Source organism: Vitis riparia, chromosome 16 (genome assembly GCF_004353265.1).
Source record: "Vitis riparia cultivar Riparia Gloire de Montpellier isolate 1030 chromosome 16, EGFV_Vit.rip_1.0, whole genome shotgun sequence".
NCBI classification, from domain to species: domain Eukaryota; kingdom Viridiplantae; phylum Streptophyta; class Magnoliopsida; order Vitales; family Vitaceae; genus Vitis; species Vitis riparia.
In genome coordinates this window covers 5,028,312-5,172,490 of record NC_048446.1, presented here as the reverse complement: position 1 = coordinate 5,172,490, position 144,179 = coordinate 5,028,312, and the positions used below count along the sequence as shown (strand labels likewise).

General features: G+C 33.9%; 6 protein-coding genes and 1 long non-coding RNA gene across 12 annotated transcripts; 3 read left to right on the top strand and 4 right to left on the bottom strand.

Annotated features, from left to right (window-relative positions):
• Window positions 1-13,375: 13,375 nt before the first annotated feature.
• LOC117933173 (putative glycine-rich cell wall structural protein 1) lies at window positions 13,376-14,147 on the bottom strand. Its single transcript, XM_034854567.1, has one exon. It carries the CDS (start codon window positions 14,033-14,035, stop codon window positions 13,376-13,378), a length of 660 nt encoding a protein of 219 aa, XP_034710458.1. The 5' UTR covers window positions 14,036-14,147.
• Window positions 14,148-17,909: 3,762 nt separating this feature from the next.
• On the bottom strand, window positions 17,910-22,037 carry LOC117933494 (histone-lysine N-methyltransferase, H3 lysine-9 specific SUVH5-like). Its single transcript, XM_034854875.1, has 3 exons — window positions 21,988-22,037; window positions 21,085-21,137; window positions 17,910-20,710 (listed from the first exon to the last, which is right to left on the bottom strand). Exon 3 carries the CDS (start codon window positions 20,697-20,699, stop codon window positions 18,111-18,113), a length of 2,589 nt encoding a protein of 862 aa, XP_034710766.1. The 5' UTR covers window positions 20,700-20,710; window positions 21,085-21,137; window positions 21,988-22,037; the 3' UTR covers window positions 17,910-18,110.
• Window positions 22,038-28,225: 6,188 nt separating this feature from the next.
• LOC117934266 lies at window positions 28,226-29,572 on the top strand. The gene is made up of 2 exons (XR_004654457.1): window positions 28,226-28,316; window positions 29,284-29,572. It is a non-coding gene; the product is annotated as an uncharacterized LOC117934266 (long non-coding RNA).
• Window positions 29,573-46,617: 17,045 nt separating this feature from the next.
• On the top strand, window positions 46,618-113,630 carry LOC117934056 (ATP-dependent DNA helicase SRS2-like protein At4g25120). 4 transcript variants are annotated; one of them, XR_004654415.1, is made up of 29 exons: window positions 46,618-46,819; window positions 48,440-49,121; window positions 49,208-49,249; window positions 49,436-49,599; window positions 66,076-66,274; window positions 72,995-73,051; window positions 73,130-73,235; window positions 73,394-73,527; window positions 73,671-73,745; window positions 73,875-74,000; window positions 74,072-74,203; window positions 74,303-74,386; window positions 76,289-76,402; window positions 76,585-76,685; window positions 77,870-77,936; window positions 78,335-78,385; window positions 87,737-87,814; window positions 92,085-92,294; window positions 97,115-97,153; window positions 98,102-98,173; window positions 98,285-98,371; window positions 98,500-98,556; window positions 103,838-104,043; window positions 104,160-104,253; window positions 106,744-106,794; window positions 108,611-108,673; window positions 108,881-108,940; window positions 111,394-111,578; window positions 111,768-111,827. XR_004654415.1 is itself a non-coding variant. In XM_034855650.1 (29 exons), the coding sequence occupies exons 1-29, from the start codon at window positions 46,671-46,673 to the stop codon at window positions 113,374-113,376; spliced, it is 3,447 nt and encodes a 1,148-aa protein (XP_034711541.1). In that variant the 5' UTR covers window positions 46,618-46,670; the 3' UTR covers window positions 113,377-113,630. The 4 variants fall into 4 exon arrangements, 3 of the variants coding, with proteins under 3 accessions (XP_034711541.1, XP_034711540.1, XP_034711542.1); XM_034855650.1 differs by lacking the exon at window positions 111,394-111,578 and adding an exon at window positions 113,287-113,630 and having other exon boundaries at window positions 98,500-98,550; window positions 111,768-111,830; XM_034855649.1 differs by lacking the exon at window positions 111,394-111,578 and adding an exon at window positions 113,287-113,618 and having other exon boundaries at window positions 111,768-111,830.
• A 925-nt stretch (window positions 113,631-114,555) lies between these two features.
• LOC117934147 (protein ORANGE, chloroplastic-like) lies at window positions 114,556-124,297 on the bottom strand. Its single transcript, XM_034855785.1, has 8 exons — window positions 123,943-124,297; window positions 121,875-121,989; window positions 119,911-120,027; window positions 119,398-119,484; window positions 119,145-119,221; window positions 115,967-116,094; window positions 115,193-115,329; window positions 114,556-114,979 (listed from the first exon to the last, which is right to left on the bottom strand). The coding sequence occupies exons 1-8, from the start codon at window positions 124,140-124,142 to the stop codon at window positions 114,902-114,904; spliced, it is 939 nt and encodes a 312-aa protein (XP_034711676.1). The 5' UTR covers window positions 124,143-124,297; the 3' UTR covers window positions 114,556-114,901.
• A 1,052-nt stretch (window positions 124,298-125,349) lies between these two features.
• Window positions 125,350-129,105, top strand: LOC117934139 (cell division cycle 20.2, cofactor of APC complex-like). 2 transcript variants are annotated; one of them, XM_034855777.1, is made up of 8 exons: window positions 125,350-125,462; window positions 125,549-125,647; window positions 126,477-126,674; window positions 127,326-127,595; window positions 127,678-127,780; window positions 127,863-128,179; window positions 128,332-128,493; window positions 128,574-129,105. In XM_034855777.1, the coding sequence occupies exons 1-8, from the start codon at window positions 125,391-125,393 to the stop codon at window positions 128,715-128,717; spliced, it is 1,365 nt and encodes a 454-aa protein (XP_034711668.1). In that variant the 5' UTR covers window positions 125,350-125,390; the 3' UTR covers window positions 128,718-129,105. The 2 variants fall into 2 exon arrangements, with proteins under 2 accessions (XP_034711668.1, XP_034711666.1); XM_034855775.1 differs by having other exon boundaries at window positions 126,474-126,674.
• Window positions 129,106-137,425: 8,320 nt separating this feature from the next.
• On the bottom strand, window positions 137,426-143,121 carry LOC117934307 (superoxide dismutase [Fe], chloroplastic-like). 2 transcript variants are annotated; one of them, XM_034855992.1, is made up of 10 exons: window positions 143,036-143,121; window positions 142,909-142,949; window positions 140,985-141,059; window positions 139,500-139,688; window positions 138,651-138,822; window positions 138,407-138,525; window positions 138,217-138,243; window positions 138,080-138,103; window positions 137,689-137,956; window positions 137,426-137,628 (listed from the first exon to the last, which is right to left on the bottom strand). In XM_034855992.1, exons 1-9 carry the CDS (start codon window positions 143,088-143,090, stop codon window positions 137,738-137,740), a joined length of 921 nt encoding a protein of 306 aa, XP_034711883.1. In that variant the 5' UTR covers window positions 143,091-143,121; the 3' UTR covers window positions 137,426-137,628; window positions 137,689-137,737. The 2 variants fall into 2 exon arrangements, with proteins under 2 accessions (XP_034711883.1, XP_034711882.1); XM_034855991.1 differs by having other exon boundaries at window positions 137,426-137,956.
• Window positions 143,122-144,179: the final 1,058 nt, after the last annotated feature.

Here is a 144,179-nt window from a genome sequence, read left to right as displayed (position 1 = left end):
ATTTTTTTAAAGAAAATAAAATTAATATTTTATATTTAATCAATTTTTTAACATTCTTTTTGGAAATTATTGTTATTTTTTCTTTGGTATAATATAATGGGTGGAAATTTTGAAAATATATATTTAATTTAATTTAATTTATTATCATGATAAATCAAATAAATAAAAATTCATTATTTTTTCTTTTCCTGCATAAAAGGGAAAATATTCAAAAGCTCTTTGGTCTCACTCATTTAAATTAATATTTCAAATTGTGACCCCACTCCTCGTGGATGAAAGCAAATCAAGGGTCTCCAAAAAGCCCGCGGCCCGTGGCCCGCTTTAGGCCCGGCCCAAGCCCGTTTTTGGGCGGGCCGAGCCGCGGGCCTAAGTTTAGGCCCGGTCCGCCCGTAGGCCCGCCCCTTTAAAAAAAAATTACAAAAATAAAAATTATTAAAAAAAATATTCATTTCAAAATTTTATTCATTGAAAATATAATTACATTTGAAAATGTGGGAAAAGTTTACATCAATACAAAATAAATACATCCCAACTAGGTTGGCACCTATTTATTTGTCAATCATCTGTATTTTTCAACCACAAAAAATAAAAATAAAAATATAATATACATTTAGTCATTATTTTCTGGCGGTGATGGCGAACTATCATGCATCCATGAAGATCTTGATAATTTTAAAGATTCCATATCGGCAAGCATCTCTGTTTCTCGAATGGAATCATACATTCTTTTATCTGCTATTTCTCAATCTTTCACACATATCCCTGCTTCAATAACATCTGGCGCTAAGTTGCATCGTTTTTTACTAACTACTCTTCCACCTGCACTAAAAGCAGCTTCTGATGCAACTGTACTCACATGAATTGTTAGTACATCACGAGCAATTATAGAAAGCACAGGATATTTGTGTTGATGTGATTTCCACCATATTAAAATATCAAAATCTTCTTGATCTTCAAATAAAATTGTATCAGTATTAAGATATTTATCTAAATCAGATGTATTATTTGGAGAACTATTTGTTGTCTTTTTTCGACTTTTCAACATTTCTAGAGCTCCTTTATAAAAAGATGAGGAGTTTGTAGATGTAGGTGGTAATTTAATAGTATTAATAACATTACCATATTTTTCTTTATAATAGTTATATAAATTATATAATAATGAATTTATTTCATTTTTAATTTCTTCAATTTTTATTTGGTCATTAAAATAAATAACTTTTAACCATTCATCCAAAGCTTCAAATTTCAATCTAGGGTCCACAATTAAAGCAATATAAAAAATTAAAGGTATTTCTCCCCAATATTTTCTAAATTTTTCTATCATTGCAAATATTGTATCATTAAATATTTCAAAACTTAAATATTTTTTAAATACAAGAAAAATATTAGTTATTTGCGTAATAACTCGATTTGAAGTTGGATAATATACACCACAAAAAATGTTTGTTGAAATATCAAAAACTTCAAAAAGATCTCTTAAAAGATCCGCAATATGCCAATCATAATCATTTAATGCATAAATATCTGCTTCACAATCATTATTAATTAATTGTATTTCATATAATTCGACTACTTTTCTATATTTTGTAATATTTTGTAAAAGTTTATATGTGGAATTCCATCTAATGGCCATATCCAAATTTATATTTTTTTCTTTTCATATTTAACATTTTGCAACAATGAAAAAATAATTCATGTTTTGCTTGAGAACTATTAATACTATATGCAATGCCTCTAATTTTTTCCAATGTACTATCAACATTTTTTAATCCATCCTTTACAATTAAATTTAAAATATGTGCACAACAACGCACATGAAATATTTTAGCATGATCTTCTTTTACTTGCCAATATAGTTTTAGTCTATGTATTGCTGCATCATTATTAGCAGCATTATCTAATGTTATTGTCAATATTTTATCATGAATGCCTAAATCTATAATTTCATCATTTATTAAAGATGCTATATTTTTACCACTATGTGGAGCATTTATTAATTTAAATGAAATTATTCTTTTATTTAATTTCCATTCATTATCAATGTAGTGAGCAGTATACATAAAAAACCAGTGTGAGTTAAAGATGTCCAAATATCAGATGTTAAACAAATATTTCCTTCAAATTTTGCAAAAAAAAAAATTTTTAATTTCTTTTTGTGTATAAATTTTTTTCATAATATCTCTTTTAACTGTATTTCCAGACCAACCTTTAAATTGAGGATTAATACCTCGTTGAATTGTTCCTACAAAATCATGAGTTTCCATCATGTTGAAAGGTTGTTCTGCTCTTATTATATAATCAATCATTTCTTCACGACAGTTAGATTCATCATAAGAAAATGTTTTTAAATTTCCACTTTCATTTTTACCTAATTGCATATAATTTCTAATATCTACATTATTTTTAGTTTTACAATTTTCATAATGTCTTTTTAAATGACTTGTGCCTGCATTTGAGCCACCAGTAAGAAATTTATTACAAATTTTACATTTTGCTTTTATTTCTTTTTATTATTTTCTAAAATTATTTCTATTCTATAAAAAAAATTCCATATATTTGAAGTAAATTTTTTGTTTGATGATATTTCATCACATGGACTAGATGAAGAAGCACTTGTCATATTATAATTATTGATAAAATATTATGCCAAAAATAATAAAGTAATAAATAAAAAAAAAATGTAATAAAAAAATAAAGTAGTAGGGGTGAAGTATGTTACTCAATTAGAGAACCGATGCAGAAATTCCTAGCAAATTTGAACTCTTGGAGCCACCAATGCTTGTTTTGCACCACCAACAATATTGTATAATTTGATGGAAAAATAAAAGAATTTGAAATATTGTAGAATGTGAGAGAAATAGAGATAATTTGATGAAAAAATGAAAAGGAAGAAGATGTATTTATAGGAAGATTTAAAAAAAAAAAAAAAAATTGACATGTGACCGTTGGAGCCTCCAACGGTCATATGGGAATAATGGGATGGAGCTAAAGGCTCCAACGGTCATGTGACCGTTGGAGCCTTTAATTTTTTTTTAAAAAATAATATACTGTATTTTTATATACATATAACTAAGTCCATTAATAAACATAAAAAGTTTGTAGCTTAGTTGGTTAAAGCCTCAAATTTTAACCATGAGGGGAGGGGTTCGAATCCCCCCTCTCCCTTCCCTTGTTTCATTTTGGCTTTAATAAAAAAGCCCGCCGGCCCGGCCCGGCCCGCCCACCAGCCAACCCGCGGGCTCATAGGCCGGGCCGCGGGCCTACCATTCTTGCATGGCCCGGCCCGAGCTGGGCCGCGGGCCTCTTATTTCAGGCCCGGCCCGGCCCGGCCCGCCCGTTGGAGACCCTTAAAGCAAATCCAATCCTACCTGGCAAACAACAACCTTATTGTCGAAATCCATGATGTTAGGAATTTGAGGCTAATCCAACCTATGGTAATCACCCTAGAGGGGGGGTAAATAGGGTGATGGTCTCTTTTTGCAAATTTAAACTAGGTGAATGTAAGAGATAATTATATGCAAGTATATATGAAAACAATATAAAAACAATTGCATATAAATTAAAGGAGTAGGGAAGAGAGAATGCAAACACAAGATTTATAGTGGTTCGGCGCAACCCGACCTACATCCACTCTCCTCTAGCTTCAATCCCAAGCTTGAGGTTCCACTAATTCAAGGCTTCCAAACCAAGCCTTCAAGCAATACAATTGGATTATGGTTCCAATCCACCCTCTTGAATTTTTGGCTCCAAGCACCCTTTACACTTCTCAAGAGATACCACACTCTTGGAAAACTTCCTCACAAAGATATACAAATAAAGATCTCTCAAAATCCTAGTAATAGAACTTTAGGCTCAAAGATACAAGAAAAACTAGGATTGAATGGTGCACTAAAGATATGCAAGTTTTGGAATAATGGTGCACTAAAAAATACTCTTCTAAGGCTCAAATATACTCAAGAATGATTTAAGAAGGTTAAGCTCTTGAAACAATGAAGATTGGAGCCTTTTTATAGAAGAAAAAAGTCAAACTAGCTGTTTGGGGTTCGACCGGTCGAGCTGGGGGTCGACCGGTTGACTAGCCGTTAGCATTTAATGCTTGGCAGGTGACCGTTGGGTCTCGACCGGGCCTCGACCGGACCTCGACCGGACCTCGACCAAACCTCGACCGGATGAGGTTCAACCTTGACCGGTTAAACAACCATTCTGGAAGAAAGAGAAAATTTTTGCATTTTTCGAACGGTCGACCGGTACTGTTCATACCCTCAACCGGTTGAGCTGGGGGTCAACCGGTTACTGTTCATCAGGTTCAACCGGTTGAGCCATTTTTGGCTCAAAACCCAACTTTTTCAACTTAAAACCTTTAAAACAAGTTTGGAAAATATTTGACACAAGGTTTTAATTGAAAACATGAAATCATCCAATTTTAAAAGGATTTAAAATGAATTAATTCTTGGATGATTTTGGTGCATAAGTAAAGAATGTAATGCATGAAAAAACTTAGTGCACCAACAACCTTACAAGGAGATCTTATGAAGCTTGGGTCTTGAAAAGCACTTCTCTTTGAGGTGGTCTTCTTCTTCATGATTTCTCCTTGGCTTGATTTGTCTTTGGATTGCCACTTTGGAAGTTGTCTTGCCTAATCACACTTGAAATATGATCATTAATTCTAAACCTTGTTTTGTTATCATCAAAATCAAGATTAACCAAACCTTGGTTTCACACATGAGATAAATAATTAAATATACAAACCTATTACACTTCCTTGTGCAGTTTTTCCCAAAACACTTTTTTTTTGTGGTTGTCTATGTGGCTTTTTATTCTTCTCATTCATTTATTTATTAAAAGCTTATCTATTTTGGAGTGCCTTTTTAGAGTGTACGGGAAAATAGCCCATTTATATATAAAATATATATATAAGATTTAATCCATCTACAAAATTTATATTTAAATTAATCCCTTTATTGCTATATAGGAGTCATGTCTGAAGCATTATTTTTAAACTAAAGTCACAATTACCAATTGAAGAGAGTAGAAACTAAACAGGAGGGGGGAAGTAAGGTAAACTAAAAGAAAAAAAAAGTTTATTAGACTAATGTTAAAAAAAACTTCAGATTACCTTTAAAAAAAAATCCAAGATCCAATAAAATTATTTCATTGTTCAAATCTTCAGCCCAAGTCTTGAATGGAACCATAGTCAAATCGAGAACCACCTAATTTCATAGCACAAAAACCTTTCATCTACTCTTCAGATAACTTTTTTTTTTTTTGAAGTTCTCTCTACCTTTTTTTTTTTAGAAAAAAAAATGCAAAAGCTAGAGAACCAAAGATTGAGTCAGATAGAGATTGAGTTATATATATATATATATAGATTCTTCCTAAACCATCCTGGATGGCTTTGAGCTATTCAAAGTTCTTTTAATATCCCCAGAGAACTTTCAGCTTATATATATATATATATATATATATATATATATATATATATATATATATATATATATATATATATATCTTTAGTAGGGAGGTTTCTGGGCAGTTTTTGATAGTTCCAACTCCCAGAAACCGCTTCCCCTAGATCTCTAACATATTGGATTGGGACGGGTCAGCCCAACTTGGGTACCCACCCAATTCCAACATCTCCCACTTGCACAAGATGGGTTGATACAACCGATCAATAATCATCCAAGTCCATTCTCTCAGCTCTTTGAAGGTGATTCATACAGGCAAATGGGTCATGTGACCATGCGAGCACATCTATGATTTGGGAGCTTATAAAGTTATGTACCTGTTAGGGATACATAATAGCTTAACCCCAAAATTATTAGTGAATAATTATAATCATGTCTCGTTGTACCCTAGAATATTTAGTCACATTTTAATGTATACACTTAATATCTCAAAGTTGTATACTACACAATAATATAAATGTATTAGCTACAAAGGCAATATAATTGGTCAACCGTGAATTCATCTTTATCAATTTAATTAAAAAAAAAAAAAAATCTTTGTTTTAGGTTCATGTCTTTTAGATTCAAATTAATCACTTGCCCAATATGTCCCATAAGGATAAATTATTTTATTTCCGTCGAAAACATATCAAAGTAGCGGCATTAATTTGTCACCTCAAAACTTAGCCAAAAATACAAAGAGTACAATAGTGAGTTATTATAATTGTAATAAGCCTTAAGGGTCTCACACAGTGAGGATGCAGGGATTAATCCCTCACTTTCCTTATCAGTCACATTCAAAAAACATGTAGTATGAAATACATGTTATAGTGGTTTCTCTTCACTTAGAGAGTTTATGTCAAACTACCACCATACGGACCTCAACTAAGAGCTTCACACCAACAGTTTGTTTGAGTTTTGCATCTATGGTTCTTCTTAAACCTTATATGCTAAAACTCAAGTCCAGTTCAAATAGGCAAATGTAATTGTGGGTGATTACATTCGATCAAGATGTCATCTATTATAGACCTCATCTTGATCCTTAATCAAGGTGAAACTCATCATCTTTAGTATACTTTTCACTAATTTATCATCATTAGTATACTATGTCTCATCCCAACTCATAAACATATTGATTGGGGCGGTTGCTCGTGTGAGAGAGCCAACCTCTACCTATTGACATACATAAGGACATATATGTATAAGTATTATTTACAAATTCAATTATATGAATAACAAATACCCATCTCATTTGATCATTTACAACTTATATCCAATTAATAATGATCCATGTCATATAATCAACATAAATTATAACCTACGCAGTCCTAATGACTTTACATGTATAGAAAACATGTCTCTCGAAATGGATCAGCAACCATCTCACGCGTAGGTAAATATTTTAGGATCACTTTATTTCGTGCAATAATATCTCTTTTAAAATTATTATTGGTATCTATGTGCTTAGTTCTTCAATGATATTTTGGGTCATTTACATAAGCAATCGCAGTTTGACTATCACTATAGATTTTTGTTGGCCCAAAAACATCCTTAACTATTCCCAGGCTTTGCAAAAATCTTCTCAACTATATAGTTTCCCATATTGCAGCTGAACAAGCAATAAATTCGGCTTCCATGGTTGACAAAGAAATATAAGTATGTTTCTTGTTTCTCCACGAGATAGCACCACTGTTAAGCTAGAATGTATATCCAAATGTTGATTTGCGCTCATCTAGATCACTTGCCCAATCAACATCTGAATAACCCATCAAACGCAATTCTTTGCCTTGATAACAAAGGGAATAATCCTTAGTGCCTTTTAGATACCTAAGAATTCTCTTTACTGCTTTCCAATGCATCATTCCAGGATTTGCTTGGTAACGACTAACCATCCCAACAACATAGTAGATGTCTGGTTTTGTGCACATCGTAGCATACATTAGACTCCCAACAGCATTGGAGTAGGGAACATTACTTTTTTTTTCTTATTCTAGAGTCTTTGGACCCATTTTTTGCTTAAGTTTTCACCTCTTGCAAATGGAGAATAAATGGGATTGCAATCTTGCATATTAAATCGTTCAAGGATTTTCTTAATATAGTGTTCTTATGAAAAAGTCACTAATCTTTTAGAATAGTCTCTATGGATCTTTACTCCAAGAATATAAGGTGTTTCTCCCATATCTTTCATCTTAAAAGTAGATGATAACCATTTCTTAATGGTTTGAACAAACTCCAAATTATTTCCAGCTATAAGTATATCATCCACGTATAAAGATAATAACGCATATTTATCTTTATATTATTTAATGTAAACACAATGGTCCTTATTAATCATTGTGAAATTGTATGAAGTTATCACACAATGAAATCTTAAGTACCACTGTCTAGATGATTGCTTAAGGTCATAAATCAATTGATTTTATTTGCACACTTTGCATTATTGGCCTTGGATAATGAAACCTACTAGTTGTTCCATATAAATTTCTTCATTAAACTCCTCATTAAGGAAAGTTGTCTTAACATCCATTTGGTGTAGCTCTAAATCCATATGAGCTACTATAACTAGAATGAGGCAAATTGAGGCAAACCTAACTACTGGAGAAAAAGTTTCCTCATAGTTTATACCCTCTTGTTGGGTATAGCCTTTAGCAACTATTCAAGCTTTATAATTTTCAATAGATCCATCTGTCTTTCGTTTTATTTTAAAAACCCATTTGTTCCCAATAGCTTTTCGATCTGAAAGCAGATCAACCAAGTCCCAGACTTGATTCTTTTGCATTGACTCCAATTCCTCTTCCGTGGCTTTTCTTCATTCATCCTTAGTTAGACAAGTTAGAGCATCTTGAACCGACTTAGGCTCAGCATCATCATATTGAGTAACAATATGAACTTCCCCTTCAATCTCAAATCATCGTCAAGGAATAATTTATCGAGAAATTTTTCTCAATATTGACTCTTTTACTATACTTTTTACTATACTTGCTATAGGTACCAATTCACTCCCACTAGGTTCAGGCATCAATTGTTGTTTGGGTGTAGATCTTATGTCGGGATCCATCATTTCATAAAAATGTAAATCCTTATCAATTTCACCCGTACGTGGGAAATCGTCCTCTAAGAATGTGGCATCTCGTGATTTTAATTCAGTTACTGTTCCATCTTCATGCTCACCTATGAACACATATCCTTTGGAGTGTTCACCATATCTTATAAAGATACATTTCCTTCCTCTAGGACTTAATTTTCCATATTCATGAGGAAGAATGTGAATATAAGCTGCTAACCCCCATGGTCGCAAATTGCTTAGATCAGAATTTCGATTATTCCATAACTCATATGGAGTAGATGCAACAGTCTTTGAGGGTACTTAATTAAGTACATAAGTAGCAGTCAACAATGCATCTCCCCAATATGAAATGGGAAGATTTGTTTGAGCCATTATTGACCTAACCATGTCTAACAACATTCTATTCTTTCTCTCAGCAACACCGTTTTGTTGTGGAGTCCCTAGAGTAGTCAGTTGTCTACTAATACCATTTTCATCACATAAATCTTTAAACTGTTCTGATAAATATTCTCTACCTCGGTATGTTCTTTTTTAATCTTTTTATCCAAGTGATTCTAAACTAAATTAATGTAGTGTCTGAAGCAATCTAATATTTTTTACTTATGAGAAATCAGGTAAACATGACCGTAACGAGTAAAGTCATCTATAAATGTGATGAAATACAAGATGGCATGCCTTGCTCTAACACTCATAGGACCATAGATGTCAGAATGGATCAATTGCAATGGTGTTTCAACTTTAGTTCCTTTTCCGAATGGTTTTCTTGTTGTCTTACCTGCTAGGCAATATTCACAAGTTGGCATATCAATTTTAGTGAATTGACCTAGTAGATTTTCTTTAGCTAGTCTATTCATTCTTTCTTATCTAATATGCCCAAGTCTAGCATGCCATATGATCACATTATCACATGTATTTCTAGAAGTAGTCATCAACGAATAATAACTATCATTAGTATTAGACAATACACAATTATCAATGTCAAGAACCATAAAATCATTCAGAATAAATAAAAAAACCATAGTATGTTGTTCCCAAATACAACTCCATTATCGAATCATGAAAATTCAAATTGAAACCTAAACCAAGAAGGACTAACACAGAGACCAAATTTCGTCGAATATCCGAAGCATAAAGAACATCATATAAGAATAGGGTACATCCTCTATGTAACTCCAATTTACACGTTCCAATGCCCTTGACTTCAATTTTGGAGTTGTTTCCTACATAGATCCATCTTGTGCCAGAACTAATTCATTGAAACTCTACATATGCTCCTCGGTCTCTAGCTATATAGTCTGTGACGGCTAAGTCTACAGTCCACAAAGGAATAGATTCAATTAACATTACACAACTAGAAACATAAGCACATGAGTTATTTGAACAAGACCATACTTGTTTCGGCTCACTGCACTCACGAGCAAAATGACTCTTGTTGCCACAATTGTAGCATTTCAATTTGCTCTTGTCCTTCTTAACATGCTTGAACTTCTTGCATGCCCCAGTTTTTCCTTTCTTTGAAGCATCATATGATTTCTTATTCTTCTTAAAGTCGGAAGTTTTGCGTGAACTGGATTCAGCTACATAAGCTTGTTCATTAGGCTTAACAACCACAAGTCGCTCGACTTCCAATTCAAGATGGCGAACTATATCATCAAAGGTCTTGACACTCTCATTATGTGTCATATTCACCACCATATGTTCCTAGCTCTTTGGTAGAGATCTGATGACTGTCTCAACTTGTTGCTCATCAGTGAGGACATGTCCGGATGTCTTAAGCTCTTTTATCATTCTTTTCATCTCCCTAAGATGTTGTTTCATTGTATGGTTCAGTCGCATTTTGTAATTTCCAAATTTCATTACAAGTTCTCTCAGCTTCGTAGCTGAAAGTCCACTATACTTTTCTTTTAAAGCTTCCCACATCTCATGACCAGTTTGGTATACCTCATACTCAATCAAGAAATCATCTTGCATAAAACTTAATAACGTAATGCGAGCTAAAGAATTCTTTTTTCTTCCAGGCCACATAAGCCTCCTGATATCTTCTATGTTGAGTAGAGCTCCCTTGTTCAAGTTCTTGCATAATATGATTCAATGTTTCAAGAGCCTTTTGCTCTTTAAGAATATACCAAACCTTACAATGCCAAATCTCGTAATTATCACCATTCAGTTTTTCACCCTTATTTAGTTTTGCTATGATGTTTTTAGTTGCAGTCAACATATTCAACTACATAGAGATATTGCACAAATCTTATTAGTTGGTACTTTTACAGATATCGATACTCATACTTGCTCTAATTATCTTCTAATATGTAATAACCTTAATTGCAATGAAAATGACAGTTCACTATGTTCCCAATCAGCTCCTATACACAATTTTAATTATTACGAATTATAAATAATCTATGCAAGTATTACAATATATGTATTTTATATTTTAGGCAAGAAATTACATAAATTTCCTTTAACCTAAAACTTCCCACTCCATAAAATAATATTGTACAACTAGCATGTGTTGATAATATATATATATATATATAGATATAAAGAATTGAAGACACGCAAATAAAAAGATATACTAATTATACTAATTCATCAACAAGATAAATATACATGTCGTGTCTTACATATCAAAATATTTACATTTTATGTACAAAGCATAAAAGAAAATGTGATATATAGAAGAAAAACTAATCTTCTCCCTTGATACCAAAAATGAATAATGTTAGGATTATACACAGTGTCTTCTATAACTCTAGAAGTTGTTTTCAATAACCATAACCCTATAAGATTTTTATGCCTAATAGAATTTGAAAAACTTGCATTTCACAAGTTAGGAGAAATAAAAAGCATTGTTGTTCATCTAATGACATTTCACAAAACATATTTGCCAATGTTCCTTGAAAATAGCTACTAAGTCATCAAAAGACCTATTTGTCAAACCATGAGGCCCTTTTTGAACGAATTCTCATATATTTTCTAAAACGTTATCCTCAAGTTCCATTAATGACATTTGTAAAATTCGCTTTTTATGGCCTGATTGAAAAATATATTCCACTTTCAAACACTTGATCATATTAACCACATGATTCACATGTTCATTTATAGAATGGCTAGGGTCCCTCTTGTAATTCATAAGCATATCCAAAAACGGTCAAGGTTCTATACCCCTTAGTACACTCCTAGTTCTCTTCATTCATACCATTTTGCACCTGACCAAAAGAATTTAATTTAATTTTAATGAGTAACATATACTCATACTTTAATTAAATATTTGAACAAATCGAAATTTAATTAGAAAGGTACAATTATTAAAAAAAAAATGTCTTTTATTGTCTCTTAAATTTTTATCATTATTTTATACACAAGTCAACATTCATCATTTCAAATAAACAATATAATACCAATAAATGGTATTCTATGACATATCAATTGTTGGTACTTTAGTGGTAATAAATGGTACAGGATTGCAGTGTCATATATATCCCGTAATTTATTTATTTATTTTATTCTAATATCCAATTTCCATTGGATATTATCTACTACATTTTATTTCCTTTATATATATATATATATATATATATATATATATATATATATATCTGGATTATCTCTAACAAGATGAGTCTACAGGATTATAGTGACATCCGACTCATTCCATCATTCAATTTTTTTTAATCATCCGACTCATCCCATCATGCAATTTTTTTTTAATTATAATATCCAAATTCCATTTTATTGGATATTTTTTGCATTATCAAATATTACCATAATGATATTATCCTCTTTCCATTTCCCCATAGATATCCAATTCTTACGTGCATCCACTGCATCCATCATTTTCACATTCGATGCACATCCATCATTTACTCACTGCATCCACTATTATTTTTTATATTTTATTTACGAGAACTCTTCTTTCCGAAAACAAATAAGAAAAAGAAACTATGTTCTTTCTCAAAAGAAAATAGAACATGAAACAAACCAACATGCTCTGATATCATTATTAAAAAAAAAAACTTCGGATTACCTTTTTAAAAAAATCCAAAATCCAAAATCCAATAAAATTGTTTTATTGTTCAAATCTTCAGCCTAGGTCTTGAATGGAACCAAAGTCAAATCGACAACCACCTAGTTTCATAGCACAAAAACCTTTCACCTACTCTTTAGAGAACTTTTCTTTCTGAAGTTCTTTAAAAAAAAATGCAAGTCAGAGAACCAGAGAGAGACAGAGATTAAATAATCTCTATCTGAATAATGGGGAGGTTTTCGGGAAGTTTTTGACAATTCCAACTCCCCCATATCTCTGACATATTGGATTGGTTGGGTCAGCTCAACTTGGACACCCATCCAATTCCAACAACTAACATGGTTCCAAAATGATTAGTTTACATATAAATTTCAAGGAAGGATAGTTTGGCCCAAAAAGTTCGTATATTTACTTTTTGTTGAAATCTTAGATGGATATCTTAACTAAATCATATTTATGTCTCATGGGTAGGCTGACTTATCTTTTTATTTTATTGCTTGTTACTTGTACTTTATTTGTTATTTTGCCTAGGTTTAATAATACTGTTTGTTGAACTAAATTTTATGTTAATTATTTGAAAAATCAATCACCAACCAATTTGTCAAGGTCAAGATCACATCCAAACAGAACTCAACTCTGGATTCTAAAGAGTTAGTGAAAGAAAGAGATTAGAGAGAGGGAAAATGTAACATAACCACCCTTTTCCTTATTGGATATGAAAAACAAAAACAAGAGAGATGTTTTGTAAGTTTAGCATAACATCCTCTCCATATATCACACATATATTTAAACTAACTACTTGTATAGATCAACCGCTACACTTTTCCTTTCCTTTGCTCACCCGTGCTTCTTTTTCTCTTTAACGAAGCGGTTATAATATCCTCCCCAACCACCCCCACCTCCACCGCCATCACCATTACCGTATCCACCTCCAACTCCTCCTCCTCCTCCTCCTCCTCCACCACCACCACCACCACCGTATCCACCGTATACATCTCCACCATCATCATCATTACCATATCCACCACCACCATTTCCATTACCGTGTCCACCACCACCATTTCCATTACCATTACCGTATCCACCACCACCATTACCATTGCCATTACCGTATCCAGCGCCACCGCCGCCGCCACTTCCACTTCCACTTCCACTGCCACTAGCCCCACCACTTCCATATCCAGACCCAGACCCAGACCCGGACCCCGTCCCTGACCCATATCCAGACCCGGATCCCCGACCGAACCCATTGGGAGACCGGCCAGACCCCGACCCATACCCCCACCCCGAACCAGGGCCGGAACCCCAACCCCAATTGTAATCCCAGTTAGGCCCATGCGCCGACCCACTGCCGCCGGTGGGTGGATGATTCGCCTCAGGTGGTGACTCGTCCGGCCGCCCACCTCCGCCTCCGCCATCTCCACCACCGAAGTTGTAGGAAATAGCAACACCGGACAAAGCCCAGATAACAAGGAGAAAGAGAGAGAATGTGGACATGTTTGATTCTAATGTCTCTGTGTTTGTTATTTCGATACTATGGAAGGTGGGGTGGTAGTGGGGGGTATTTATGAGTGTGGTGGCGTGGATTTCGTGATCATACCGGCATAAAGCTATTGGGTGGTTTGATTATGAAATGACCCTTACAACCTAAATCTATGTGTTTTGTATTATTAAAATAAAATATGTTCATAAAGTCCTCTCCACTTTGAAAAATCACTTTACTAGGATATATTATTTTTTCTTGAAGTCGGTAAATTGCTCCTTCCTAAATTCAACTAGAAAACAAAAACACATTTTGCAGTTAAAAAATACAAAACAAAATATTTTTAAAAAATATATTTTAATTATTTTTTAAAATATAATTATACGAACATATAAAATAAAGTATTAAATATAAAAATTATTTTTAAAAATCTTAAAATCATTTTAACTTTCAAAAAAAAAATTGCTCTACAATAATGATAGAATCTCAATTTTTTTTATAAATTGTTTCAAAAAAAAAAAATCAAAAATCACAAATTTTAAAACATTTAATATAAATGATATATTTTAAAATTATTTAAATTTTATAAATAAATCAATTTAGAGAAGGATATAAAAATAATTTAGTATTTATTTATTTTCTTTCTCTCATATTTTTTTTATTGAATTTTTTAGCAATAATTAATACGAAATAGGAGAATTAAAATGTATTTTGGTGATATAAATAAATTGGGATATACTTAAAAGGATGGTGGTGGGAGGTTAAGAAGTGGAACACGTGCCATCACCACTCAGTAGCCACAATCTTTCCTTTTTCCCTTTTTGTGAAATCTAACCCCATTATGCATTCTTGTGGTTGTAATTTTGTTTATACTAACGTCAATAAAATTTGCGGTGGTGGGTTTGTATATTTTTGACTTTTTCACAATTCTGGAGTTGGACGGCTCTAATTCCCCCATCGAAAGTGACCTGATTCTGACACGTGTACTGATATCTCATAGCTTTCCATTGTGATCCAAGCACGTGTTGTTGTGTGAGTTGTGGCGGAGGTTTTACGTTTCCATCATAATATCTAACACTTATTTTATGCTTGTCCATTTACTAGCTTTTTTTGGATGTAAAATCCTCGTGATTTTAATAAACTTTTAATTTTTTTTTAAATGCCATATCCCTGAAATTTTTTTTTTTTTTTCAAATAAGGGGTTGTTTGTAACTCTTAAGTTTTCTATTTTTCAAAACAAAAAATGCAAAAAACACGTTATTAATCAAATACTGTTTTATATTTTTTTATTAAGAATAGAAAATAAAATATTTTTAAAAAATATTTTTTTATTATTTTTTGTTGTTTTTACTTATTTTATAAGAGATTGTTTAAAAAATAATTATATAAATATGTAGAATGATTAAAAATAAAACATTAAATATAAAAATTATATTTAAAACATATTTTAAAATATTAAAAATATTTTAGATTTTCAAAAAAACTTTTATTTTACACAAATCAAGTAACACTTTTTCAAAAACCATTACCAATAAGGCCCTAGGTATTTATTTTGATTATTAAATGAAACATAAATATTCGCTATGTTTGGTTCATAAAATTTGAACGAAAATATAAGGGAAAAAAAATATAAAGAAAAAGTAAAGAAAAATAAAAAAAAAATAAAAATTGATAAAAAAAAATTTTGTTACTTCAAACTCATTTTATTTATTTTAACTCATCAATATAAAGATTAAATAATTTAAAAATACATAAGTTTTTAATTGGTTTTAATTATATTTGATTTTCTTTGATATTTGTAATAAGACAACCAAATATTAAAAAATCATTTTTCTTTACATTTTTTTTTTCTTTCTTTAGTATTTTCCGGGAACAAACATAACCTTAGAGTTTGGTTTCATTGTTTTTTATCTTGATGATTGATTCTATTATTTTATACCTCGGTCTCATGTATTTGTATCCAGTGTCACTTGTTCATCTTCTTATCTAATGACCTAGACTTCGTCATATACTATTGATAATTTAGATTGCATCTTCCATAATTAGTAATTGGATACGCTAGAATTTTGCTTATGAAAAATCCACCAAGCTAATGTTATGGTCCAAAAATATCCACTCTCAAGGAAAAGCAAGTGGAAGAACCAGGAAGCTGACTTCCTGTAGTCCTACAAAACAGAAAAAACTGTCCATTACCTAACTTTGTACGACTGTTCAGTGTCCAATATCTAGGGTACAATCTTCAGAATGAACCCATTTTCCCTTGTTATAAGTCCATGTACACCCCCCCCCCCCCCTAATCTCAATTTTAGGCACTGTCTTTAAAATAAGACCAATTTGGGGAGCATCCCTCAAGGATCATTGAATTAGAAAATGGGACACAATGTAGTTGCAGTGCAAGGGCAAAGGCAACTTGGGGTGTGGTCTGAGGTTAGGAGGCCTATGAATCATCACAGTTCCTTTTCAAGTTCAACACGGAATTTGATTTCAGCTTTGGCCCACCTAAACCCATGTGCAGTGGAATCAATAATATCCTACTTTCATCATCAACAATTGACCCGCCTAGGAACAAGTGGAATATCCGAATATGAATATCTTCTGCTATTACATTCACGTTGATTATGATTAGGATGGAAATCAAGTGTCAAGTTCCAGAGGCAAGAAGAGAGGGTTGGGGAGAATGATAATAGATTCATACATAAAGAGTATCACCATCCTTATTCTAATGAATAGCCCATTCTTCCTTCTAGTAGATGTCGGCATAGTATTTTAATTAAAAGTTTCTTGGTTGCACTCGTAAAGTGAGCGGTAGCTTAAGAGAGCAGCGAAAGAAGCCCTCCATATAAGGCGGTGATATTTCCTTACTAGAGCAAGTGGAGGATCATTCCAGTCTCTGATGGCGTAGCCGATGTTTCATGCTAGGAATCCGAGCTTTATTCTTATTCAATGTTAGCTCTGACCTAGCCCTCCATATAATCAAGGCTATTCTATTTTTCTCATGTGCATGTTCTTTTTTTAAAAGATTTCTTGACCCTATTTAGAATCTGTCTCAAAGTGATTTAGGTAAAGACCTTTTAATATGTAGTGCTTTTACTAGTTGTACTTTTATTAGAAGCACTATTAAGTAGGAATAAGAATGTAAATAGGACAAGAATAAAGATGAATTACAATATCACGGTAGAAAAAAAATCAAAATCCTAATAAAATTGAGATTCAATTTCCTACTAATAATTTTTAATTCGTCTGTTCTAAAAAACACTTTAAACACATTAATGAATAGAATATAATTAATTATCTTTCTTATTTTTTATTTATGCATTTCAAATATGACCTTAGTTTTTTTATATAAATTATTTCCAAACGCACTCTTAATCTCTATATAGTTTATGCATGGAAATCTCCGGAAGCTAACACCTTATGTCAATGAGCCGGCAGCTTACCATTTGTGAAAGAAGAAAGTAACACAAACTCCCCACCTCCCTAGTGAAGCTTGTAAAAGAATAAAGAAGAAAGTAACACTTACTCCCCACCTTCCTAGTCAATTCAACCAAAATGGACTATCAATAAAATCTAAGATATTCCCTCCAAACCAAGAATCTCAAACCATCTCACATACTAGTGTTAGGAGTGAAGGACGTGGAAATATCTTCAAAAGGATAATCTCAATCGAGAGAGTGGGAGATAGCCATCCTACCAACACACGAAATCTAGAAGTCATAGATCATTTAACCAATGTTAGAGAATTCCAAAAAATGTAAAAACCCTAGAAGTTAATAATCCTACTAAAGGGATCAAAACTAATTGAGATTCTTAATGACTCTTAACACAAAGTAATCCACACAAAAGTCTACACTAACAGGTCAAAATTTCAACAAAGGTTGACATAAACCCTTTAAGAACTGCCATATTGATTAGACTCTTAGTTAAGTTTTAAATTGTTGAAGTAACTTTGGTATCTTTACAACTGAGCTAGGGAACCTGAAACATGTTGCACACTAATCTAAAACAATTCCACAAACAGAGTAAACTGTAAGAAGAGCAAAGAGAACTGCCTTACCAACCATAGCTGCTCATTTCTAGAATGAAACTCCCTCAGTACATCCTGCCTTTGCACTCTTGAGAACCACAGTAACACCTTTTTGTCTTGATTTGGCCATTAATATCAAGAACCTGGCCCACCATATAATTGTAATGATATGTTAATTCTCGCATGGGTGGTATGTTCTTGGTAGCAAATAGCATTATATGAGGCAGTCTTTTGTCGTCATGATCATAAAGGACTTTTTGGGCAAAAAGGTTGGGTGAACAACTATGGTTGATAAATCTTCCCACATTCCCAAACTTGGCTGCATCAATGGCAAAGGCCCCATTATCTAAATCAAACAAATACTCATCGTTAGCAGTCCTTCGTTTGGCTTCCTTGTCTTGAATTAGCTCCCCTGCATACTCGCATATAAAACTTCCAGATGAAATATAATTTCGAGACCTAACACCCCATCCTGTTGATTTGGTCTTGAAAACCTCCAATGAGAATCTGATACCATTTTGGCTGACTCTATTGTTACAAGAAGGAGGGCACTTGCACAAAGGACCACACTCATAAACCCAGGGCTTTGTCTCAATAATAGCCCCATGGCAGTTAAATGGGATCTCTCCTCCATTCTTGAGGACACAAGCACATTTCACAGAATCTGAGCATCCCTCGGTGCAATCACAACCACTTGGAATGGACCACTTAGAACTCTCTAAATATGCCATGCGGGCAATGTAAGTGAAGGGTTGAGGTTTCTCATAATCAATTGTGTTCACCACATGGATAGGCCTCTCCTCTTTCCCCAAAGAAATATTGTTTAAGATATTTTTCCTGCATGCTTCTGATTTTTTTGACTTCTTCAATTTTCTGCCATGAGAAATATCATTGAAAATAGTTTTCCAGCGTACTTCTGAATCTTTTGACTGATTCAATTCTCTTTGATCAAACTTTGGTTCTCCTGTAATTCTTTTCAGTTGGAATTTAAAAACAAGTTTACCAAATTGACCTCTTTCCTGCCAATACTTGTCCACAAAATACAGACCATCATAAGTGTAGCCGTTGGAAGTCACTTTCATAGCTTGAAAACCTCGGGTAACCCTTACAGGAGTTTTAGCATCCATGCTATTCTTCAGTGCAAGGTTTCCTCGTTCAAGTTTCTGGTCTTCAGGCTGCTTATTATATCCAACCATTGGATTTCCACCTTGACCCAAATATATCAAGACATCAGAGGATTCTTTGTCATTGGCATAACGGCCAGAATCAACAACACTAATGGCCAATACTTTTCCATCCTTCTCCATGTAATCTATACCATTCTGAAAATGACTATGAAGGCCAATAATAGCCAATTCAACCCTATAACAAAATGTATCACCAACTTCAATACCAGAAACATGACCTAGTTGCTTAGTTGTGTTAACCCACTTTTGTTGCCTCTTGAGAGTCATTGCTGCTGTCACAGGAAGCTTTCTAAGAACATTTTTTTTCCCTGTTAGAATTGCTTCACGTCTGAGCTTTTCCAATAACTCTTGGAATAGATTTAGAGCCCCCTGTACTCTACTGTTGTTACCTATTGCCTGGTGGTCCTTGCTGCATATTTCAATTTCCTTCCCAGAATTTCTCAACACATTTTTGCCTCGATCATCTTTATTTCCAACTGTCTGGCACCAAGGATCCAATTCAGACAATTTCCTCTCTGATTGGGGGTGAATGCTGATTTCTTTTGTATCATCATCCCGTCTAACCATAAAACCAGATGTCTCACCATCTCTGGAACTATTCTGAACTTCATTGACAGTTGCTTCCCAAGGACTCCTTTCTAAGGTACGATTGCAAGCTTCCCCACCCTGTATTTCCTGTCCAAGTGAAGTACAAATCTCTTTTGCATCAACACCCCATTTGCCCTCAACTCCATATGTTTCAAAATCTCTGCTACAGTCATTCCGAACTTCATTTCCAGTTTCTTTGCAAGCACTCGTTTTTAAGGCACTTCCAAAAGAATCCCCATCCTGAATTTCCTGTCCAAGCAAAATGCAGACTTCTTTTGCATCACCAGCCCATTTTCCCACAAAACCAGACGTTTCACCAACTTCTCCTCCAAAGCTATTCCAAACTTCATTGCTTCCTTCATAAGACCTCCTTGCTAAGGCACCATTGTAAGCACTCTCATCCTGCATTTCCTGACCAGGAGATTGAGTACATGTTGCCATAACTTCTACAGGCCTGGGTTCTGCACTGAACTTCTCACTAGGGGAAATATTGTTAGCAGAGGAAAAGGCAGATTTTAAACCTTCTGGAAAATCCCTAACAATAGAATAGCTTTTCAAGACTTCTTTGGGAGGATAACTTCTAGGAACTTCATGCCTTCTGACCTCAGCATCAATTGTGGAACTGAAGCTACTCTGAATACTATGCTCAACAGGAGCTTGAAAGTTTCCAGCAGTCCCAACGGCAATGTTGTCCCCAATTACTTTTGAGTCAGTTAGAGAGATGAATTTTCCACACCCTCTTGGCCAATCCCGAACAGCATCAACCCTTGGACGGTTGAAGTTCGGAGGAAAACTTCGATACTGATGATGGGCATGGTTTTCAAATGGCCTTTTTTTGTGTGTCTTCATAGGGGAAGTTTCGGAAGTTGATAAAACCATTGTAGATGGTTCTAAGGAAACAAAAAACATACCCAAAGATAAAAGCATCACTATATTAAATTTCTACAGAGAATAAAATTAACAACAATTGAAAACTAGGAAAATGAGGAGAAAATTCAGAATATGGTTTAAGTTTGTTTCTGTTTCAATTAAAAACTAAGAACCCAAAAGCCAAGTCAAGAAGTTCTTTTTCACTCTATTCTATAGAGTTTGCTCTGAATGAAGAGTAATGCCCTTTTATTTCTGTATATTTTCTCCGCAACCAAACAGAGTTAATGGGAATTAAAAGATGAAAACACCTTGCTTTGGTTTCAATTGAAAATCAAAAATTGAAATATTGAGGCAACAACAGTTCAATTTTGCAAAGGTTCAAAACAATTAATACCTGAGCCAAGATTTGAACGTCTTCAACTTTCCTACATTTGCTTAGCAGCCAAACTGCACCAACATAAAAATAAGCACATTGATAAGAACCAAAAACTAAACAAAGAAATTCAATTGCATTCAACTGCATGGAGGTTCCAAAAAATCAATAATCCCAATCAAAATTTTCATTTTCTTTTCTAATATATTTCAAACAAGAAGTTGAATCCCACTCAATTGTATAAAGGCTTCAGACATTGAATTCCAATCAGGATTTCAATGTCTCCTTTTCTTCCTATATATTTCCCAGCATTAATGGAAATTAATAAAAATAAATAAATAAACTCAAAAAATTGCATCAAAATATTCAATTCCACTCAAATGTGTAAAGGCTCCAAACAGTGAATACTCTAAATCAAGCTCGCAGCTAAAGATACGAAGCAAAGGTCAGGAGACGTGAACCCAAATATAGTACGATGCAGCCTAGGGCTCATGTCGAGCGCATTCCACTGTTGCTTTATCGAGTAAGATCAAGATTTTCATATCTTTTTTTTTTTTTCTATATTTTCTCCTCATACCAAGCAACATTAATGAAAACTCCATTCCAAAATAAAGATTAGTACTAAAACAAGAAGTTCAACCCCTGTATTTTCTCAGCAACCAAACAGCATAAAAAAGAAGTTCACAAAAACAAAGAAGACACCAAACCAAAACATAAATGAGGAAGAAGCCAAATGAATCGAAAACTGAAAAAGTAAAAGAACTCATTGTTCTTGTTTCAAGTAGAACTCAGAAAACTCAAAACTCAGAACTCAGAAATCAAGACAAAAATTGAAGCTCCTAGTAATCAAAAAGAAAAATGACAGGGAACAGAATGAAAGAGAAATGAGTTCAAATACATGTAAGATTAAGAGGAAATACATACATAAATGTTCTTCAGAGGATTTTGAGAGATAGGGAGAGAGGGAGGGAGGGTTGGAGGTGAAGTACATTGGTGGAAATGAAAGGAGGGTTTTGAATTTGAGGGAGGTGTGGCGGGTACAGGAAGTGGGACCTTGTTTTTTCTGACGGCTATCATGGGTCCACTTACTGTTTTTGGTTAAGGGAAAACTATGTCAGAAGGGCTGCCTCCGAATCAATTTAATGCCTCGTTTGGCACAACTCCCTGTTTTTTTTTTATTTTCTTTGGAATTTGAAATGGGACAATTGTTTTTAAGCCAAATATTTGCCCCATAAAAATGGTATAATGAATGAAAATGATATAAAATATCAAAATGACAAATATACATTTCAAAACTATTTTCTTCTGTAATGTTTGATAAACTTTTTTATCTTAAAATTTTTTTTAATAATTATTTTGAAAATTTATTATTTTTAGAAAAATAATTTTTTTAAAAATATATTATTATATCATTTAAAAAAAATAAATATGATATATTTTCAATTATTTTTTATATACACAATTTTAAATATATATATTTTTCAAGATGTTTGATTTTTAAATAATAATAATTTATTTTTATTTTTTTTGGAAAATTGTGTATTTTTTTCCAAATCACTAAATTATATTAAATTTTATTGAGATTTACAAAAAGAATAAAATTTAAATTAATATTTTTCTACTCTCTCTTTTTTCATGGTCAATAAAAGACATTTTTGGAAAGATAAATAATTTATATCATTCTTCTCAATTTTTACACTTTCTTTAGGTCTTGGGTTTAAATAGTGAACTTATATAGACCAAAACTTAATTTTTGGTCCAACTAAGTCCAAAACACAATTATCCCATTTGAAATTGAGGTGAGAGTGACTATTTGTACAATATTAGTATTATAATAACATTATTTATAAAATAATAATAATAATTTATTAAACATAAAAGAATTTCTTCTATAAATTAGAATAGAATTTTGTGGACCCCGCATTTTGGCTCATGCGTTTCCCACTCGATGGCGAGCTCGATTTTAATTTGAAAAATGATTTTTATTGATTAAGAAAATGACTTGGAGTCGCCACTTATTTTTGTTTTATTTTTAAAAGGGTAAACAAAATAAGAAAGAAAACCCTAAGTGCGACTCCTTATTTTGGAAAAGGTGATCTACGAAAAACCGGATCGGGTTCGGAGGTCAGGTTACTTATCGAGAAGGTACGGTAAAAGGCCATAGCACCCCTCTAAGTCCCTAAAGTCGAGTCTCTACTAATAAAATGAAGCTGACGTGGCAATTGACGAGTAAATCAATGAATATCCTGAATGATCATGCACACATAAGAGTCGAGACATGCATAGACAACGATTTGAAGGAAAACGGGTACATACCTGGGCAATGAGCCGCCATGCGCTATCAATAGAGAGGATTAGTGCACAATTTAGGAATAATCGCATGTACATCAGAGAATAGGGTAAATCAATCACGTATGATAATCAAAGCAAGCGATCAATCAATCAATCACAAAGTCACCCATGTTGGGCCCCCACCAAAGCCCATTTATTTAACATGACTTAATGTCACAGATTCCATTATTCTGGAATTATGAAAAATTCGTTCATGCTTATTAAAATCAAGAGGAGCGGAAGATCGTTCGAAAACCAGAGCGGAATTAAAACTATTTGAGAGAAAATTAGACTATTGAAATTTAATTGAAAAATTGAAATCTCGAAGATCACTAGAAAATTGGAGTTTTAGAGTTTATTTGAAGATCAGACTCTTAGAGGTTGAATGTGACAACGTGAATTTTAGAAATCGAATTTGAAGAAGTTGGAATTTTGAAAATGATTTGAGGGTTCGGGATCTAAAAAAAGATTAAGTTACGAAAATTGGGATTATGGGAGTTAAATTTTGAAAGGGATCAGAATTGTAAGTTATTTAAGAAGTAGAAATTATGAATGTTGATTTATAAAAAAAAAAATTGGAAATCTTAGAAGTCATTCGAAGGCAGGATTTATAGAAATAATGAATAAAATAATAGTGATAATGATAATAATAAGTAGCGGGATAAATACGGGAATTGGAGCATAAGAAACTGAAAATTAAGTTTGGAGATAGGACAATTAGAATTTCAGATAGCTAAATTTAGAAATCGGAATTTTGAAGAATTAGATTTTAATGATTGAGATTTTTAAGAGAAAAAAATGGGTAAGTATGGAATAATGCTACTAATTGATCAAAACGATATTGGAACGGATGAAAGTGAATAGTGAGATTTATGAGATTAAAAATTAAGTTTGAAATATTGAGATTTTTTTTTAAAAGAAACAAATAAATAAATACAGAATAATGTTACTAATTAATCAAAAACGACATTTGGATGGAGAAAGTGAATAGTCAGATTTGTGAGATTAAAAATTAAGTTTTGAAAGATTGAGATTTTTTTAAGAGAAATATAGAATAAATACAGAATAACATTACTAATTAATCGAAAACGATATTTGGATGGATGAAAGTGAATAGTGAGATTTGTGAGATTAAAAATTAAGTTTTGAAAAATTGAGATTTTTAAAGAATTGGACTTTGAATAAATAAATAAATATAGGATGATAATTCTGTTTAATGAAAATAACATTTAAACGAATAAAAAAGAATAATGGAATTTTTAGGGTTGAAAATTAAGTTGGGACATCGGATTTTTGAAGGGTTAGACTTTAAATAACTATATAAAAACGGGATTGTAATTCTAATTGATGAAAATAAGACTTAAACGAATTATTGAAAAATTAAGTTAAGGCAGGGGATTTTCGAAGGATTAGACTTTAAATAAGTAAATGAATATGGGATACTAATTCTAATTAGAGAAAATAACATTTAGACAAATAGTAGAATTTTAGGATTGAAAATTAAATTATGACATTGGATCTTTTTAAAGGATGGGATTTTGGATAAATAAACTAATATAGGATTTTAATACTAATTAACGAAAATAATCATTTAAACCGAATAAAAAGAATAGTGGAATTTTTAGAGGTTGAAAATTAAGTTAGGATATCGGATTTTTGAAGGGTTGGACTTTAAATAACTAAATAAAAACGGGATTATAATTCTAATTGATGAAAATAAGATTTAAACGAATTATTGAAAAAAATTAAATTAAGGCATGAGATTTTCGAAGGATTAGACTTTAAATAACTAGATAAATACGAGAATTTAATTCAGAAATTGGATTTTTGAAGAATTGGACCTTATATAAATAATTAGATATGGAATAAGGATTCTAATTAGCAAAAATAAAATCTAGACGGATAATGGAATTTCTAGGATTGAAAAGTTAAATCAGGACATGGGATTTTTGAAATATTAGAATTTAACTTTAATAAATGAGATTTTTAAAAGATGATAAATAGATACATGCGAAATAATAATAATAATAATAATTGACAAACATGATATTTAAACGAACAAAATTGAATAGTGTAAATTTCGAGATTGAAAATTGAATTTGGGATGTTGGATTTTTGAAGAATTAAACTTAGGTTTTAACGAATGAGATTTAAAAGATGATAAACAGATACATACGAAATAATAATAATAATTAACAATCATAATGTTTAAGCTAATGAAATTGAATAGTATAAATTTCGGGATTGAAAATTAGATTTGGGCGTAGGATTTTCGAAGAATTAGAATTAGACTTGAATGCATGATATTTTATTTTTAAAAAGAAATAAATAAGTAAATATAGAATAGTATTAATAATTAAATAAAGATGATATTTACACGAATCGGAAGTGGGCAGTGGAATTTTTAAGCAACGATTGGAATTTTCAAAAGAAATAAATAACTAAATATGGAATAACGATAATAATAACAAAATTAATAATAATAAAGAGTAAATAAATAGATATGAAAGGTAGAATTTTGAAAAACTTATTGGAAAATGGAATTTTTGGACTTGAAAATTCTAAGGATAAAATATTATAGAGTCGGACTACTTGGAAATTAGATTTCTGAAAATCAATTTTTAAAGTATGTGGGCTTTGGGGATGGGTCAAGAAAGGAGGCCACGTGAAATAGAATCATGCTAGTGGGCTTGGGTACAACTAGCACCGCATTTAGAGGCACAACATGGCCCATGTTGAGGTAATGGACCCTGACCGATGCCTAATGGTGACTGTTGGGCAACCTGGGTGAGGCAATGATTACTGAAATGGGTTATATGGCAGCATACTGGTGGGCTGGGTGGCTTGCTTGGCAAGGGCTACAAAGCCGACTGCTGTTGACCTCGAACATGAGCCTAAGAAGGGCGCCTCTAAGGGGATTGCTAAGGGGGATTGAACTTGGGGGCGCATATGCATAGGTTGTTGCTGCATGCCCCCACCTAAAGGCATTTGCAGCTGGAGACGGGGAGGGTTGTACCTACAGACAACGGCGTCGGCGTAGATCTCAATGATGGAGAGACGATCAACAGGAGAGGCGCGGGCTTCCGTGATTCATCCAACGCTTCAACGTGACAACACGTGAGATTCTATGGTGAGGATTGAAGTGAAGGTGATGAAAATTCAGCCGGCGAAGTGGATTGAGGAAGAAACAGATGACTGGAGCTTGTAGGGACCCCTCCCCCTGATGACACGTGGTGCGCCTCGCTGTCCGGAGTAACTCCATCCGGACTCCCCAAAGAGGGACACGTGGCGCGCTCCCCCAATCCGGACTTCCTTAGGGAGAAGCACAAGGCACTCGCGAACATCACATCCGGACGATAGCATATCCTATCCGGATATGTTGTCCAAATCGTTGACTAAAGTGAGCAAGTCTTACTACGTTATTCCGACAGCCTGCCACAGCCCACGTTCCGCCACCTGCAGAGCGAAAGGACATGAATGATGGCAAGTCACCTCCCACGATCTCTGACAGCCGCCCGTAGGGTGATGATGGCCCTGCCACCACCCTAGAGGCATCATGACAAGCCAAAAAGTCTCCCCACCATTAAAGAGGGAGGCAGAGCTCCTGACACTATATATATGGACCTTCACACATGGAAGAAGGTAAGCTTGCTATACTTAGAAAAAGGCCAACTGATTAATCTCTCTATCCATGGCTAACAAAACCATCGGAGGGTGTGTCCGGACACTCCGTCCGGACATCTTTTGCAGGGACAACTGAACCAGAACTCAATCTTGGTTGAGAGCGTGCGTCCATTAGGCAGCTACGTGGATCACAGGGACGCGAGGCCTCAACAGAGCTAAAGTGATGTCGCACTACTCAGGTTCGGGCATAGGCGCATGAAACGGCGAGGTGGTGGCCTAGTGTCGGGCTGCTACCGATATGAGGAAAATTTTCTAGCGAGGGTGTGGATGCCGCACGGCTTGACTGAATGAACGGGACAGTGAGAGGATGACGGGCTTGTTAATGAACCCGATGCATGGAAGGCTTGAAATGTGTGGAATATAAGTGGTTTTGGATATGAATGTGGTCACGCATGGCCAAGACACTAGCTGCATGTAGTAAAAAAAAAAAATTAGAATGGAGATGTAATGACCGGGTATTTTATGACATGTTAGCATTTTTAGTTTGAAAAGTCTTATTTTGTGTGATGGTTGAAAAGTCAAAAAGAAAAGTGTTTGGAGAACACGTGTCAATTTCGGATTGGTGAATTTCATTTTATTGTGTCGGTCAATTAGACAAGTTGAAATTTTATGTCATGTTAGCCTTAGGGTAGAAAATTTCTTAAGATTTTAGAAATTGAAAATTTCTGGAAACGAAAAAAGAAAATGAAAAAAAAATGAATTAATTAAAAATTAATTAGAATTAATTAAGAAAAATTAAATTAAATTGATGAATAATAAAATTGAGAAAAATTAGTTTTAGATTGGTGTTAATAAATAAATTTGTGTGTTAAAAAAAAAAGAATTGAAAATCAAATAAAACAATTAGAATAAACAAAAGAAAAGTAAAAATAAAAGAAATAAATTTTTCTTTATGCAAATGGGCTTTTTGGGAGTGGCCCGTAAGTATGGATGGGAATAAAATCTTTGGGCCTTGGTTTTGGGCTTTAGTGGCTGGTAGTGGTAGGAATACAAAAGTGGGCTGTTAAAAAAAAAAAAAAAAGGAAAAGGAAGAGTTTTTGAAAAGGGCAGAACGCGGGGAGAAGGAAAGGAGCAACGGCTGTGGAATTTTGGGGTTCTCGCCGGAGCTTTAACCGGCCGTTTGGACAGCCAAACGACCTTCGTTTCGGCCCAAATTTGGAGGAAGTGCTCTATTCGACTAGAGGAACAAGTCTACGGTGGCTGATTTCGTTTTTAACGGCCAAATCCTCAGATTTGTGGTAGGGGAAAACTAACCCTAAAACTCAAATTTAATGTATTTTTCATTGGAAAAAAAATTATAAATCTGATAATTATGAATTAAGTAGATAATTGTGATGTTGTGTGAATTTTCTGGAATGATTTGAGATTTTTCTGGATTTTTTTGTAATTTCCGGAATTCTTTGTAATTGATGAATAATTATTTTAGGTTGTTAAAAATTGTTAGAAATGTAGGAAAATTCCGGAATTAGGGCAAAATTTCAAATCTAGTGATTTATGAATTTTTGAAAACTGATTGGAATAATTGCGGTAATTTTATTGTGGAAAATTAGTTATTCCCAAATATTAGGAATTATTAGAAGTATTGAAAATTTTGAAATTGTGATATAAATTCAAGTATGTTGATGTGTGAATTTCTGAAAATTTGTTGGTATATTTTCGGGAGTTTTAAATGTGAAAATTTTATTTTATTGGGTTATTGAGAATGTTGAAATTATTGGAATTGTAGAAATTATTGAGGAATTTTGGAATTTGTGGCATTCATTTGCATCATGGTTGTATGAAAAAAAAAAATTGTGAAAAGTGTATGAAATGGAATAAAATAAAATAGTGATGAAAAGTGAAAGCCCGTGTGAGGCGAATTAAGAAGGGAGGAAGATCCCTAGGGTGAAAGACCCAAAAGTTTACCTCGGGAAGACTCTAAATGGGGAGTATATTTGGGTGCAGACGCGTATCCTTCGGTGAAAGCCCGAGAACGATAGTGCATTGTATGATTGTGTGTCACACGTTTATATGCATTCATTTAATGAGTGGATGTTGTGGAATTAAGTATAGTGTTGTATGTTAAATTGTATGACTTGATTTATATTGGTGAATTGTTGTGTTTGGGTTCTTAAAATATAGTAATCCCCCATTAACCCTTTGGGTGTTAGGCACCCTACTGAGCAATGTGGAAATGCTCACCTCTTCCTTTTTATATATTTTTAGATGCAGATATCACTCCTGAGGATCCACAGATGGGACAAGGAGGACTTCAGGATGCCCCTGGAGCGGTTTAGTGGAAAGGTTTTATTTTTTTATTGTGTTGTGGTATTGAGACCTTGTAATAAGTGAATTATGGATAATGTAATAAGACCTTAGTTTGATTAAGGGGATTTTTATGAAATTTTATTTTGGGATGCAATGATGTTTATTAAATCTTGATGTGTTTAAGTAAGGTTTAAAATATTGTTAGTTGGTGAGAACCCTAGTGGGACTTATATGAAAAAAAAAAAAATCAAAGTGTTTTAGTTGACTGCCAACGTGGAATAAGAGAAACCCTTAGGGTCAAACCTTTGACCTGGGGTCATGGGCCAAATTTTGGGTCGCCCGGAATTTGGGTCGTGACAGGAGAAACCTGGGGTGAGATGAGTAGATGCATGGGAAGAGCAAGTGAAGGTGTGGGCATGGTGGATACGTGGTAGGCATAGGCATAATGGAAATACGGTACCAGTGTGCTTGAGCATGACATGAGTAAGAATGGTGGTGAGTTAGAAAGAGAAGGCATGGCAAATGAAAGACGGAATGGGTTAGTGAGTTGGATGGATGTGTATGGAGATGTTAGAGAGAGAAGTGAGTTAGTGGTGTGATTGAATAGGTTTGGATACGAGTGGAAGGACATGGGCATCAAGGGTCTTAGATGGCTTAGCTATGGTGGATATGGTTTCCTCTATTATTGGTGTGTGGACTGGTAGAAAGGTTTGGGTTCAATGCCATTGGGTTGGCATGAAGCGCCCAAAGCAACGGAGAAGCTCATTCCTTGAGAGGCCATGGATGAGCACACTGTAAGTCAACACTGTCGGTGCCAGTTTTCTCTTCTTCATCTCATCCCGTAATTCAAAAGCATGAGCCATGTTCTGCTCTCGACAGTACTCTTCAACCAATAGACTATGAGTTTGGGAATCAAGTTCCACACCCTTTTCCATCATCTCTCACATGATTTCTAATGCCTTCTCCATCTTACCAGCCTTACAAACCCCATTAAGAAGCGTGTTCCATATGATTAAATTCGCCTCAATACCACAAGCGACCATCTCATCTTCAATCCTAAAAGCCTGTTCTATATCACCCCGTCTCATGAACCAATGAACATCAAAACAATACAATCCAACCAACAGAGTAGGAATCACCAAGAATGAGATATAACGAGTATGAAGAGCGAAAATACACAGGAAAACCATAATAATCGTACTTGAAGATGATTCCCTCTAACTAAGTCAGCCGAGAAAAATCCACAAGCCCCCTTTTCTCTTCTCTCCTTTTTCCTCCGAGCTACCCCAAAAAAATCCTCTCCTACTCCTTACCCTCTTCTCTCCTTTTTGATCTCATCCCCTGTTCCTATCTTCCTTGGCAAGCCACTCCTCCGCTCTCCTGTTCACTAGTCAGCAGGCATGGCGTCTCTGACCACCAACATGGCCGCCACCTCCCTCTTGTTGCTACTTGTCCAATGCAGCTGCCTCCATGCAGAAAGGGCCCCTCTCCCCCTTCTTCCTACTAAAAAAAAATGACTAAACTCCCGGGTGATTTTTTTTTTTGAAAGGCTCTTTTGCTTCAATATATAAAAAATAAAAATAAAAAGGTAATGATGAAATAATACCAACAAACCATTATACTTAAAATAGGGGGTCTACAAATTCATTACAAAAAAATTAATTTTATTTAAATGAAATTAATCAAATAAAAATAAAAACTTTTATTTTTTAAGTTTTTACATCGATGTTATTTTTATTTAAAAAATATAATAAAACATGAAGTGTAACGCTGTGTTTTTTTTTTACTTAATTTTAAATAGAATTTAAAACTAAATAATGCTTAATAATACTGTTAAGTTATTTATTTTTATAATATTTTATTTTTATTAAGCATTAAGAAAAACTTAATTTTACTTTTTTTTAGAAGAAGTTAAATATTTTAATTTTTTTTATTTAATTAAAAAATTATAATAAATTATAAAAGAATAAAAAATAAATAAATAATTTAAAATCTAAAAACAAACTACTTTGGGTAAAAGCTTAAAAAACAAACCCCTTTCAAAATTATTTTATATGAAAATGGGAAGATGGGCAGTGAAGAACAGGAGAGTCCGAGGTAGTGTCTTTAATTTTATTTTAATTTTTAAAATTATTTTATTTATTTTGCATAAGGATATATCCATGTAAGGTTAACCCCGTTGGTTTGATTTTCTTCTCCCTTTTTGTAAAGCTTTTGTTAATTATTTTGCAGATCCCTCTGGTGGACCAAGTTTTTTTTTTTTTTTTTCTTTTCTTTCTCAAACCCAGGAAAGCTGGCAGCATCTAGGAGGAGTAGGGGGCCGGTTTTTGGAGGAGCCGAGCATGCATGGACGTGGTGGTTGAGACGTGACTTGCTGTGGTGGTAGCAGGGGAGCAGATAGATGATGGCTGGAATAGGATTTTTTTCAGAGAGAAAATAAAAAGAAAAGTTGGAGGGGGGAGTTGAGACGGGGGTCTTCACTTTTTTTGGAGAAAGAGAGTTGAGGGACAGGGCAGAGCACTGGGAAGAGAGTTGGAGAAAAAAAAAAAACTACAAAGAGGTTGTCTTGAAGCTTTTCCAGGTATGGTTGCCATGAATCTTATTTCTTTTCATTAATATTCAGTTTCGTCTATTTTTTTTTTGGTATTTTTTCGGTTTTCATTTGTTGTTTGGATGTGATTATAAGAGATTATATGTTATCTTACTGATCTTAGATTGGTTGTAAACTTCAAACTGATTTGTTCTCCTATTGCTTTCGGTTTAAATCTGATGTTGATTTCGAATATGGACTTACACTTGATGCTCAGTGCTTAGAAGTTTTTTTTTAGAAGGGCAAAAGACTTAGTGGGAGAAAGTTGAGTCTTTGATCATTTTGAAGGAGCGAAATTTTTATGGGTTTGTGAAAAGTCATAGTGAGAGAAATACGTGAGGTGAAGCTTTAGTGAGAGAAAATTATCTTTTATTTTTAGGAATCAGAAACCAGAAATCGATGAAAAGAAAAAAAAAATTGTTGATCAAAGATATAAACAACAAGAATGAACGAAGGCAACTTGCGCGAGGAAATGAAGACTGGTGCTACCCATTTTCTCAAAGATCAAAACGCGAGCTGGTGATATGCAGCATTTGTTGTATTGTAGTTCACTTATTTTGAGGACGAAAGCATAGGGTATAATAAAAATGAAAAAAGGGTTCTGTTAATGAGTTGACTATGCCAGTTGTTAACCTATTAAAGCAAGAAAATAATGGGTTTGATAGCTTCCATCCATTTCACCATCAAACCAATTTTTTATTTATTTATTCATTCTTTCTCTCGCCCACTATTTTCTCCACTCTTCCAATCCACTTTCATTCACGTTTAATTCTTCATTTTATTATTGTTATTATTATTATTATTATTATTATTATTATTATTTTTGTTGTATCAAAGTTTAATTTTCCAAAACAAACTTCCATCTCCAAATAACTTTCAAATTTTAATTTTTCAAAATTCCATTCTCAAAATATTTTTTTAAGATTCCAATTTCCAAATTAAAATTTTAAAATTCCCATTTTCCAAAATTCCAATCTTCACATTTATTCATTTAATCATTATTATTTTTATTATTATTATTTTATTTTATTTATGTATTTATTTTTATAATTCCATTTTTAAATACTTTTTCAAAAATTTCGATTTCCAAATTTAATTCCAAATTTTCGAAATTCTAATTTTCCAATTTCCTAATCCAATTTTCACATTTATTTTTTATTATCATTATCATCACCATCGTTATTATTATTATTATTATTATTATTATTATTATTATTATTATTATTATTATTATTATTATTATTATTATTATTATTTATTTAAAAAAATTCAATTTTCAAATAATTTTTGAGACTCCAATTTTCAAAAAACCAATTTTCTCTCGAACAGTTTTAATTTCACTTTGGTTTTCAAATGATATTCTGTTTCTCTTTATTTTATATAAGCAAGAATGAATTTTCATAATTCCAAAACAATGGAATTTGTGGGATTAATTCATGCAAGATAAACCGGGCTTTGGTGGGCGCCCAACATTAAATAAAATTTTCTTTAAAATAAGAATGAATTTTGAATGAAGTGTCATACGTGCTATTGGTGGTTCCTCATCTTGTTTGGTGATACGAGTGACATTTCATTTTCATTATTATGCGCTAACCCTATTTCTTGATAGCACATTGTGGCTTATCGCCCAGGTACGCATCCAGTCCCTATCTGGTCTTTCTATATGCATGTTTAGATTCTCACATGTGTATGATCACTCTGAGTATTCATTGATTCCCTCCTCAATTGTCATGATTGCTTTATTTTATTAGTAGAGACCCGACTTTAGGGATTTAAAGGGGTGCTACGGTCTTTACTGTACCTTCCCGATAAGTAACCTGACCCCCGAACCCGATCCGGTTTTTCACATACCACCTTTTCCAAAATAAGGAGTCACACTTAGAGTTTTCTTTCTTATTTTGTTTACCCTTTAAAAATAACAAAAATAAGTGACGATTCCAAGTCATTTTCTTAATTAATAAATCATTTTTCAAATAAAAATTGAGCTCGCCATCGAGTGGGAAACGCATGAGCCAAAATGCAGGGTCCACATATTTGTTTTTTTTTATTTTTTGTTTTTGTATATTTATGCAATGTGATTATTGATAAATTATAATTGATGCTATTTGGAGAAAATATTGGTCCTTATTGTTGGATTTTTTATAGTGTTGTTTGCAAAATTAATTATTTTTATTATATTTATATTTAAAATTATTGAAATATTTTTATTAAATATATTATCATGATATCATAAATAGTAATTATTGAAGTATAAAGTTAGTTTTGTTTGTATTCCTTTGTTGTAATTATTTGATTGATAGTATTAATTTGGTCAATGTTATTATAATATTTGAAATTTTGTTAGATATAACCAATTTATTCTTTTTTATGTGTTAATATTATTATTAATATTTTTAGAATCAATCGAATTATTGAACCGAAAAAGTTATCGATTGATGATTCATAGGTCAAATTGGTAGTTGAACCGTAGTCAAACCGATAATATCATAAATATATATTATTAAAATTAAAAATTATTGTTAAAAGAATAAATTTTTTTATATATTAGTAAATTACTTTTAGAAATTTAGATTAAAATTAAGATTTTAATTTAAAATTAGAAATTTAATTTTTTTTTTTAAATTATAAGCTTATTTTTAAATTGTAGATTTTATATTTATTTAAAATGGGGATATTATGTTTGATTGTTTCGAGAAATTTATTTTAGTTCCTCATGTTAATGATTTTATTAATTTAAATTCAAATAACAATAAATAAAAAAAAGTAAAACAAATTACAAATGTAAAACTAAAATAAATAAAATGAAAATAAAGTAAACAAAAATATAAAATATAAAGAAAATGGAGAAATGCAAAAAAAAAAAAAAAAAAAAAAATTAGATAGGAAAAGAAAAGAGAACAAGAAAAAGAAAAGACAGTGTGACTCGGTCATAAGCCCCTAGTATGTCAAACTCAACCCTATGAGACACCACACCAAGCCATACCCATTCCCAAACATTCCTCTCTCCACAAAAAAAAAAAAAAAAAAAAAAAAAAAAAAAAAAAAAACCTCCTTTTTTTATGCTTCACTGCCATCTCTCTCCTCATGTCTCTTTCCATCTTCCTTCTACGTCTTGTAACCATCCCTCTCTCTCCATGCCCTCCCTACACCCAAAGATAATCAATCCTACGATTCCTATCCCACCATATAATATATAACACCCACATTAAAATATAATCCTACAATTTTTTAATATCTCCTTACTTTCTCTTCACTGTTGGAGAACTGTCGGCGGCATAGTCATGAGGTCGTCGGTGTTGTCCCAATCTGCAGTGACCTAGAGTAGTAGCATATAGTTGAAGTATGGAAAGGTAGAATTGAGAAGTTAGAAGCAAGGGGTAGGGATAACAACTTTTGAATCGTTCGGTTCTAGAAGAACGGACCGTTTCATCCAGTTCACTAGTTAGATCGTTGGTTCTGATGTTTTGATGCCAGTTTAAAGGGTGGTTGGCTTAAAGGATCGAATCGAACCAAAACGGTGATCGACCAATGGTCAGATTGGCTAGTCCAGTCCAATTTTTAAAACCTTGGTTATTATTAAACAAACAAAATTTTATATATTAATAGTAAATGAAATTATGTAACATAGATTTAAGAATAATACAATTATATTGTATTTGCAATATCTATCTATCCATCTATCTATCTATCTATCTATATATACCATATATAAAAGTATAAAGATACCAAGACCTTATTTGGTAACTATTTTGGAAAACAGTTTTTTGTTCTCCAAAACAAAAGAAACAAGAAAGCATGTTAACCGAAAATCAAGAAATAACTTTTTGTTCTTAAAAATAAAAAATAAAGAGTATGTTTGGTAACCATTCTTAAAACCATTTTTTTTTTTTTTTTTTTAGAACAAAAGACACTTCTTTTGGATAGAAAATACATTTGGCTCCAAAATTTTTTGAAAACTAATTTTAGGAAATTCTTCCCAAACAAGGTGTTCTCACATAACACCAAAATGAACTTTTATTTTGTTTTTGGTATTGTAAAAAAAAAAACCCTTAAACAAAATTTTGGAACTAAAGCTACTTTGAATACTATGCTCAATAGGATCTCAAAAGTTTCCAACAATCACAACAACAATGTTGTAGCCAATTACTTTTGAATAACTTGGAAGGATGAATTTTCCACACCATTTTGGCTAATCACGAACAACATCAACCCTTGGGCGATTGAGGCTTGGAGGAAAACTTAGACATTATATTGATGATAGGCATGGTTTTAAAATGGTCATTTTTTATGTGTCTTCATAAGGGAAGTTGCAGGAATTGATAAAACCATTGTAATGGTTTTAAGGTAACAAAAAACACACCAAACGATAATGTAATGAAAACTCAATTTAGGGGGTAAAATAATAATTTAGAAATAATAGTAAAAATAATAGTTAATTTTAATTTAATAAGGGTAAAAAAGTATTTTTTTTTATATTTAAAATCATATATTTTTTGTATTCTTTATTCAAAAAATCCTTTTACACAGAGATTAAAGAGATCAGCGAGTATAGTACATAGGGTGTAAAACTAGATGTCTCACCATCTATGAAACTATTATGAACTTCATTAACAGTTGCTTCCCAAGGACTCCTTTCTATGATACGATTGCAAGCTCCTACACCCTGTATTTCCTATCCAAGTGAAGTATAGATCTTTTTTGCATCAACACCCCATTTAACCTCAACTCCACATGTTTCAACAACATCTCCTCCAAAGTCATTCCAAACTTCATTTGTCATTTCTTCGCAAACACTCCTTTTAAAGGCACTTTCAAAAGAACCCCTATCTTGAAGATCCTACCCAAGCAAAATGTCAGCTTGTTTTGCATCACCAACTCATTTGCCCACAAAACCAGATGTTTCACCAACTTCTCTTCCAAATCTATTCCAAACTTCATTACTTTCTTCATAAGACTTCCTTGCTAAGGCACCATTGTAATCATTGTCGTCCTGCATTTCCTATCCAAGAGATTGAGTACATGTTTCTATAACTTGTACGGGCCTGGGTTCTGCATTGAAGTCCTTACTAGCGAAAATATTGTTAGCAGAGGAAGTGTAATGCCCAAGTTTTTCTTTTTTAGGGGCAATTTAGGAAAATATTAATAATATTAAATTAATTATTTATTTATTTTAATAAAATGGAAGAATGGTGAAAAAGTAATTTTACAAATAATACCCTAGGTATAAATTAGAATTTTGTTATTCCTGTTCTTTTCTGAATTGCGTTCCTGTTCACAGAGAGTTCCTGAGAACGTAAGATTGGAATCGGATTTCAGGGTTTGAAAAACAAATCTCTACAGGTAAGATTCTAACCCTTAGATTAATATTTTAAATTCATTAGTTAATTTCAAACACATTAGATATTTTTTGGAAAATCCAAATCTAGGTTAGGGTTTGTTTATTTAACTTTTAGATCAAAATGTTTGAAAATTTGCAAGTATAGGTTGATTTATTGATGAAGATAGGAAAATTTCAAAATTTTCAATGGAATAGAAAAATAAATAAATAAATTTAAAAATGAAAAAAATAATCAGAGGAAGAAAAGAAATTGTAGATTTATATAATAAATAAATAAGTCGTTTGTGGAGGCTTTAGATTGAAAGGAAAATAAATAAATAATAGGAAGAATTACATGATTTCTGGATTTTGGAAGGCCGATATAGATAATTGTATTTATTGTATTGAGGCATTATAGTTGTGTGCACGTTGCTGGAAAAAAAAAAAAAAAAAACGTGTCAAGGTTAAGAAAGAAAAAAAAAAGGCAGTGTGCATTGGATGGAAGGAAGGCCTTGAAAAAAAAAACAAAAAATATATAAAAATAAATAAAGAATCATCATAATAATGATGATAGCAATGAGAAGTACTTGCTTTGCTTTATTGGTTTTGTGTGTACCGAGACAAGTGGGTAATGGTTTGGGTGGCTATTGAATTTGATAATTAATAAAATAATAGTATTTATTTTTAAATTAATAAATAAGATAATAGTAATAATGGTTTATTGTAATAAATAGAATGAGAGATTTAGTAAAAAAAAAAATTATATAGAATTTTTATAATGAAATAAAATTGCAATTTAATTAAATTAGTAATGTGTTATTAGAAACAAATTGGGAATTTATTAATTTTATTTAAATAAGGAATAAATTAGTTAAATTAAAAATAAATAGTAATAGTTATTTCTCTTATGTTATATTAGGTGAAGAGTAGATTTTCCAGAATTATTTTTCTCTCAAGTTTTCGAGGACTTCTTTTGAGGTAAGGGAAATTAATGCAATTAATTTTTTTTTTAGAAACAAATTTTTATATACATCTTTTGGCAATATTTTGAATTAATATTCGTTTTATGCATGGATCAAATATGTTTTGTATGAAGAGTATGTTAGAACTTTATATTTTGTTTACAACAGAGAAATGTGGAGATATTATGTTTTGCAAATTCGAATAATTGAAATAAGTGTTTGACTCTGGTTGGTTTGGCCCTTGTCAACGGGATATAATAGTTGACTTATGACTTTTTGGCCCTTGTCAACGAGATATAATAGTTGACCCTTACATTTCTTGGTGGGGAATGTAATTGATTTGGACCACAGCCTCTAGGGGTTTGGTTAGAGGTTACTAGTACTAGTAGTGTTTGGTTCCATCCACCTTAAAGGAACAATTTGAGGCTAGCCACCTATTTGAAAAGTCTCACCTAACTGGGTACTATTTGATGTTTGATGACCAGAGAAAATAAATGATTTGAATGTTTTGATTGAATTTGATATGAAAATATTTGAATCAGAATTGAAAGTGTACAGTTAAAAGTTTTGAATGTATTGGCAAAATTGACTCAAAGGTTTATGAAAATAATTAGTTATAATGTCTCCTATTTTGCAAGTGATTTTGAAATGTTTGATCCATGGACTGCATTAATGTTCCTTATTGGGCTTTGAGCTCATTCCTATTTGTTGATTACTTTTCAGGCACCCTTGGTTCGAGCGAGGAGTGATGGATAAGTCGGGGAATGGTCATCATTAGGATTTTGCTTAGGATGTTATTTGGACATTGTTAGCTTATGAGTTTATGTTCCTTTTGATTATTTGGTTTTGGAAGCTATTTAGATATTGGGCTTTTAAATATTTTTTTTTGATAAGTTTGAAGTTGAGATTTGGAGGTTATGAAAATTTGTTAGCACTTGATTTATTTGAGTTGGCAATCTATTTGGATAATGGATTTTGGTTGATGGATGCTTAGTTTTAAAGTTAAGTTCGAAGATTTTAGAATTTTGTTCCGCTACTCTGAACAGGTTTTTGGTAATTGGTTACTTCCAGTTACAATATGATTGTTTGGGTCATGTTACACTTTAAGCCTTCGGGTTTGAGGTGTGAAATGACCGTCGCGCCCTTGGATTGGGTCTTGGGGCGTGACAGGAAGAGACAAATTTGAAACTTAATGGAAAATCCCTAACTATAGGATAGTTTTTCTAGACTTATTGGGGAGAATTACTTCGAGGAACAACGTGCCCTTTAACCTTACCATCAATTGTGGAATTGAAGCTACTTTGAATACTATGCCCAACAAGAGCTTAAAAGTTTCCAACAATCCCAACAATAATGTTGTCTCCAATTACTATTGAGTTAGTTGGATGAATGAATTTTCCACACCAACTTGGTCAATCACGAACAAAATCAACCCTTGGATGGTTGAAGCTTGGAGGAAAATTTCAACATTATATTGATAATGGGCATGGTTTTCAAATGGTCGTTTTTTGTGAGTCTTTATAGGAGAAGTTTCAAGAATTGATAAAACCATTGTAGATGGTCCTGAGGTAATAAAAAACATACCAAAAGATAATGTAATGCCCCAAACCCAATTTTGGAGGTAAAATCATAATTTAGAAATAATAATAATAGTTAGTTAATGTAATAAGGGTAAAAAAGTCTTTATGTATTTTATTTTATTTTTCTTCTTTATTTAGAAAATCATTTTACACGAAGTATAAAGAGATTAGAGAGTGTAAAACCAAATGTCTCACCATCTTTGGAACTATTATGAACTTCATTAACAATTGCTTCCCAATGACTTCTTTCTAAGGTACGATTACAAGCTTTTGCACCTTTTATTTTGTATCCAAGTGAACTACAAATTTCTTTTGCATCAACACCCAATTTAACCTCAACTCCATATGTTTCCACAACATCTCCTCCAAATTCATTCCAAACTTCATTTCTCGTTTGTGTGCAAACACTTCTTTCAAAGGCACTTCCAAAAAAACCCCTATCTTGAATTTCTTGTTCAAGCAAAATACCAGCTTGTTTTGCACCACTAACCCATTTGCCCACAAAACTAGATGTTTAACCAACTTCTTCTCTAAAGTTATTTTGAACTTCATTGCTTTCTTCATAAGACCTCCTTGCTAAGACACCATTGTAAGCACTGTCATCTACATTTCTTGTCCAGGAGATTGAGTACATGTTGCTATAACTTCTACGGGCCCAAGTTCTGCACTGAAGTTCTCACTAGTGGAAATATTGTTAGCAGATGAAAAGACAGATTTGAAACTTGCTGGAAAATCCCTAACAATAGGCTAATTTTTCTAGACTTCTTAGGGAGAATTAGTTGGAGGAAATTCATGCCATTTAACTTTAGCATCAATTGTGGAACTAAAGCTACTTTGAATACTATGCTCAGTAGGAGTTTGAAAGTTTCCAACAATCCCAACAACAAAGTTGTTTCCAATTACTATTGAGTCAGTTGGAGGGATGAATTTTCCATACCATCTTGGCCAATCACGAACAACATCAACCCTTGGACAGTTGAAGCTTGGAAGAAAACTTGGACATTATATTAATGATGGGTTTGGTTTTAAAATGGTCGTTTTTCATGTGTCTTCATAAGGGAAGTTTCAAGAATTGATAAAACCATAATAGATGGTTCTGAGGTAACAAAAAACATGCCAATAATAATAATAATAATAATAATAATAATAATAATAATAATAATAAATGATGTACTAAATTGTCTTTAGGATGTCCCTTGGGTTCCAATGTGTGTTTTAGGGTGGGGAATAACCTCTAATTCCTTCTCAAGGTTCTCCAAAGGAATATATGAGCCATGAAAATGAAAATAGAGGTTTTGGTTCCTCTAAGAATGGATATACTTAGGATTCCAAAGTTTTTTTTTTGGGTGGGCAAAGACCTTCAATTACTTATCGGGGTCCCAAATGAATATATACACCATGATAAGTCTGATAGTGTTTCCGGTTCTCCTAAGCATTAATTTACCTTTTTTTTTTAAGGATGTACCTATTTTTATGAAATTAATATAAAAGGTTAAATACAATTTTTTTTTTATGGAAATATATATTTTCTTTTAATTAAAAATTAAAGATTTTAACCAAAAAAAAGTTAGATCCACAATTAATTTAAAATCATAAGAAAAATGATAAAAGCATCATCACTTATTGTGATTTTGATATGATAAATTTAAAATAAAAATTAAAAGAAAAATAATGTAAATAATAAAATAGTATTACAATGATATTTTTACTTTTACATGTGATAGAATTTACAAAATAAATAAATCTTTTGTTTAGTATTAATATAAAAATCTTATATCATAAACTTCTAAATAATAAAATGAAAATTTTAAATTTAAACCTTAATTTATAAAATGTATTATTATAATTAATATTTAAAATCATTTTGTCCATTATATATTTTGTTTTTATTTAATTTGTTATATTAATTATTTATTATATATTATCCTTTTAAGTTTAATATGTCAAAAAAATAATTAAAATCAATAAATATAGACAAATTAGAGAGTAAAAATAAATTAAAATTATAGAAGTTTTATGAGAAAATATAGGGGTCTCCAACGAGCGGGCCGGGCCTTAAATAAGAGGCCCGCGGCCCAACTCGGGTCAGGCCTATGGGCCCGTTGACTGGTCAACAGTCGGGCAGGGCCGGGCCATGCTAAAATGCTAGGCCCGCGGCCCGGCCTATGAGCCCGCGGGTGGGCGGGCCGGGCCGGCGGGCTTTTTTATTTAAGCCAAAATGAAACCAAGGGAAGGGAGAGGGGGGGATTCGAACCCCTCCCTCATGCTTAAACCTTAAGGCTCTAACCAACTAAACTACATTCTTTTTATGTTTATTAATTGAGTTAGTTATATGTATATAAAAATAAAGTATATTATTTAAAAAAAAAAATTAAAGGCTCCAACGGTCATGTGACCGTTGGAGCCTAGCTCCAGCCCATGTGACTGTTGGAGCTAAGCCTCCAACGGTCACATGGCCAATTATTTTGATTTTTTTTTTTTAACCTTCCTATAAATACATTTTCTTCCTTTTCATTTTTTCATCAAATTCTCTCTATTTCTCTCTCTATTTCTCTCACATTCTACAATATTTCAAATTCTTTTATTTTTCCCTCAAATTATACAATATTGTTGGTGGTGCAAAACAAGCATTGGTGGCTCCAAGAGTTCAAATTTGCTAGGAATTTCTGCATCGGTTCTCTAATTGAGTAACATACTTCACCCCTACTACTTTATTTTTTTGTTACATTTTTTTTATATTCATTACTTTATTATTTTTGGCATAATATTTTATCAATAATTAAAATATGACAAGTGTTTCTTCATCTAGTCCATGTGATGAAATATCATCAAACAAAAAATTTACTTCAAATATATGGAATTTTTTTGATAGAATAGAAATAATTTTAGAAAATAATAAAAAGAAATAAAAGCAAAATGTAAAATTTGTAATAAATTTCTTACTGGTGGCTCAAATGCAGGCACAAGTCATTTAAAAAGACATCATGAAAATTGTAAAACTAAAATAATGTAGATATTAGAAATTATATGCAATTAGGTAAAAATGAAAGTGGAAATTTAAAAACATTTTCTTATGATGAATCTAACTGTCATGAAGAAATGATTGATTATATAATAAGAGCAGAACAACCTTTCAACATGATGGAAACTCATGATTTTGCAAGAACAATTCAACGAGGTATTAATCCTCAATTTAAAGGTTGGTCTGGAAATACAGTTAAAAGAGATATTATGAAAAAATTTTATACACAAAAAGAAATTAAATTTTTTTTTTTTGCAAATTTTGAAGGAAATATTTGTTTAACATCTGATATTTGGACATCTTTAACTCACACTGGTTTTTTTTATGTATAACTGCTCACTACATTGATAATCAATGGAAATTAAATAAAAGAATAATTTCATTTAAATTAATAAATGCTCCACATAGTGGTAAAAATATAGCATCTTTAATAAATGATGAAATTATAGATTTAGGCATTCGTGATAAAATATTGACAATAACATTAGATAATGCTGCTAATAATGATGCAGCAATACATAGACTAAAACTATATTGGCAAGTAAAAGAAGATCATGCTAAAATATTTCATGTGCGTTGTTGTGCACATATTTTAAATTTAATTGTAAAGGATGGATTAAAAAATGTTGATAGTACATTGGAAAAAATTAGAGGCATTGCATATAGCCTTAATAGTTCTCAAGCAAAACATGAATTATTTTTTTATTGTTGCAAAATGTTAAATATGAAAAGAAAAAATATAAATTTGGATATGGCCGTTAGATGGAATTCCACATATAAAATTTTACAAAATATTACAAAATATAGAAAAGTAGTCGAATTATATGAAATACAATTAATTAACAATGATTGTGAAACAGATATTTATGCATTAAATGATTGTGATTGGCATATTGCGGATCTTTTAAGAGATCTTTTTGAAATTTTTGATACTTCAACAAACATTTTTTGTGGTATATATTATCCAACTTCAAATCGAGTTATTACGCAAATAACTAATATTTTTCTTGTACTTCAAAAATATTTAAGTTTTGAAATATTTAATGATACAATATTTGCAATGATAGAAAAATTTAGAAAATATTGGGGAGAAATACCTTTAATTTTTTATATTGCTTTAATTGTGGACCCTAGATTGAAATTTGATGCTTTGGATGAATGGTTAACAATTATTTATTTTAATGACCAAATAAAAATTGAAGAAATTAAAAATGAAATAAATTCATTATTATATAATTTATATAACTGTTATAAAGAAAAATATGGTAATGATATTAATACTATTAAATTACCACCTACATCTACAAACTCCTCATCTTTTTATAAAGGAGCTCTAAAAATGTTGAAAAGTCGAAAAAAGACAACAAATAGTTCTCCAAATAATACATCTGATTTAGATAAATATCTTAATACTGATATAATTTCATTTGAAGATAAAAAAGATTTTGATATTTTAATATGGTGGAAATCACATCAACACAAATATCCTGTGCTTTCTATAATTGCTCGTGATGTACTAACAGTTCCTGTGAGTACAGTTGCATCAGAAGCTGCTTTTAGTGCAGGTGGAAGAGTAGTTAGTAAAAAACGATGCAATTTAGCGCTAGATGTTATTGAAGCAGGGATATGTGTGAAAGATTGAGAAATAGCAGATAAAAGGATGTACGATTCCATTCGAGAAACAGAGATGCTTGTCGATATGGAACCTTTAAAATTATCAAGATCTTCACGGATGCATGATAGTTCGCCATCACCGCCAGAAAATAATGACTAAATGTATATTATATTTTTATTTTTATTTTTTGTGGTTGAAAAATACAGATGATTGACAAATAAATAGGTGCCAACCTAGTTGGGATGTATTTATTTTGTAGTGATGTAAACTTTTCCCACATTTTCAAATGTAATTATACATTCAATGAATAAAATTTTGAAATGAATATTTTTTTTAATATTTTTTATTTTTGTAGTTTTTTTTTTAAAGGGGCGGGCCTACGGGCGGGCCTATGGGCGGGGCCTAAAATTAGGCCCGCGGCCCCGCCCGCCCAAAAACGGGCTTGGGCCGGGCTCGGACCCAGCGGGCTTGGGCCGGGCTTTAGCCCGTCGGGCCAGGCCGGGCCTAAAGCGGGCCGCGGGCTTTTTGGAGACCCTTAAAATGTACGAGCATATTAAAAAGAATATAAAGGAAAAAAAAGAAAAATAATAATAAAAACTATAATAGGTGACAATGGATTATGGTGGTAGGAAAGGAAAAAAAAAAGTGGAAACGCGATAAGTGGTAGGGAGATATATTGATATTTGAGAAAAATAATAAAAATAAATAACACATGTACTTGTTAACAGGTAGTATTAAATTGATGTGTACTTTGTCATTTACTTTTAAGGGTAATTGTGGAACAAATTTGAAAGCATTATTGGAGCGCATGAATAGACAATATTTTTTTCCCATTTTACACTAAAATTAAAAAGAAAAAAGTAAAGTTCCAAAATCTCATATTTTTTTTAGTTGGTGCATGGTTAGATGATTTTCTTTTTTTTATTTTTATAGTATTGTTATTTATTTATTTATTTTTTGTAAAATTTTTTTAGTTTGGTTCCAATTATCATAAGATTCGTAATCTTGTTCGCCGAAATTCTAGTTTCTCAAGTCGGAATTCTAAGAAACTTCTAGCTGACGATCAAATGAGGAAGAAGAGGGTTGGGTTGGGGTTTTGGGTGTTTTGAAACTAAATAATCATTTGCCCTTGGTCACTATGTCTTTTAGTCCAAAAATGTAATATTGTTACTAAAAAAATGTACATTACATATGATTATAAAATATGAGTATATTGCTCGATTTTGAACTTGAGTGGGTAATACACAAAACACGATATCGATTGGGGATAAAGTGTAATAATTCCTTAAAAAACTTTTGCCATATGTTACCACCCGTTCAACAACTCGATGGCAATAAATAATCTCATGCAACACAAAAATTTATAATCTTTACAACACCAATGATTTTATTTGAGGAATTATTTTATAAAAGTTGGAAAATATTGAATATTTTGTAAAAATAAAAATTTTGTGAAAGAGAAATTGCAGTTTATTTTATTTTGTAATATGAAGTGATAAAGCTAAGAGCCGAAGAAAAGTAAAATTAAATTTGAAATAAACTATATATTGTCAGAAGTTAAAATAGTGATATAGCTTATAAATTGAGAATTATTTAATCAAATTTATTTTAATTTGAAATTATTTGTGAAAAAAATTGGATGAATATTGAAAGTGTGAAAAGAAATATAATTGGTTCTTGAAGTGGAAAAAATTTTGAATAATTTCAATAAATTGTAAGTGTAATTACACTTTAAAAAAAATATAAAAATAAATTTAAAAATTAAAATGGTTATGTAATAATTATTAATTGAAAATCATATTAATAAATTCTTATTTTAATTTAAAATATATTAATAAATTAATTTTATTTTAATTTGAAATTATTTGTGGAAAAAATTGGACGAATATTGAAAGTGTGAAAAGCAATATAATTTTTTTTTGAAGTGGAAAAAAATTGAATAATTTCAATGAATTGTAAGTGTAATTATACTTTTAAAAAAATGTAATAATAAATTTAAAAATATAATTTTTGCATTAGCATTATAACATTTTACATTGAAGATGCTCTCAGTTTGAAGCAAAACTAAAGATTTAGCCCACACAACTGAGACGGGCCTGATGAGAGGGTTTTGGGCTGGGCTTGTTGGGCCCAATTTACTCCTCATGGGACCATTTATATCATTTGAACTCGAAAACCCCCACAGAAGTGGGAGGGAAACCAAAAGCCTCTCTCTCGCTCTCGCTGTCTCGCTGTCTCGCTGTCTAGCTCTCGCTCAAGATGTCCAAGGAAAATGCAGCCATAAATGAAGAAATCACAGAGGAGCAAAGGGCTCGAATTTCTCAGAATTTTAGAGCGGCGAAGGCCCTTCTCGCTCGCAAGCGCCCTCGTGAAACCTCCGCCAATTTTCTCAACCGGCTTCATCAAAGGTGAGTACCTTTCTCCCAAATTTCATTGCCCCTGTTTGGTTTCCTAGAACATACAAGACCCGTGAAGAGAATGGAACAAACAAGGAAAATTTCGAACTCGTTTTTTTTTTTTTTTTTCCTTCTTTTGAATGCGAAAGTTTCCCGCGACTCCGCCAAGAATTGCCCGAATCAAACTTCGTCAAAACTGCGTATATTTGTCCTAATTGATGTTTTAGTTACTTGTTTTTGTCGTTTTGTTTGGTCAGTTTTCTTCTTTCAAGTGGAACAAGAAATGAAAAATGTAGAGCTGTTTGGTAGGAGAAAATGATAACTGTTTTCCGTTTTCAAAACCATCTTCTGAGATGGGTCATTTCTAGAAAACTTTGAATTGATGTTTTTCACGTTCTAATAAAATATTCAAGCATCCATTTTTCATTTCCTCTAGCAATTTATTTGGTTCCTGAGAAATGACTAAATCCAAGAAGTGAAAAAATGAAACAAGGAAAATTTTGTTTTGGTTAGTTTTTGTTGTTTTGTTTAGTGAATTTCAAATGGAAAGTTGCCTCAACTGAGTCAGGTAAGGGAAAACTGAATCTTCTGTTTGGTTTTCAAGAAAATAATAAAATCCAGGAAGCGCATAGAATTAAGAAGGCAAATTTGAATTGGGTATTGTTTGTTGTTCACTTTGATTTATAGTGGAGGGTTTTGTAAATCAGAAATGAGAAGAGCTTAATGGGTGTTCTGCCATTGGAGAGATATCAAGCCATACTAGTAATTGTTAATTAATTTTGGTTATTTTGAAGATTAGCAGGTTTGATATTTGTGTTGCTGCTTTCATATGTTAAAACAAAAAAAATTGACAGATGTTGATGGTTTGCTGAGAGGAGATGGAGAATGAATATTATTGTTGAAGAAAATTGGTGGAGAGGATTGCAGAGAACAAAAATGATATGTTGTTTAAATAAATTATTAAAGATAGAACTTTTCTTTTTGTGCTGTTGACTTGATGCTCCTTAAATAGATGAGGATAAGGTGACAATACATTCTTTTTCTTTTTGAAAATTGAAGTTCAGAATAAAAGTTTTTTATTAGTTAAAATCTGTTTTTAAACCAAGTAAGATAAGATAGTTGCTTAGATATAATGCCAATAGGAAAGAATTGTGCAAGGAAGGGGAAACTTAAATGTTGTGCTAGAAAATTTTTTATTTTTAATTTTGTTAACTTTTGAATTTTATTTTAATTAAAAAATTTTTGAAAACTGATCCTCACTGCAGGAAAAGAAAACGCATTAAAAATTCGACTTATGTATTTCATTATTTGAGACCTGAAAAAACATAAAGCTCCACTTGAGTTTTTTTAATAAATTTCAACTATTTGCTCACTTACTCAGATTAGTATCCTGCTTTCTTTTCTTTGGTCTAATTGCCAACTAAGGAGGTTAATATTTAAAGTTTTAGTTTCTTTTCATTTCTAACACTTCTTTAACCAATTGGAGCATTAGGTCTAAGACATCTGTGAAAATATGTGGTGACATTGAGTTCTGGAAAGAATTATTGTGATTCGTTGCTTGTCTCTTGTTTTTTAGTGGTAATACAAGGAAATTATGTCTGATATGTGGATTCATTGTTCATTCTATACTAGAAATGGGGATGCAAATAGAATTGAAACATTGGCTCAGGCAGAAAACATCAAAAGACTTCCTCTTGCTGAGGTATCAATAAACACACCGTCACCATTTTCTAAAAAGGGATTCAAGACAACAGATGGTGAATGTGAAAAAAGTTCATGTTCTGGGGGCATAACTATCAATAGGAGTAAGTCAGTTCATGATGGTTTGTGTGTGAGAGCTGTCGGCGTTCCGCTAGTGGATGGGTTTATATTAGACTCTTCTGAAACTCCAATGAAAGGGAAAGTATGCCCAAGTGTAGGTGACTCTTTAATGTCAACAAATATTCTAGATGACGATCTTTGTGAGTCCATTTTGGAAGAAATCGATGCATTGTGTGAGCAGAAGTCAGCAGCAAAAACAGAAGGACAGTGTCCAAATAGTGTCATTTCTATGGAAAGTCAATTTAGAGTAAAGAATGGTGGGAAAGATAGTTCCAACTGGGGTTCTGTTGATGCGGATAAGTTTTTACTGACTGCGAGCATGCTGCGTTTAGAGGGTGATTTAAATTCTGGAGCAGAGCAAGCTGCACAGCCTGCAAGCATGCCTGACGAATATTCAAAGTATTTGCAATCTCTGAATGACACGCAGCGGGAGGCAGCTTGTAGTGATATTTCAATCCCTCTGATGATTGTTGCTGGTCCGGGAAGTGGAAAGGTCCATCTCTCTCTCTCTTAAGTCACTTGAAATTTTTTCTTCATAAGTTTGCTTTATTATACTAATTGATCTGGTTATGGTGTTAGACTTCTACAATGGTTGGTCGCATTCTTATGCTGCTTAATGAGGTATTACAACTTTTTTTTCCTCTGTCCAAACATTGTGTTCTTATTTGCATCTTTTGATTTTCTTACCATTAAATGAGCATTAGTTATTCTAAATAGCTGGTCAGTTTCTTTTATTTTTAGATGTGGGTATTGTTATTTCTATCTGTTTGATTTTCCTTTCTCCCCAACTGTTTAAAACATGTTTAGGGCATCAGTCCGTCCAACATTCTAGCAATGACTTTCACTACTGCAGCTGCTTCTGAGATGAGTGGTCGAATTGCTGCAGTGGCTGGGAAAGAGACAGCAAAAGAAGTTACAGTTAGCACATTCCACTCCTTTGCTTTGCAACTCTGTCGTTCACATGCTGAGAAGTAAGCATATTTTGAGATCTGGTTGGAATATTTGTGAACATGAAAAAAATACTTGCTTTGGTGCCTCCCCTATAAAATTCCAAAACGTATCCCATGTATTTATAAATAAAGGCCAAAATTGGACAAAGTAGGGATGACAAATAACTTAGAAACTTTTTTTGTCTCATCCAATGGAAAGTTACTATTATTAAATTCTCTATAGAAAAGGCAACTATCATGTGTATATCTAAAGGAAAGGAAGGGACAATGTGTAATAAGAAGCAAATGCAATGCCCCTAGAGAACATGGACTGACCTAAATCCTGCCTCCTAGTGTTCTTGGTAATTTTGGTAAGATATCCATCGATATCATTAATATTTATTGTGACATTTTACGGTTAATATTACAATACACTAACAATTCCGTTTCTGCCTTTTACCATTCTTTTCCACCATGGAGTGAGGTAGCTCAGCAAACATTGCTCTTCAAAATGCAGAACATGTGAATGAATTGAGGAATTGAGTACCACTTGGGCTGTTATATCATGGGTTTTTTGCATGAGGATGTGAGGTACACCAAAAATGGTGGTTTTGGTTGGGGTAATGCAAGAAGACAAATAATCTATGATTTAGTAGAAAATATGGTCCTGTATAGATCAAAATGGAAAGACAAGGCTTGTGAACTGGTCCCTGCTAAATTGAATATGTTGTGCTGACTTGTATAAAAGTGAGGCGAAATCCTAGCATAATAATAAACTTCTCTTCTCTAACCCTTTAATTTTTTTTCTTTTTATTGTCCCAAAATTTTCTCCATCTACTTATAAGGTTGTCGAGATTATTCATTTGCTGAGTTGCTTCTCCCCTCATAATATCCTTTTGTATGATATCTTCAACATCGAACATTTTTTGCCCAGAAAGCTATATCCCATTTCAAAGTTTCAAGTAGCTTTTAAAAGCATTGTTTTCCTTTTTTCATTCCCAATATATTTTGGCTTAATTTATTGCTTGGCTATGCAAGGAGTATGCCATTGAGGCTTGAAACATACTATAAGAGAGGGGAAAAGACTGCTTGGGAGATTTGGCACGATTCTTTGTTAAAACCTGCTTAAAAAGTCTGAGTATTTGGAGTCTAATCACAAGTTACTCTTTTCCTTGAGTTCTTATTTGAGGAGTACTTTGTTGATTTCCAGTTTTGGCCTCCCGGAAAGTTAGTTGGGCTGCCTTTTTTTTTTTCCATGTCTAGATAGTTTGGGTCAGTTTTAAAATCATATATTACTTGGTCTCCAAGTTGATATGTTCCCTAAGTTAACTAGGTTCCAAAACATGAATGTCTTTGTAAGTTACATATTGACATATCTTCAAGGAATGGAGACGTCTTGAAGTCTCCCTGGTATGATGTGTGATTGCATCAAGTCTTAAAATTATCTAGCATTTTTTTCCTTCTTTTCTCACACCTTTTTTATTTATTTTATTTTATATTTTTTTAAATCTATAACTTTGTAGTTATGTTTAACCACCAAGTATGCCTAGACCTATAGTTTGCCCTTATCCCAACTTTTCATGAATCTGTCATACCATGTATCCTTTTTGTGAAGAGGGAAAAGGGAGAATCCCTAATTTTTGTTATTGAAAAACTGTTAATAATACACATTGGACTTGGGTATATATATACATGTTAGTGGGACCCACAATACAATAAGGAAAGAAAAAGAAAATTAAATAACTGAAATAACTGTACACTATCTAACACTCTCCCTCAAGCTGGAACATATATGTTATATGCACCAAGCTTGTTACAAATGTATTTAATTCTAGGACCTCTGAGAGATTTAGTAAAAATATCTACTAGTTGATCATTTGAATTGACAAAACTAGTCGCCACACATCCTGATGCAATCTTCTCTCTAATGAAGTGACAGTCAACTTCAATGTGTTTGGTCTTTTCATGAAAGACTGGATTGGATGCAATATGCAAAGCGGCTTGGTTGTCACATATGAGCTTCACCTGTTCATCCTTTCCAAATCTTAACTCCCGAAGAAGATGTTTCAGCCATATGAGTTCACATGTTGCCAGAGCCATAGCTCGATACTTGGCTTCAACACTAGATTTGACCACTACATCTTGTTTCTTACTCTTCCAGGATATTAGGTTACCTCCAATAAAAACACAATACCTGGAAGTGGAACGTCTATTTGTGGGTGAGCCAGCCCAATCTACATCTGTGTAACCAACAACCTGGGTATGACCTCTATTCTCGTACAACACACCTTGGCCTGGTGTGCTTTTGATATATCGAAGAATGCGGATTACAACATCCCAATGGCTATCACATGGTGACTGTAGGAATTGACCAACAACACTTACAGGAAAAGAAATGTCTGGACGAGTAATGGTGAGGTAGTTCAGTTTACCTACAAGTCGCCGATATCTCCCAGGATCTCCTAAAGGCTCCCCTTGTCCTGGTATAAGTTTGACATTTGGATCCATAGGAGTGTCTACCGGTTTACAGTCTAACATACCGGTTTCTTCCAAGATGTCTAAAGCATACTTCCTTTGGGAAAGAACCACACCGGAACTGGATTGAGCTATCTCAATCCCTAAGAAATACTTGAGTATCCCTAAGTTTTTAGTCTGAAAGTGGGTGAAAAGGTGTTGCTTTAGTTTCTGAATACCATTCTGATCACTGCTTGTAATGACGATGTTGTCCACATAAACTACCAGATAAATACACTGCCCCGAAGAGTTATGATGATAGAAAACGGAATGGTCTGCTGTACTGCGGAACATGCCAAACTCCTGAACAACAGAACTAAAACGGCTAAACCATGCTCGAGGAGATTGTTTCAAGCCATATAGAGAACGGCGTAACCTGCACACTAAACCAAACTCCCCCTGAGCAACAAAACCAGGTGGTTGCTCCATATAAACTTCCTCAGCAAGATCCGCATGAAGGAAAACATTTTTAATATCTAATTGATAAAGAGGCCAAGAACGCATAGCAGCCATGGAGAGCAATAGACGAATAGAGGCTATCTTGACAACAGGAGAGAAAGTGTCACCATAATCAGAACCATAAACCTGAGTATAGCCTTTAGCAACTAAGCGGACCTTAAGGCGATCAACCTGACCATCAGGGCCAACCTTAACTGTGTAGACCCAACGACAACCAACTGTAGATTTACCAGAGGGTAAAACAACGAGATCCCAAGTGCCATTGGAGTGTAAAGTAGCCATTTCATCTACCATTGCCTATCGCCAGCCTGGATGGGAAAGAGCCTTAGGGGTGCTCTTGGGAAGAGAAATAAAAGATATAGTAGAAACAAATGCAGAATTGGATGAAGATAATCGATGGTAACTCAAAAAATTGTAAATGGGATGAGGATTACGAGTAGATCGATTACCTTTCCGAAGAGCAATGGGTAAGTTAGTAGAATGAGGCAGAGCCGGGACAAGAGAAGCTGAAGGGATAGGAAGTGAGTCAATAGGTACCTCGGCCAAAGAAGGAGGAACAATGACATGATGACGACGATGATAAACCTGAAGTGGGCGAGTAGACACTGCATTAGGTGGGGAGATAATGGGAAGGGGTAAGACTTCAGGAACAGGAAGAGACTCAGAGTTGGAGAAGAATGGTGAGTCCTCAAAGAAAGTGACATCAGCGGAGAGAAAGTAACGATGAGTCTTAGAGGAATAACAATGATAACCCTTTTGAAGTCTGGAATATCCCAAGAAGATGCATTTTGTGGCTTTGGCAGAAAGTTTGTCCTGTCTAGGAGTGAGAATATGAACAAAGCAAGTACAACCAAAAACACGAGGAGGAAGGAAATAAAATGGTTGGTCAGGGAAAAGAAGGGAATGAGGAATCTGATTGTGTAATACAGATGAGGGCATACGATTAATTAAATAACATGCTGTAAGAACAACGTCCCCCCAAAAACGAAAAGGAACATTACTATGGAGAAGGAGAGTACGAGTTGTCTCAACAAGATGTCGATTCTTACGTTCAGCTACTCCATTTTGTTGAGGAGTATGAGCACAAGAAGATTGACGAAGGATCCTATGTTGGGACATAAATGAAGTAAACGGTGCAAAAAAATATTCCCTAGCATTGTCACTGCGTAGCACACGAATAGAAATATTGAACTGGGTTTGGATTTCAGTATAAAATTTCTGGAAAATAGAGAATACCTCAGCTCGATTTTTTATTAAAAATAACCAAGTACATCGAGAATAGTCATCAATGAAAGTGACAAAATACTGAAATCCTAAAGTAGACGCTGTCCGAAAAGGACCCCAAACATCAGTGTGGACAAGTTCAAAATGAGACTTTGTCCGATTATTCAAACGCTTTGGGAACGAGAGACGAGTATGTTTCCCAAGCTGACAGGACTCACATGCAAGCGACGACAAAGATGAAAAACGAGGGACCATTTTCTGGAACTTGGATTAACTAGGGTGGCCTAGGCGATTGTGGATGAGGAGGGGAGCATTAGTGAAAATGCAAACTGCAGGAGTTGAAGGCGAGGTGAGGTGATAGAGGCCTTGAGACTCACATCCTATGCCAATCGTCTTCCCCGTACTCCGGTCCTGCAAGGTCACAAATTTATCAGAGAAAGTGATAGAACAGTTAAGAGTGCGAGTTATTTTGCTGATGGAAATAAGATTAAAAGGACACTCAGAGGCATAAAAGACAAAATGGAGAGGTAGGAAAAGGAGAGGATGAGCTAAACCAAAACCTTTAGCCATAGTTTGGGAACCATTAGTTAAAGTAACAGTAGGTAAGGCAGAGGTGGTAGTAATAGAAGAGAAAAGATCCTTATTACCAGATATGTGATCAGAAGCGCCAGAATCTAGAATCCAAGGTCCAAGAGAAGATGTATGGGTAAGATAGGCAGAAACATTACCAGTCTGGGCAACAGAAGCAACAAAAGCTGACTTGGTAGCCTGATAGCGGAGATAGTCATCATATTCACTGTTGGTGAGGGAAATACCCTGAGATGTGGAGGAACTGGGAGGCTGAGGCGGTTGAGGATCAGATGACTAGGCCATGTGGGCAGTGCAGGGAGGCCGCCCATGTAACTGATAACACCGATCACGAGTGTGACCAAGCTTATTGCAATAGGTGCAATGAGGATGTTAGCCTCTACCTCGGTTACTACTGCGTCCTTCTCGAGAGTTAGTTTGAGAAACTAACATAGAAGAATTTGAAGTGTTATCAGATGGCAAAGTCTGAGTGGAGGAGATACGGAGGAGGTGAGCAAACACATCATCTAAGGATGGAACGGAGAAACTGCCAAGAATCTGATCGTGGATGGTCTCAAGATCTGGACGGAGGCCAATAAGCGTAAGAACCATGAAGAACTTGTCAATCTGTGTTGGTTGATCCCCAACATCAGTAGTAAGAGGCATCACGGTCAAGAATTCCTCCTTAAGAGAGGCAATCTGGCTAATATAAGCAAATAAACCATTTCTTGTTGTTTGACATTGACAATAGAAGAAGCCACCTTATAAAGACGTTGGATATCATTCGTGTATGACCCTTTCGTCGGATTCCAAAATTTAAAGTATGTTTTGTAGGCCTGAAGATGAAGTAGAATCTTAGGATCAACTGATTGCCATAACACACTACATAACTGTGCATCTATCTTCCTCCATTGTACTTTGTCAACCTCAGGGATATCCGCCTCCTGCGTAACAAGGTGATCCTCATAACCTTGACCCATAAACCAAAGCTCCACAGAGGCAGACCAGGACAAATAATTTTCACTGCCAACCAATTTCTCCGAAGTAATCATAGGAGATCTAGTTATGACAGAGGAAAAAATGGAACTTTTAGTAGCCATATCTACTTATCTGGAGAACGAAATATGTTTGGATCGAAGAGAGCCCTAATACGGCTTCAGATCGCGGCTGAAAGAAGAAAAATCGAGGATTCGCGGCCGTGAGGGACCAAGTAGTAAAGAAAAACAAATGTGGCACTACTGGAAGGGTAGAAGAACACTTCCTAAGACACGTGCAGGGCTCGGGGTGGAGACGAAGTCACCGGAGGTCGTCGGAAAGGCTGTTTAGAGGGCCGACGGAGACAAAAAACCCCAAAAAATGCACTTGCAGGGCTCGGATGGCATAAGCACAGATGGAGGGTGGCTAGACGGCGTCGGGCGAGGCTGGAGGTGGAAGCACGTGGCCGGAAAGTGCTCCACGCGCCCTCATGCGCCGGGCGTGAGGTTCGGGCCGCCGGAGAAGAAACACGCGTGGCTGAGAATCTCCCTCCGGTGCTTTGAAAAAACTTGAAGATCTCCTCCTTGCGCACCTGATGGTTTGATCGGTGTCGGAAAAGGACTTAGCCGGAAAAAGTCGCCCGAAAAGTTGCTGGCGGTGAGGGTTTTCTGACGGCGATACGGTTGATCGGAAAGCTTTAGGAGATGGGAAAGGTGACCGGAATGAAACACGGTCACTGAAAGGTTTCTCAGAATTGATTCACGGATAAACCGGAAATAATTAGGTTTTTTTTTCTCCTTAGGCTCTGATACCATGTGAAGAGAGAAAAGGGAGAATCCCTAATTTTTGTTATTGAAAAACTGTTACTAATACACATTGGACTTGGGTATATATATACATGTTAGTGGGACCCGCAATACAATAAGGAAAGAAAAGGAAAATTAAATAACTGAAATAACTGTGCACTATCTAACACTTTTTTTCTCTAAAACCCTAGCTAAAGCCATAGTTCGCAAAGAGATTAGGTGCTGATTTTTAATGAAATGGAAGCATTGACCAACTTTGGCAATTATGCTTGTATTATGTGTCAAGCTGATGTAGAAATAATTGGTTATCATTTTTTTGGACTGTCCACTAGCTCTGGCACTTCGGTATAAGCTGTTTAGATTTGTTGGGATTGATTGGGTCTCCCTAAATTGTGACAAAGATGATTGTTATTTTATTTCTTTTAGAAGTCATTTGAGACACCTAATTTCTTGGTGTACAGCCAGTTTCATTATGGTTTGAACTATTTGGCAATAGAGACATGTCATAATTTTTTAAGGACAGATGGAGTTCTATATAAGCTGTTCGGGACTTGGTTTATTTTGTGCTTCTTTGTGACTTCTGCTACATATGACTTTGTTGATACCCCTTTGAGCTTTTTCATGCTAAATTGGAATCATATTTATAGATCCAAGAATTTAGGGGAAGATATTTGGTCTAAGTGGTTTCTACCTCTCTTGGACATTGTATAGTTTAATTTTGATGGATCTTCCTTGGGTAGCTTAGGACAACTTAGGATTGCAAGAGTTTATAGAAATCATTCTGGTACAAGACCTAGAGCATTTTTCTAATCAGCAAAAGATGGTATAATTACTTTGATAGAGATATAAGCTCTTTAGAAGGTTTGTTTAAAACTAAAGCTTCGAGTTTTACGAATTTATCAACTGAGGATGACTTTTTTATTTTCATTTTATGGGTTTCCAAGAGGGAAAGAGGTCCATGGAAGTATGGTGGGTGGATCTAATAAATTATTCATGTTGCAAGTGACTTGAGATGTTCTTTCTAGGATTATGAGTCACTAATTGAGAAGCAAATTATTTAGCTACACAAAGGTGTTAGACACTTTGTATCCTTTGTCAGGAATTTTTTTGCCCCTTAAAAATGTTTAGTGCTCTTGGATTGTAAATTGTTTTGGTTTCCATCATTAGATGTATAGTTTATTTTACTTTCTTCCAATTTCTTTTTGATTCATCTTTTGAAAATCATGGAAGTGTTTCTCATTCTTAATTGAATTATTTGTACTTTGCAAGTTCAGTACAATAAATTATCTTGTTTCTAATAAAAAATTATATATAGTCATGGTGACACATTAAAAGGAGATGTCTAGTTCATTTGTAAACTTTGGAGACTAGGTTGTAGGGGGTTTTATGCAGGCTTATATTGTGCATGATTTATGAGTTGTGCAAAGGTTGCATGTTGGCTCAAACTTGAGAGAATGTATCTTTATCTGCTAGACTTATTTACTGTTATATTGGTTCATGTTGGATATGTTGTGATGGTAAATCAGTTCATTATTAGAGTTGCATTTCTTTGAGTGCATGAGTTATACACTTATGTACTCATAGTTTTTGAATATAAACACTTTGGTCCATGATAATAAGTATGTACAAGGGTGATGGTTGTTGGTTCTTTCAAGCAAAAGCCTTAATTCACAATTGCAAATGGAATTGGACAAATTATTTAGTCTTTTACAGCAAAGATCTATTACTTCAATGGTGTAGCTTGACTTAGTCAATGGACTGGTCAGCTCACAACTAGTATGTTGATATTTTGTGTGTTGAATGAGATCACTTGCTAGATGCTTCACTAAATGACTATTGTTGGATTGTAAGTATGACTAGGGCATTATGTAGCAATTAGTTCTTAATAGTTAATCTTGAAAAGGTTGGCATTTCCAAGGCTGTTATTTGCTTTCATTTATACGTGTGCATGATACTAGATCTATAATAATGACACATCAGGCGCATTTTATATTAAGCCTACGGACTTGTTTATTTGATTAAGAAATTCATGTGGTAAGTATGCTCTTGGTTAATTATATTTGAGCATGACAAATTGGGGTTTGTTATTTTGCAATAGCTATGTGTGTGTGTGTGAGTGTGTAAATAGATATAACTATAGAAACATTTTGTAGGGGGTATTTTTGTCCTTTTTATGCAATCAAATGTGGATGAACCATTCATTTAGAAGAAGTATAGATGGTTGATTGATAAGGTAGGAGATCCTTTTAGATTATTATCTTGGTCATTATCATAGAGGGACACATTTGTAGATATCTAGTAGTTGTTGGGTCAGAGTTTCTCAGCTTAATGTTTCTCATATTTTGGACAACCATGATATTCTAATAGAATATTCTTGTGGTTTATCGGGTATTAGCTAAATTATAGGGTTTGATTGGAAAATTGGTTTTTAAAGGAAGCTAAGATTTTTGGATGACAATTAGATCCTCGATTATGGCTCCATTTAATTTAGTGCACATCGCTTTGAGGTGGGAATATTTTGGCATAAGAAAGGATGAAATTCATTGAGAGCTATTTATGGAAATTAAAGTGGGAAAAGCCAATAAGGAAATTGCCTAAGTTGGTTGTTTTCATGTTAGTTTCAGAAAATGGAAGTTGAGAGTTAGCCAAGGTTTGTTGATGAAACTTTGCATTGCTTTTTAGAATGTTAGATGGGTCAATAAGGGGGAAAAACAGTAAGTTATAAATTCATTTGTATAATCACAAATGGTAGACCTTTGTATGTTTACAAAAAACAAAGGTTCAGTAGATGTTAGTGTGGAATTCCGGATTTATTGATGATTGTAGGATGAAATTAGAAGATATTACAGGCTGTAATTAGAGATTTGCTAGCTGTAAATAGTTGTAGATTATTTTCTATAGATAGAAGATAGTTTCCTCTGTTGTGGGATTTGACAGAGCTTTTTAAGGAATTACCAGGCTGTTGGTAATCTCCTATTTCCCTATAAATGTATATTTCTGCAGAGTAAATAATATGAAAGAAAATTCTCACAATTATCTTCATGGTATTAGAGCAATTCTGCCTGGATCTATCACTTCTTTCTCGGTTTTAATCCAGAACCAATTTTTCTGGGTGCAAACCAATCTTCTTCTTCATCCCAACTCGTTACTTCTTTAAGTTTTGTTTTTGAGTCTAGTCTCTCATAGGTATTACTTTTCCCTATGGCCTCGGAAACTAGCAGCAGCGTTACGGGAACCATGTTTGGCCAGGAACTCGTGAGCAATGGTGGTGCAGAAGGTTCATCATTCCTCATCACTCGGCACAAGTTAACTGGCCACAATTACCATCAATGGGCGAAGGCAGTTCTGATGTTTATCACAGGCAGAGGAAATGATGAATACCTTTTCAGCACTACTGAACCGCCTAAGAAGGATGATAAAAGATTCAAGGTTTGGAACACCGAAAACAATCTGGTTATGTCTTGGCTGATCAATGCAATGGACACAGAAATAGGTCAAAATTTTTTGTTTTATGATACTGCACATGAAATCTGGATGGCAGCAAAGGAAACATACTCTGATAGTGATAATACTGCTGATCTATTTGACATCAAGGGAGCCCTACATGATCTAAGGCAAGGTGAGATGACTGTGACTCACTACTATAACACTCTTAGTCGTTTTTGGCAACAATTGGATGTGTTTGAGACCATGGATTGGGAGTGCCCAGAAGATGCTAGTCAATACAAAAGGATTATTGAAAAAGAAAGGGTCTTTAAGTTCCTATTGGGATTAGACAAATCCCTAGATGAAGTAAGAGGGAGAATCCTTGGAACCAAGCCTCTCTCTACTATTCGAGAAGCTTTCTCAGAGGTTAGAAGAGAAGAAAGCAGGAAGAAGCTGATGATGGGAACAAGGCCATTCTCCAATGTTCAGGAAGGATCAGCACTCATCTCCCAAGGCTCCACAAACATTCAAGAAGGAACTGCCCTTGTTTCCCGAGGATCTACCTATGATGCAAGGCAGAAAAAAGGAAGACCATTGTGTGATCATTGCCGCAGACCAGGTCACACCAAAGAAACATGTTGGAAAATACACGGGAAGCCCACTGACTGGAAGTCAAACAAGGAGAAGGAGGCACGAGCATTTGTGGTAGATCCTGAAGGGAAAAAAAGAAGTACCAATGATTCTGCTCTCTTTAGCAAAGAACAAGTGGATTGGCCGCAAAAGATGTTTAGCCAAGGATCATCCACTAACCCCGTTATCTCAACCGGATCCGCTGCTCAGAGAGGTAACTTCCTAACTGCTTTACACATAAAAACTGAAGATTCATCAGGTTGGATCATCGATTCGGGTGCCTCCGACCACATGACAGGTGATATATCAGTACTCCATGATTGTAGCCCCTGCCATGAGAATTACAAAGTAAGAATTGCTGATGGCTCTCTTTCCACCGTGATTGGTATTGGAAGAGTGATTATTTCCGAGACCCTAACTCTTAATCAAGTTCTTTTGGTTCCCAAGCTCTCATGCAATTTACTATCAATCAGCAAGCTTACCCGAGACCTAAATTGTGTGGCTAAATTCTCTTCCTCTCATTGTTTGTTTCAGGATTTGGCTTCGGGGATGATGATTGGCAATGCTAAGGAAAGCAAAGGACTCTACTGGTTTAGGGTAGCTGGAAAGCAAGACTCTCAAGCACATCATGTATCTTTCTCTACTCCTGATCCTAGGTTAAACCTGTCTTTAGATTCAAATAAAGAAAGTACCATCATGTTACTGCATTATCGCCTAGGACACCCAAATTTTATGTACTTATCAAAGATGTTTCCAGCACTATTTAAAAACAAAAATCCCAAACTTTTCCAATGTGAGATTTGCCAATTTTCTAAGCATTGTCGTAACTCTTATCCATCCCAAAATTACAAACCATCAAAACCTTTTTCCATTATTCATAGCGACATTTGGGGACCCTCTCGTGTTCACAATATCTCTGGGGCTAGATGGTTTGTTAGCTTTGTTGATGACCATACTCGAGTTACGTGGGTATTTCTCATGAAGGAAAAATCAGAGGTAGGTTCTATCTTCAAATTCTTTCATTCCATGATTCAAACACAATTTCAAGCTAAGATCCAAGTGTTTAGAACAGACAATGCCAGGGAGTACTTTAATGTTATACTCGGAAATTATCTTATAGAAAATGGGATTATTCACCAAAGTTCCTGCATTGATACCCCACAACATAATGGGATAGCCGAGAGAAAAAATCGACACCTTCTAGAGGTAGCCCGATCTATTAGGTTTACCACTCATGTCCCAAAACAATTCTGGGGAGAGGCTGTTTTAAATGCTACATACCTAATAAATAGGATGCCTTCTAGAGTCTTGAAATTTGATACTCCATGCCAAACCCTTTCCAAAAACTTTCCTCTAAATCGGATTATAACTGATATACCTCTCAAGGTCTTTGGATGTTTTGCATATGTTCATCTTCCTCCGCATCAACGAAGTAAACATGATCCCAAGTCTGTCAAGTGTATCTTTATCGGTTATTCCTCTTATCAAAAGGGGTATAAGTGCTATTGTCCTTCCACTCGGAAAACCTATAACACTATGATGTGACTTTTCTTGAGAAAGTACCTTTTTACACCAAAACTCATATTCAGGGGGAGAATCCAGTCAATCAGCAAGCAGAATATCAGTTTTGGGATGTGCCCGTGCCTGACTTTGGGGTGCCAGAACCTAATTTTTCCAGTGAACCATCTATGGCACCGGATGGACCACCATCACATCAGATTCAAGGAGACAAGGAGTCCATTGGCAAAGAACTTCAAGTTTACACAAGGCGTCAGAAGAACCCTAAACCAGTGGACCTACATCCTGAGCTTCCTCCTGTGCCTTGTCAAACTAATGACCCGAAATCAAATCCCACCGGAGTCATTCAAGGTAATATTGATTTTCCTGTTATTACTGATGACATTGACTCTATGGATGATCTCAATAGGCCCGTGGCCCATAGAAAGGGAGTAAGATCTTGTACTCAGCATCCCATCTCAAAATTTGTGTCCTATGAGAAGCTATCTCCTAATCTTCGAGCTCTCATCACAAATCTGGAGAGTATTGCTCTCCCATACTGCATACAAGAGGCCTTACAGCATCCTGAGTGGAGAAAGGCAGTGAATGAAGAAATACAAGCACTGCAGAAGAATGACACTTGGAAGATTACGAAATTACCACAAGGAAAACGCCCCGTCGGTTGTAAGTGGGTCTTCAATGTCAAATACAGGGCAGATGGGAGGATAGACCGGTACAAGGCAAGGTTGGTGGCCAAAGGATTTACACAAACCTATGGGATTGATTTTCAAGAAACTTTTGCACCAGTTGCAAAGTTAAATACAATCCGAGTCTTGCTATCCTTGGCAGCCAACCTTGATTGGAATTTGCATCAACTAGACGTCAAAAACGCATTTCTCAATGGCGATCATGAAGAAGAAGTCTACATGCAGATTCCTCCAGGCCTAAAACTCTCCAGTAGCAATGACCTAGTTTGCAAACTTCAGAAATCACTCTATGGGCTTAAGCAATCCCCAAGAGCTTGGTTCGAGAGGTTTACTAAGGTGATTAAAGGAGAGGAATTTTCACAAGGGCAATCTGATCACACTCTTTTCATTAAGAGATCGCCTGGTGGTAAGATTACAGTTCTTATAGTCTATGTTGATGATATAATTGTTACCGGGAATGATGAAGAGGAAATTTCCCGACTTAAAACAGTTCTAAGTAAAGAATTTGAGATTAAAGATCTAGGAACTTTGAGGTATTTTCTTGGCATGGAGGTAGCAAGGTCAAGCAAGGGTATCTTTGTATCACAACGAAAGTATACTCTTGACTTGTTAAAGGAAACAGGAATGCTTGGATGCAAACCCTCTAATACTCCTATGGATCCATTCAACAAGATAGGCTCAAAAGAAGATATGGTTGCTGTTGACAAGGGAAGATATCAAAGACTAGTTGGAAGGTTAATCTACTTATCACACACAAGACCTGACATCAGCTTTGCAGTGAGTATGGTTAGTCAATTTATGAACAATCCCACCGAAGAACATCAAGAAGCTGTATATAGGATACTACGCTACTTAAAGATGACTCCAGGTAAAGGATTATTCTTCAAAAGAGTGGCAAGCCGTGACGTGGAGATCTTCTCAGATGCAGACTGGGCTGGTTCCTTAATAGATAGAAGGTCTACTTTAGGTTATTGTACCTATGTCTGGGGCAATCTAGTTACTTGGAGGAGTAAGAAGCAATCGGTTGTGGCACGCAGCAGTGCAGAAGCGGAAGTTCGTGCCATGGCCCATGGAATTTGTGAAGGGATATGGTTAAAAAGGCTGCTTGAAGAACTCCAGCTTGCTCCTCACGGACCTATGAAGTTGATGTGTGACAATCAAGCAGCAATCAGCATCGCAAAAAATCCAGTCCATCACGATCGAACCAAACATGTTGAGATTGATCGTCACTTCATCAAAGAGAAGATAGAGCAAAAGATCATAGAAGTGGACTACATCCCTACACGGCAACAGATTGCAGATATAATGACAAAGGCTGTTCCTAGAACCCAATTTGACATACTTCTCTCCAAGCTGGGAATGATTAACATTCATTGCCCAGCTTGAGGGGGAGTGTGGAATTCCGGATTTATGGATGATTGTAGGATGAAATTAGAAGATATTACAGGCTGTAATTAGAGATTTGCTAGCTGTAAATAGTTGTAGATTATTTTCTATAGATAGAAGATAGTTTCCTCTCTTGTGGGATCTGACAGAGCTTTTTAAGGAATTACCAGGCTGTTGGTAATCTCCTATTTCCCTATAAATGTATATTTCTGCAGAGTAAATAATATGAAAGAAAATTCTCACAATTATCTTCAGTTAGTGTAGATTGTGTGAAGTTTGGGTATGGGCATATTTTTGGAGTGGGGTGTTATGGAAGCCAAGGGTTAGGTAGGAGGGATTCTGGTCTTTTGAGATAATAGGTATTGGAGTTAATTGATATGGAAGTGGGTGTGCATTTTGATTAAAAAAAGTGAGTGCATTCAATCTCTTATCATTTCAAAAATTGTGAGGACAACTTCATTTGGATATTTTCAAGAGTGTATAGGTCGGCCTGAAATAGGGGACAAAGTGGAAGTTGGGGTAGAATTAGGTGATATGAAAGTGCTTTAAAATGACCCTTGGTGTATCGAAGGAGACTTCAATGTGGTTAAGTTTCTTGGGGAAAGGAGAAATTGCTTAAGACGCTCATCAACAATGAGATTTGTTAGAAAATGTAGACTTTTAGAAACAAGAAATTAAAGAATTTATTCCCTTCCATTTAGGAATAGGAAAGTAGGGAATTCATTCCCTTCCAGATTGTATATATCAATAGTACATCTGTAGAATATTGTAATTATTGTTTTCCTAACTCAGTGCAAAATTTTAGGGATCTCCCTCTTGCTAATGGTCCTTATGTGGAGTGGTGGGTTAAACAATTAGTCCTCATTAAGGTTGGATAAGTTCCTTGTTTTTGAAGAGTGAGAACCATTGTAGTGGCTTGATTTAGAATATCCTCCAAATTGGTTACCAACCACTCTCTCATTGATGAAAAGGGGCAAAAAGCCATTCACAGTGTACAACATTTTTATGATTTCTCCTTATATACTCATTTTGTTATGAGTGGTGGGGTAAGGATTCGTTTTTAGGAAGACTTGTGGTAGGAGGAACAATCTCTATGATCTCATTTGCCAAATCTTTTCAAAGTTGTGATGTTAGAATTGTCCTATTTCATTATCCTCATTATCTCTTCCCTTCATTTTTTTTCCTAGAACCTCAACTTTCATCATATCTCACTAGCTTGGACATAAATGACCTTGAAGGATTCATGCCCTCTCCCATTTGTGTGCATGTGTTGCAGTTTGTCTTAGATGTGAAAATTTCATCATTATCATCTTTAGGCTCATTTGTTGTGAAATCTTTCTCTTAGCCCTTTCCAATCCATTCTTCCTAGCAAAATTCATATGGAAATTTAAAGCCCTATTTAAGGTTAAGGCCTTTGCTTGGCTTGTGGCTAACAAGAAGGTCAATATCAATGATTTCTATAGGTGAAAAAAAGTTACAAAACCCTTAGGCCTGACCATTACACCATCTGATTGGGGAGTGGATAATCAATTGATCATTTTTTTTCTTGCCATTGCTTGATGACCTTGGGCCTCTAACACAAACTATTCAAACTAGCCAAGTTAGATCGGGTTTCTCCTAGGAGCACAAGTGATATGATGACCATTTCCTTTAGGGGTTTGGGAAGTACTATTAGAGTTAATGTTCTATGGCAAATTGCTTTTCTTACTAATTTGGATAATTTGGTGAGAAAGAAATGGAGGAATTTTTTAGAACAAGTGGAGGACTTTAGAGATGAAATGGGATCTAATTTATTTTTATTCCTCCTTTTGGGCCTTTGCTACTTTAGCTTTTAGGGGCATTCCTCTCAATATTATTTAGTTTGATTGGAATTTGGTATATAGATCAAAAGGGTTAAAATAGCGAAGAGGGAGCAATGCTTTGGTTTCTTTTTGTAGGAGATGTATTAACCCCTTTGGAGTGTTGAGTCACTTTCTTTGTATAGTGTCATGTGATACTATATCAATGTGTAGGCTTCTTAGTATTTTGGAGAAAGTTTATCCACCTCTTCTTTTGATTAAATTTTGTAAATTTGGGAAGGATTCTTCATCATTCAACTGTACTTTTAAATCCATATCAAGGAAAATTTTGTTTCTGACAGAGAAAAAAGAACCAGCTACTGACATAATTTTTTTTATAGATAATAAAAGATGCGTATTGAATCACCAAAAGGGTGTGACCTTAGTATGCCATCCATGAATATAGTAGTTATTTGGTCCTATCCATGTTGGTTAAGAGTTCACTTCAGCTCATATAACTAATTATTAATTAGTTGGTTCATGATATAGGTTAGGACGGACATCAGAATTTTTAATATATGGGCATGGGCAGCAGAGAAGAGCGATTATTGAGGCTGTGCGGATATTCGAAACTGAAAACAGCAAAAAAAATAATAACGGTTGCAAAGTTGGTGAAGAGTCAAATGATATAAATTCTCCACAAAACTTCAAGGATAAGTCAAAGAAGTGGCAGAAGTTCGTTACTCAGGTTAGTGATTTATCAACTGTAATATAATTTGTTGCTGTATCTCATCTTTGTTTCAAAATTCAAAAAATTTGTTCCATTATGGTAAACAATTTTGTTTATATTTCTTTTTGTATCTTAAAATTAAGTACACCAGTCATTCTAACTGTGATTTGATGCCCATTTTTACATGCCTTTGTAGAACTTGTCATTCACTTGTGAACTTGTCCTACTTATTTGCTTTTGGAGCTAGGAGTAGTTTGATAATGGGTCTGTCTCTTGTTGGGAATTAGTTTAGTCTTATTTAGAATTTAAAAAGCTTTCTTAGCAAAAAATTTCTTGTTTGTGAGATTCCTCTTCATCTTTCGATGAACTTGTGTTTCTGAAGTAGTTCTTAATTTATTTAAGGTTTTTGTTGTAGTTATATTAGAAAATTTTGTCCTTTTTTTGCGTTGGTTTTTCCTTGCCTAGTAAAGTTACGAGTCCATGAATGTGGCCCCTTGGCATTTGTTTCCTTCTTTGTTTCACTTGAAGGATCTCTCTTCCTTATATTCCTTGTTGTCTTTCTAATAGTGCTTCTTTTTCCCAAAAAAGGAGGGGAAAGTTAAGGATGGTAATGTTACAGGGCTTTATGTTTGAAATAAAACCAAAGTCGACTTATTTACAAACCACTGTAGCTGTTGATGTTACATATTCTTGAAAAATTATAATTAGACAAGTGAATTTTTTATATCTTCATTGTTGCTTTCAACCAAAAAGGTGGAGTCAACATCAAGAGCAGTTGGAAAAAGAATTTGAAATTAAAGAAGAAGACTTAAATATGTTATAGGGATTGAAGTTTCTTAGTCAAAAGAGGGAATTATGATTTCACGGCAGAAGTATATTTTATATATCCTCAAAGAAACTAGACTATTAGGGTTTAGGCTGGTAGATACAAATATTGAGATCAGCCACAGACTTGATAAAGGATCAGAGAGTCCTTCAACTGAGATAGGGAGGTATCAATGATTGGTAGGTAAGCTAATTTGCCTATCACATACTAGACTTGTATAACATATGCTATGAGGGTGGTAAGCCAATTTATGCACAATTCTAAAGACCTACATATGGAGGTGGTCATTCAGATACTAAGATACTTGAAGTTAACCTCTAATAGTAGTATTTTGTTTCAAAAAACTGGGAGGATGACATTTTCAGTTTATATAGATGCTAGGTAAGATTAGGCATTGATAGGAGGTAAACATCTGACTATTGTGCATTCTGGGGAGGGAATTTGGTAACTTGGAGGAGTAAGACACAATTTGTAGTTGCTAGGTTGAGTGCTGAAGCAGAAATTCAAGCCATGGCTCATAGGTTGTATGAGCTTCTTTGGATAAAATTATTCTTAGTGATTCTAGAATTAGTTGGGAAAGTGCCATAAAGCTCTATTGTGGTAACAAGTTGGCTATTAATATAGCCCACAATCCAATTCAACATGACCAAACTAAGTGTGTTGAAGTTGATTGTCATTTCATTGAGGAGAAATTGGATATTGGATTCGTATGCACCCCCTATTTATCCTTAAAATGACAGTTTACATACTGACCAACATACTTGCAACTTGCAACTTAACTATTCCTATCTATCATAAACAAGCTGAGAATGAAGAACATTTGCTCACCAATTTGAGGGGGAGTGTTGCAGTACGTACCGGATTATACAACTTGTATAAGTTGGGATTCTATATAGTTAACTTGATATTTATTTCCTATAATTAGCAACTGATTTGGTGGAATAATTGTAAGCCTAGAACAAAATAATTTCCTTTTCTTTTTCCTATTGTAAACTTTAGAAATCATTTCCTATTTTCGAACTTCATAGAAACTTATAATAAAAGTTTATAATAAAGAAGACTTTCTAATTCTAAAAGGGCTCAAATAGAAACTTTAGAAAAAGTGACATTTTAGAAAATAAGAGTTTAGATATAGAAACTTCATTTAAGGTGAAATTTCTAATAAAAAGACTTCCCGAATTCTAATCTAGCAAATTTTTTTTTTTCCTTCCTTTTCTTGAAAATGATTTATCTCATCAAGTTGATGGTTTGGCTAAGAAGGAAGCTAGGTTTTAAAGATTTTATTGTGGATACTTGCCTTCCTTGATTGTTTCTGATTATAATTGATGCTTTGCCTTCTTTATTTGATTTTGTTGTTCCGTCTATTTTTTCTTTTAGAAGGATACCTCATCCTTCATCATTCTTTACATATGATAAAGGTTTTCTCAACCGTTGCTTGTTTTAAATCATAACCTTGTTGAGCCAATTCATTTTGTAACCCTAAATTATTCTTCTTCCATCACAAAACATAAAATCATAAACATTTCTAAAGATTTTATTGTGGATACATGCCCTCCTTGATTGTTTCGATGATTATAATTGATGCTTTCCCTTCTTTATTTTATTTTATTGTTCCATCCATTTTTTATTTTAGAAGGATACCTCATCCTTCATCATTCTTTACATATGATAAAGGTTTTCTCAACTGCTGCTTGTTTTAAATCATAACCTTGTTGAGCTGATTCATTTATAACCGTAAATTATTCTTCTTCCATCACAAAACATAAAATCATAAACATTTCTAAACTATGGTTCAACAATCAACTAATTACAGACTTTTATTGCATTGACTTGACTCGAAGTCTCTCTAGTGGAATTTACAATTTAGTTTAAATACTCCTAGAAGTTGCAATTGTAGAGGATTTGCCTCTTTTAGAACATGGTATTGGAAAAAGACTATCATACTTGGTGATCTTCAAAAGGAAGAGTGCAAAGAACAATCTCTTCAATGTTGATTAGTGAAATTGCATGTCGTGTCTTAATTAAGACAATCTCTAGTAGTATAGTATGATTAGTTTATAGTTGCTTAAAACAATCTCTTGATTAAAACCATGTAAAGATCGTTTATGCTCATTTGGTACAAATTTTATAGGCTTAGAAGAATTTCGTTTTGCTTATCTATTTCCTAGCGTGGAACAACATATTCTACATACATACAATAGATGTGGAGTAAATCGAGAAATGATAAGAGTAGAACTAAACTCACTTATTATAAAAAAAGTTAAAAATATTTTTTTTAACAAAAGAAGAACCATGTGCCAACAAGTCTAGGGAGATTTCTGCCCTCCATCCCTTTACCACTTGAACTAGGCCTCAAGGGCATCTTCGTGTTTCTAAACTGTGGTTCAACAATCAACTGATTATAGACTGTTTTATTGTATCAACCTGACTTAGATTCTCTTTAGTGGTATTTACCATTTAGTTTGAATACTCCTAGAAGTTGCAATTGCCAAGGATTTGTCTCTTTACAACATGGTATTGGAAAAGACTATCATACTTGGTGATCTTCAAACGGAAGTCTACAAAGAACAATCTCTTCAATGTTGATTAGTGAAATCGCATGCTGTGTCTTGATTAAAACAATCTCTAGGAGTATGGTATGATTAGTTTATAGTTGTTGTTAGGACAATGAGTCTATATTGTATGTTGGGAATTTTGTTTAAATTATTTTTTGGCTTAGGAAACTTTTTAGATAGTGACTTACTTTCTATTGAAGATTCAAGATTGTTGTTCGCTCAATCGAAAAGTCACAGGTAAGTCTAAAAGGGCTTGAGTAAAGACAAGTTAGTTTTTTCTGATAAGATAGGATTGACTTAAAAGTTTTAATTGAGTTAACATGTTTTAATTATTTTGAAAGAATTTTAAATTGAGAAGTTAAAAAGAAAAATCTTTCCAAATAATAAAAATAATTTGGAAATGAATTTTAAATTGAGGATTTAAAACATAAGAATTTTAAATATGAAATGTTTCCAAATATTTTTAAAACTCTTAAGTTTCTAAATTGTTTTTAGTAAAATATGATTTCTAAACCCTGAGTTTTTTTTTTTTTAATTTTATTTTATATAGACCCTACCTAAATGTGTTTTTTTTGGGAACATATCAAGAAAGACTCAACCTAACTTGCCTTACCATTTCCAATCTCTTAAAAAGGATTCAAAGTGTTGAATCTTAGGTTGTTTGAAGACCTGCATTCCTTTAGCGAGGCTGAGGTGTATTAATTGGAGCATTTGGAGATTGTTGCGTCGTTGACTAGGATCAAGTTGTAGGTTCTGGAGAGTAAGTCTTTAGGGTAAAGTAGCCAGGTAAATCTATATGACTTGATCTCATATAGTGGATTTAGATTTGAGGTCTTAGATTTTGTGATTTTTAATCTCCACAGTTAGTGTGGGGGTTTTCCACGTAAAAATTCTTTTTTTTTTTTTGATAAGTAAAGTACTTGTATGAGCACACATAAACTATTGGTATGGTGCATACTGAAGCTTTCATGCCACAGGTATCTGTAAAAGTATTCCAAACAGCCTTTCGTGATACCACGTAAAAATTCTTGTATCCCGTGCATGCTTATTTGTTTATTTGAGTATTTTCATTATATTGAAAATCCTTGATATTTTGCAGGATTAATTTGGGTTAAATATTCAACTCCCAATTTAAGAATTTTTTTAAATGACACCCATTGACCCCCCTTTGGGGGATACCCTATTGGGCTTTGGTTTTTCAGCTACTTAAAACCATGCAATGATCATTTATGCTTATTGGGTATAAATTTTTATAGGTGTGGAAGAATTGCGTTTTGCTTATCTATTCCCTAGTGTGGAACAACATATTCTACATCGATACGAAGGATGTGGAGTAAATCGGGAAATGATAGAGTAGAACTAAACTCACCTATGATAAAAGAGTTAAAAATATTTTTTTTAACAAAAGGAGAACCATCTGCCAACAATCTAGGGAGTGTTCTACCCTTCCCATCCCTTTATCGCTTGAGCTAGGCCTCAAGGGCATCTCTGTGTTCGTGTTATTATCAATAATTTTTTAATAAAACATGCACCATTTGTTAACATGTCCAAGAAGTGTTCTTGTTCCCTTTGCGTTTTGTTATTTAAAGTATAACTTAGGAAATGACATGCCTTTGGTGCTTTGTTTTCAATTATATTGCTTCCTAAATAAGTTCTTTTGGTCTGTCCCAAGGATATTACACTTATTAGTTTGGTCATAATATGATTAATCGTATTCCCGAAGAAAACATGGCCAAGCTTAGGACATGGTCAAGGAGTGTTGGTCACATATATAAGTGACGTTGGTGTTGACATAGTTGTTAAAAATTTACAATACATGATGCAATACAACGAGACAATACATTTTTTTATCAAAATTGATACGTGTTGTATTTAGTATCATATTTGAAGCATATCTTATGATATACAAGTTATAACTATAGAACGATACATACACCTTTAACTATTTCATATAATTTTAAAGAAAAATCAAATTCAAAAATGTCTTTCTTTAAATGATTATTATATTAATTGATTAAATTGTACGATGAGGTTAGAAATTGATCATAAAAGGGGGAGAGAGAGCTAAAATAATTCTATATGAAAAACTACTTTGGTGTTGTCAAGGCTCATGTAGAAGAAGGTAAATTTGTTCTTACAATGAACAATGAGAAATTCTCATTTAGTGAATTTGAATGTTGAAATCGAAAATGATAATGATTGATAAATAAAATATTTTACTTAATAAATTTGTTTTACCAACATAAAATGTGGGAACTTTGAAGATACTAAATAAAAACATATATGTCAACACCGCATATAGGTATATATGCCTAACAAAATTTGGAACTAAAAATTATATATAAACATTTAAAACGTTTATTTTGTGAATTTTGTGATGGACCTATTCATTAAACTCATTTTGTTAAATTGAACTTTTTAAAACTTTACCATTCAATGTTTTCATATGGTATGATAGAGCTCAAAATCTTCAAATCGTACTATCTTTTATGAAATTGATTATATATTATTTAATACTTAAGGCTTCCAATACATATGTACATGTATGCATAATTTTTTATTTAATTTTTCACTATATAAAAATACTTGCAATACACGATACAATATGATACATGATACAAAAAAAATAGAAAAATGGCACTCAATATGTTTTATGAGTTAACTACTATGGAAGAGTTTGTGTCGCTTAGGTGTACATCAATTGATTAAGGCTATATGACACCACATTTGAGCATGTTTTGCCAATAATAGAAAATTAAAGTTGGCATGAATACCATGTACAATAAGAAGTTTTAGATATATGGAAAGGTTGAAACTAGGAATGAAAATGAGTATTGAAGAATTTGAATTGAAAATTGTTAGATTGCCAATTTTCCTAAAAGCTTAAATTTGTAGAATTTGGGCCCAAACTGTATATCATGCACTCCAATACCCTCCCTCACATGTGACCTCATATCCACATGTGGAGAGAGAGACACATAGGCACATATAGACCCTACAAATAAACGAACCACAAAGAACCTCTTTTGGGCTTAATAAAGTGGAGAAATAAACATGCAGTTAGGTTTGAAGACATGACCTCTCATCAAATGAGGCTTTGATGTCCTATTAGACAACTAATTTTCCTAAAAGCTTAAACTTGTAAGATTTGACCCACATTTTATATCATGCCTCCAACAAAAACATATAATTTCAATCATGTTTTCAGAATGGCAAAGCCATTACCATTGATTCTTTTTCTGCTAAAACTTTTTGACAACTAAAATAGACACAGTTTTTGTGCTGCATTGATGCAATTGTTTCTTTGTTAATAAAAGTTATTTCTGGGATTGCTGCTGTAAAAATGTCCCATTTCAGGCTAAAGCTTCTGGAAAAACTCCTGAAGAATGTCGTAATATGGGTGATGAGATCGGAGTAAGCTGCTACCATCTGTTTCAAATATCTTTTTTGCTAATAATATTTTTGCTATTCTTAGATGTGGATATGAATCAGGCATCAATTCTTGGGAACTACAGTAACATATTGAGAACTTGTAATGCTCTGGACTACCATGACCTAATTAGCTGTTCAGTGAAGCTGCTAAGTGATTTTCCTGAAGGTTTGAATTATTTGTATATATGTAATCAGTTCATGCAAAATTGTAATTTTCTTGTCTGTTAACAATAGTTTATGCTATTTGTATCTGTGTAATCAGTTCATGCAAATTTAAAATTTTTCTTGCCTGTTCACAATATTTTATGCTCTTCAATTCTATAGTTTTCCGGGAGTGCCAGGAATCTTGGAAAGCAGTTGTAATAGATGAGTTTCAGGACACAAGTGCCATGCAATACTGTCTTCTTCGTATTCTTGCTTCGCATAACCGCATAACTATTGTTGGTGATGAGGATCAGGTGCTCTACATTTGGCAACCTTTACCTGGAGAACCTTACACCTTTTCTTTCTTTTTTATTTTTTTTTATTTCACTTTTCATTGATTAAATTCTGTTTACATCTAAAATTGTCCTGAATCTAAATGCTGTTCATATATTCTCAGTCCATTTTCAGTTTTAATGGAGCCGATGTTTCTGGATTTAATTCATTTCGAAAAGATTTCCCAAATCACAAAGAGGTTTGATTCCTAAATGATTATTCTTTTGCATTCAAATGGACTTCATAATGAAATATCCAGCGTATTAATTAAATTATAATAATTTTCATTAATGGGTTTATCTGAACTTGCTTTGTCATCCCTATTCAGATCAGGCTTAATAAAAACTATCGGTCCACACGCTGTATTCTTGAGGCTGCATCATCTCTTATTCAAAACAATATGAAGCGTTGCCAGTCAAAGAAAGTTCTTACTGATAATTCTACTGGATCTAGGGTATGCATTAATATGTGATTTTGTTATTTAGAGATTTAGACTTTTGAGCACATTGCCCCACTTTTATACAGGTAACTATCAAAGAATGTCACAGTGAGGAAGCACAGTGTGCATTTGTTGTTGATAAGATTTTGGAAATTACTTCTGATGATTCAGTTGCTAAGTACTCATTTGGCAGTGTAGCAATTCTATACCGGAGGCAGGTCAAGCTATCTGTTTCATGATCTTAAAACACATGAAAGTACTTGTATGAACACACATAAACTATTGGTATGGTGCATGCTGAAGCTTTCATGCCACAGGTATCTGGAAAAGTATTCCAAACAGCCTTTCGTGATAGGAAGATACCGTTTAACATTCATGGTGTGGCCTTCTACAGGAAAAAGGTTATCAACATCCTCATCCTCCAATTTACAAAAATGTTGTATGCAATATTTATGCAATTTTTATATTGAAATTTTGATTCCCATCATTTGCTATGATCATTTTATTTTGAACATGAACAATAAATTAGCAATTTCCTTTGAGTTTTGGGGGTTTTAGTCATGTTTCTGGTTTTGTTGCTTCCAGGTCATGTTCTGGTGATTTCTTTGCTTGGTTAGGCCGTCAGGATTCTATTATACATTTTTCTTGTACAGAAAATGTAAAAAAAAAAAATTGTTTATCTTTAGATGTTGCTGTATCTCCTTTTCTTTTTTAGCTCAAATAATATTGTAAATGAAATAAAACTACTAGCACATGTTTTTGTTGGCAAATCGGTGTAGTAAGTGCCAGATTGTAAAACCTAATTAAGTTGAGATTTTGATTGAAATTTGTTTCTTTTTCTGTATAGTTGACTTGATTTACTTTTTGATTTATTTCTTGTAACTAGTGAGTAATTTAGTGGAGTAATTCTATGTATAGAATAGAGTAATTTCTTTTTCCTTTTCCCATTGTAAACATTATAAATATGGAGTAAACATACCTAGTGAATATACAAGTGTTATTAAAAAATTATTCTCTGTTTTCATGGTATCCGAGCCTTGTGCTCAAAAGCTTTTTTCTCTTCCGTCTAGCAGCTCCAATTGTTGGCATTAGTTCCAATTATTTTTGTAACATTAGTTGCTAGAATTGTTCCTGGTCTGTGTCCTCCCCTTTACAGTAATCTTGTCCTATTATCTCCAATCAATCTATGATGACAGGAAATTCTTTTGAGACTCTTATTAAAATAAGACATTTAGAGGTATCTTTTGAGATGAATGAAGGTGTTTGTATTTGTTTCAAAAAAAGAAAAAAAGAAAAAAAAAGACATTGAGCAGCCAAAATTAAGACATCTCTATGGTTACGATTTTTCACTTTTTTTGAGTGACAATAAATATTTTTAATACTTATTTTAATCCATCTTTTTGGTGGATTTCTAAGTAGCAGATGGCTTGTGCCCCTTTCTTTCAACCAAAAAGTGGTGCTCTATGGTTTGTCATCGAAATATATATATTTTTTCTCTCCTTGATTCTTCTCCTGGTGTTGATCTTTTGTCATTTATTTTATGTTATGTTTGGCTTGAACTGAGTTTAGTTAATCTGGACAGAACAAAAATTCAGATTCTGGTATTCTTTTTTCATTCTGGACATCAGACCTCAGGTGGTTGTGGTGTAAAATGGTCCTGTATTGGATCCTTGATCCATGATAATAGCAGTGTACACCATTGATGTGAGAGCCAATATATATAAAGCCATGCTCTTGTATGACCTCAATTTGAAATTAGAAAGCCTGTTGAGAGGGGATTTGGATGCATGAGAAGTTTTTTCCCTTTTCCTTAACATTTAGCTTTGCTGACTGAGGCACGTATATTCTAACCGGTCATTGCTTTCTCTTATTCATGGTTCCTCATAAATTATACATGTATGTGTTGTTAGACTTTACATGCTAGGCTTGTTTCCTTTGGAAAATAACAGTTATTAAATTTTAATATAGGTAGTTGGATTCTAATACAATCTTAATTGTTGATGAACAACCAAATGTATATATGGTTGGGCTGCTGCCTTGTTGATTCTGTTGCTATTGCATTCAAGGGCATACGGGGTGTAGGTTTTGGATGACAAATGTTAAGTTCTTGTAGACTTCTAGTTCTTAAATATTACTAACAAGCGGTTTAGTTGTGTCATCAATTTTTTCTTTTGGAACTCCTGTGTTACCTCTTCTGCCTTATACTTGTCTAATTTGTATATTCAACTTTATTTTCTTATAAATGTCCAGCACACATGCATGAATAGCTACCAGAAATTAACAAAGTGCTTCATCTTTTATAGGTAGTTAGAGCCATTGTTGCCATGCTTAGAACAACATTATCTGGTTGCGATGATGGCTCATATCGTCAAGTATTCAAGGCTTTGCTACCTTGTGATAAAGAGGACAAGAAAAGGGTTTGTTCATCATTCATCTTTATATTGATCTTGCATGTGTTAACACTCTGGCGAATTGTGTTTCTTTGTTCTTGTGTGTCTGTATGTTCATTCATATGTTTTCATTCTTTATTTCAGCTAGTTACTTGCCCTGCATTAAACTCATATGTGGTTTTTGTTTATTTTTAAAAATCCTTTGGCAGGTTATTGAACACATTGATAAGATTTCAATTACCAGAAAATGCAGTTTTGTATCAGCTGCCTCTGATATTTTTAGTGCAAAGGTCTCCGGCACCTTCAAGAGGTTTTTGTTATTATTTTGTCAGCATTCTTCCATGAGATAACTGGTTTTTAGACATTATGAAATCTTAATAGTAGGTATACTAAAACCGCAGTTCAGTCATGTCCAGTGTGCTGAAAAATAACATGGATTTTTTATCATTGGTGCTTTTTATTTTATTCTCATCATGTGCTGTGATGCTTTGAGCGTTTTGAAGCTATCAGCTAGCTGTTCTATTAAGTACCCATCTTCATTTTCTGATACATGTAGCTAAATAAGCTTATATTTTATGCTTCCTAACTGGAAGCATTATAGACTCTGTTTTGTTTTTTTTTTGTTTTTTTTGTTTTTTGAAGTTTTGAATTTTTTCATTTTAGTGCCCAATGAGATTTTCTAGTTGGGCAATGAAAAAAAGGAAGTCAAAGCTAGAAGATTTTGAAAGGTTCAAATTGAAGATAGTTGACAAGATCTTAGAATTCAAAAATAAATTGAAAGCTTGTATTAAGATGAGGCAAAATATTTTAGTTGGATTATCATATAACACAACATTTCTTTGCTAGCTATTTCTTATTGATATTTCCAATATGACTGAAGAACTTTGTTTGGAACCAATGAATTCGTAAAGATGGTGGACAGTGCTAGGCAATATTTTCTTGATCATGTGGCTGAAATCTAGAATTTCCCATGCAATTTAAAATGCTATCATCAATTTCTGTTAGAGGTATCCTTAGTCTGATAATCTTGGCAAACACCATTGACAGCCATAATCAGGAAATGTGATGGGACTGTTCACTCTATTGCAAAGTAGTTGCATTAAGGGATGGACCATGAGCAACTGAAGCTTATTCATGTAAATCTTTCAGAGGATGGCATAAGAATTTTAGTAGCTTTCAATGAGCCCATAATTTTGTAGTTTTCATGTTATCTTAAGAAACAAAGTTACCAGTTTGTACATAAGCTTTCTAGAGAATATTGAGGATTGTTTTGTGAAGCAAATTATTGTAGCATCAGTTTATTAACTTCACACTAGTGTGCACTATTGCAATTTGGGTTGCTGAATTTTATTTTTTATTTTTGCCTTTTAACTTTCATGTCTTTTTTTTTTTTTTTTTCCCTTTCTTTTGGCATTTCAACATTTCGTGTTTTGCTGATAGAGCGTGTTAAACCTCACAACCATATATTTGATTGTGTGCTCTCATTGATCATAGGAGTCAACTAACCCAAGGACGCAAAGTGCTGTTTACACTAGACATGATATCCAAACTTGTTCACAGGGTAAGTATGTTAAGTATGTTCTAGAGTCATTGGTTACTGTGGAGTAATAGTTATTTGTGGATCACCACTAACAAGACAAACAGAAAATGTGGTTCTATGTGGTGACTTCCAATTAGAGAAACTACCTTTTGCAGGTAGTTGTAATACTATTTTGTTTGATTATCCAAAGTTTCAAACCTTGCTCGGTTTAATATATCTTCAGCCTTATAGGACCCCTGATTTTTGTTCTAGCTGAATTTGATGTTAAGCTTTTCTTGACCTAAAGGTTTCCATGAAGATAGCTTTTACCATAATCTTATACATTTCTCAGGGATTGCTCATTCTCTTTCTTTCATTTAGACGTGAAATTCATTTTTATTGAATCTCTGGAAATTTCATTTTATTATGGGTGGTTACAGGAGCAGTCAATTTCAGCTGTCATAACTTCAGTGGCAAACATGATACCTCAGGTTTGTCTTCTCATTCACCAAGATATCCATGTAGTAACAGTCAACTAGCAGATGTCGCAACTGACAATTACACAACAAATATGCCATTTTTGTTAGTCACTGATGTTTTTATTTTGCTTTTACTTGATGGTCATTTGGGATTTTTTTTTTTGGAGCATTAAAGAGATACAACTAATCCTCCATAATGCTATAAATAGGTACCCCGCCTGGAATTTTTTGTGGGGCTCATGTGGGTAAACATCCCATATCAAGAAAAATGCATCTGAAAATGTATTTTTCACTATCTGTATAATATATTATATTATTTTTATTAGTAGAAGAATATTTGTGGCTTTGTTGCCACTACAAACCAGATTTTCCACCATCCCCATGGTAGTGTTGATTTTCAGGCAACTTATAATTATGTAGACTGGGTTATCATACCCTTTATAAGACGGGTTATACACATAGTTGGAGGAGGTGGATCCATGGATGCTTTTCATCAGTTAATTTTATAGTGCTTGTTGATGGGAATGCCAAAGGTTGGTTTGGCAGCTCCAGAGGAATTTGTCAGGGTGACTCTACATTGGCCTTTTTGTCCATTCTGGTCATGAATTTGTTTTGTGGATTAATTATCAGGGGTCAGGACTCTGGTCTAGTGGAGAGTTTTCAGGTTTGTAGAAAGAGATCAAGCATATATCATCTTCAGTGCAGATGACACCTTTTTTTTTTTTCTCTTCAACAAAGGAAGAGGGAAACATCCTAGAATGCACTCCTAGGCACAAGAGTGTTGCAGTAATACTTTTGGTGAGTCAGATATTGTCTCCAAGAGGGTTTGCAAGGAAAGAGAAATATTATGAACATAAAGAAGGGAAGGATATGGATGGGAGTTGAAGCAAATAAAGGACTGTACCATAGGGTAAGCAAACAACTAATGGCAGACAGAAGTGAACTGGGCTACAGAGGGAGTCAACAATTGGGGAGGCTAGGGCTTTTGGACTATTGCTTTTAGATCAAATAAGGAGACGAAATATATTCGAATAAAAGTCAGTTTTCTCACTAATGAGTGAATCCCAAATTGGAGGATAATTCTCTTAAAGTGCTAATTTAAAACAACTAGAATTTAACAGTTCTACAACTCTATCTCAATATTTAGGTCAGTCTAACACATAATATGAGACTCAAGCATTCAATATATCTTCAATGAAGAAAATACTAAATCAAGAGAGTAATGCCTAAAGAAATGCCAAAATTAATGGAAGAGATTCATGGAAATGATGGATTTTCATATATTTGTCAAAATTGAGTACAATCTGACCTCTTTTGAAGATTCAAAACTCTTCCTCGATCCTAGCCCTCAAGGTTTAGCTCCTCATGGAGTGAATAGAGCAATCAACTTAGAAAATCCCCAAGAATAAAGAAGAAAAGGAAGAAGAAGATGATGCGCAGGAAGAAGAAACTTGGTAGAGGAAGAAGCCCCCCCTCTCTTCCTTCAGAACTGCCTTTTATATCGGAGGCCTGTAAAACTTTAGTATTGACTGCTTGGATGGTCCAGATTGAGCTTCAAAAACATCCTTGTTTGGAAGTAGTGCTGCTTCTAGCAGGTGTGAGCCTAAATTCCCTTGAGAAGATGGACTTTGCATCAGTCAGTCATTTGCTCCTATTTTCTCTTGTGCGAAAGGGGATCTGCTCAAGTGGATCTTTGTGGCTCAAATCCTCAGTCAGCTCAGGGGAGTCAAATCAAGCGCTTTGTGATTCTGCTAGACCTAATTCTGTTGCTCCATGCTTTGTCCCTTCAATTGTAAACTGCTTGTCCCCTGATGATTATGCTTGAGCAGATTTTCCTTCTTCTGATTCCTTTCTCCTCCATTTTACTTCCCAATCTTTGCCAACCCTAATCTCCAATTTCTGCAAATAACAAGATACCGAAATTCAAGAGAGGAGCCTGTTATGGAAGCTCTGATCGGTTACCAATAGGCTGTCTAAGGGAGGAGCCTCTTCTTCAGTTGATTTTGTTGGGGATCTTTCTACACTTCTCATTATTTATAGAAGTGCACGAAGTGATGGAAATATGCTCATACTGACTAAAAGGAATTGAGTACAGAAATTAGTGGTGAAGTTGACTACTCTCAACTCTTCACTTCACCTGTTGCTATGTCATGCATGGCTAGGTGACCTTAAATACTATCAAAATCAGCATTTTATCCCTTCATCAGGATATTGGCAAGTTGATTTTATACCAAGCAAAACTGCACCCCGCTGGTTTGGCTAGAGTGAGAAAGGAACTCCTGAAGGAGCTTGGATCAGGTGATTGCTTAAATTGATCCCATTTTTCTGAACTGGATAAAACCCAAAATAACCAATAAACCTGGTCCCATTGCTCTTAAATATAACATATATGATCTTGTGAAAGAGATGAACTCAAAGGATGGCAGCATCAGTTGCAAGTATTAGCATTGTCATGAAGTGTCTTTTCTTCTATTATTGAGCTTCTATGAGATTTTAAATTCTTGCTTGGTTAAGTTGTTATATTATTAGAAAAATAAAATGGAATTTCTTAGGGTTCTATTGTATTAGGATTTCCTTTTTTGTAGGGTTTGTTGTAGAAGAGAATTTGTCTTAAAGGTTTCTTATAGTCTAGAAAGATAAGAGCTCCTCATAGAGAATGAATCCTAGTCCAATAAGGAATTAAGTCTGAAGTTTCTATGTAGGTTTTAGTGGAATTATAGAGAGAGAAGTGAAAAAGAGTGAGAGTTGAGATGAATGACAAGTTTTGTAACTTTTCCATATTGTTGACACTGAATTTTTTTTTTTTTTTCTCACCTTGTAGGTAGTCATGTCATGCCAAACCATGTGACTCTTCTTTGTTTGTGTGGTTTGTGGTTGATTCTTTACTTGGATGTACAAGCAACATATGGACAATAATCATCACTGGCTTTACATGCAAGTGCCATTGCTGATGGTGAATTTCAATTGACAATTCTTGGTCTAAGTCTAAGTTGAATTTGTTATTTGTGAGGCTTTAATGTGTGGGAAAAGGACAAAAAAATGAAAATAGATGAAGAAGAGAGAAGAAAAAAGATAATGTTGCAAGAGAGAGAACAGGGTTCTCTCATGAGAAAGATGAAGAGAAGATGGAGTCTTGCCTTGCTACTTAGGATGTTCCCAATTTGAAATTTCCTGGTGATGAGTCTAGCCTTCTTGTTGGTGTGCCCATTTCAGAAGGTGTGGCGTCCCTTAGAGAAGCCTCTAACAAAAAACTTAAAGGTTTTTTTTTTCCATAGGGAACCACTTAGTAGCCCAGAGGAGCTTTGCGTCTTGGGTAGAGGTTCATCCCTAGATCCAAAACCTCCCAGTCTCCCGTTGGAAGGTTTTCAGGTTGAGGGCCTCACGCCGAGGAAGATGGTAAAGGTTCAATCGGTGTTGGAGAGTTTAAGGATCAGAATTGTCAAAGAAAGTGAAAAAGGTGTGGCGTTGGAGAATAGGAGTACTCTTTCTGCGTACATGGTCTATTTTAGAAGGAAGAGAAAACCTATTTGTCGAATCTAGGGGGAGGCTTAGGTTTGTTGTGGTTTTTGTTGGGCTTTTTTCTATTTACATGAAGATCATAAGTTGGAATACAAGAGGGTTGGGTTCTAAGAAGAAAAGGAAGATTGTCATAAGTTTTTTAAGTTATCAAAATCCAGATATTGTGATGCTTAAGGAAACAAAGAGAGAAATTTGGGATAGGAGGTTTGTGGGTAGTGTCTAGAAAGGAAGAAACAGAGAGTGGGCTTTTCTTCCTGCTTGTGAGGCTTTAGGGAGGATTGTGATCCTATGGGATTCAAATAAGTTAAAGTGTATAGAGAAGGTGTTAGGGTATTTCTCTGTATCTGTGAAGTTGAATTCTGGTGAAAAAGGTTTCTTTTGGTTAACTTTAGTGCATGGTCCGAATAAGCTTTTGTGGAGGAGGGATTTTTTTATGGAGCTACAAGACCTATATGGTCTTACGTTCCCAATGTGGTGTGTAGGTTAATGTAATAAGGAGGATCTTTGAGAAATTGGGTGCTTCTAGGTTAACACCGAACATGAGGTGTTTTGATGAGTTTATCAGGGAGAGTGGTTTGTTTGATCCCCCTCTTAGAAACGCGGCTTTTACTTGGTCAAATATGCAAGATGTTCCTATTTACAAGAGATTGGATAGATTTTTGTTTTCATTTGAGTGGGACCATTTTTTCTCTCAAAGTCTTCAAGTGGCACTTCCTAGATGGACCTCAAATCATAGCCCAATTTGTTTGGAAACTAATCCTTTAAAGTGGGGCCCGATTCCTTTTAGGTTTGAGAATATGTGGCTGCTCCATCTTGAGTTTAAGGACAATTTTAGTGCTTGGTGGCAAGAGTGTCCAGTTGAAGGTTAGGAAGGTCATAAGTTCATGAGGAAATTAAAGTTCGTAAATCAAAGTTGAAAGATTGGTATAAAGTGGCCTTTAGAGATTTAAGAGAGAGAAAAAATTCCTTTCTTTCAAACTTAGGTAGAATTGATCTAATTGAACAAGAAGGGAACTTGAATTAGTATTTGTTATAAAAACGAGCCTTAAGAAGAAGGGAGTTAGAGGAATTGTTGTTAAAGGAAGAGGTTCATTGGAGGCAAAAATCTAGGGTCAAGTGGATAAAAGAAGGGGATTTCAATTCTAAGTTCTTTCATATGGTGACCAATGGAAGGCAAAACAGGAAGTTCATTAAGTCATTGGTCTCTCTGAGGGCCGGGGGGGGGAGTTGACTCTAAGCAACATTGAAATTATTTTAGAGGAGATTGTAAATTTCTTTGGGAAGCTCTATTCCAAATCCAAAGGTGCTTCTGTTGAAGGTTTAGATTGGGTCCCCATTTCTGGAGAGAGTGCGGCTTGGCTAGATAGACCCTTTTCTGAAGAGGCAGTACGCTTGGCAGTTTTCCAATTGAATAAGGGAAAGGCCCCTGGTCCAGATGGGTTCACTATTGCAGTGTATCAAGAGTGCTAGGATGTGATCAAAGAGGATCTTATGACGGTGTTTCTAGGTTCCACACTAATGGGATAATAAATCAAAGTATAAATGCTACCTTTATTGCTTTGGTGCCCAAGAAAAGCCAAACCTTTAAAATATAGATTTTAGACCTATTAGCTCAGTTACAAGTTTATATAAGATAATTGCTAAGGTTTTATCAGGGCGTTTACACAAAGTCCTCTATGAAACAATCTTTGGCTCTTAAGGAGCCTTTGTTGAAGGAGACAAATTTTGGATGCTATGTTGATGGCCAATGAAATGGTGTATGAGAAAAGGAGGTTGAGGGAGGAAGGGGCGGTCTTCAAAATTGATTTTGAGAAGGCCTATGATCATGTGGATTGAGGTTTTTTTGACCATGTGTTAGAAAGGAGGGGATTTAGCCTAAAATGGAGATCTTGGATGAGGGGTTGTTTATCTTCAACAACTTTTTCAATCCTAGTTAACGGAAATGCAAAAGGTTGGTTAAGGCCACTAGAAGTTTGAGACAAGGAAAACTTTTTTATTTTTATTTATTTATTTATTTTACATTCGTAGCAGATGTTCTAAGCAGGATGATGATTAGAGCAGAGGAAACTAGGTTAATTGAGGGCTTCATTGTGGCAAGGGATAGGATTAGAGTGTTTTTACTACAGTTTGCAGATGACACTATTTTTTTCTCTAAAGTTTCTCCAGAACATAGTTTCATAAGGCTTAAAGCACACCAAGGCACAAAGTAGTCCTGGAGCCTGAAGTGCAAGGCGCACCTAAGGCGTGGGCTTTAGTGAAGTGAGGCACACCCTAATTTATATATATTTTCCTCTATTTTCCCTCTATTTTTCTCCTATTTTTCCTCATTTTCTTCGTCTTCTTCACTTCTCCATTGCACGACTGAGGCCAGGGCAAAATTTGGAAGACTTGTCGGGTTGAAAACAATCAGAAAAGGGACAGACTCCAAAATGGCATTGTTTTGGCCTGTCCTTTTTAAAATAAAAAGGGCCAAAATGACGTCGTTTTGACCCTTTTAAAAAGGTCAAAAACAACGTCGTTTTGACCCTTTTAAAAAAGTTAAAAAACGACGTCGTTTTGGACCCTGCTCTTTTAAAAGAACAGGGACCAAACGACGTCGTTTTGGTCCCAAAAAAGAAAAAAAGAAATTAAGGCTTCTCTTTGCCCTCTGCAACCCGATGCTGGAGAAGAAGAGAAGGAGAAGAAGAAGAAGAAGGAGAAGGAGAAGAAGGAGGTAGGGGATCGAGGCGCACCTGTGGATCGCGTCGTGTCTTGCCGAAAGCAAACACCTTGCACGCCTAAGTGGCGCCTTCGTGAAGGGGCGTCGCCCGCCTTCAGGCGAGGCGCCGAAGGGTGGCGTCGCGCCGCCCGAAGCCTAGGCGCGCCTTTCACAACTATGCTCTAAAACATCTTCAAAACCTCAAGCTAATCCTTTTGGATTTTGGGCAAGTATCGGGATTAAAAATCAATTTAGAAAAAAGCACCATATCAGGTATTAATAGAAACCAGGAGTTGTTGTCTATTTTGGTTTCGATCCTTGATTGCAGAGTGTCACAGTGGCCTTTGTCTTATTTAGGTCTTCCATTGGGAGGGAACCCAAAGACAATCGGCTTTTGGGATCTGGTGGTTGAGAGAATATCAAGGAGGTTGGATGGATTGAAAAAAAAACATTTTTGTCTTTGGGGGGAAGATTACTTTAATTCAGTCAAGTTTGTCTCACATCTCAAGCTACTTTCTCTCCCTCTTCAAAATCCTAGTGTCAATAGCCTCGAAGATTGATAAACTGCAAAGGGATTTCCTTTGGTCTGGGGTGGGGAAAGAGAAAAAAGATCATCTTATCAGGTGGGATGTTGTTTGTAGGCCAAAGGAGTTGGGAGGTTTAGGATTCGGGAAGACTTTGTTGAGAAATAATGCTCTCTTAGTGAAATGACTTTGGAGGTTCCTTAGGGAAAGGAGTGGTCTTTCGCATAAGGTTATTGTGAGTATTTATGGGACACATCCTTATGGATGGGATGCCAACATGGTGGTTAGATGGTCACACATATGTCCTTGGAAGACTATTGCTCAAGTTTTCCAGGGTTTTTCCCCATCTATCCGCTTAATGGTAGGTAATGGGGAGAGAATATGTTTTTGGGAAGATCCATGGTGGGGTAACCAACCTTTGTGTTCTCAATTCCTTGGTCTTTATAGAGTTATTTTTGTAAAAAACCTCACAGTCTTAGTTGTCTATGGCAATTCCTATCCACTCTTTTGGAATTTTAATTTTCGTCATAATCTCACTGATACGAAAATTGAACTCCTTCAGAAACTCACGTCCTTTCTTAGTTTAGTGCATTTTTCTCCTTCTATGGCAGATTCAAGAGTTTGGTCTTTGTCCTCATCAGACTTGTTTTCTGTTAAATTTTTTTTTCTTGGCCTTGTCAAATTTCTCAAACCCTGTCTTGTTCCTTCCTGGCCAAGTTTTTGTGGAGATCAAAAGCCCCTTCAAAGGTTAAGCCCTTGCTTGGTTAGTAGTACATGGGAATGTAAACACCAATGACAAGTTGCAGTTGAGAAGACCTTACAAATCCCTTTGTCCTTGGTACTGCATTCTATGCAAAAGAAATGGAGAATCGATCAACCACCTTTTTCTTCATTGCTCTTTAACTATTGGGCTTTGGCACAATGGTTTGGGGAATTCAATTAGAGGCAAGACACTTTGGCAAATCGTTTGCCTCACTTTGTTGTGGATTGTGTGGCAAGAGAGAAATGCTAGGATTTTTTAGGATAAGAAGAGATTGGAAGGGATGTTATGGGATTTACTTCACTCCTATTCCTCTCTATTGGCCTCTTGTACTGTTGCTTTTAGAGGAGTTCCTCTTAGTGTTTTACAACTCAACTGGACTGCGGGTTGTGATTCGAAAGTTTGACATAGTTAGGGTTTATCTTTGTATACAGTTTTCTATAGATGGGTGTATTCTCCTTTGATCAGTTTTTGTATTTTGTGGGAATGACTTCTCATCCTTCTCTTGTATCTTTACTTCTATTAATACATATTTTTTCATTTCTGATAAGGAAAAAAAGAAAAATGAGAAATGCTACAAAGTGAGATCAAATTTCGAGCCTGAGTAACTTGTTTACCTCAATGATTTTTTTATTTATTTTTTATTTCCTAGTCAATTGACCAAGTATTAAAACAGTTAATACTCATGGCAACAAAAAACTCAAGTACTTATTTGACAAGGCTCTTGGGTTCCAAGCACAGTTGGTAAATAGGTTAGATAGAGACTCTTTGGCAAGTTGCTTGCCTTACTTTGGTTTGGATAGTGTGGCAAGAGCGAAACAATAGGATATTTGAGGATAAGGGGAGATCGGAAGAGATGTTATGGGATTTGATTTTGTTCTATTCCTCTCTTTAGGCTTCTTGTTTTGCAGCTTTTAGAGGAGTTCCTTTAAATGTGTTACAACTCAACTGGAGTGAGGTTTGCGCTTCAAAAGTTTGAGTTTGTGGGGGTTTCTCTTTGTTTTTAGCTAATGTTGGGTGTTTTTTCTGTTGTTTAGATTGTGTAGGAAGGACCTCTCATCCTTCTAGTGGTTTCTTTTGTTTCTTTTTTCTTTTCTTTCTCCTGTATCTTTCCTTCTATTAATATATTTCTCTTCGTTTCTTATCAAAAAAAAAATAACTGTGTATACCTATTTATTATATGCTAATTTGAGTTCAGCTACTGAATTACTGTTATTTCCTGAATTATGTTATGCTTATGGTTTTCAGAATATGGATTATCATTCAAAGTGTTACCTGTAAAATGTGATTATTATTTATATCACTTTCTGGTTTTCAAAAAATTAATAATTTTAATGTAGTAGAATAGGGTTCCATTATGCACTGATTTTCCTTGTTTCTTAATCAAGTATTTTGATTTTTATTAGTTGGTTGTTATTGCCCATTTAAAAAAAATGTTGGTTGTTAGAACTAATTTTCAAATAAGAATTTGTCCTCTTAAGGGTTATGTAGATCAAAACTCTGTTGATGTTTCTCCTGATTTTCTTCTATCTTGTTCACATGCATCTTTTATTTTCCTATCTTGTTAAGTTTTGTATATTTGTTTTCTGACTGTCCACTTTTATTATCAATCAGCAAAATGCTGAATCTAGCTGCAACTTTGTCTTATGTGAGTGTTATTTTTTTCTGTGTTTATAAGCATGATGTGCTACTTAATTTTCTTTGCTTTTCTGGTGGACTGCAGTGAGTTGGCCCTGGTCTTTTGTTACTTTCTTTCATCTACAATATGATGACTCTCTTTTCAATGATTAAAATACCTTGATTTTGGTGCATTATACCTACATTAACATTTGTCATGTTCCAATACACATTTAAATTTGTAGAAATACCTACTTGAGCAGCGAGCAGTTGTTGATGTTGATGGAAGGAAATTGCTGAATGAAGACAATGACATTAGATCTGTAAGTTCGGAATTTTTGGACTGGTGCATTATGATAGCTTATGAATATGGCATTGTTCTTTTCCTGATTCTATGTTTCAGTCTGATAGTAAAGCCAGCTGACCCACTAGATTTTGATGATTCTCACATGCACTTTGACCTTGCTGCAAGCAATAACTGACATTTGGTGCCCTCCATAGCTTCATAGATGTTTCATTTTGTGTATTTTTCTTATGGTTTGTTAATGTTTACTATTTCAAAATTCTTGAAAAACAAGTGCAGAGGATGTGGAAAAAAGAGGTTGTATTCAATGGTTATTGGATATGTGTTGTGTACTATTGAGGATGTTGATGCTAATTAAGATCTTCTTGTGGTTTGTTTGTACCCAAGTTGCTGGAGCCTCAGTGGTAGCTACAGCATTGCTGATTTAGGAGTTCCACTTCAATATCTAGTCCTACTCCAACTAGCTTAAAGAAGGCTTTCTCCACATTGCCTCTATGTTTGTTAGCTTGTTAGCTTTGGTATAGATGTATTCAATTTTTGGCCCGAAGCTTCTTCCTCTTCATCTTTGCCTTAGTTTGTAAAAATTCTATTATAATTAGCAACCCTTTTCCTTAATAGAATGCTTTTAGTTCTGGCCTTTTTGTGATTTTTGAAACGTCTTTTGTTGTTTATTAAACTTCTTAGAGACTTGGATTCATTTGATCCAACAGCATAATACAAAACCATGATTTTGACTGATTCTCTTAGGCTATATGAGGTAAGAGCATGGTTTAAAGTCGTGGCATTGACCATTCATTGTGAAGGTTCAGAGATAGATTGTCATGGTATCTTAGGTCAATATTAGGCTATATACACAATACATTACTTAAAAAGTTCCAAAAAATCTAAGATGAAAAAATAATAATTCTAGAAAAATAAAGACAATCTTATGGACTCAATAAATTAGATAAAAATGTTTACCTTATTTGACGTTGTTTAAACAATTGTAAATACATGATTTCAGATTGGTCCATGATAATATTAAGAATTCAAAGCTCTTCTATTTCAAATATAGTTATTTTACTGAAAATGCATAATTTTGTAGTTAATCCATATTAAATGTAGTTCCAATAAGACCTTGGAATAGGGTGAGAATGGATGGGCTGATGTGTGTACAAAGTTGATGTAAAAAATACTAAACATTACCTAACTTGAACATGACTTGTTTAATGATCATGTCAAGATGATAGGAGTAGGACATGTTACTTATGGGTAACACAACATAAGACACGTAACTTGTTTGATAAATGGGTTGGGATGGACTATGTACAAATTGACTTGAAGAACACGTTAACATGATTTTAACCACCCATTAAACTGATCAACATTTCTAACTCGTTTAACTTATTTAAGATTTTAATTATATATCAATATTATTCTCAAAATACTGAATTGATTGTTTTTAGGTTTTTTTTTTTTTAATCCTAATTATGTTATTTAATTTTGAAGCATAAAATGTTTATAAGATGGAAGATAAAGTCAAACTTTAATTTTATAGTTATTTTATTTATAAGTAAAAAATGAAGTTTTATTTATTTTTAATTTTAATTTTTATAAATTTAAAATATAGACAATTAATTAATTTATATACGTTACACAGGCTGGATTGTATTCATGCCATTTTTAACTTGATTAACTAATGGTTGGAGAAGCCGAGTATCTAAACTTGAAATGACTTGTTCATTGAATGAGTTATAGAAGTTGACATAATTACATTCAATTGTTAATTTGCTTTTGTTTTTGAGTCATGTTGACATATCATATCAAATTTTTCATCTTTGCTTTAGAACTTCTTCATGCTTGGTACCATAGAGCAACTTGGTCATGATTTGTTTGATTCAATGTCACCTGTGACATCTGAACTTTTCAACTTCACTTGAGGTACCTAGATCAATGTGACATGACAAGAGTGTGAGTAGGGGATTCTTGTTGGATACTCCTAATTTGCTTCAGATAATGAACATTTTTATTTTTTATTTTTTATTTTTTTTCATTTTAACAAAGAGGAATAAAAAGTAAAAGGAGAGTTTTTTAATCAAGGATATGTTATTTTTTTGCTTCTAATTGATTTCTTACTATTTTTGTTTCTTTTTTTAATGTCATATTCAAATGCCATTCAATATCATTTTTTAGTTGAGTCTTAGTATCCTCCAATTTGAAATATGAAAGATCAGACTTCAAGACACACCCACACCAACACCTGATAAGTGTACTCAAACCCATGTAACATAGGTTGTTGCAATTAGAAAATCTTAGATGGGGTTTCATAATGATTTCAGCCATGGCCAAGTGTGATGTAAGAGTCACTCAAATTCTTAGCCTTTAACAAAGTGTGCATCCATATTGGATCTTCTATAGATTGTCTTTATAGGCGTTTTTTTGTTTTTTAGTTCCATGCAATTGAATCTAGAACCTCCTACATCCCTATCCTAATTGCTTGCCCTTCCATAGATGATTTTGAGGTAGTTAATGCATCTCTTGGTTCTTTTTCCCATAAATTTTTCTAGGTCAGCAAGCTGATGTTTGCACATTGAGTTTGGGGCTTTTTTTTTTCTGATAGGTAAATTTTTGTCCCCATTGGGATTTGAACCTGGAACCTCCCGCAAACCCAACCCTTTACCACTTCCTCTTTAGTCAGGGCTCAAGAACGAGTTTTGGACGCCTAATATTCTCCATAATGGCTTTACTTTATTTAACATTCCATCCTCACATTTTATTCAGCCAAATTGAGTTGGTTGGATGTCTGTTGCTTTGAGTTTGTTTATCTTTTCATTCTTCTTAGCTTCATTTGTGAATAGATATGTTGACTATGGTCTAGATTGGAGTTCAATGTCTACTTTTAAGATGATTTGTTTGGTTTCCATTGGAGGCTTGGGAAAGATGACTGAAACATTCCCTCATGTTCCTTTTTTCCCCCTGTTTCTCAGTCAAGCTCTGGGAGGTATTGGGTGGGGTTTGGTGATTATTTGTTTGTTACAAATTATACATACTAAACTTGAAGCAGCTTTGGTATTTTCGAGGGACCTTTGAAATTTAATACAATTGGAAGTATTAGAGAATTGACAAGTTGATGGACTGTAGAGTAGTTTCATTTTCTGATAGGTTAGTGATGCTTTCAAATAGTTGCTGATTACTTTGCTGGTTTCTTGTTAGATGTGCTATAAATTAGTTTGTTTTGATGAGGAATTATTATTGACATTTATGTCTTAACATTCTCTTGTTACTCAAAAGTTATGAAAATAGAAAAGTTGACATTTCTGTCTTAACATTCTCTTCCTACTCAAAGTTATGAAAATGGAAAAGTTGGCAACCACAATTTTTAACAAATGTAGGTCTGAAGTCGAATAACTCCTTCATGAAGGCAAAAAGAAAGAATGTTATTGCAATTATTTATAAGCCCATACCCATAGTGTTATGATTAGTAATATTGTTTTTTTGATAGGTAAAAGAGGATTAGTAATATGATTGACAGAAGAATATTCTATAGATTATAAATAAATTAATGAAGCAAAGCTGTTTGTAGAATGAAATGAAAAGGACTTTGTCAAACCTTTTGTGTAATCCTTTCCATGAGTAGAGAATTGTCTGTGAACTTTGTTTCTGATCAAAAAAAAAAAAAAAGAATTGTCTGTGATTTTCTTGTGGTTTAAAGCAGGGCGTCATTGTTTCCACAAAGTTTCAATTCACTTCATCATTGCCCAAATGTTTGGTGCATCCATCATTGATGCATGAAAAGTTGGAGAGGAGTAAAAAAAAAAAATTATACTTCAGTGCTGTGTAGATTGTTTAAACTCAACTCTGTCCAATGGCCTCACCAAAGCAAAAGAAATTAAGAAAAAACGTAAGAACGAAGCAAGAAGAAATAAGCTTTAGGGTTGATAAACCCTAAGACACCAGTAGGTGGTTGAAAGAAAGGCTATGTGGGCTGTCTTCTATTTTCAATTAGAGTTCCATCCAAAAACTGATGGCAAAGAATACATAAAATTACTCATCAATGCTGCACTATACAATTAAATCCTAGCCACTAAGATGTTGAAGTCCTAGCCATTCATTGCCTTATTTGAATAAAAGACTTAAAATAAACAAAAAGAGGCACCCTATGATGCACAATGAACCCTCAACATGTCCATTTCATTTTTTTGTGCAGATTTCATGCATTTTGGGTACTGCCATTTTTAGAGTTGATCCATATGTCCTCCTGCATCTTGGGTTCAATATTTGATTTTGGCATCTGCCTGCTCTACCTGCAGGTTCTACAGTATCTCCTGGATGATGTCTCTGATTTTTTATCAACGAAATTTACTGCAAGCAAAGAGGAGAGTGATGTTATTGTAAAAGAAGGCGGCTGTGGTCATGTACTAAAAGCTTTTATTGACTTCATATCTGAGAGGGAGAGAGAAAATTTTCGTTCTCGCAGACATGATAATGAAGAGTCTGTCACATTGACTACCATTCATCAGGTTTTCTTTTCCTTTGATTAAATAGCTGCTTGTTATTTTATTTCCATGGATTTTCCTATTTGTTGACAGATCCATACAGGCTGTACAGCCTATACACATTGATTTTCTGATTAATGGGGCTGATTTGTTTCCTAAATCAGTTTGATTCGATTCCAGTTGTATAGTGTAATATTCTTTAGTTGTAGTTTTCTTGTATAGCTTCAATTATATCCTGAAAATTTGCCTGTAATTTAGCTGATTTTTTGTATATATACACCTTGCATTCTAAGGAATGAATACAATAAAAATTCAGTCAGTTTAATTTTCCACATCATATCAGAGCCCTAAGCTTGTTCAGTATCGTTTTTGGCCTTGATTGCCATAAAAAGTATTGCGGCCTTCATTGCTGGCAGAAAAGTTTCTCAGCCTTATTGCTAGAGATGCTTCATCATTCTCTTTTGTTCAACCTGGTTTTTGATTAATTCCTCTACCCTCTCTGTTCAAAATGTCTGTAACCTTTGAAATGGCCCTTGGGACCAAAATCAAAGCTGATCTGTTCTCAACAGCCACCCAACATTCAGCCAGAGAATACCAGAACCTGCAAGCCTTGTTTAGGCTCAATGGTCGCAATTACTTAGTGTGGTCGCAACTTGTGAGGAGCTCTCTTAAGGGCAAAGGAAATTTAGGTCACCTAATAGGCTCTGTGCCCCATGAAGATGATCCTAGATTTGTTGCTTGGGATGTAGAGGATTCAATGATTATGTCTTGGTTTTTGAATTTAGTGTAATTGGAAGTTAGTGGGATGTGTATGTTCTTCATAACAGTGAGGGAGATTTGGGGGGTTGTTAGACAAACCTATTCCAAAATACAAGATGCTTCTCAGATTTATGAGATAAAGACCAAAATTACAGTCACCAAGCAAGGTAGTTTATCCATTATTGAGTACTTAAATATGATGAAAAGGTTGTGGCTTGAATTAGATTATTATCAGAACTTTAAGATGAAGTGCAACGCTGATGCAACAATGACACAAAAATTTTTTGAAAGAGAGGAATTTTGAATTTCTTCTTGGTTTTAATGTGGAATATGATAAGTAAGGGTCCAAGTTCTTGGTAGGGAATCACTGCCATCATTGAATGAGGTTTTCTCAATCATAAGAAGGAAAGAGAATTGTGATGCTTAATTCTCCAACCATGGAGGGATCAACTCTTGCCACTACAAAACCAAATTCTGGCCCATCTAATTCAGGAAGTAGAGCTACAATGGAAGGTGGAAAGAGTGATCAACCAAGGCCATTGAGCAATAAGGACAACCTTTAGTGTAATTATTGCAAAAAAACCAAGGGATACTAAGGATAATTGTTGGAAACTTCATGCGAAACCACAGTCCTTTGGTAGAAACAATGGCAATTGCAATGCTATAGCGACGTGCACAGGCCAACAATGCTTATTCTGAAGATTGTTCATACTAGGAGAATTGGAGCAGTAATTGTCTCTCTTTGACTCATCTTTCAGAGAAATTTCATTCAATAAAGCCGAGATTTCACTACTTCACTTTCATTTATGACATCCTTTGTTTTCTGTGTTAAAAACAATGTTCCCTTTGTTATTTAAGAGTATGGATGCTAATCATTTTCATTGTGGAGTGTATCAATTGGCCAAACACTATCGTGCTCCTTTTCCCTTGAGTAATATCTTCTACTTCTTTTACTTTAACTCACATGGATGTGTAGGGTGCTTGCATTCCTAATATTAATGGGGCTCGTTGGTTTGTTTCTCTTATTGATGATTGTTCTAGAATTACATGGATATTCCTTCTAAAAATAAATGTGATGTGAGTTTTGTGTTTCTAGTGTTTTAGAAAATGATTAGTACTCAATTTGGAGTTCGGATTAAAAGCATAAGTCTAGTAATAGAAGGGAGTATTTTAACCAAATCTTGTTGCCCTTTCTTCAAAAAGAAGGGATTGTCCATGAATCTTTTGATGTGATTTTTGTGTTTCCAGTGTTGCATAAATGATTAGTACTCAATTTGGAGTTTAGATTAAAAGCATACGATTGAAAATGGAAGAGAGTATTTTAACCAAATCTTGTCACTCTTTCTTAAAAAAGAAGGGATTGTCCACCAGTCTTGTTGTATTGACACCCCATAACAATATGGGGTTGCTGAAAGAAAAAACCGTCATCTCCTTGAAATAACTCGAGCCTTATTATTCTAGAAAGATTTTCCAAAGGATTTTGAGGGGAAGCAATTCTAATTGCAACACACTTAATCAATTGACTACCCCCTAGAACATTAGGCAACAAAACTCTGGTTGCTATTTTTTTTCTTTTTTATAGGTTTTTCCTTCAATTTCATGGTTTATGTCAAATTCCTCCAAAGATATTTGGTTGTCCTTGTTTTGTACATAGTCATGCCAATCATTGTAGTAAGTTGGATCCCTAGGCTCTTAAGTGTATTTTTGTTGACTATTTCCCAACTAAAAAGGGATATAAATGTTACCATCCAACCTTGAAATTTTTTTTTGTATCCATGGATGTCGCTTTTGCAAAAAATTAGACTTTCATTCCTACCCTTCATCTTCAGGGGGAGTTAGTACTCAAAGACAAAGGGGATTTATATTTGTTCCTTGATCTACCTACTTTTCAAGATACCAATAGCAACCTAGAACCCATAGTACCAAGTCCTTTAGTTGTTGTTCCCGTTGGTGGCCCTCCACCAATCGCCAATTCTCCTTCCAAAAAAAACCATCGACTTACCTCCTAGAAGTGAGGGAGAGAGGGTTGATGACACACTACCATCATGAGTTTATTAAAGAAGGAGATTGTTACCTTTTGATCTGATGCAAGCCCAATACTCCAAACCACCAACACGTATTGAAATTTACCCTTATTTTTCTCCACCATCTTCTAAGAAACAAAGTGACCACATTCAAAAAGTGCCTACCATTGATTTACTAGTCTTTGAGGATTTGTTTGTACCTATTGCTCTCGGGAAAGGAATCAGAAAATGTACCCAACATCCCATATCCAACATCATTTTCCTTTAATAACCCCATCATATTGAGGCTTTCTTTCCTAATTAAATCTTGAGAAAATCCCTCAAACAGGCCAAGAGGCACTTAGGAATGAGAATTGGAAGAAAGCTATGAATGAGGAGATGAGGGCTCTCGAGAAAAACCAAACTTGGGAGATTGTTGAGCTTCTTAAGAGAAAAAGGCCAATTGAGTGTAAATGGGTATTTACAATAACATAAAGGCTAACGGGACTTTGGAAAGGTATAAAGCTAGATTAGTAGCCAAGGGATATACTCAAACCTATGGAGCAGATTTCCTAGGGATCGACCTTCATCCTTGTAGTGAAAATGAGTACAATTGGTGTGTTATTATCTTTGGTAGCTAATCTTGGTTGGCCTTTGTAGTAGTTTGATGTTAAAAATGCTTTTCTGCACAGTGACTTAGAAGAAAGGTATATATGGAGGCTTCTCTAGGATTTGATAAAGCTTTTAAGAACAACAATATGTGTAGGTTAAAAAAAGTGTTATATGGGTTAAAGCAATCTCCTAGAGTGTGGTTTGGAGGATTTGCTAAAGTTGTGGTTGATATGAGATTTCAACAAAGCTAAGGAGATCACGCTTTTTATGTCAAACACTCATCATTTGGCAAAGTAACAACTTTGATAGTCTACGTGGATGATATAATTGTGATAGGTGATGATCTTCAAGAAATAGATAATCTTAGAAGGTGGCTACCTAAAGAATTTGAGATCAAGAATTTGGGAAGACTAAAGTATTTTTTGGGTGTTAAAGTTGCTCACTCAAAAGGTGGAATCTTCATCTTGCAACAAAAATATATCCTTGATCTTCTTAAGGAGACAAGGATGCTTTGTTATAGGCTTGCTCATGTCCCCATATAACCAAATCGTAAGCTTAGAGAAGTCAAGATGCAATAGTGGATTGTGATAGATATCAATGTCGAGTGGGTAAACTGATTTATTTATGTCATACAAAGCTAGGTATAACCTATGAAGTGAGTGTGGTGAGCCAATTGATGCCTTATCTGAAGGAGGTTCATCTAGAAGCTATCAACAGAATCCTTCGTTATCTGAAGTTCACCTTGGGAAAAGAAATTATATATGAAAAGAAATGAAGTGTTGAGTTTAGGGGTTTATTTGGATGCAAATTGGGCAGACTCTTTAGTTGATAGAAGACCAATATCTTAATATTATATGTTCCTATGGGGAATTTGGTGACATGGAGAAGTGCCATGGCACATGGGAATTGTGAGTGAGTTATTGTGGTTGAAGGTTATACGTGAAGATCTCATACATCTCAACAATTAGGCAACTAGTAGATATTCTAAGGGCTTGGCTAACAAATCATTTCAAGAGATTGCTAGCAAGCTGGGAATGGACAATATTTGCTTTCCAACTTGAGGGGGAGTGTTGACAGATCCATACAGGCTGTAAAGCCTATACACATTGATTGACAGATTAAAGGGACTGATTTGTTTCCTAAATCAGTTTGATTTGATTCTAGTTGTATAGTGTAATATTTCTTAGTTGTAGTTTCCTTTCACTTGAATTTCTTATTGTAAAGGGATGGGAAGGGTTTGTGGGAGGTTCTAGGTTCAAGCCCCAATGAGGACAAAAATTTGCCTATAAAAAAAAATGCTGGAATTTCCTTATAATTTACCTGATTTTTCGTATATATACACCTTGCATTCTAAGGAATGAATACTATAAAAAACCAGTCCTTTTAATTTTCCATGCTATTGGTTATGAAAGTTGCCTTGAATTAATTTTGTTTTGTTTACTTGGAGTTTCCTTTTATTTCCATGTGCAGTCAAAGGGCTTAGAGTGGGATACTGTTTTTATAGTGAAGGTACTTGACCACAATTGCTCACTATCTCTGCTTGTGTCTTTTGTACATCTGATGTTATATCAGCTGTTCTTTTCATGATAACATGTTGTTATTATCCATAACAGCCACCTTATTCCTTTAGAGTGCTTCCATTTCATCTAATAAAAGCTCTATCTGGACAGTGTCTCTTGCACTTTGTTTTTAGTCTTCCTTATTCTGTTGGTGAACCTATCATTCATGTATTCCATGATTTGTAGTTTATAATAAAAGCATATTTTATACCCCCGTGTCGAATGGGGGGCTTTTATTTAAAAGGGGGACATCCAAATAAACAGTCTCTTCAGTCCTTATTTTTATATTTTATTTTTAAGAACCTATAAAGTTTTCTAGGTTTTTTTTTTCCCTTGTAACCTACTTGGTTTTAGTCTTTTAAATTAATGGCCATCCTTTTGTTGTGCCAGCATATATGGAAATATAGACACATTGAAAATTTGCATAAATTGGATGCATTTGTTACTCTCTTTGTTCATTGAGCATCATTGCGAAAGTTTTTAAAAATATTGGAGAACATATAATGTCACGTGAATTTTTTTTTGCTTTGTCATGTAATGTTCACCTCTCACTAGGTTGTCTTATAAGTGATTTCAGAAAAATTCTGTAACTGTGTGGTCTGGGTTTTAAATGCTTGGTGTAACTTAAGCTCCAAACACGGATGTCATGGAGGACCCCTCAAAATCTTTAACAATGATAAAAATTGTAAAGAGCAATAATTGCATATGGTGATTAGCAGAACATTTATAGGTGGCATTTGCAGCGATACCAAAGTATTCTTTGTGGCCATTTTGTTCTATATGGTGCCAAATCCTTTTGTTAAGTCACTAGGATTGAAAATATTAAGTATTCATTCATTCAGTGTAGCTTTTGAATCATTGATCTCATCTTTTGTTAACCCTTGCCTTAATTATACAGGCAAATGAATCTGAGATCCCTTTGTTGCATGAATTTAATGGTGTTGTGAAGGAAAATGGTACCTCAATAGAGGTAGGCATTCAGTCATGGAGAACTGTTCATCTTTTCTTTTTTTACATTTAAAATTTATGTATTTTATTTCTTTTGTGGAACTTAACGACTCCTTTCATTTGACAATTTTAGGAGGAGCGACGCCTGTTGTATGTGGGGATGACTCGAGCTAGAAAAAAACTGTTCATTCTATATGTTCTCATGGATTCAAGTTGGCAGGTTTGTTATACATAATACTTTCTTGTAGCATTTTTATTTTTATTTTTAAATTAACTGTTGTTATTTTTATTTTATTTATTTTGTTTGATCCTTTTTTTTTTTTTTTTTGTGTTATCTCATCTTTCCAGATGCTTCAACCTTCAAGATTTCTGAAAGAGATTCCACATCACCTTCTAGAGGTTCAGGTGCATCTCACTCTCAAGTAGTCATACTTTCAAAAGTGGAGTAAGGAGTAGGAGGTTGTAAAGTTCTAGGACATAGGCCTTTTGGAGTGACTAATCATGCTTGCTGTTGAAATACTGATAAAAATTTGTTATTACATTAACTTCTGAAATGGTTTGTTTGTTACAAAATTCAATATGCTGTAATTTTCAGTTATATAAATTGAAAAAGGGACATCAACAGTTAGTTGTTCAACAAAATAAAGGAGCTTATGCATAGTATTTATCACGTCTATTGGAATATATCTTAGTGTGGAAAGATTTAAGTGGATTTACTATAATGAATTAGGAGGAAAATTCAAAATTATCTCCTACTAATTTGATGCCTATTTTTAAATGCAGTTAGTTCCTATTTTGTGGGCTGAGTTTCCTATGTGCATATGTATCTTTTCTGTAGACTATACTATGTATGAATAGGCTTGTATATTTGTGACTTTATTATCATAAATGAGAATTCAGAAAATATTTTGTCCAATCCTATGTTCATAGTATCAGAGCCAGCCTTTCTGGGATGGTAAATTACTTGCTGATTCGCCGTTAAAACCAGCGGTATTTGTTTGTTCTGGATGTTTCTGTTGGGAGTATATGATCTACATGGTGGGCCTAGATCCTATAAACTTAAGCTTTTAGGAAAATTGGTTGTCTAATATGGTATCAGAGTGTCATTTGGTGGGATGTCATGTGTTTGAACCTCACCATATATTTATTTCCTTAATTTATTAAGCCCAAAAGGAGACCACTTTATTTCCATAATTTATTAAGCCCATGTGTAAGCCTAAAAAAGGCAATATGCGAGAGAGGATGTTGGACTGCATGATATACATTGTGAGCTCAAATCCTACAAGTTTATACTTTTAGGAAAATTGGTTGTTTAATGGTTTTTATTAGAATTGTAGAAGATTATTCTTCGAGTCTCCATCATCATTTTTTTTTTTTTTAGAATTAGTCAACTATATTTGCAATGTCTGGAGTTTCTAAAGATGACGTGTTAGGTGACCCTTCGAAGCAAATGAGTGCTTGGAATTCTCAGGTTCCACCACTAGGTTCAATAGACAATCTTTCTTTGCAAATTACAACCCACATATTGAATGGACAAAATTTTTGAAGGTGGTCTCAGTCCATAAAACTGTTCATTAGAGAAAGGTTCCAAAAGAGGATGATCCAACATACTCTACTCTACTTGGGATACAAAAGACTCGATGATGATGTCCTATCTTGTGAACTCCGTGGACCTAGAAATTGGTCAAACAGATATGCTTTTTTCCACTAAAAAGGAGTTATGAGATGGAGTAAGTGAGACATACTTAGATTTAGGCAATTTTGCAAAAGTCTATGAAATCAAGACAAAGATCCATGAGACCAAGCAAAGAAATAATAAGGTTACAAAATATTATGACATTCTCAAAGGGTTGTGGCAAGAACTTGATCTTTTCTATGAGTTAGTGCCTGATTCAAAAAGACATTAGAGAAGGACCATGTATTTGAGATTGTTGTTGGACTCAATGTGGATTTAGATGAGGTGAGAGGTCATATCTTAGGAAAAGAGCTACTACCCTTTATTATAGAAGTCTTTACGGAGGTAAGAAGAGAAGAAAGCTAAAGGATAGTGATGATGGGAAAGATCCATACTAATGCCTTAATTGAAAATTCAGCCTTCAATGCTACAATAATAGAGATAGCGGCTATTGTAACTAATAAAAAAGCCTAGATGAAGGTTAAGGAGAACTAGAAAGTCTAGTGTGATTTCTGCAACTTGCCTCGACACACAAGAGACTTGTTTTGAAATTGCATTGCAAACCACCAAATTTGAAGACAAAACTGGGTAAGGAATGTTGGTTGTGACAAAAATGCAGATTTCAAGAATTAAGGCAATTCTTTTTAGCAAACAACTTTAGAGCATCTTTATAAATTGTTGAATCTATGAGTGATTGACAACATTTCGAGGAGATTGAATGGGTGGAAGACAACATTCTTGTCTTTAATTAAAAGAATTACACTAATTCATTCCTGCTTATCTCATATTCGTAGCATTTTTTTATTTTTATTTTTTATATATATATCCCTTTTCAATATTCTAACATCCCTTTTCAAGAATTGAGAAGTTGCAAAGAGATTTCTTGTGGTCAAGGCTTAGGGAAGGTAAAAGAGGTCATCTTATCAATTGGGACCTAGTATGTGAGCTTAAGGATTTGGAGGGTTTCTCTGAGGAATCATGCTCTCTTAGGGAAGTGGCTTTAGAGCTTCCCGAGGGAAAGTTTGGTCCTTTGGTATTCGGTTATTTTGAGCATTTATAGGGCACATCGTAATGGTTGGGACACCTATATTTTAGTTAGATGATCACATTGGTGCCCTTGGAAGGATTTGGCACAAATTTTTTTATACACACTCACTTTGTGGTGGGTTTGGTGGGGGGGTTGGGGTTGACAATTCATTTTGGGAAGATTTGTGGTGGGGGTATCAACCTTTATGCTCTCAATTTCGAAGACTTTTCAAAGTAGTTGCGAAGAAGAACCTTTCCATCTTAGCTATTCTTGGTAGCTCTTCCTCTTCTTCTTAGAACCTTTTTTTTTTTTGTCATAACCTCTATGATTTGGAGATTGAGGACCTTGAAAGACTTATGTCTTCCCTCAACGTACATTTGTCTTTAGCCATCCCAAATGCTAAAGCTTGGTCTTTTTCCCTTCAAGTTTGTTCTGAATAAAATCCTTCTTTATGGCCTTGTCCAATCTATCAACTTATGTCTCTTTTCTCTAATCAAATTTCTATGAGAGTCAAAAGTCTCATCCAAGGTTAAGGCCTTTGCTTAGCTAATGGTACATAAAAAAGGTAAATACCAATGATGTGTTATAGTTGAGAACACCTTACAAAGCCCATAGTCCTAATAGTTGCATTTTGTCTTTGCGGAGTAGAGAAATGATTGATGATTAGTGGGTGGCTAGTACAAAATGCAACTATTAGGGCTAGGGGTTTTATTTTGAGTTTCTAGTGGGTGTCTTTTTGGTGCCTAATCTGGTTTCTTTTTATTTTTATGTTTTTATGTTTTAGTTTATTTGTTTATTTATTTTTGTGGTTGAACAAGAATTAGAAGAATCAGCCATGCTTCAAATCAGAAGTTACCAGGAGAGTACAAATAACAGAAAAAACAACAAATAAAGCAACGGCCAGAAGACGAGAAGATCTTAAAGTAACAGATCTCGAAGAGGCATGAAGTCTCCAACAAAAGCCTTAAGTGTTGAGGCTCCTGGTTTGGCCAACTGATACCAGAACTTGGTTGGACAATCCAGGGACTTGAGCAAATAAGTGCAACCCAACCCCTCAAAATATCAGTAAGTTTGCATTGCCAACCATCCAATTTTCTGGGACCTCTCTTTCCTTGAGATGCTGTAGAAGTAACGATAGTAGGTCTCCTTCCGCCGCAAGATTGTTAAATATCAATGGCCATGCCTTATTCAAGCCTATCCTGCAAAGCTAGATTGTTAACCTCAATTCTTATCTTGAGCGCCCCATTGGTTAGGAGAAGACTCTTGCTAGGCCAGTTTTGTGTTTTGGTTTGACTCATCGTTCTTCACACTTATTACAAATTTTATTAATACAATTTCTCTAGCTTTGTAATAAACAAATTGAAACTAAGAAATCATGAAGGTATAACCATAGAATTGAATGTATAACAATAATGCACAAACTATATGATTTTTCCCTGTGTTGGTACGTTTTTCTAGTCCTAGTTTTCAACCCCCAGTTTCCTACTTCCCAAATGTGAGATCTCTAACTTTCTGCAAATGTTTACAGAAAAAAGAAGCCAAAAGTAATTTTATATTGTCCCTGTGGGTACTATTTTGGAAACTTGAAACCCTAATCATCTTGAGGATAAGTTTGACCAGTTTAAGGTTTAATTGCATTGAGCAAGAGCCTTGGAACTGTATAGCAAATCAGATTGCTGCCCACATCTCACTACTTGAAAGAAAAATGCCACCCATATTTTGGCTGGTTTACTTTCTGATAAAAAATTACAAAAAGCATTAATTGGTAAATATGTTTATGTCTTTAAAAACACACAAACACCCTTTTAAGCCACTGAAATTAGTTGAAATGCATGTGCAGTATGTATTGGTGAACAGTATAGCATCTGCATTTCTTTGTAGTGTAGTTCAAATTTCATACTTGTATTTAGCCTATCCTAGTATACTATGTACAGATATAAGATTGTATAGCCATGTTATACTCTTGTTCAACTACTTCTGATGGACTTAAAACTTGAAACCCATTTAAAAATTTCTTTATTTCTTTCTTTTTTTTGGGAAGTGTGATAGCATTATCACAAAGTAAAGAAAAAAAAAAATTCTGGATATGTATCTGATTTGAAGAATAATTGACCATTAGTTTCTTAATTTCCATGTTAAAATGTCTGTTTTTTTCTTGCTGTTGCACTCGCATTGGCTCTGTGCTGTGCAGCTAGTATATCTCTCTTACCAACATTAGATCCTAATAGCGCTGGTTACATTCCTTTCAAGTTTCAACTGCCTTGGGAGAGGATTTCAAGCATAGGCATCACCTTGATATATATATATGTTTTTGAGACTTGTGACTATTAACTTCATAATATTTCAAGTAAAATTTTCTCAGCTACTTGTGTAGATATGATTGAATTTGAGAATCATATGGTTCACATTCAGAATGTTGATTTAGTGCAACTTATTCTTGCATTTGCATGCAAAAACTAATTGGTATTAGAAAACTACAAATAGCTCAACTAGGAGCTTCCCTCATGTTCAAACACATAGGCATTGTATCCCTTGATAATGGTCATTCTTAAAATGTGTCGGTTCAACCACTGTTGGCTGTGCAATTTTTATTTTTTATTTTTATTTGTTTGTTTATTTATTTATTTTATTTCTAGATTAGGATAGTTATTCTTTCTTTTCAGCCTTTGACTAGTCATATAGTGGTTGCGTTATGGGGTAAGGATTACTCATCCTTCTTTCTATATATTTATTTCATGGTAGTAAAATGTTTTTTTTTTAATAAAAAAATGTGCCAGTTCAAGTATGAAAGAAGAAATTGCTCGGCCATTCTACGTTCAATTGAGTCCTTGACTCCATGTTGCATATTTTTTGAGTATTTCACATGAACATGAATAGTAAACACTGAAATTCAAACTTTCACCATTTTTTTTCTCCATTTGTCATGTGTGGCTTTTGTTTCTCTTATTAGTCAATTGTTTCTGTTTTATCTCTTCTTTATGCAGGGGGAGCTGAGTGTACAGGGTTTACATGCAAAGCAAGAAAGTACTCCAATAGAAAATGCCCAGTTTACTATTGGTGAAGGAGGAGACAAGAAATCTTCTAGGGAAGATATTTTACCAAATGAGGGTCTCAATATTCAAATTGATGAGTGTTCAAAGGAAACAACAGAACCAATGGGCTCATGTGATGGGAATAGTTTTTTAAGAAGGTTGTTCTCTAAATTGTGATGGGTGGTTGAATAAATTAATATTAACTTTTTTGGTAATACTATATCAATGGTTTAGTATTGAAATTCTGCTTGCTTCCTCAATCACTGTTTTATAGATTCAATGTCGAGGACAGATCAGTTGTTTCCCACTTATTCCATCACTGGGCCAAGAAGCAAGCATTTCAAGAGCCTAAGAGGTTGCTGGATAAGGTGACTGTTATATTCTTTCTTTCTTTCTTTCTTTTTCTTTTTTAAAATTTATGTATTGTCTATCCTGTTAGAGTGTACTGATTTTTATATTTATATATATGTTGTTGAAAGCAAGGGTCAAAATATTGGGAAATATCAAGCAAAAATCTGGAAAAAAAATATTGATAGGACGAAAATTGATCAAAACTCATAAAAATGTTAGGAAAACTTCAAGAAATGATATAACAAGCAATGATACACATTGAAGTTATTTTATTAAAGAAAACAATATATGTATGATACAACTTGTGACATCTACAATAATATGCAAAACCTAAGAACAGATTTAATGCTAAAATGATGATGTATCTTGTTCGGATTATTCAATAATATAAAAGAAATGATGATATATATTATTATTATTATTATTTTTGTTTAAAAATGTTCATAATTTTTTACAAGTTTATGTTTCTCTTGTATTTAATTGCTATACAAAGGATGTTAAAATGACTCATGAAAAAAATTATCATCATGGTTTTTTACTTTCAACAATTAGTTAATTGAAAATAAGATGATTAAAATTGATATGTCTACTAAAATTTTATTTGAATATTTAATTTTTGGCATAAATAAATATTAAAATGGTTTGAGAGACATAAAGCAAAGTTAGATATTTAAATTATGCAGTTAAAGACCACCATACCCACATTCAAGGGCTTGGATTTGAGCCCCAAACCCCTTTCTTTCTTTGAATTCTTAATGGGGGGGGGGGGGGGGGGGGGTTGATAGTTGGAGAAGACAAAAGGTGAAGAAACAAAGAGAAAAGAATAGGATAGGAATACATAAAACACAACTGCACAACAATATCAAGCTGCACTTAGCTATGTAAAACCATGAGGTCATCCAAGTGTTCTATTCATCAGCATGTCTTTCAAATTTATGTTTTCATTGTGAGTACTCATAACAAATTAAGTTGTTCTGTTTGTCTGCATGCTTTTCCAATTTTGTGTTCACACTGAGTATTCACATGTCATAGCGAAAGGGACAAGGAAAAGTATGGTTCATACAGGACAAAGGAGGACGCACTCCCATTTCATGATGATGTGAAGATGATGGAAAGAGGGCCACATGTCTGGGCAAGCCAACACAGGCATTTGAATGAGGCCACCAAAGGGATGAAAACACATGTTTTTTGCATGATTTTTCTAATAGAAAATGTGCTCCATTCCTTTGGACTGGGGCCAATGCCAATTTAATATTGACAATGAGGGAGTGGAGCACGGCTGGGGACTAGTGCTGAGGGAGTTGACTATAGCAGTGTATTTATAATGACCTCATTATACAAGTTAAGGTGCTCTTGATGTGTCTTCCATAGGCCATTGACCCCAGTTGTTCTTCTTACCCACCAAACCACAATCTCCTTGAAGTTCTTCAATTGGTGTGCCCAGTGTTATCAAAGGTGATTGCCTGGGTCGCTTAGGCCATCAAGCCAGGCAAGGTAGATAAAAGTTGCCTTTTGAAGACCTAGGCAAGGCGACATCAAAGAGGCAATGCCTAGGCAATCGCCTTGGGATAAGGCACAAGGTATAGAGGCTACCTTTGACCATGAATTAAGATTAAACATACTTAGATTATAATTTCATTCAATCTAACATTGGATTAAACAAAGTATAAGATAAAATATTGTATTATCAATCATAGAGATAATAAGATGGAGCATTATCAATCTAGTCTTGATGGAAGTAATGACAATTTTAATTTCAATAATGACTATGATGATGATGCCTCTAGAATGTTCAATCTCTTATTTTGTTTTTTAGATGTTTGAAAAATTAGAATATACATTTAGATAGGATGAATATCTTTAAACAATATGATGTTTTTTATAATATGGGGTATAATATTTAACACTTCAATAATTATTACTATTTTGTTAATTTAATGAGACATCGTGAGTGATGAAAATTAATTGTGTTGATTGTTGAAAACAATACTTACATTGGTTGAATATCGAATAGGTAAAGATATGTATATTTTTTATCACCTTACTATAGTTAGGCTCTCGCCTTGTCTTTCACCTTTCGCCTTAGGCTAAAAGGAGTCTTATCGCCTTGATATCGCCTTTTGCTTTTGACAACACTAGGCGTACCATGGGATGGAGCAGCACATGTGTTCTTGTGGCTTCCACATGATGACTACACCATCAAATTTGTGTAAACCAATTTTAACTTAATGTTTTTTTGTACAAGTACGTTAATATAATTTCAAACATCTAGTCTCGATACTTCATGATAATTACTAGTGATCCCATATGTAAATAATGTGCTGATTGATGTATGCTTAATTTATGTTTGTTAATTATGTGTAAGTTTATCCTTGTAGGTATTCATGGGGAATATTCTTTCATATGTTTTGACATTCTTAAGTTCCTTCAGTTACCCTTAAAATGCATGGTATGATGCATTGGTGTGCTAAACAATGTTTTATGTCTTCATCCTATTGTATTTACAGGTTGGCTTTGCAATTGATGAACGTTTGAGGGTCACGAAAAACAAACACAAGGTTCTACAACTCATTCATTCTTCATAACAAATTTCATCTCTTCCCCTTTGCTATCAGGTTGCATTTGTCTAATGCAATTATAGCCTGTGATTATGTTTTAGCTTTTAGCTTATAGAAGTTTCTATTTATATTCCTCCTTATGCAAACAGGCGACAAAATATGCCCACATGCATATTCACTTTGCTTTCTCAAGTATAAGATGGATGTTGTTTAAACATGTTATTTTGGCACTTGAAAATTAGAGAATAGCAATGCAAGAGTGGAACAAGTGAGGTTTGAGGTTGAAGGTTGCATGACCTTTCTTTATTTTTTTAGATGTCACTATATATATAGCTAACATAAAAGCTTTCCCTAAAGAAGACTTCAAGTGTTGGGTCTTGAAGATTCCCTCTAGATGAGAGGATCAAGGTGCATGCAGAAATTGATTTACTGTACTCATCACATTGGTAATGTTTGCAAGGTAAGGTGGTGACTAGAGAGGAGGACTAGGCAATGTGGATGGAATGATTCCTTCTCCGCGAAATCTTTATATGCTATCTTAGAGTTAGGGAGTTTTATCACTTTTCCGATGGGGGTAATTTGGAATCCATGGGTTCCATCTAATGTGAGCTTCTATGTGTGGGAAGCTTGTAGGGGAAAGCTACTGACTCTTAATTAGTTTTAAAAAGGAGGTTGATGTTGGTTAATAAATGCTTCCTTTGTAAAGTCGAAGAAAAATGAATTTTTATTTTATTTTGGATAGGTAAAATTGAGAACATATTAAAAGTGCTAGGAAAAGGTACACACAAAGTATAGAAGAAGTGTCTAAAGGCTTGCAAAAAAAGAAAGAGAAAAGTAAGGGACAAACCCACCCTAACAACCCAAAAAACCATTCAATCCCCAGCTAACTCTCGTGTTCCCAATGCTCAAAAGACCCAAAAATAACCTTTTTCTAGGCCTAAACAATAATAGGGTCAACACCTATAATAGGGTCAACACCTTTTTCTGTGCAAACTAGCTTTAAGGCTATAGCCTCAATATAGGATAATTGAGGCTTATAGCCTTGAAGTTATAGACTCAAGGTTCTTGATGCTTGCTTCAAATACCTTTAAAGAGTTTTAATGAGTTTAGCACATTTATGGTCTTTTTGTATATATTTTATATGAGTTTTTAAGCCTTGATATTCAACGGTATAGATTTATAACTTTTTTCTTAGATTCAAGACTAGGGTTAGTAAGGACTTAGTTTGACTACCTATTAACCATTTAAATGTAGAGTGGTAAAAAAAGATTGAGAAGAAGAAATAAAGGGATTGTTGACCATTGTAGTAGCTAGACTCATATATAATTAATTTCATATTATTGATAGATAAAGGAAAAAAGATAACTATAATTGATGGATGAAGAACTAGTGGACTTTAAAACTGATGGGGAGGATGATCCTACTTGTGATAGTGATGAAGATTATTTGATGAAGTCATAAGAGAGTTGGATTTTAGAAGAGAGAAGAGTTTCTAAATTAGAAACTATTAACATTGACAAATAATTGTTTTAGTTATTACAAATTATATGGTTTTCTTTTTATTCAATTTTCATGTGATTTTATTGTATTTTTATGATTTTTTTTTTCTATTTTTCTTTATTGTTGTTGTTATTGTTGTTATGATTATTATTATTTTAAGTTGAGACTTATGCCTTGTCCCACCTCAAGGTTTATGCCACCCTTCATTTGAGCAAAATGCCTCAAAACTGCCTTTAGCCTTTCAGAACATTGATGTTGGCATGTTTGTGGATCTATTAATGTTGTATTTTTGACATGATTATTACATAATTTGTAGGATGCTTTGCGTGAGCTAAAGTCCTCCTTGAAGTGTGATGAAGCATTTCACTATGCGGAATATGTAAGCTCATTGGCACTTCTTGAAAATATCATTGCAACATAACACACGGTGCATGTAATGGATGAAATTTCAAAAACCTTAGTCATAATGCATGACTGTCAATATATTAAGATATTAATATATAATGTCATCTTTTTTAAATAATAGACAAATGCACACACATACTAGCTTCTATTCACTAACAGAATTTCTTTTCTTTTTCTGTAGATTTTAAAATGGGAGAAAATTCCTGCTGATAAACGTGCTCATTTGATGAGGATGAAACAAGTATGATGCCCCACTTTTAAAGCCCTACACTTTGCTTTGCGTTGTTTTTCTTTTCTGAATTAGATGATTTACTCATTTTAACTGTTTATATGTAAAATTAGTATTCCAGAATTCCTATTTATATAGTTTTATTATGTTCTCTGGTGTCTGTGTAGATGGTAACTACTTTCCCAGACATGATATGATTGTTATGGTTATAACATCTCATGAGAAAGATGGGTAAGCAACTAGAAAATTGTAAACTATAAAAATGGTATTAAGAGTGCAACCCTTCTTGGAAAGAACTCATCTTTCATTAGAGAACTGTGCGTGTAGATGTCAAGAACTATTTTATACATTAAGTTCTGCAGGATGGAACATGTACTATAGAAAGGATTTATAAAAGTCAAAACTCTACATTTATGTCAACCAAGGTGGTTATAGGGGAGAACTAGTTCATCTTCCTACTCTTTTTAAGCTCTAGATATGAGAAGATTCACTCTAAGTTCCAGTTTGAAGTTTGTTATGCCATGTGAAGCTTCATGATGCTGGTTATGTTGTGAGAGACTTACTTGGATGAGTATTTTTGGGTATTACCCTTTGGTTTTATATGTATTTCTAATTATTTGGAGGGTATTTATGGATGGCTGCCTGCCAGAGAACTTGCTATTGTAGTAATTTGTTTTCTTTCTACCTTATTTATAGGAACAATGTAATCTGTCGACATGCGGCAATTTTGAGGGAATCACTTAAATCCATGTGTGATTGTTTTTTTCTCTTGCTTTGCTTTAGCTAAATAGTTGTTTGCTTTCTTTTTTGGACAAGTTTGACAAGATTTCATACATTCTTTAGTTAAACTTGGAACCCACTGTAAAACAAGACATATGCAGAGTCGATTGGAGTTAAATTTTGTAAATGTTATTGTCTTTCCACCACTCCATCTAATTCAAAGTTGAAAATCTTGGCACAACCCCCAAATTTTATTTATAAGCTTCACAGAAAATAAGTTTAGGTAAGCTGGAAGTTAAATTCTAGGAGTACCTTTTGAATCTTGATTAGTGTTGTATCTGCAGAAAGGTGTCAAAACAGGGTTAGCTCCTGTGAGAACAACTCTCACAGAATATAGGATATAGGATGAAAAGAGAATATAGCATATCCTTCAAGTGAAAAGAGAAATAATAAACAAAAGATATTGCCAATTGATATGCTATCTGGTTAGTCAATCTAGGCTTCCAATAGAAGAGCATTCTAAGAATTGTATCTCCAAGGCCTTCTTGGATCCCGGGAATCCTAAGAGCAGATAATTATCATTTGCTCTAAAATGACATTGGCATGGATTTTAAAATTTGTCCACTTCAGTTTTGAAATTTGTTTAACGCATGCTCATCAGTACAATTTGCCGGATTGGAGGGAGGCTTATGGTTATTGTAGGTCTGAATCTTCTTATGTCATTTAAAACTAGGCAGGTGCCCCTGCCTATAAGAGATCTTAAGCTTCATGTTGATGACTGTTTGTTAGGCAATATTGGTTAGTTGGGCATTGCAGGTAATTACAGAGACTATAGGGGCAGTGAACTTAGCAACTTCTCTAACTCACCTCGTTTGGATGCCAGATACCTTTAGCATGAGTCTAACAAAGATGTTCAATTATGTAGTTCATCCCTGCTAGGAAGTGTTTCTGATTTATATGATCACATAGGATTCAGTCCAGGGATTCTAGGGAAGTGGAAATCAAGTTGTGTTGGTGTCATGCCCCAGAACAAAAACCCCTATCCTACCCTGAATTCATGGACTTGATATCTGAATTGAACTAAATCTAAAGACTTGACCTGCCAAGTCCTAAAAACATTCTTTCACTTAGAATACAAAATCTAACAATCTTGAAAGTAGATTCTCTTGAATCTAGCCATGTTGAGCATTAAAAAGAAACTGTAATTGAAATGTATATATATTGTGTATGATATGAACATATAAGGTTAAAAAGCAGCCAACTGTACTAGAATTTCTACTGAAAGTTTGAGTTGACCAAAGTTTGGGTTTGACTAAAATTCAATTTTAAAATAGTGCTTACAGGATTTCTATATCTAGAAATAGGTGCAAACATAAGGACAATATTCAAGTAACTAATCTAGCAGTAATAATCATGAAAAGATGATTGAATCTCTCTATTAAACATAAATAAATAAATAAAATAGACATCTATTCATGTGGAGTAAAAACATTAATCTTAGTCCTCTTAAAAGAGAAATCTATGTAACAACTCTGTAGCAAATCAGGTATCATATCAAGTGAGTTAATATTTAAATATAGTTAAGTTCCAAATAGCTAAATCATTTCCCCAATGTTTCCATTTCTCTGGTAAGTGCTCCAACCATCCAAAGGGAAGTATAATTGCAACACAAGCCATTTAGAATATATGAGTCCTGCTCTTCCTATTAAAATGGGAAATTTATGAATTTGCTTCTCATTTCTCAGGGTGGAACCTCTGAAATAACAGCAGTTTGAGGATAGTGATTACACATTAATAGACGCAATAATGATAGAGATTGGAGAGATTTTCTGCAGAGAAAATATTCATTCTTGTGATGACTATTTGATAGGTTTAAAGTGATTTTATAAAGAAAAAGGCTGATGATCAGTTCAGACTGGAAAGAAAACAGGTTGGCAGCCCTACCAGATCAAATGGCTAGCACTGACTAGTTCTATCAGTTACAGAACCTTAGCACACACATAATTGCAATATGTACAACCATTTTAAAGCATTGATTGTAGGATCTCTACAAAGTAATTACCTTTTTTGCCTGTCTGTCATTGTTTATATTCTTAAGTAATTGTGTTTTTCCTTTAAGGAACATTTCCTGAAGCTGAGAATTGAGAATGCAATGGGATCATCTGCCCCTACATCCAAGCAGGTATAATCATTCTCTTATTTTAATCTCTTTATGATGATAAGAACAAATGGAGCATGATTTGGTCTAATTGTTCAAGATGCATGGTGTGTAGTTGTGTGAAGGATATCCTATATGCACTTAGATTATTTGTATATGCAATTAAAGCATTTTTATTTAACATGGGTATGGTATTCTATATACTGTTAAGAGAGAAACCAAGAAAATATTTTTTTCCCTTGAAAAAGTTGCAGATCAGACTTCTGATTATAAAAGATGGATGATTTGCAATTATTTGGGATATGCTAGAGGAACAAACTGATACCTGGAAATGCTATCTAAAAAAGTGGCAAATGGTGCGAGTGGAACCAGGAAACCCACACAATCTAACACAAATTGGAAACATGAAGTAGGGAAATAACTTGGAAGGATAAAGAACTTAGTGGGAAAAATTTAAACAGGTTGGTATAATGGTTCTTTTCTGAGTGGGATGCCCAGGATACGTTAGTAGTTGATACTTCCTGGGAACATGCAAGTGTGATCCTTCGAAGCCATGGAAACACATTTCCTGTATTGTAATTAGTGGTTCATTTTTTTCTTTTTTCTTTTTTTGAAGTAATAAAAAAAATGTTGGTGATTCTTAAATCATTCTGAATATTTGTCGCATGTTTCTCTATTTATTTTCCTAAATTTTCTAATTTGGTTTTGCTCATCACATCTTCAACACCTCAGATTCCTCAATTCTGCCAAAACTTCTAATTGAGTTTCTTTTTTCTTTTTCAAGTCCAAATTGTTTCTCCATTTCATGGTTTTGATATAGTATAAGATGGCAATTCCCACTTCCATTTCTTATGGCAACCCCCACTTTCATTTGGATTTGCTCATAACTGCAGCCTATTACTGATGCTCCCACCAGAGCCCCCCACACCCTTTTGTTTGTCTGCTAGCAGGATCCCTCCATCTTCCCCAAAGCTGGTGGTACTTGGTAAAACCTCAACTTCAAGTCATGTTGTGGTAATGGTGGGTCTGAACAAACAAATTATGATATACATTGTGAGCACAAATCCTGACATCATAAACTTTTAAGAAAGTCGGTAGTTCAACAATGGTATTAAAGCCTAGATCCTAACATCTTAAGCTTTTAGGAAAGTTGCTAGTTCAACACTGGTATTAGAGCCCAGGTTAATTGGAGGTTTTGAGTTTAAGAAAATTTGTAACTCAACAATAAATTAAGTATAGGCCCTTCCCCTCCCAGGAACAAAAAATTAAAAAAAAAAATAGCATCAAAGCTGAAAGTAGCGAAGTCATGCTTCAAATATCATATCATCCTTCTCTAGGACATGTTAAACTAATCAGTTTCTTGTCCTACAAGTTTGCTGAGGTTGTATCCTTATATTGGTTGTCTTAATCCATTTAACAGCATTGTCTTCTGGGTGGTTGCTAACCTTATTGTTCATATGCTACTCTTGTTCAATGGCAGATCTCATATCTTCAAAATCTGGGATGCACAGTGGTCCCTACATCGCGGCTCCATGCTTCTCATTTGATTGAGCAATACAAATCATTATGATGGGAGAGATCCAAGTTTTAGGGCTGGATGATGGAAACGTTCACCTATATTTAAATGATTCTATCAAATGTTATGTTGTTGACAGAAAATAAAATATAGCGATACTAACTTTTGTAGAATAGTTTGTGAATAGCAGAGACGAATTTGCAGAAATCAGTAGGAAGACACTAAAATTTTGGGAATCTTGTGTATGACACTTGTATGAATGAGAGATTCAATATTTAAATCCATTGACAGAATAATCTTTTTGTGATTTTATTCTTCATGTTTTAGTAAGTCTTGTTTCACCCAAATCAAACTTAGGTCTTTAAGTCTTTGTTTAGAATAAAGCAAGGATTTTTGAGGATAAAGCAAGGATTTCAGAGTATCTTTGGGACTCTATTGTTTTCCTTGCTTCTCTTTGGGCTTTCTGTTCCAAGGATTTTAAGGGACCTCCCCTTAATGTGTTACAACTTGATTGGTTTGCGGTGTGTACTCCATAAGGAATGGTCCATTATAGAGAGTTCGCTTGTTTTACAGTGTAATTTCTTATAGTTTAGTTTTCTTTGGCGGGAGGATTTCTCATCCTTATTGTACTTCTTTTTTCTATCAATATATCTCTATGTCATTTCCAATCAAAAAAAGTCTTTGTTTAGAATGGAGTAGATTCGGGTTTACAGTTATGAGTAGCCTGATCATGCAGGGTGTGTTTGGCTTGGGAGTTAGAGGATTAGTAGTGGTCCTTGGGTTTCCAATTCAGCAAAAACCTGGTATAATGAAATATACGATCAACCAACATTTATCGAATTTGAAATTGTGAAGTACAGCAATTATTAGGAAATAATCGAGTTATCCAGAACCAGTTGTCCATACCCATGTTCTCTAGTACTATTTTCCCAATTCCAACTTCCTGTAGGGTTTCCATGCTCCAATGACAAACCCCATCACTATAACCTTGACAAATAATCTATACCCTTCTTTTTGTCCTGTGATCTTGATGCCAAGCACAACCCTGCTCTTTGAGGATTCTTAATTCAAGATTCTGCATTTTTGAATCATGAAAGTCCTTTCCTGTTTGGATGAATAGGATGTTTCAACTTTCTCAAGATAATTTTAGTCAAAGCCCTAGTTGAGAATGCAGAATTGAACCTGTTACATTACTCTCCAAGTTAACCAAGGAAAACAGAGGAAGAACTCATGTAAAAAGGCACAAATTAATCAAAATACTCTGAAACTTATTGCAATGGGAATTACAATTTCAAAAATCAACTTAGATATTGTAAAGCAAGGTGTAAAAGCTCTTCTTCCTTCTCTAGTATCATCTCATAGAATGGATGTTGTTACCAGTGATTAAGATGGTGGGAGCCAAGTGCATAATAAATAAGGTGATACAATACAACAGGTACAGTTTATTAACCCTAGCGGTGTTCCATGTACCTATGAGTTGTTTGGATCTATACAGAAATCACTCAGTCTGGTCACATGGAAATTCCTTGCACAGAAGCTTTTCGACTAATGTGAGAGGCATGGAGGAAACAATGCGACTCTAGTCAAAGGGATCTATTCGTGGGTCATGCTCGCTCGCCATTTCCATCCCAGTACAGAGGCAGGTGGGGCACATGACCTGCAAAATAGAAAGGGACTAAAATAAATTTACCTCTAGTTCACAAACTGAAATTTAAAAAAAATTCAGTGTTGAACTTTGGTTGTATTGGACCCCCCACTAGAAGGATGTGATAAAAAAGAACAGCTATTTTCTCATCCATTTCTATTCATTTTGCCCATGATATAATTCGGATAGAAATAAGCATTGAAATTATGTCATCAAATGCACAACCTTTCCTGCTCCTGAACAGTTTGAACATCTTTCGGTTTTAGGCGGTGATAGAGGCTGACTTCCACTATTCACTGTTGAGACTGGTTCAATAAGAACAAGTGCTCCTGTGCTTGAACAGCGGGCACATGCAAGGTATCCTGTATCAATCAACAGATTTACCATGAAGGTAGGTGTATACAATGAGTGGAGTCCACTTTTCTCCATTATCAAATTCATCAATTTTAACTGAAAACTATTAATTTGATTTCTGCTATCATCCAAATGATAAAACAAACATGACAGACTGGAATCAAAATTACATATGCAGTATATGATCATGTACTGAAAGAAAATGTGTGTTGGGTAAATGCTCTCCAGTTTGGACAGAAAGGTGGAAATGAGAAAACTAGCATGTTTTCCATCTTCTTAGGGGAGGATAGGTTGTCAGCAAGCAGAGGGAAAAGGAAGTTAAATAAGAGTCATATATCCACCTATTACTGCCCTGAATAATTCTTTCGAGGTTTCTCTTATCCATGTTAGGAATCAAACATCATATTAAGGTTTTAATGGGCAGAGGAGAAACTGGAAGTTTAGTGTTGCTGACCTAATAAGTCCACAATCAACTACAGGGATTTTGGACCCTGTTAAGCAGATTTAGAAAAGATGCAAATAGAAAGCTTAGCTCATACACAACAAATGCATAAACTAGAACAACCACTTTAAAACAAGACATTAAAAGGCATAAGAGAAACCTAAAACTTGGCCGTCTTGAAATGAGAGACCCAAAATGCATACCAGTTCCAAGACAGTATTTGCATCTTTTATTCTCCTGCTGTTTTACGTTGTTTATTTCAACAACCATCAAGGCTGAGATCACTCCAACTGCTCCTCCAGAAAAAGATGCCACTATAGGATCTACCTGACTGCATTTTGACAACCACCAAACAATTAAGTAAAGGATAATGCAAACAACAGTAAATTTGACATCAATGATCTGTCCCCCTAGAGAAGTCACATACAGCCCTTCATCAGCATGAAAATTCCAGAATGCAATAAACAAATAAGATTTGCACTTGCATATCTCTATTAATACTTGCAGAATTATTGAAATATCCCTTTGAATTTATAATTAAACTTAGAAAACAATGTTAACTACCCAATACTCAGGAAATATTTGGCACCAATTGTCTATATCCCCAAAATTGAGAAACTCCAGATTAGACCTTGTGTTCAAATTTTCATAGAATAACTGAGACTGAATTGGATTAGAACAAAAAAAACCAAAAACAAAAAAAACAAAAAACAAAAAGAGCCTCCACTTTTTACTTATCACTTATATTCTGACACAGTATATCACGGATAAAAACTGACAAGGTGAAAAGCATAAAACAAGGAGCGCGGAATTGATTGACCTTCTCTTCCTCAGTTGCCCATATCCACTGAGACTATGGTAGAGGTTGTTTTCCTTGTTTGAAATTGCATGGATCAGATATCACAAATATGAAATCATCTTTCCTAAGGTTTGGGAGGAGTCCTAGAGGGAGATCCGAAAATTAGAGTATTTGGTTAATTACAAAAGGTCTCCTCTAATAGTTAGGGGCAAGGAGAGAAGCAGCAAGAATCCTGCTCTCATTGCGTGAGGAATCAAAGGTGCCCCAATCATTGATCCTGTTGGTGTATAAGCCTAGAAATAGGTTGTCTCTTAGTATAGTGAGTAGTAGGGGCAAGAGCATTGGCTGGGAATAGTCTGGTTATCTAGGTTGTTAGGGTGCTCACATAGTTTTAAAAGGTTCAAAGTGCACCTAAGGCTGTAGGTGAAAAGCACAACACAAGGTCCACCATTGGGCGAAGTGAAACGTGACCTAGAATGTATATCAATTTTTTAAAATATTATCTAAAATTTAATCCAATTAATAAAAAAATTTAAGATTCTAAACATTTAAAAAAAACATTCAACAAAAAAAGTAATGAAATTATATAAATTTCAATATACAATTGAATTTAAAAAGAAAAAGTAAAGTAGATGAAGGCATGCCTCTCCAAGGCACACACCTTGGCAAGCAAGGCACTATAACTAGAGAGTGGTTGCGCCTTCAGCCTAGGCTCGCTTTTGGCATGGCTTTTAAAACTATGGGTGTTGATTCTGTTTGGATGGTTGTTCCTTGCTGTTCTCTCTACTTTCTTGCCAGCCTTTGGACGCTTTTTGTATACTCTGTGTGTACATTAATGTGCCCTTTCCTAGCGGTTTTAATGTATTATGTTATTTTACCTATAAAAAAAGGTTTGCAACTAGGACCCAAGGTTTCAAACATGCTCTGATACCATGTTAGAGAACAAAGAATAATAGAAGAGAATGTGTTTTCTCTCCTCCCTTTATTAATTAGAAAATAACAATTTGCAGTAGCAAACTTTATATACTCAACTTACCCTATTACTGAAATTCAAATAATACCTTCACAAGAAATCTTTAATAGGCTTAATGTTGGAAATTTTTAAGACCACGTCCATGACCAAAGATTAAAACATCAACATCAAAATATCCATAAAGACAGAAAAAGTAATATTATTTATATCGATTAATTTTGATAGGTTGAACCATTTCTAATGATGTTAAAAAGGATGGAAAAATTAGTAGCAAAATAAAGAAATCCAAAAATTAAACCTTGAGAAGTCTTAATAATGTCATTAGTTCATGATTTAGAATCAAAATATTGAAAAGAAAATAATATGATAAACATGTATTATGTACTATGCAAGGTACAAAAATGTTGTTGAGTGTGATACAACTACCTGGCTTAGTTAATTTTTAATTTTTTATTTTTTATTTTTATTTTTTATAGAAAAGATAAAAACATGAGATTAAGATTTCAATTTGCATTTTTTCCTAAATTGTTCCTAACAGATAATAATAATGAAAAAAAAAGGCTGCAAGTAGCTCACTTCATTCTTTGTTAATGAAAAGTACTTATCAGGTGCACTCAAGCTCACATGAGCTTAAGATGAGTTCATAGCACATTAATGGATCTACAAATGATAGGCATTTCCCATTTTCCTGACTATTTTGATTTAGATCAATGGAGTTCATATGATATCAGGTATATTCAGCCCCATATTCTGATGATTATCACATACATAAATGAGTAGCCAAAGATTATCCCAGAAATACTTTTCCCTTTCAATATGAGTCTACATACGATTAATTGTAGTTACTGGTTTTTCTTCAATCCCTAAGGTGGGCCATCAGCAATATCATCAATATCCCTCCAAAATCAATTGATACCACCATATCACACCATTTTTCAACAGAGACTGAATGAAATACTGGCAATTCACCAATAATATAAAAATGACATCGTTGATATGCTGACATCCCATCTAAAAAATTTTTAAAATGATAAGAGGGCTCCATAATCGTAATCACACAAAATAGGAATATCAATCAAAATGTTGATAATATCATTGATATTTCAGGCCATGCTCATAAGCCGCATCATAAATAAAATAAAGATAAGAGTCAGGATCTGATCAAGGAGACTGCTTGCAAACTTCCACTCATATAGTTACCATATAGTTACTGTTAGGTTACAAATGTAAAAAAAAAAAAAAAAAAAAAAGGAAGAATGAAAGAAAATGTTTAATGGATGCCAGTTTGGTTTCCATCTTTTCTTTTATTTTTCCCCTACTGGGTTGTCCAAAGTAATTGTCTGGTCAAATAATTTAGTGGGAACATTATATATTATAACATTAAGCGCATAACAACAGTTACATCTAAGCTTCATAGTGCAGCAACCATAATATAATTCCCGTAGTTTGCATAACAAATTGCTTCCTAGACTAACCACTAACTAGGTATTCTAAAAGCAAATCAAACTCTTGAAACCACTTCAAGTACCTTGCCATGGACAATAAATGCAAGCAAAACTAGATAAACTGGATGATGAATAGTGATTAGAGACTAGAATCTATGTTGTACCTCAACTGCATTGGAAGATGCACACTACGGATAAAATCTTCATATGATGTGCCACCTAATCCCAACTTAAGCTCCAGCTGAGATAAGAAAGAAAAATGTTTACAAACTGGGATTTATGTTTGTCTCAACAAGAACCAAAACTAATATCATAGAAATTTTTTCCAGATTCTATTCCCATTAGTTGAAGACATCCAACCCGAAAAAAGTAAGAAGCATTACTGATTATGATAATCCAAATTGGAAGATAACTTACAGTTGGTGCAAGTAAACCACCAAAAATGATGATCCCAGCAATAAGAGAGAAACATGTAGCATAATATAGTTTCAGATTTGCTGAACTCTGCATGAAATATATTTTCTCAGTAAAAACCTTGAGTGAGAAGAAAAATATTCATTTCTAAGCTATATAATTTAAAAGGAATGGAATGCAAAGGAAACGCTTAAGAGGAATGAAAATAAAAACTCTCATTGAGAACAGACGTAACAAAAAAAAACTTGGTCTAATAAGAAGTGTTAGCGTGGTATACACTGTTGGTCCATTCCTTAACAGGTTTGCAAGTAATTGTAATTTAACTTGGTATCCTTGTTTCTAAGAAGTCTTGATCTAAACATCTAGAAAATCAATTATCATAGTCCTCATTTTATGTATCAGTATGCTCCTCCACAAGCAGGAAGGGTCCCCACATAAGGATTGCTTATAGCTTGATACACATTCTTGATTCAAATGAAAATTTAGAAGGAAGTGGTAGTTCATCAGAAAGCTCACCAAAGGAGGCAAAAATGGAATGAATGATGGAAAATTTGGGAGTTCATTTTCTTGTTCTTCTTTTAGAATTCCAAGTTCAGCATTTTTAATTCTTTGTTGTATCCTCAGCCTGCGAACCTACGAAATTAAGAAACATCAGTATCATAATTGTGATACCACAAAATTAGGGGAAAAGAGTAGAACCATGGGCAACTTGCATTCATTCATAAACCCCAATAAGCATAGACTGAGGGCATTCAGTGCTTTAATGACAAAACAAACATAGGATCAGACAAATATCAGATTGGCCATTTCTTCAAATGAGGTTGTAGTGAAAGTGTAAGGTATAAGGATTATAAAGTTACATTGGGATTGTATCTGACCACATGACTTATGCTAGTGATATTAGATGCGTATATTAAGTGAGAGAAGAGTAAAAGGGAAGGAAATGTGTTAAAATTAGCAGTGGAACTTCCTAAGGAAAAAAAATAAATTTTTAAGCATAAATATGGATAAGGAAAAAACTTGAAAGATACTGATGGTATATAAAATGAGGGTGTTGAACTACCAATTTTCCTAAAAGCCTAAGCTTATAGGATTTGGGCTCACAATGTATATCATGCTCTTTAATTACTTCACATGCAGTCCCAATCCCTCATGTGGAGAGATGCAGAAGCCCATAGACAAACAACCACAATTAGCCTCTTTTGGATTTACTCAATAAATAAGGGAAATAAATATACAGCAACACACGACCTCCAGTCAAACGAGGCTCTAATGCCATATTGAACTACCAATTTTCCTAAAACCTTATGATTGTAGGATTAGGGTTCACAATATATATCATGCTCTTTAGTGGAGATGTATTATTATCTTAAAATAATAGTGATAGTACCATGAATAATTTTAATGGACCATTACCAAAAAAAATACAAAATGCTTTGTCGAATTAAATCAAGAAACCTTATTGTTTTTGAAGACTAGAAATTTGAGATTTAAGAGCCAGAAATCTCTTTAATTCTTTTAATATGCAACAAAACTATAAGAGATTCAATTGGTACTAACAAGAAAAATCTATGCACAAATGTTTGGAAAAGAAGGAATCTAAAGTAACAGTGAGGCAGGACACAAAGGCTAGGGAAAAATCAAGTGAATATATGATGGAGGTCCAGGCTCTTTAAAGTTAAATACCAAATAATGAGAATGAATTTCTGCCAATCAACTGTAGTTTTTCACTAGCATCAACTGCTTAATGGGGCAGGGTGTGCTGACTGCAACAGAATAGCAGTTTATTTTCCAAGAATTTCTCATCTATTAGCTCAATTTGGTAACTTTTTTCTTTTCGTCCTTGCATTTCCATCATTCGATCTGATTTTAGATGCTACATAATCTTCAGATGATCTTCTGAAACCACTAGCAGCTGTTCAATATTTGGACATCCTCATGAATGTGGCACTATAAGTTTGTAATGCTACTTGAAAATACATTTAGGATAGGACATTAACTGATGCACTAGCCCATCTTTTCTCAACACTAGAAACTGATGCCTAAAGGAAGTTATAATGCCACATGTTTGCTTTTGAAGACGACATAATGAAAGAAACTGAAACCGAACTGGTTTCTCAACTCTTTTGAAATTCAAATTGATTACAAAGCTGGCGATTACAACTATTTAAATAGATGCTAGAGAATAGCTAACAATTTTGCCGCCTAGAAACTAGGAGACTTATGAACAACCTGATGCCTAAAAAACAGGATAAAAGATTTAAATTTAAACTCTAAGCAATAATTTAAAAGAACAGCAACTAACTCCTAGAATCTGATATAATCAGATTTATTATTTAAATGAAATAGAAATATTTGAATAACAAAAAATATCTCCTAGATTTCCTACAGAAATGTCTTCTTTTTCTTTTTTAATTTTTATGCAAGAAAATTGTCACATGCATGCCTTTTTGAGAGAATTCCGTACCTCCAAAACTCACCTCCTCCATATGCAAGAAAATTTTGTTTCGCCGACTTCGAATATTATCCTGAATTTCTTGCAGTTCCATTTTGGCAAAATCCTGTACTGTTTCGGGTCCTTCAATAATACAAAAGCTGCATTCAAAGCATAACAAGTGGACAAATCAACACTTTTTTTTTTTAATAACCAAGGAACCTTCCATGACCAAGCCCTTCAAACTCTCCATGGTGACCCAACCTCAGGGTGTTGAATGCGCCTGTCACAACCAGCACCAGATAACCAGGACATTCAACCAACAACACCATGCACTTCTACCACATATACTAGCATTTGCTCTAACCAACCAGGCACCATGACGGGCAATTATATATTGATGGAAAATCAATCAACAAAATGTTTAATTATTCACCGTCAATTGCAGAAAAGATAATTACACAAATCTAAGAGAGGGAAGACTGTAAAAGCAAGATTGGAAATTAGACCTTTTCCTATGAGGAAATCTTGCTCTTCTATGGCTCCCACATCTCTTTTTTGTTATTTTGTTCAATATGTTCATTTCTTATCTCAGGAAAAAAAAATGGATAACCTCAACGGATAATGTGATTAGGAAGAGACAAGAAAAGGAGTTACAATGCAATGAAGTTATATGCAAAGAAAACAGTGCATTGTTTCAGGATGAAGACTTTAGAGGATGAAGGGACCGATAAATTTAAAGGAAACTTCCAAATTACTTCTAACAAAACTTCATCATAACGAAAAAACCATTCAAAAACTTGTCCCCCTAAAAAGATCCATAAGAGAAAATCTTTTATCCAAAAGAAGTCTCCCAAATTTCATGGGCATAATTTCCTCACTTTTCATTGATGATACTTCGTGACATGCTCATATGACAATTGAAACCAACCATTTGATAAATTTAACTAGATGCATAATTGGGTGGAAAAAAAAAATGAACCTTACGCAATAGGATTGATATTGTTATAACTCATGTAGATATTGTTTACTTTGAATCCATCGGCTTCACGCCTTTAAAACACGTTTAAATATGCACATACCAAAATAGTTGTCCTCATAAATGTCAAGAACTTTCCTTTTATAAGGTGGAACTCATCTGGTATTTGTAGATGTGTTTTAAAGTTATGAGAGGTAGTGGACTAAAACAAACAATATCTATACAAAAATTGGGGAATTTGGCACCTGGTATGAGCCACAACAAAGCCATCATGATTATACGGGAGGGTGATTGTGATGTCTCACATCACCTAGTAGAAGTTTTTGGCACTTATAAGGTGTGATTCATCTAATATGTGTAAACATGTTAACATGTTTTAAAGTTGTGAGGGTTGGTGTGCCCAAAATGAAGGTTTTGACAGATAATTTTTAATTCACATAAAATCATTCATTGATGTTATTTTTTTTTTCACTTTTCATGTCATAGAATGGAACCCATATAAACAATAAGCATGCCATGTGGCAAGTTAAGTGTCTATGCAATACAACTATAACCCAAACATGCTTTCTTTAAAAGATAAAAGACATGCTTTTTAAGTAATAATACTTTGGCAAGGGGAAATAGAGTTTTATGGTCGGGTTACTTTTTCTTAAGAAACTTTTGTTATTTTCCCCACAAACTGTTGTGCAAACAAGCCGAGTAGAATTGATTATTGAGCTAGTCAAGCTCAACTTGGTTGAATATAAGTAGAGCTGAGGTCAAAAACTGAGTTTAACACCAAAAGGTTTGACATTTTTGAAGTATATTTGTGATTCCTGTCGATTTATGATCCAATGGAAATGACACGGAAATTTCTAACAAGTTTCCAAAAACCATATCTTGAAAATTGAATTGTTTTCATATTTTTTTCACATCTTAAAAAATTCATGCACTTCAACAATTGAAAGCAATCTAAAAATCAACATATTCATGGTTTTCATCTCCTCAAACGAACACCGCCAAACAAGCCCTGAATTGTTCTGCCAAAGCCACTTTTTCTTGGAACCAAATTTCTCCTCTTTCACTTCCCAATTCTTATTTTTCTTCCAATAGAAAACAGAATATATACAAGAAAAAAAAATGAAGTTGGAAATACCCAGTGGAGTTTTTATCGGAAGAATCGGAATCAACTGAAGATGCAAAAGAAGAAGCCTCCGGCTCATACGCCATGCATCGCCATTTCAGATTCGATTTGAGGTTTCCTTGAAGAAATCTGGAGTTTGAGTGCCGATAATTGCGATGAAACGAGGTCGTCGGAGAGTACGAAACCGCCAAAATTCGACCTGTACAAACCATCTTCCAATCACACAGTTCTGCTCCCTCTTTGTTTCTAGAAATTACACAGCTCTATATCTTCCTTGCCTCGGTTTCCCCCACTTTCTTTCTTACCACAAACACAAAGTTGTCCTCTTTTTTTACAGTCTCAGCAGTGAAGACAAGAGTGGTAGCACAGATTTCCTGTGCACCCCCTAGGTAGCATCTTTCAATTTATTAGTATTATTATTATTTTAATTCATTTTATACATGCATTAAGGTATGGTGGGAAATGCAGTGGTTTCCACATGGAAGAAGATGATTCGTTCATTTCCAATGGGATTTTTTATGATTTTGAGTGGAGCATGTTCCATGTGGTTTGGAAATTCATAAATTCTGAAAAATATTTTCTGAAAAATAATTAATTAAAATATTTTTTTTATTCATAACTAATATTTAGATAATTGAATTCGTTGCATAAGAAATGGTTGAAAATAAATTGAGAGTTTTATCTTAAAAATGCTTTTTAAATTTTATCAAACATATGATTTTTTTTTTTTTTTTTCACTTTTTTATGCCATTGAATATTTTTTATATGCATTTGGATTGTTGCTCCCCATAGTTTCATCATATCGAGACCTAGAAAAGTTCTTTCAAAGTTAAAACCATCATTTGGATATCCTTTTAAATTTTAATATTTTTAAAACTAAAAAAAAATAAATTCAATTATGATTCTAATTTTTATAAATATTAAACATGATTGATTGATTTTATTTTAATTTAGAAAAAAAAAAAACATTGTGGGGATTATATAATAAGGAATTATTTTCTCTATGAATTTCTAGTGATTTTTATTCATATATTTTTTTATGTTATGTTGTTGTTATGATAAAAAATAATAGTTTATTTTTCCATTTTATTTTTAAAAAATTGAATAAATTTTAAAAAATTATAGCTTTGATTTTAACTTTTTTTTTTAAATTTAAAACACAAAAAATACAAAAAAATAAAAATTACAAGAGGTTCAAATTTAAAAGAAAAATAAATAAAAATATAACTTATAAATATACATTTGATAATTTAAAATAAATGAATTTTTTATATATATAATTTAGAAATACTAAAAATTTCCATATAAAATAAAATTATTACTATTATTATTGGAATATTCAACGTATAAAGATCCAAAGTCATGACAGTTAACGGTTGTCTCTCTTCCGCCACTCACATTTTTGGCGGGAACTTCTCCTTTGTAGATTTGCAATCTTCAGTACCCACCCACCAACCACCATGAGCAGATTCAACGGCGATTGGTACTCGCCTACTCGCCTCCACGACAGCCCCACCCAGTACCATTTTCCGGTGCTTTTTCTTCTTCAAAATCATTTTCTTTTCTTGGAAAATTCTGAATCTGTTTGTTGGTTTATTCTTTTATTTGTGTTGAAAAGGGTGATAGGTTTATTCCTAATAGAAGTTTGATGGATCTTGATCAAGCCCACACTTTGCTGACATCCAGGACAAGAGAAGTTTGCAATTCCACATTCAGCGTGAGTTTCTGTCTTTTGCTTCTGTGGTTTCTTGGATTTGGGAACTGGGTTTTTCATTTGTGGTGAAGTTTACAGTTTGGTGTCCGTAATGTCAAATTTATGCCCGTTTCTGTCTGTCTTTCTGTTGTTTATTGAGTTTTTGCGTTTGGGTTTTTGGTTTTAGGTTGAAATTTGTGGTTTGGGTGGATTTTTTTTTAAAAATTTCCCATTTTGAATCATTTTTGGGGTTTTGCTTTTCCATTTTCGTTCTCTGAACTTTGTATTTTGGTTGGGATCCTTTTGAATGCGCGCATGAAGAATCTGTTAAAATCTTTACATTGAAATGATTCTTGGACTTTTGCATTTGGGCCTTTTCCTTGAATTTTACTTGGTTTGAGATCTCTGTTTGCTGGCATCAATGCCTCTGTGGAAATCTACAATTTGGTTGGGAGTTCTTGGCTGTGTGCATGAATGAAGATTGTGTTGAAATCTTTAAATTTTTCATTTTTTTGGCATTTGGGTTTTCCATTTTTGTCAAAATATGCAGTTTGGTTGGGTTTTGTTGGTTGTTCCATGAAGAATATATAAATGCTTTACATATTTCCTTTCATGGCAACAGGAACATATTGAAAAGGATGTAAGTTTTCAGTTTTTCATGATTATGCCAACAAGGATATGCCAAACTTCTTAGTGGGCACTCTGGTGGCTGTATTTTCCTGGTTTTGGAATGGAGAGCTTTGTTGAAAATTTGAAATTTCTAACCGGGTGCTTAGCTTTTAGGGTTTTAATGAAGAATAGGTTTACATTATTAATTAGGTACTTTGGTTCTGGGTGGTGTTCTTTTTAGCAGGATGAATACAGGCGGAAGTTGGAGGAGAATCTGTTTTTTGATTCGGAGGGGAGACCATTTAGGATGTTGGTCTTCAGAGGAAGCCCCAAAAGTAGTAAGAAATCAATTCGTTTTCTTGATGAGATGCAGCAGCAGGATGAGGCAGAGGCACTGCATAATAAAAACATAAAGCAATTTCAGTATCGACATTTGCCTAAGGTACTGATTTCAGGAGGCTTTAGCTTAAAATTAGTTTATCTACTCTTGTTTGCAAATTGAGACCAATTCAAATTCTCCCCAAAAACGAATGTGTGTGGAGCTCTTTTCTCTTCCTTTTCTTTTTTGGCCCCATCTAAAATTTGGAGTTTGATTGAAGCCTCCCCTTAGCCATGTGAATTTAAGAACAACAGAGACAATATCCATCTGCAGGTTAGAATAATCATGCTAATCGTAACAGTTTTGCTCGTGTTTGAGTTTAGGACCTTACTGAACATGATCGCTTTGCTGGTTGCTTTCCTTTACATGAAACATATAAATGTACATTTGGGATTTCCCTAAAGTTCAGGAATCTGATGGATTGTTTGGATATGTTTTATTGTCATTTGCCTGGTGGGTGAGAAAAGATGTAAAATTAAGCATTGAGCCAATTTTTTCAGTCTTGAAGTTGAATAGGGATACTCTACATCATATTCAGTTTTTGCCTGGACCAGAAGGAAAATATGGAAAGCATATAAATCCAATCCATCTTCTAACCTTGGCTATGGCCTCTCAAAATAAAATTTTGAATCGGTAAAAGGAGAAATAATTTCGACTAACATCTTAATTTGTGCTGTTTTCTCTTGAAATAAACTGACTCAAAGATGTATGCAGAAAGAATCTAGGGTCCTGGATGCACCGAGAATCAATGATGACTACTACTTGAACATCATGGATTGGGGAAAAAGAAACATTCTGGCTATTGCTTTGGGCTCAGACTTGTACCTATGGAATGCTGAGACAGGACACAGTCAAAAATTGATGCAAGTAGATGATCAAGAGGATTACCCTACAAGTATAGCTTGGTGTGAGGATGGCAGAAGGGTTGCAGTAGGGCATTTGAGCTCAAAACTTCAGCTCTGGGATGCTGAGACTTTCAAGCTCGTAAGTAGTAAACTTCACTCTCAACTTCTTCTCTGGGATGCTTATGTTTTCAAACTTGTAATGTTTTAGTTTATATACACAGATTAGAAGCCTGGAAGGACATGATGACAGGGTAGGTATTGCTGCATGGAATGGTCAAATTCTAACATCTGGAAGCCGAGACAAATCCATTATCAATCATGATGGTACCTCAATTCTAACTTCTCAGATTCAAAATAATGGAGATAATAATTCTAAATGTTCTTGCATAAATGTTCACATTGACAGTAAGAGCAAGAAACAGTTTGACTTGCCGTGTACAAATACACAGCCAAGAAGTTTGTGGATTGAAATGGTCAATCACAGGAAACAAATTGGCAAGTGGTGGCAATGAAAATCTCATCTACATTTGGGAAGCTTCCAAGATGTGCTCATCCAATTTCTTGCACCGGTTCAGTGGTCATCAAGCTGCAGTCAAGGCCCTTGCCTGGTGCCCATATCAGCCTGATGTACTTGCCTCTGGAGGAGGCACATTGGACGGATGTATCAAGATATGGAACATACAAAAGGGGACATGCATCAACAGCATAGGTGCTAATGCACAGGTATAAAATAGTGCACTATCCAATCTTGTGAGTCAGCACTAATCTCGTTCCCCCTACTTAGAAGCAGGACTACTCAATCGACATTCCACAGATGCACTTGCATACCAACTCCTACTTGCATTTCCTATACTAATTTGGTGTTATGTGTACAGATTTGTGGATTGGAATGGAACAGGCATCATAAGGAGATATTGAGTGGTCATGGCTTCAGTGCAACTGGGCATCAAAATGAGCTATGTCTGTGGAAGTATCCCTCCATGTCCAAACTAGGAGAGCTCAAGTGCCACTCATCCAGAGTCCTTCATCTCTCCCAGGTTAGAACTTGAATTGAGAGCTAAATAGAGTATATCTCCAAAATGGTCAAACCCCATCTCATTCTGTTCATTTCTCACAGAGCCCAGATGGATCAACTGTGGTATCAGCTGGTGCAGATGAGACTCTTCGCTTTTGGGAGGTTTTTGGACCACCTGTGACAGACAGTTCAAGGGTTTCGGATCTGGACAGCCTCCTGTCTTTTAAGAGATCACTCATAAGATGACAGCAAGTGTAACAAATGGCTTATGCAATTTTGTTTACTTCTCCGTCTCTAGTTTCCCGGTCATGTAAGTCTGTGATCTGCCTTCATGGATTCTATCTACCAGGGTTTCCAGGGAGGGAAGAGAGAGAAACAGATGTTAAAGGGGAAAACTCTCAAGTGGTTTGATGGGGGTGATATCTGAAGAATAGTATATATAGAAATTCATCACATCTCTTTGTAGTATTCATAATGTTTTAGAGCCTGATCAATTAGTGGACATTAAGACAGATGAAGCCTGGCACCATGTTGACTGCAGACTTTGAACTAACCTTGAAAACTAATGGCTAGCCTCCAAATCATTATCTTTATCATTTCTTCTCTTTCCTGTTGAAAGTTAGAAGGCATACAAAAGAAGGCAACATTATAAACTTAGTTCTTGCCATTTCCATGGAGCCATTCATTTGCTTTTGTGTGAGAGCAGCATTACATTAGACTGGTACTACTGATGAACTGCTCAAGGTTTTTCAAGTCAATTCACCACCTTAAGCAAGCATAATTCAATTGGGCTTGCAGATAGTTGGGGTAAGTTTCATGCAGTTCACTGTGAAGATACTAAAAGATAGGTCAAAACATAATAAAACTAGGCATGAAAAGGAATAAAGATTTTCGATCATATAAATTATGCATTTTTGTAGTGGTAGAAAGTCTTTCAGAGTCAAATGACTAGAACATTATGCCAAATTAACAATCTTGGTTAGGATCATGATGATCAACTTCAACAAGCTAACGTTGTATGGGAAAACACAATTTAAGCTCGAATAGCTTAGCCAGCTTGTATACAATATAGATGTAGTGAATCTATACATTTTGAAATTTTCTAGTGATTCTAGGAGGCTAGTTGATGCAAGATGGTAGAGAGAAAAGAATATAGAGGAGTGAGACAAAATTAGAAGAGAGAAATTCTAAATAATTGTGAATATTATTGAAGTTTAAATTGTTTAATATCACAACCTATATATAGATTTCTATATTTACACTTGATGGTAAGTACATAATTTAACATATTCATCTCCATTGTTTCCTCATGATAGAACACAACTCCACTTTGGTGAATTATACTATAGATATTACTCTAAAAGATAAGGATCAAGTCAACGGAAATCCTCATTGATAATCCAAGTATCATCAATAGATGGAGAATCCTTTCATCGAACAAGGAAGACAATTGTCAAATGCTGAACATATTAATCTACCAATACATCCACAATCACATCAATTGGCATCAATAAAGCAAAGAGAGCATGTATTGGAACAGATTATAGTGAGAAGAAGGCAAAAATAGAGGCTCAATAAGGAAATAAATCCATCACATTGAAAATTAGACGTATAATTATGTGTAATAGCAAATCTAGCAAATATGCACTAAATTGAAACCTTCAAAGGATAGGGAATGGACCCAAGTGAGTGGATATGAAGTATCTTGTTGGAATTTTTATGCCTGTAATGTGCATCAAGGCAAATGCAAACAATAACATAATCACTCTTTTCTATGCCTAAAATGTGCATCAACAGTAAGTTTATAATCTATACTACTTAAAGAAATTTTTTATTGTATCTCAACATGTAAGACATGAATATAGTTAGCAAAGGTAAAGAAACAAGATTAACGGTTTAACAAGGTGAAAGACCATTAACAAATTCAAAAGGAATTTTTTCTCATGGATAGATGAACCAAGTTGTAAGCAAACTATAATTAAAATAGGCTCCAAATTACCAAGTTTCTCACTAACAAGGCACTCATGCAAGTTACGTAGACTACAATTAAAAACTTTTGTCTAATTGTTTGTTTGAGGATTAAAACTACAAGAATAATTCAAAGTGGTTCTAAATAATTATCTAAGTATCTTCCAAAAGTAATTAACAAACTTGACATTCACATTAAACACTAAGGTAGAGTGTAAATTTTACAATTTCATCCAATAAAAACTTAACCGCATGTGAAACATTAATGGTATTAGAACAAGGGATAAAATGGGTCATCCTAGAGAACCTATCCATGACCATCTAAAAGAAATCATGACCTTTGGTGGTCTTGGACAACTCTAGGACAAAGTCCACCTAAAGATCATGCCAAGTTGTATGTGGAATAAGTGTATAAACAAACTTGTGTTTTGTTTCTTACCTTACCAAACTGACAAGTACAACATTGGGACACTATTCTCTAGCAACATCCCCTATCAACAAAGGCACTAGACTGTGATCGTATCCTTACAAAAATGTCCTACTAGACTTTCAACATGTAATTTTCATACTAAGAATGCTTCAAGTATGAAGAATGCACAATTTAACTTGAAAAGATAACCACCTTGAATAAGAAATTTGGCATGATATGTATTATGACTATTTACACTGATCCTTAGTTGACTTGAAACCTACCATTTTAGTATTCATAGAGTAGAGGATAGTAGCGACACGACTAAAGTTATTAACCACCTTATTTTCTACTTGAGAATGATGTTTAAGAATAAAAGTGTATTTTTAGAGGAATTCAACCCATTGAACATCTCTTTTACTTATCTTACACTATGAACTAAGGTATCTAAGGGCTTGATGATTAGAATAAAGGAAAAACTCCTCTGGTACACTACAAAAAATAGGTTTTTAATGATGAATCTTTAGTCACGGCCACAAATTTCATGACCAAAGATATTATTTTGTCACGGCCAGAGTAAAATTGTGACTATATGTGTTAATCAAGGGCGGTGGAAAAAAAAATATATGTTTAGTCACGGAGATTTTATGAACCGTCACCAAAAGGATTGATGAGAGGGTATTTTAGTGACGGATTTATTTGAATCCATGATTATTTGTAAATTTAGGGAGGGAAATTTTGGCGCCAATACTTTTAGTCACGGTAATTTTATCATTCGTGACACAAAGTGAAACAAATGATGTTTTAGTCACGGTTTTTTTGTGAAACCGTCACTATATATTTTTTTATGTGACTTTTAGTCACACTATTGATTGACCGTGACTGTATGGGAACTTATAGTCACAAATGATGTATAGAGGAATATTTTGAACCTATGGTTACGGGGTTCACACAATCATGACCAAAGTCTATTATTTATTTTAAATCATTTTTGGGTTACCTATTATAATTTTTTAGATAATATTATATATATATATATATATATATATATATATATATATATATATATATATATAGATAAATAGATATATCATAGAAATTATCATTAATAGTAATAATAATAGTTCTTATTAATTATAAAAAGTTTAAAGTTATATTATTATATTTTTTTAAGTTAAGAAACAAATTAGTGTGTTATCTTTAGTTAAAATTATTTAATTTCCTTGTTATGATTAATGTTTTAATGAGAAGTAAAATAAAGTTTAATATATTAGTTTAAAAATATGATGGTTTAATTTGATATTATTTGATAAAAAGTTTAAATGCAAGTGACATTTACTCCCCAAGACTATGAGTTTAACTTTAAAAAACCAAAGCCAAAATCTCAACTCAATCTAAGAAGGTGGGGGAGGGGGAGGGGCCTAATCTCTACTTAGTTGCATTTGACCTAACTTTTTGATTGGAAATGTAGAGGATAATATTGCTCGTGGCCCATTTCTTTCCCATAAATAAAATTGCCATGTTTTGGTGAACGACCCAATGCCAAAATAAATATTATTATTATTATTATTATTATTATTTGCTTCATTTTCCAATCTAGGTAAACTTCGGCCACCTCACCAACCCTTTAACTTCAATCCCTTCAAGCAAATTGTAGCATAGCCCTTAACTCCGACCCTTCATCAATTACCCTCTTTAAGCTCAAATCTCTTGTTAGAAGAAGATTTTGTTTCATGGTGATTTTATGGAACATTTTTAATTTAAAAAATATTTTTTTATAAAATATTAGTACTATATTTGATTTAGAAAAATTGGAATAAAAATGAGAAAAAAGAAAATAGAGAAAAAAAAGTGAATAATTTTTTTTTTTTAATTTGATAAATTATTTTACACGCTTCTTTAAACTCATTTCACTTATATGATAATGATTTAATATCTATTAAAAAATAAAATAAGACTAAAAATTTATTTTACAATGATTTTAAAAAGCGTTTCTAATTTAAAAAGTATTTGATAAAATTTAAAAAATACTTTTAAAAAAATTTTAAAATATAATATTAAAAAATCACTTATAATGTTTTTTTAAAAAAATGTTTTTACTCGAAAAGCACCTCCAGTAAAAAGATTTTGAATAGAAACACTCCTGAACGTGCTCTAATTAAATTAAAATATAATATTAAAAAAATTTAAATATAATATTAAAAAATCACTTATAATGTTTTTAAAAAAAATGCTTTTACTCGAAAAGCACCTCCAGTAAAAAGATTTTGAATAGAATCACTCCAGTAAAAATATCATGTGCTTTTCTCACCATCTAATCGTCGTTTCACCGTCACAGACGCTCCGACACCGTCCCAACCACGTCTTTTTTCTTTCTCTGGTAGGGTTCTACAACCGAGTATCACTCGCTGAAGCTATTGATCTATTAACGGCAGAAGTTTGGAGATCGATTATTTGCTTGATTTGGTTTTTGGGTAAGATCTCGATATTTCGTTATTTTCTGTCTCCGAGTTTTTTAGATCTAGAAATTACTTGTGTCTGTTCAGTTTTAGCGTGAACTGGACCCATTTTCCTGTGAAATTTATATTTTATTAATCTTTTCTATTTTCAATTCATGAAAAGGTTGTTTCCTGTTTCAAGGGTTCTCTCGAATAATTTGTTTGTTTTTTATTTTAAATTCTCAAATTATATTAGAAGGTCCCAGATACTTCCCTAAACACGCTCAAATAGCGAAATTTCGCAATCAGGAGGCTATTAACACGTTCATTAGCGTCACCGGCGCTTCCGTGGACGTTGCCGTTAGGAAACTCCAGGTATTTCACTTACCTCTCGAGGAATTCCTGCTCTGTCGTTATCTCTGAGGGTTCGGTTGAATGGTTGGTAAATTGAGCTTTTTTTCTTCAGTTAGGGTTTCTTGTTAAGGAATTGTTTTTCCATAACAGAATTGAGGTTAAAAATCTAGTCCAATTTTCATCTGAAAGTGCAATTTCTGGCCATCAATTAAGGAGCGTTGTGAACTTGTGTGATTATTGCAATTGCCTACCATAAGCTTTCATTTTGGAAGGGGGTTAAAAACAGTTTTTAATCTTCAAAAAGAAAAAAAGTTCTTCAATTTTTAAAATCACATTGGAAGAATTTTGTGCTGAAAATAGTGTTTTTTTAACCCAAGAATCAACATATTATAATATATATATATATATATATATATCTGAAACAAAATAAAATTTTAAAAATAAATTTAAAGTGTCTAAAATATTTTTTGATGGTATTTTAAGAAATAATTAAAAATACAATGAATAGATGGAGAATATTGGGAATAGGGTTGACAATGAAATGGGATTTTTCAGGTATCTCTACCTTCAATAATATTTCACTTTCCTATTATGATAAATCATAGTAACTAAGATATTTTTCATATTGAAAATAATAACTATATAATATAATTTATATTTCCAATATGTATTTTAAAATGTGATAGGTTTGTAATATAACAAATTCTTTATTTTTAAATCCTTATTTGTTAATTTTTTAAAAAACTTATCAATACCTTTTATTATTATTACTATTTATCTTAATTTTGTAAAAGACAATTATTTAAAATAAAGCCTATAATTTTTTTTTTTAAAATCTTAATCTCCTTTTTCAAATATAATATTGCATATATTGTGATTTAATTAATCATTTACGTTGTTTCAGCCATTATTTTTATTTTTTTTAGAGATAATGTCAAATTATGTGAAATCCTTATTTATCTTCCAGTAAAAATAGGAAAATTTTGTTACGTTGTGGGAAATTATAAATGAGAAGCCTTGATATTAAATTCTCTCTTGGAGTGCAACTTGATATTAGAGTTATAATATTGCAATAGTTAATCTTGTGATTCTTCTCCTAAGTACAGCCGTAAAAAGTATGAATTATGAATTGTCTTAAATTCTCAATTGATTGCATCCATTGTTATGATTCTTTCTTTCTTTCTTTTTTATTTTTTATTTTTTATTTTCTAATCACCATTAGTTTTACTCTTAGATAATACAAAAAATTTATTTTAAAAAAACACTTTCAATAATAACATGCTTACTCCTTTTTTTCTTATCCTTATCTTCTCCTAAGCTCGGGGAAGTGCTTTTGGGGTACGTACAAATTATCTTTTATGTCATTAGATTTATCGAAAAAGTATCTTAAATCGCTTTTTTTAATTAAGAAAAACAAATTTTTTAAAACTTTGTTTCTAATAATATATTTGAATTTATTTTTAAAAATTATTATTGAAGATAAAATATTATAGATAAAAGTTATTTTTAATAAATATAAAAAATAAATTTTTATTTAAAATATTATTTTTTTAAAAATTATTCTAATTTTTCTTTTTAGTCACGGTTAGGGACATTGACCGTGACCATAGACATACATTTAGTCACGGTTTATTACATGACTGTGACTAAATCAACTTAATAAGTAGCAAAGTATTTTTAACTTTTGGTCACAAATTTTGTATGGCCGTCACAAAAAAAAAAAAATCATATGGTCACGATCACTTAGGAAACCGTGACCAATACTTTTAGCTACGCCTCGTATTGTGACGCTTGGTCATGGTTTCATAAGACATGGTTTCATAAGACAGTGACAATAGGTTTTGGTCACGGATATATAAGATTTGACAAAAATCCTATTTCTTGTAGTGGTAACTGATAGCATTGCAAATGATGAAGAGATTGCATCACTCCATAAAATTCTTTATCATAGGTATATTATTATTATTATTATTATTTTGTCTTATTGAGTTTTTTACTAAAGTAGGCTACAAAATGACCATCTTGACTTATAACATCACCTACACCTACTCTAGAAGCATCACAAGCTACTTCAGAAACCTTAGAAAGCTTAAGGCATCTCAAAAGAGGAGCCTCAATCATATATATATATATATTTTTAATCGCCAAGAAAGGTTCAAACTAATCTATTATAATCTTAACCTTGTTATGGCTAGTGCAAATCCCTTGAGTAGGATAGAATAAAACCTAAAAAAACATTTGAGTTTGCATGATAGAGCAATTCTTAAGGTTAGCATACATTTCTCATATCTAAGGGTATAGAAAACTTGCCTAAGACGATTTACATGTTTCCTCTTAGATTAGCTATGGATGAAAATACCATCAAAATAGGCTCTAAGGAATTTTATGAAGAATGGTCTCAAGACATGTGTGATCATTCTCATGAAACTATTAGGAGCATTAAAGATTCAAAAAGACTTTATTAACAACACATATAATCCATCTTGAATCTCAAAGGTTGTCTCCCATTCTTCTCCAAGTCTAATCCTAATCTAATAATATCTACTACATAAGTTTATCTTTGAAAACCAATAAAAACCAACTAGCTCATCCAACATGTCTTCCGATCAAGAATAGAAAATCTATACTGAACTATGAGAAAAACAAGAGCAACACAAACACCAAGGCTATCACAAATAAAACCTTTAACTAGAAGACCAGTTATTCAGAATCTTAGTGAAACACTGGATTTGTTATCTCATGTTTGTTTTTCGTGAAAAAATACCAATTGAAGTGGAAGGTTTCTTCAAACAACAAGAAGTTGGGTCAACTATTCAATCAGATGATATTGAGCATGTTTCCCATCTCTTCTCGAGAAACAAGTGGGTTATTTCTTTGCCCTTTATTTGTCGATTCAATTTAGTTTCGTCCATAGGATTCATCTTATAATAGGAAGATTAGGTAATTGTGATCCTAAGGCTAGATTTATAATACATTGAATGTCTCTCATGTGGCAATTTGTCGGGTAAGTTGTCTAATGTGACATCTAATAAAAAAGAGTTATCTTACAAGGGTAAACTAAAATGGACTTAGATGAAAGGTGAAAACCATTTTAAACTAGATGGATATATACCAAATCACTGTCAAGGCCTGCACATTCAAAATGCTTAAGAATAAAATTTGAATCTTTTTCTTTGGTGGATCCCTAGGGGTAGATAGACCCATTGATAGGCTTACTCTTGTTAAATGTTGGCTTAGCAGGTTTTAATACAATTGTCTTACTTCTGTTAAAATAAAATAAAAATAAAAAGTAAAAATCCTTTAGTATTATCTCATCCAAAAGTCTTTGTATTATGATCATAAAACCCAGGCTGTCTTAACAAGATAAGGGCAACATCCATAGGTAAGACATTAGAGTAAATGTCCTCCAACTAAACTCTCAATTTACATGGAATCAGACACCTCTCCTAGATAGGCAAAGAAGTCTTCTTTGCTCAAACTACTTTAAATGAATAAAGTTGGAGCTAGCAATGGTTGATTTTGAAGATCATGAACAAGAAAATTATTTTTTTCAAATTCTAATGGTGGAGCAATCTATTCTATTTCTAATGTATTTCTAAGGTTGAACTACTTAATAAAAATGAAAATGATTTTTACAAATATGAGGTAAATCTACACATTTGTATGAGATATTATATTTTTACATAAAAGTTTTTATTTTTATTTTTTAAATGTATATAAACACTAAGATTTGACTTTTTTTATTCAGCCAAAAATCAAACGCCACCTAAATTTAAGACTTATCCTCGTAAAAACCAAATCTCACTCTTACTAGAATTTTGATTCTTCTCTTTAAGATTCCATGTAGCAGATGCCCCCCAAATTTCTTGAACTCCAGTAAAAATTTTCCTAGAGAACCACAGCCAAGTCAGATTCTTCTACATACAACTGATCAACACATTTCCTCTTCTCGCAATCAATTACAATAGAAGAACCATAATACAGAACCCTGTTACAGAGACAAAATCTTGTTGGTGCCGTCGCTTTCCCCTGAAAAAATAATACCAACCAAACCCAAGGTGTTTGTAGGTTACTTCCCCTGAAAAAAGGGATTCAGGTCATTCAGCCTCCGAGTCATCACCATCACCATCGCTCTCCAAGTACATCTTCACAGCTTCACTGTATGGCATTTGTTCCTCTTCCTCCGCTCTTTTCCTCCTCTCTTCTTCTCTTTCTCTATTAGCCACCTGAGCCTTTGCCATCTCAAGTCTGGAACTGACTGCTTCCCATGATACGAGCTTCTCCATAAAGATTGATATGTAGTCAGGCCGGTGATTCTGTGAGAAGAAACAATAATGATTCAACTGTTAAGAGTGCATGTAAGATCACCTGTTAGAAGATGGACCTTTTGTCATAAATGGTTAGGAAACTGAAGCCTATGGGTCGTAAACCCCGATTACCTGAAAGTCAAGGTAGTATGCATGCTGTCCAGACAAAATCAAATGTGATTGCAGAATTAGTAATCAGTTTTTGAGCATGATCTAAAAAAGATAAAATCACAATTTTCCAATAAAGGGTAAGTAAAAAATTCAAGTACCTCCCACACATCAATAGTTAGGAGTGGCTGCAACAAGTACACACCAATATCAGAAGATGCTGAAATGTAGATTTTAATGTTTTATAACATTATAAGGCTTCAGCTGTTCCCTAGTGCAGTAAATAGCACATTATCTATAAATGGAACATGAACCACAAAATTAGTTCAATAATGAGTCATATATACTCACATAGCAATCCCAAAGCAGGGGGTTTATGGCATTAGGACTCTTCACCACGACCAGCTTTTTGTCCTCTTCTGATGGGCGAGGATTTACTGCATTTCCCACATCAAGTCTATTTGCTTTGTCTACATTAAACAGAAGTATATACTTCATCAATTAAAACAAAATGTGGCTAGTAATATTAGATTTGATTGATTGACAAAAAAGCAGCAGTAAGAAATGCAATTATGTTGGGGATGGAACCACTCACACGCAAGCCAGGCCCAACCAGAACCAAACTGCGTGGATGCAGCTAATTTGAACTCTTCAACGAAACGTTCAAAAGAACCGAAATCTCTTTTAATCAGTTCTAGAAGATCACCAGATGGCTCTCCTCCACCACCTGGTTTCATGCTTTCCCAGAAGGAGGTGTGGTTCCAAACCTATATATATGGATAGAGACAACATCTATGAATATGGGGGTAATCACTACTGTACCAAGCATAAATGTCAAAAACTGCTTAGGCTAAAGGGATAAAATAGTTGAACAGGCACATGCCACAAGATGGGTTCATGTCAACCTAACCATATTGAAATATTCGAAACCATCGGCTACCACCCAATTTACCATTTTGTCATGTTAGAAGAGATTTCAACTACAATCAGTATCTGATTCTTAGAATATTAGTAAAATCCCAGGTCAAGTTTACAATACAAACATCTAAGTATCATATATGAAGTTAGTTTACAAATGAATTTGTTGGGGTAAAGACAATGCCTGATAGAGAATTTATTTATTTATTTTTTGAAAAAAAAAAAACCGGGACAAATAAAACAGCACACTCACATGCACATATGCAGTCGTTTTGGTTTTCAGGTATTCTGTATTTTCACAAATAATAATGAAAAGGTTACCCATACTCATGGAAAGAGTTAGGACTTAACAAATCCACAAAATTTCTACAAAAAAATCTGTTACAATATTAAAAATGGAAAAAACCTCATAGAAATGGATTCTAAATTTTTAATGAAAAGATCTAATTTGCAATGTTTTAAATCTTTCTCCAAACACCATCTTAGATTATCAATTCAAACCAAAAAAAAAAAAATTCATCATAACCTGTGCAGCATTATTGAAGGCTGGAAGGAGATCACCCTTGTTGTATGTAATGGTTATAATATCCTCCAATGTCATTCCATCTAGCTCTGTTCCCACTATTTGCCTATTCAAATTGTCCACATAACCTCTATGGTGCTTTCCCCAATGGTATTCCAACGTCTCACGGCTCATGTGTGGCTCCAAAGCACTCTGCCACATGCAAATTATCAATGTGGCATAAGAAATTTAATTCAAATTTTTAATTGACAAAAAATTTTGACAAGCACAACCTAATCTCTGATTTCTACTATAGCTTTAAAAGAGTTAGATGTCAGGTCAATCCTGAGATTGGCATGTTGAAACCAAATAGTTTCAGTTCATTAGGCATAAATTTGAAGTAAAAGAGCACCTGCTCAATTTTTCTTTTTTTCTTTTTTGATAGGTAAAAGCAAAGCACCTGCTCAATTTTATACCATATTTGTTAAATCCGTCATTATCCTGCTCTTTATAATTCTAAAGAGCCAAAGAAAATTGGTTAAAATGTCTATTTAGCAATCAAATTCAGCAAAAGTAATGCATAGGACTGATTTACAAAAAAAGCTACTTATGAGCTGCTCAAGCTTGACTTCATAGGCAGCTTTGTTCAATTTCATTTACCATCCAAAACAAGCCACACGAGAGCAACACCAAACCAAACTGAATTTGGCTTGGGAATAATCAGGGTAGGCATCATGTTAAACAAGCAGAGTTTCAAAGTGGTCAGTTGAGATCTGGTCAAACTGAAGGCAGGGTCAACCTTGATCCAAGTTCAACCAAGCTCAGCTTGATAGGGAAATGCACTGCATACCCAACTTGGGCACTATAAACTCGGTTATTTTCAATTCTGCCACTGATGATACCTTGAATTTACCCGGTGTTGGTTGTTACGGGGCGGTTAGCACCCCGAGGTTGGGGCCTCCATGGAGAGTCCTAAGGGCTTGGTGATGGAAGGTGTTCCTCAGTTATCAAAATAAATAAATAAACTCGGTTATTTCAAGCTATGGCTCAAAAGCATCCCTTTCTATGAGAAGTAGATTAAACTAGCACCCATGTTGCTAGAAAGGCCAAAGGTGATTAAGAACACTATTGCCAAGGTACTAGATATCTTGAAAGCTACGTTTCTCATGTATTATCATTCACATCTTTTCAGGTCCACAAAGTCCAGTACAGTAGCTTCAAAATTCCTAGAAAAAACATATCCTGTTTATTTATTTATTCCCAGATAATAAATAATAAGACAGAGCTAAGCGAAGCCCATCTCTAGTGAATGTGAAACAATCCAAGGGAGGCCTGAGACCCATAGAAACAGAAAAGAGCCTTAAAAATCAAGATAGACCTCAGAAAAAATTATGATAGCTGGACAAAGCTCATCTAGTTTAGATTGTTTCCACTCCTCAGGTCAGTAAATAGCAAAAGGATTTAATATTCTCCGCCAGAAGGTATACAAAGAGAGTGTTTAGATCTTACAAGAGAATATGGAGGAGGCTTGAGCTCAAATTTTGCAATAATTAAAGAGGAATTGCCCTTCCCTGAACATGTTCTCTGCAACACAAGATCACCGTGATTCTTAAAGAAACCAAGTAGACATATGAGATGACACTAACATTAATATTAAACAGAAAGAATTGCAGGTGACTGACAACAACACTAGCATTGCTGTATTAGAAGCATCTCAAAATGATGCATGAAAACTTTTGGTAAACATCACCGTGACTTCAAACATAATATATATTGATAAACATCACCATGACTTCAAATATGATATGTTGACAATTAAGGTTGAAAAACCAAACCCAAATACAAAGAAAATACATTGAACTTAAACTTTAGATGATACACAATAAAATAAACTAAATTTTCAAAAGGTAACAAAATCATAATAGTAACTATAAAGGAGTTTTAATTTGTTATATGTGAAAGTGCTGACACTATAAAGAAATAAAAATTAGCAAAATAATAAAAGTAGGAAACAAAAATCTTAAAATCAATATCAGGTCATGTTATTGAGTATTGAGTTGGAATAGGCTATCCAAGAGGGCTTGTTTGGCTGCCTCACAATACTAAAACCATATACAAAAACTGCTTTGAGGAAATGGCCTATCTCATTCAACACATATAGCATCAGTAGTTCAACAGACATGGTAACAAACCAACAGTAAATCCAGCCACAGCTAAAACACATTTCATCAAACACAATTAATACACCATTCAATATCATTGGACCAAAATCAAACTCCATAACTTACAAGTTGCATATGACCAAACCCAGTTGAGCCCAAATACCAAGACCAACAATCAGAATCAATTTCATAAATTCCACTAGTCCTCTAAATCGAACAATTATATGATTTCTCAATAATGCAAACTTAATCATAAGGCAATAGGCCTCTCCTCCTATTTTGTTTAAGATGACATATATATATATATATATATATATATATATATATACCAGTAACTTGCTTGTTCTGCATCTACCATTGCAAAAGTAGCCCAAATGCATGTGAAATTACATATCTTTTCAGAGCATCATGCCAGTAAAATTCCAAAATTGGTTTCAGGAAACAGCTCGTCTCATTCATCATAGGATTCATGAATGCTACAAGAAAAAAGGTGATAAACAAACACTCGAGTCACTGCTAAAACACATTTCATGTGGTGTAAATGATACAGTAGTTTCTTATTTTGTTTTCCAAGCAAGCAAAAGAAGCCAATGAGGGGGGAAAGAAGATAAAACCCAGGTACTGTTAAAAAATATGGTGAAAGACAAACAGTGAATTGTCAAAAATTCACTTCCATGAGGCTAACCTACTGATCCCATGCAACTAAAATCTAACTGTATCACCATTTTAGGCAAGCCAATCAAGCCCAAATACCAAGACCATTAATGAAAAAAAAAATCATTTGAGCCAAATTCCACCAGTTCTACATTGCCACCAAGTCCACAATTTCTGAACAGTCAGCACCTAATCAGAACATAATCCAGCTCCTCCTACCATTTTACTCAAATAAGGGAAAAAGCCACAACTTGCTCATATATGTTCACCAGCACAAAAAGCCTAATCCTTAAACCCTAAACCCCAAACCAAAAGCAAGTGAGTTCAAAATTGTTTCCAGAGCATTAGGTCTCAGCACATAAACCCCACAACCCACTCAAAATCTAGTGCTTCAACGCAAAATAATTTTTTTTTCCGTATATTACAAAAACCCTAGAAAATGCTCACATGGGATTTGCCCACCACCCTCCATTTTTCCCTTTCTCCACTTGTTCTGAGTTTTCCTAACAAAAACATACCCAAAAAAAAAAAATCAATAAATAAAAACAAAAATGAAACCAATCTATCAAAACACGCAGAAACAAAAGAGAGACAAAAGTGAACTGATAAATGCAGACCCGTTTGCCCCTCCATAGCAAGCTGCGAGATGATTTCCACCCTGTTATTCAACCGTCAGAAACCAATGTTAGAGAGAGATAGTATAGAGAAAGAATTGCAAAGACAAGAAGGTACATCAACGGCTACCTTGGGCCGGAAGAAGTGCGCTGGCTAGCGAAACCGGAGCTGGGGTTGCTAGCATTCCCCTTTTCGTTTTTTTTTTTTTTTTTTTGTTAAATAATTCTCAAATTCAAAGAAGAGGATGAGGCGGCTTCTTTTATCCGTTGGCAGGCTTTTATAGTCTGGAGTCTGGAGGTGATTGTTCTCATGTTTTTTACAATATGCTTCTCATTGTTGTACATTTTGGACCAAAAATGCCCTTGCCTTTCAAATGAACAAGGTTGGAGCCACGGCCCACCCGACCCCTAAAAGAGATGATCATTCCTAGCAAGGGATGCAACATGTCACCCCTGTTCCAACCTCCTTCCATTTATTATTAATATAATAGAAAATTCTCATTCCCGCCACATTTAACCTTTTTATTTTTTTCAAAATTTTTTAGTTCTTTTTTCAATTTTTTCATTTTTCTTTTTTAATAAAAATTTAAATTATATTAAAAATAAATAAAATTTATAAATTAATAAATATTATAAATGTTTACAATTTATTCTTATGAAAAAAATATTTTATATGTATATCAAAATTTTGTAAAAAAATTAATTAAAATTGTTTTTTATTTAATATTATATATAATTAAGATGAGGTAGGATCATATAAAATCAAACCCAAACTCAATCCAAATTCATCCTAGGTATTAAAAAAATTCTCAAACTCGTTTACATTTTTCCCAAACAATAGGATGGTATGGGTATTCGAAAAAAAATCTTCTCATTGACATTCCAATTAAGAGCCTTTTCCACTACCGTTGTTTCAAAAATACATAAAGTTTGAATGGAGATGTTATTTAAATTTTATGGGTCAAATTCGCTTTGAATTGGTTTTTAATTTGTAATGATTTTTTAAATTTTATGGGTCAATCTATTTTCACTTTTATATATGATGTTCTATTTTCACTAATTTTCTATATTTATATAATTATTTTCAAAATAATTTCCAAAAAATAATTGAAAATAATTACGATTTGTTCTCATAAAATACAATATTTTCATGAAAAGTTCTCGAAAGTATGTCAAAATAATGACTTCACATGTAAGGCATTTTTCACTTTATTAAAAGATTTTTCATATTTAATTATTGTCTATTTAGAATTATGACTTGAGCTCTAACTTTT

What these genes read in the sequence shown, in the direction of transcription:
- LOC117933173 (XM_034854567.1), bottom strand. Translation starts at nt 14,035, where the DNA reads ATGTCCACATTCTCTCTCTTTCTCCTTGTTATCTGGGCTTTGTCCGGT.
- LOC117933494 (XM_034854875.1), bottom strand. Translation starts at nt 20,699, where the DNA reads ATGGTTTTATCAACTTCCGAAACTTCCCCTATGAAGACACACAAAAAA.
- LOC117934056 (XM_034855649.1), top strand. Translation starts at nt 46,671, where the DNA reads ATGTCCAAGGAAAATGCAGCCATAAATGAAGAAATCACAGAGGAGCAA. An exon ending in AAGACAATGACATTAGATCT is followed by an intron (nt 87,815 to 92,084) that starts GTAAGTTCGGAA and finishes CTCTACCTGCAG; the next exon opens with GTTCTACAGTATCTCCTGGA. An exon ending in TCATGGATTCAAGTTGGCAG is followed by an intron (nt 98,372 to 98,499) that starts GTTTGTTATACA and finishes TCATCTTTCCAG; the next exon opens with ATGCTTCAACCTTCAAGATT.
- LOC117934147 (XM_034855785.1), bottom strand. Translation starts at nt 124,142, where the DNA reads ATGGTTTGTACAGGTCGAATTTTGGCGGTTTCGTACTCTCCGACGACC. An exon ending in CATCTTCCAATGCAGTTGAG is followed by an intron (nt 116,095 to 119,144) that starts GTACAACATAGA and finishes GTCAAAATGCAG; the next exon opens with TCAGGTAGATCCTATAGTGG. An exon ending in CAAATACTGTCTTGGAACTG is followed by an intron (nt 115,330 to 115,966) that starts GTATGCATTTTG and finishes TGATTGATACAG; the next exon opens with GATACCTTGCATGTGCCCGC.
- LOC117934139 (XM_034855775.1), top strand. Translation starts at nt 125,391, where the DNA reads ATGAGCAGATTCAACGGCGATTGGTACTCGCCTACTCGCCTCCACGAC. An exon ending in GCATAGGTGCTAATGCACAG is followed by an intron (nt 128,180 to 128,331) that starts GTATAAAATAGT and finishes TTATGTGTACAG; the next exon opens with ATTTGTGGATTGGAATGGAA. An exon ending in GAGTCCTTCATCTCTCCCAG is followed by an intron (nt 128,494 to 128,573) that starts GTTAGAACTTGA and finishes CATTTCTCACAG; the next exon opens with AGCCCAGATGGATCAACTGT.
- LOC117934307 (XM_034855991.1), bottom strand. Translation starts at nt 143,090, where the DNA reads ATGCTAGCAACCCCAGCTCCGGTTTCGCTAGCCAGCGCACTTCTTCCG. An exon ending in AGCCTCCTCCATATTCTCTT is followed by an intron (nt 139,689 to 140,984) that starts GTAAGATCTAAA and finishes TGCATGTGGCAG; the next exon opens with AGTGCTTTGGAGCCACACAT. An exon ending in CATACTACCTTGACTTTCAG is followed by an intron (nt 137,957 to 138,079) that starts GTAATCGGGGTT and finishes TTCTTCTCACAG; the next exon opens with AATCACCGGCCTGACTACAT.